The sequence below is a fragment of the Amblyraja radiata genome, chromosome 1 (assembly GCF_010909765.2).
Source record: "Amblyraja radiata isolate CabotCenter1 chromosome 1, sAmbRad1.1.pri, whole genome shotgun sequence".
Classification (NCBI taxonomy): domain Eukaryota; kingdom Metazoa; phylum Chordata; class Chondrichthyes; order Rajiformes; family Rajidae; genus Amblyraja; species Amblyraja radiata.
The window spans coordinates 30,945,007-31,056,651 of NC_045956.1; the positions used below are offsets into that span (position 1 = coordinate 30,945,007).

At 45.6% G+C, this 111,645-nt stretch overlaps 2 protein-coding genes across 20 annotated transcripts in view; both read right to left on the reverse strand.

Annotated features, from left to right (window-relative positions):
- Positions 1 to 10,621: 10,621 nt before the first annotated feature.
- Positions 10,622 to 97,537, reverse strand: cfi (complement factor I). 19 transcript variants are annotated; one of them, XM_033019506.1, is made up of 16 exons: positions 97,369 to 97,537; positions 93,410 to 93,458; positions 91,938 to 91,985; positions 90,463 to 90,498; positions 86,840 to 86,875; positions 60,961 to 61,234; positions 57,713 to 57,872; positions 55,185 to 55,372; positions 53,858 to 53,974; positions 47,906 to 48,013; positions 40,300 to 40,332; positions 36,276 to 36,400; positions 29,956 to 30,059; positions 16,198 to 16,481; positions 14,650 to 14,751; positions 10,622 to 11,070 (listed from the first exon to the last, which is right to left on the reverse strand). In XM_033019506.1, the coding sequence occupies exons 1-16, from the start codon at positions 97,428 to 97,430 to the stop codon at positions 10,853 to 10,855; spliced, it is 1,944 nt and encodes a 647-aa protein (XP_032875397.1). In that variant the 5' UTR covers positions 97,431 to 97,537; the 3' UTR covers positions 10,622 to 10,852. The 19 variants fall into 19 exon arrangements, with proteins under 19 accessions (XP_032875397.1, XP_032875371.1, XP_032875406.1 ...); XM_033019480.1 differs by having other exon boundaries at positions 90,463 to 90,510; positions 97,369 to 97,529; XM_033019515.1 differs by having other exon boundaries at positions 93,410 to 93,445; positions 97,368 to 97,528.
- A 13,306-nt stretch (positions 97,538 to 110,843) lies between these two features.
- Positions 110,844 to 111,645, reverse strand: part of lrat (lecithin retinol acyltransferase) — a 23,940-nt gene continuing 23,138 nt past the window's right edge. The window contains exon 2 of the mRNA XM_033019657.1: positions 110,844 to 111,645. This exon is cut by the window's right edge and continues 484 nt beyond it. The gene's annotated coding sequence lies outside the window, so the exon portion shown is untranslated.

The window sequence follows — 111,645 nt, forward strand, 5'->3', positions numbered from 1 at the left end:
ACACCCAGGTCTCGTTGCATCTCCCCTTTTCCTAATCGGCCACCATTCAGATAATAGCCTGCTTTCCTGTTTTTGTTCCTGTTTTATCGAGCAGGAAGTGTTGCTGCCAATTTGTACAGGTGGTGGTCTATTGATGAGGAAGTGATGGTGTTATATGCCGAGATGTAGTCTATAAACAACAACCTGACGTATGTGTTTTTATTGTCCAAGTGGTCCAGTGCAGAGTGGAGAGCCAGTGCGATTGCATCCTCCATTGACCTTGTGTGGCTGTTGTCAAATTGTGGTGGGTTGAAGTTCTTGTTGAGGTAGGAGTTGATATGCGTCATTACCAACTTCTCAAAGCTCTTCATCACCATGGACGTTAGTGCCACCGGTCTGTAGTCATTGATCCACATCACCTTACTCTTCTTGGGCACCGGTATTATTGATGCCTTTTTTAAAGTAGGTGGGAACCTCAGACATCAGTAATGAGAGGTTGAAGATGTCCGCAGAAACTCCAGCTTGTCTGCACAGGATTTAAGAACGCTACTCGGTCTAGCATCAGCTCCAGATGCTTTCTGAGGGTTCAGCACCCTGAAGGATCTTCTGACGGCCTCCATGATTGAGATTGTAATACCATCAGGGACTGGGAAGTCACATCAGTGCTTCGAACGCATTGAGCTCGTCTGGGAGTGATGCTTCGCTGTCACTTAAGCTGCACCCAGATTTTGCTTTGTAGGACTGCACCCTATCCAGCTTATGGCATCCTTTGTATAATTAGCCCACCGGAACTGCACAAATACTCCAAGCAAAGCATAACAAAATGTCCTGTTTCTGCTGTTAGTCTCATTGGAGTGATGAACAGTTGGAATGGAGTTATAGTTACTGGATAGACTTGGATTGTTTTCTCTGGAGCGTCAGAGATTGAGGGGAGACTCAATAGAAGTATATAAAATTATGAGAGGCATAGGCAGTCTGAACCATTTTCCTAGGCTAGGAAATGTCGAACACTAGAAGGCATAGCTTTAAGTTAAGAGGGGGAAAGTTTAATGGAAAGGTGCAGGGCAGGTTTTATACATGGAGAATGGTGGGGCCATGAATGCATTGCCAGGGGTGGTGGTGGAGGCAGATCCAAAAGTGGTGCTTAAGAGGCTTTTCAATATAGTGGGATAAAGATCATGTGTAAACAGATGACATCAGTTGCTATCATGTTCTGCACTGACATTATGGGCCGAAGGGCCTGTTCCAATGCTTTAAGGGCCTGTCCAACTAGGCGATTTATTAGGCGACTGCCATAGTTGTAGCAGGTCGTCGAAAAACCGGCGACTGGACTAATGGGCCTGTCCCACTTAGGCGATTTTTTAGGCGACTGCCAGCGACTACGACAATGGAATTCACCGAAGTCAGCACTGACGACAACCTACGCCATCCTGGCAACAACCTACGACAGCACCTACATCAGGAGAAGACAAGCTACGACAAGCCCACGGTCGCCGACTGTCGACGAAAAGTTTTGAACATTTCAAAATCCAGCGGCGACCAGAAAAACGCTACAACTCTTTGGGCGACTGAGGAGACTCCTCACGACCGTACAGGCGACACCCCAGCGACCACGTGGCGACAGTCGCCTCAAAAATAGCCAAAGTGGGACAGGCCCTTTACTGTTCTATGTTATATGTTAAAGGAAGATAGCACCATTTAAGGGGTACGCAGACAGGTGAATGAACAGGCAGGGAATTAGAGGGATATGGATCACCTGTAGGCAGACGGGATTAATTTAATTTGACATTATGGTCAACATTAAACTGTACAACTCCTCCCGCTTCTGTCATGGGGTAGACTGAATCCCCTTCCCCCTCTCCCTCCTCATGTATTTTGTGTTTAATTACTGTTGGCAGATCAATTTCCCGACGCGGATAACTAAAGTTCTACACATTGTATTGTAAAGACATCTTAGACCAAAAGGCTTTTCTAGTGGTCTGGGTGTGCTGTGTTTTAAGGTCATAATACAAGATGTGGGGCAACTTGGAAGAGTGTGATTTTTGATGGAACAAATTTGTCTATATCTCTCTAACTCACTCTGCATATCCAGTTCTTTGGGTGGAAAGTAATGGCTTGGGATTTCAAGGCAAATTACACTATTCTCTCTTTATCAATATGTGATGACATTGTTAATTCAGCCTGTAAGTGGAGTGGAAGATACCGTATAACCATATATATAACCATATAACAATTACAGCACGGAAACAGGCCATCTCGGCCCTTCTAGTCCGTGCTGAACACTTATTCTCCCCAAGTCCCATCTACCTGCACTCAGACCATAACCCTCCATTCCTTTCCCTTCCATATAACTATCCAATTTAATTTTAAATGATAAAATTGAACCTGCCTCCACCACCTCCACTGGAAGCTCATTCCACACAGCTACCACTCTCTGAGTAAAGAAGTTCCCCCTCATGTTACCCCTAAACTTCTGTCCCTTAATTCTCAAGTCATGTCCTCTTGTTTGAATCTTCCCTACTCTCAGTGGGAAAAGCTTATCCACGTCAACTCTGTCTATCCCTCTCATCATTTTAAAGACCTCTATCAAGTCCCCCCTTAACCTTCTGCGCTCCAAAGAATAAAGACCTAACTTGTTCAACCTTTCTCTGTAACTTAGTTGCTGAAACCCAGGCAACATTCTGGTAAATCTCCTCTGTACTCTCTCTATTTTGTTGACATCCTTCCTATAATTAGGCGACCAAAATTGTACACCATATTCCAGAATTGGCCTCACCAATGCCTTGTACAATTTTAACATTACGTCCCAACTTCTATACTCAATGCTCTGATTTATAAAGGCCAGCACACCAAAAGCTTTCTTTACCACTCTGTCTACATGAGATTCCACCTTCAGGGAACTGTGCACAGTTATTCCTAGATCCCTTGTATAACTACAACTGCAAAAGCTTTTACTAATCTTCTTTTATTTATGCTGAAAATCTGACTGTAAAGTTGCATATCCAACAATTTGTATTTGTCCTTACTTAGACAATATCAATAGGACATAGAATCCTCCAACCTGACGACAAGGAAAGGAACTGAATATCTGACGAGCTTTGGAGGAAAACATGAAGAGATTTGGAGGTAGACACAAAATGCTGCAGTAAAGGGCCTGTCTAACCATACGAGCTAATTCAAGAGTTCTCCCGAGTTTCCCCTGATTCGAACTCGGAGATTTACGGTAATAGCCGTCCGTTGGTACTCGGGGCTCTCGTGGACATTTTTCAACATGTTGAAAAATCTTCACGAGTCTTCACGAGCTTACCGCGTTTCCCGAGTACCTGCCGTTAGCGTTACGAGCCGCTAAGTGACGTCCCAAGCTCCGACGTACCCGCTACGTATATTCTACGTGCTTACCACAAGTTTGATTTTTTTTTAACTCGGGAGAGCTCTTGAATTACCCCGTACAGTGGGACAGGCTCTTAACTCAGCGGGTGAGGCAGCATCTCTAGAGAGAAGGAATGGGCAGTTTCAGGTTCGAGACCTTTCTTCAGACATTTCTTCATTTCTTCATTTCTTCAGACATAAAATTCAGAAATTTGGATATGATATTAACTTGCTTGAACATGAAGTCCAGATTAAAATCATCACCGACCCGTGCTTAAAATTGACGTGTACAGAAAATTAAAATGTACGAGTTATAGGGCTGTAAGGAAAAAATATTTTCAATTCATATTTAGGCAGGCAATTGATGTGGTCCATTTTCTCTATAGTCTGGCTGCATGCCAAGTTTCAGTATCGTAGTAGTATCTCCAAATGCTGCAACTCAGAACTCTTCCCATCAAAACACCAGAGCGGCATGGTGGCATTGCGGTAGAACTGCTGCCTTACAGTGCCAGAGGCCCAGGTTCAATCCCGCCTATGGGTGCTGCCTGTACGGAGTTTGTACGATCTCCCCCTGACCTGAATGGGGTTTCTCCGGTTTCCTCCCACACTCCAAAGACTTGTAGACTAATTGGCTTGGTATAAGTCCCTGCTCCCTGCTGATCACCAACCCCTCTCACTCACCCCCTACGACGTGTATGTGGCACTGAGTAGGACTAATGCACGTAAGGCTGCTGGCCCTGACGGCATCCCCGGGCGCGTCCTCAGGGCCTGTGCTGTGCAGCTGACAGACGTCTGGACTGACATCTTCAACCTGAAAATGTGCCCAACCTGTCACTTGCCCAAGCAGTTGTGCCCACGTGCCTTAAAACCACCTCCATCGTGCCGGTGCCAAAACATTCCACTGCGGCAAGCCTCAACGACTTCCGCCCAGTTGCACTTACTCCCATCATCACCAAGTGCTTCGTGAGGCTGGTCCTGGCACACCTCAAAGGCTGCCACCTCAAATGTTGCCCTGCTTTAAACTTGCCCCTCTCTCTTCAAAGCTATGCCTAGAATTTGATATATCCATCCTGCAAAAAGGTTCTGACTGTCTAATATTTGTAAAATTACAATGAATGTCAGTGTTTATATTATTTGAAGTGATGCGTGTAAACTATAAAAGACAGAAGATAAAGGAAGTGATCAAAGAACTAGACAGGTGTAGAGGTGATAATATTTGTTGCAGAACTAATAGATTGTGAAAGGTGTAGATAGATATACTTCTATAGTTTATAGTCTAAGACAGGAATAATCCTATCCATATTATATGTACTAGTAGTTGTTGTAGTAGTAGGCCCCTCTCGGTCATGCCCGACCATGGATGATGCATCCTGGTCGGATGCAAGCCTGGGCGATGTCATATGGAGGACAGGCTGTTGCCCACGCAGCACGCCCCCCCCCCCCCCCCACCCCCCTCTCCACGTCGCTGATCGATCCAAAGGAACAGCAGACCCGTTACAGTTTGGCACCAGCGCCTTCGCAGGAGCTGCCAGAGCGAGGTTGCAAACAACGACGAAATGCCTTAGGGGCTCCGGATTTTCTTGAGGTTTACTCCAGGAGCCTTTTCCATGACTGGATATGGCCACTGTGGAGGTTTTAAATCAGAGTTTTCCCTCTCCTAGATGGACTGCCTTCCCAGGCTGATGAGCCCCATCTGCCCAATAGTCGTGGGGGCGGGAGCATCTAATATGCAGTTTTATTATGTATTCTTATGTATTATATGTAGTTCAGTAAAATGGTTATCGATGTGAATGGGAATTATCCTATCCATGTTACAGGTAGCTTAGTAAAATGGTTATCCAGTGTGCAGATAAAATACATTCAATGGTCATAAGCGCGGGGTTTGCTTCTACAGAGGCCCGGGGAGCCGTTGGTGAGAGGAGGACTTACCTCGAGCTGTGAGTATAAAAACAGCGCGGGGTTTGCTTCTACAGAGGCCCGGGGAGCCGTTGGTGAGAGGAGGACACCTGGAGCTGTGAGTATAAGAACAGCGCGGGGTTTGCTTCTACAGAGGCCCGGGGAGCCGTTGGTGAGAGGAGGACTTACCTGGAGCTGTGAGTATAAATACAGCGCGGGGTTTGCTTCTACAGAGGCCCGGGGAGCCGTTGGTGAGAGGAGGACTTACCTGGAGCTGTGAGTATAAATACAGCGCGGGGTTTGCTTCTACAGAGGCCCGGGGAGCCGTTGGTGAGAGGAGGACTTACCTGGAGCTGTGAGTATAAATACAGCGCGGGGTTTGCTTCTACAGAGGCCCGGGGAGCCGTTGGTGAGAGGAGGACTTACCTGGAGCTGTGAGTTACCCAAATCTGCAACGTTCCATCTCACTTCCAGAGAAGGATTCTGATTCTGGTGGAAGCCTCTGATTGGTGGAAGAGGACCAGCGGAAGCAGCTGATTGGCTTGTATTGTATTTGTATTGTAATTGTAAGGCTTTATTGTATTCGGATAAAGGGGGAGAATGAGGGCCAGGGCAGTTTACTGTTCTGGATGTCAGATGTGGGAGGTCATGGAGTCGGAGTGCCCTCCAGACGTCCACATCTGCGCAAGGTGCGTCGAGATGGGGCTCCTAAGGGACCGTGTCAGGAACCTGGAACAGCAACTCGATGACCTCTGTCTGCTCAGGGAGAGCGAGGAGGTCATAGAAAGGAGTTACAGGGAGGTGGTCACTCCAAGACCACGGGAGACAGAAAACTGGGTCACAGTTAGGAAGGGCAACGGGCAGAGGCAGGGACTGGTGAGTACCCCGGTGGCTGTACACCTTGAAAATAAGTACTCATGCTTGAGTAAGGGTGGGGGAGACAGCCTACCTGGGGGCAGCGACAGCGGCCGGGCCTCTGGCACAAAGACCGGACCGGTTGCTCAGAAGGGTAAGGAAAAGAGGGGGAGGGCAATTGTAATAGGGGACTCTATCGTCAGGGGGTCGGATAGGCGATTCTGTGGATGCAGACAGGAGTCCCGGATGGTAGTTTGCCTCCCTGGTGCCAGGGTCAGGGATGTGTCTGAACGTGTCCAAGAAATCCTGAAATGGGAGGGAGAGGAGCCTGAGGTTGTGGTGCATATAGGTACCAACGACATAGGTAAAAAAAGAGAAGAGGTCCTGAAAGAAGAATTTAGGGAGTTAGGTAGAGAGTTAAGGAGAAGGACTGGAAAGGTAACAATCTCAGGATTACTGCCTGTGCCACGCGACAGTGAGAGTAGGAATGGAGCGAGGTGGAGGATAAATGCGTGGATGAGGGACTGGTGCAGTGGGTATGGATTCAAGTTTCTGGATCATTGGGACCTCTTTTGGGGAAGGTGCGACCTGTACAGAAAGGACGGGTTGCACTTGAACTCAAGGGGGACCATTATCCTGGCGGGGAGATTTGCAAAGGCTACTGGGGAGACTTTAAACTAGTATGGTTGGGGGGAGGGACTCCAAATTGGGAAAGCTAGCAGTCAGTGTGTGAAGCAGGGGGCAGAGAATGGTAGCACTCTGACCCAAAATGTAGGGGAGAGAGAAGAAAAAGAAAATAATCAGAGAATAAGAGAGGGTGGGTTTCTTAAATGTGTATATTTTAATGCTAGGAGCATTGTAAGAAAAGTGGATGAACTTAGAGCCTGGATTGACACCTGGAAGTATGATGTTGTGGCGATCAGTGAAACATGGTTGCAGGAGGGCTGTGATTGGAAACTAAATATTCCAGGATTTCGTTGCTTCAGGTGTGATAGAATTGGAGGGGCAAGAGGTGGAGGTGTTGCATTGCTTATCAGGGAAGATATTACAGCAGTGCTTTGGCAGGATAGATTAGAGGGCTCGTCTAGGGAGGCTATTTGGGTGGAACTGAGAAATGGGAAAGGGGTAGCAACACTTATAGGGGTGTATTATAGACCGCCAAATGGGGAGCGAGAATTGGAAGAGCAAATATGTAAGGAGATTGCAGATATTAGTAGTAAGCACGTGGTAGTGATTGTGGGAGATTTCAATTTTCCACACATAGACTGGGAAACACATTCTGTAAATGGGCTGGATGGGTTGGAGTTTGTAAAATGTGTGCAGGATAGTTTTTTGCAACAATACATAGAAGTACCTACTAGAGAAGGGGCGGTACTGGACCTCCTGTTAGGAAATGAGATGGGTCAGGTGGCTGAGGTATGCGTTGGGGAACAGTTCGGGTCCAGTGATCACAATACCATTAGTTTCAATATAATTATGGAGAGGGACAAAACTGGACCTAGGGTTGAGATTTTTGATTGGAGAAAGGCTAACTTTGAGGAGATGCGAAAGGATTTAAAAGGAGTAAATTGGGACAGTTTGTTTTATGGGAAAGATGTGGAAGAGAAATGGAGTACATTTAAAGGTGACATTTTAAGAGTACAGAATCTTTATGTCCCTGTTCGGTTGAAAGGAAATCGTAAAAATTGTAAAAAGCCATGGTTTTCAAGGGAAATTGGACACTTGGTTCGGAAAAAGAGGGAGATCTACAATAGTTATAGGCAGCATGGAGTAAATGAGGTGCTTGAGGAGTATAAAGAATGTAAAAAGAATCTTAAGAAAGAAATTAGAAAAGCTAAAAGAAGATATGAGGTTGCTTTGGCAAGTAAGGTAAAAGTAAATCCGAAGGGTTTCTACCGCTATATTAATAGCAAAAGGATAACGAGGGATAAAATTGGTCCATTAGAGAGTCAGAGTGGCCAACTGTCTGCAGAGCCAAAAGAGATGGGGGCGATATTGAACAGTTTCTTTTCTTCGGTATTCACCAAGGAGAAGGATATTGAATTATGTGAGGTAAGGGAAACAAGTAGAGTAGCTATGGAAACTATGAGGATGAAAGAAGAGGAAGTACTGACACTTTTGAGAAATATAAAAGTGGATAAGTCTCCAGGTCCGGACAGGATATTCCCTAGGACATTGAGGGAAGTTAGTGTAGAAATAGCAGGGGCTATGGCAGAAATATTTCAAATGTCATTAGAAACGGGAATAGTGCCGGAGGATTGGCGTACTGCGCATGTTGTTCCATTGTTTAAAAAGGGGTCTAAGAGTAAACCTAGCAATTATAGACCTGTTAGTTTGACTTCAGTGGTGGGCAAATTAATGGAAAGAATACTTAGAGATAATATATATAAGCATCTGGATAAACAGGGTCTGATTAGGAACAGTCAACATGGATTTGTGCCTGGAAGGTCATGTTTAACTAATCTTCTTGAATTTTTTGAAGATGTTACTCGGGAAATTGATGAGGGTAAAGCAGTGGATGTTGTGTATATGGACTTCAGTAAGGCCTTTGACAAGGTTCCTCATGGAAGGTTCGTTAAGAAGGTTCAATGGTTGGGTATTAATGGTGGAGTAGCAAGATGGATTCAACAGTGGCTGAATGGGAGATGCCAGAGAGTAATGGTGGATGGTTGTTTGTCAGGTTGGAGGCCAGTGACGAGTGGGGTGCCACAGGGATCTGTGTTGGGTCCACTGTTGTTTGTCATGTACATCAATGATCTGGACGATGGTGTGGTAAATTGGATTAGTAAGTATGCAGATGATACTAAGATAGGTGGGGTTGCGGGTAATGAAGTAGAGTTTCAAAGTCTACAGAGAGATTTATGCCAGTTGGAAGAGTGGGCTGAAAGATGGCAGATGGAGTTTAATGCTGATAAGTGTGAGGTGCTACATCTTGGCAGGACAAATCAAAATAGGACGTACATGGTAAATGGTAGGGAATTGAAGAATGTAGGTGAACAGAGGGATCTGGGAATAACTGTGCACAGTTCTCTGAAAGTGGAATCTCATGTAGATAGGGTGGTAAAGAAAGCTTTTGGTGTGCTGGCCTTTATAAATCAGAGCATTGAGTATAGAAGATGGGATGTAATGTTAAAATTGTACAAGGCATTGGTGAGGCCAATTCTGGAGTATGGTGTACAATTTTGGTCGCCTAATTATAGGAAGGATGTCAACAAAATAGAGAGAGTACAGAGGGGATTTACTAGAATGTTGCCTGGGTTTCAGCAACTAAGTTACAGAGAAAGGTTGAACAAGTTAGGGCTTTATTCTTTGGAGCGCAGAAGGTTAAGGGGGGACTTGATAGAGGTTTTTAAAATGATGAGAGGGATAGACAGAGTTGACGTGGAAAAGCTTTTCCCACTGAGAGTAGGGAAGATTCAAACAAGGGGACATGACTTGAGAATTAAGGGACTGAAGTTTAGGGGTAACATGAGGGGGAACTTCTTTACTCAGAGAGTGGTAGCTGTGTGGAATGAGCTTCCAGTGAAGGTGGTGGAGGCAGGTTCGTTTTTATCATTTAAAAATAAATTGGATAGTTATATGGATGGGAAAGGAATGGAGGGTTATGGTCTGAGCGCAGGTATATGGGACTAGGGGAGATTATGTGTTCGGCACGGACTAGAAGGGTCGAGATGGCCTGTTTCCGTGCTGTAATTGTTATATGGTTATATGGTTATATGGTTATAAGGTCATAAATGATAGGAGCAGAATTAGGCCATTCAGCCCATCACATCTACACTGCCCTTCAATCACGGCTGATTTATCTCTTCCTCCTAACCCCATTCTCCTGCCTTCCCCTCATAACCCTTGACACCCGTACTAATCGAGAATCTATCTATCTCTGGCTTAAAAGTATCCATTGACTTGGCCTCCACGGCCTTCTGTGGCAAATAATTCCACACATTCACCACCCTCTGACTAAAAAAATTCCTCCTCATCTCCTTCCTAAAGGAACGTCCTTTAATTCCGAGGCTATAACCTCAGTCTCTCCCACTGAGGCTATGGTCTTAATTTCTCCCACAAGTAGAAACATCCTCTCCACATCCACTCTATCCAAGCCAATGTAATCAATTGAATGTGAAGCAACTTGTACATGTTTATTACCTACACAGATACAGTGCTAATGAAGAGTCCATGACTGGAAGCATTGATTCTCTTTCCCTCTTCACTGATGATGCTTGACCTGTTGAATGCTTGCAGTAATTTTTTGCTTATGTATTGAAGACATTATTTGGCATAAACTTTACATGGATGAATGTTAAGGCCTGTTAGTAATACAAAACTCTCTGATCCGTCATCATTCAGCAAAATACACTTGACACACAGTAAGACGAGGGAGGGAGATAACGCTTGCAAGTTTACTGTTTAATCTTGATCCAACTTTTGTTTCAAGTGGATTGGGATTTTGATTTGTACTAATCTGGTGAGATTTTATTTCCTAATATTGAAAATATTGATATTTTTTCAAGATGACACAAAGACGTTGTGAGGACACGTATTTATTAGCAGTACTGAATGTTAATATATAGCAGGTTCTATATCTCAATATCTTTTCTCCTTCCTAATATCACAGAACTGATAGTGACTGTGACGGTTTTTCGAATGGTGCTTAATTTTTGGTTTTAATAATCTTTCTGGTGAAAACATGAGTCGCAAAGTATGCATTAGATGCAGGAAACATGTGCCATTGTAACTGAAGTTGACACGAAAACATTCAGATGTTATATTTACTAATAATATGTCTACCAACATTTTTGGATATCCACTCAAAGTAATGGGACACTTTTGTGTAAACACCAGGAAATCCTTGTGCCCCACATTCTTTTCCCCAGCTAACTATTCCCCACACATAGGCATTATTTCTTTCATCGCTACAGACTAAAGGACCTCCAGAATCTCCTTTGCACGAGTCGACGTTTCCTTCCAATTTTCCTAGACAAGAAAATTAAAATTAAAACAATTGTAAAGATCTTAAACTTTATAAAAAATTGAATTCAAAAGTTTGCGTGCATTTGGGTGACCTAAAGTAAAAATTATATATTTCATTTTTTACTGGTGAACTTTGACACATCGGGATCAATTTGAGTAATTGGATATTTCAGACTGAATTGAAAGCATTAAATAATTTGCAGAATATTAACAACAACATATGAATCAGGGATGCAAACTAAGTATGAACAAGCAACTGCAGATGCTGATTAATAAACAGAAGGACACAAAGTGCTGGAGTAACTCAGAAGGTCAGGCAGCATCTCCGGAGAACATGGAGAGGTGACGTTTTGGGCGTCTTTCGGTCTGAAGAAGGTCACGTATCCATGTTCTCTGGAGATGCCCGTCTGACCTGCTGAGTAACTACATCACTTTGTGAACTGTGGTGCAGAAGCTAAGAATGTAGCGCTTTCAGGAAACCAGCAATTACATAATTTGATAAATTTGTTGCTTCATTCCATGATATGAAATTCCAAGGCTTTAGAAACTCTGTATGTTCCATATTGATCCCGTTCAATCTGATAGTGCAGTTTCATTGGAGTTCTAAGGATTTTTTCCCCATTGTCTTATCGGTGTTATGGCACGAAAAAGTATTGAATACTTGGGCCAATGTGGCTCAGCTGAAAAGCTCTGTAGTTGTGGGATGGTCCCTTCTAGAGCTTCTGCCTCACAGAGACATGAGTTCAATACTGTCTGTGTGCATGTTCTCCCTGGGATATGTGTGGATTTGTAGACTGTAAATTGCCCCTAGTGTGTAGGGAGTGGATGGGAAAGTGGAATAACATAGGGATCTAGGATTACTGGTGCATGGTTCCTTGAAGGTCGAGTCGCAGGTGGTCAAAATGGCATTTGGCACTTTGGCCTTCATCAGTCAGAGTATTCAGTATAGAAGTTGGTGAGACTGCATTTTGAGTATTGTGTTCAGTTCTGGGTACCATGTTATAGGAAAGATATTGTCAAGCTTGAAAGGGTTCAGAAAAGATTTACAAGGATGTTGCCAGGACTAGAGGCTGTGAGCTATCGGGAGAGGTTGAGTAGGCTGGGTCTCTATTCCATGGAGCGCAGGAGGATGAGGGGAGATCTTAGAGGTATACAAAATCATGAGAGGAATAGACCGGGTAGATGCACAGAATCTTTTGCCTAGAGTAGGAGAATCGAGGACTAGAGGACATAGGTTCGAGGTGAAGGGGAAAAGATTTAATAGGAATCCGAGGGGTAACGTTTTCACACAAAGGGTGGTGGGTGTGTGGAACAAGCTGCCATAGGAGATGGGCAAGGTCCTCAAGGAGTATTTCTCCTCTGTATTTACCGAGGAGAAAGACAGAAGGACGGCGAAAATTGGAGCAGTCACTGGAAGTGGCTTGAGAGCAGTCAAGGTTACTGTCGAAGAAGTACCGAAGTACTTGTCGTGTATGAAGGTAAACAAATCTCCAGGGCCTGATCTGATTTATCCGAGGACATTGCGGGAAACTAGAGAGGAAAGTGCGGGAGCCCTGGTTGACATTTACGAGTCGTCCTTAAATACAGGAGAGGTGCCGGAAGACTGGAGGCTGGCAAATGTTGTACCTCGTTTCAAGAAGGGCTGCAGGGAAAATGTTGGGAACTATAAGCCGGTGAGCTTAACATCTGTAGTTGGTAAGTTGCTGGAGAGTATTCTGAGGGATAGGATATACAAGCATTTGGATGGGCAAGGGCTGACTCAGGATAGTCAGCATGGTTTTGTACGTGGGAGGTCGTATCTCACAAATCTGATTGATTCTTTTGAAGATGTGACCAAAAAGGTTGATGAGGGCAGAGATATAGATGTGTACATGGACTTCAGTAAGGCGTTCGACAAGGTTCCGCAAGCTAGGCTGCTCTGGAAAGTTAGATCGCATGGGATCCAAGAAGAAATAGCTGGATGGATAGCAAATTAGCTCCATGGAAGGAAGCAGAGGGTGATAGTGGAAGGTTGCTTCTCAGGCTGGAGGCCTGTGACTAGTGGTGTGCCTCAGGGTTCAGTGCTGGGCCCGTTACTGTTTGTCATCTACATCAATGATTTGGATGAGAACATACAGGGCAAGATTAGCAAGTTTGCCGATGATACAAAAGTGAGTGGTTTTGCAGATAGTGAAGATGGTTGTGAACGATTGCAGCAGGATCTGGATCGATTGGCCAGGTGGGCTGAGGAATGGTTGATGGAATTTAATACAGAGAAGCGTGAGGTGTTGCATTTTGGGACATCGAACAAGGGCAGGACCTACACAGTGAATGGTAGGCCTCTGGGGAGTGTTGTAGAGCAGAGGGATCTAGAAGTACAGGTGCATGGTTCCTTGAAGGTCGAGTCGCAGGTAGATAAAGTGGTCAAAATGGCTTTTTGCACTTTGGCCTTCATCAGTCAGAGTATTGAATATAGAAGTTGAGAGGTCATGTTGCAGTTGTATAACACGTTGGTGAGACCGCATTTAGAATATTGTGTTCAGTTCTGGGCACCGTGTTATAGGAAAGATGTCAAGATTGAAATGGTACAGAAAAGATTTACAAGGATGTTGCCAGGACTAGAGGCTGTGAGCTATAGGGAGAGGTTGAGTAGGCTGGGTCTCTATTCCATGGAGCGCAGGAGGATGAGGGGAGATCTTAGAGGTATACAAAATCATGAGAGGAATAGATCGGGTAGATGCACAGAATCTTTTGCCTAGAGTAGGAGAATCGAGGACTAGAGGACATAGGTTCGAGGTGAAGGGGAAAATATTTAATAGGAATCCGAGGGGTATCTTTTTCGCACAAAGGGTGGTGGGTGTATGGAACAAGCTGCCAGAGGAGGTAGTTGAGGCTGGGGACTATCCCATCGTTTAAGAAACAGTTAGAAAAGTACATGGATAGGACAGGTTTGGAGGGATATGAACCAAGCGCTGGCAAGTGCATTATCTTTATTCTTTTACTGGCATTTGGCTGCAACAAATAGCTGGAATAAACTTCCTGAAGATTTAAGACTTGCCTCAACTTTGACCACTTTTAAAATAAGACTGAAAATTTTTATGTTTACTTTAGCTTTCAGCTAAATCTTAACTACATTGCACTTTTAACTTTTGCACTTTTTATAATGCATTTTTAATTTTGCTTTTCTTTTCTTTTAGTTCTTCTATTTTATTTCATTTTATTATTTCATTTATTGTATGACATGTCTTTATGTGAAGCACTTTGAGTCTGCCTCGTGTATGAAATGTGCTATATAAATAAAGTTGCCTTGCCTTGCCTTGCCTACTTTTTTAAATTTCTCATCAACTGAACCAGCATCAACTAGACGAGTATTTACTCCTCATCCCTAAATCCTTCAACTGATAAGCTTGCTGCCATTGCAGGGAGCAGTTTCGGGGTAACCATATTGCTGTGGTTCTGGATTTTCATAGGAATCAAAAGGCATACTGGCATCACATCCTACGCACCTTAAATCAATCACTTTCTGATTCATTTAGTGCCACAGATCTGACCATTTCTGACCCAAACTGATTTCCATGATTGAGATCAAAGTTTTAATCTTACCTGCACATAGCATTCCTTCAAAAAAATCAGATTGGTAAATTGCTGTACAGTTTCCAATAATTTCAATCTCAGCGTAACGAAGAACGTTCACCGTAACGCCATCTATAAATGGAAAACAGAGCAATATGACAACACTACAATTAAATATTACATGTTATTTAAAACAATTTGTGCATATTCATAGTTCCCCCCAATTTAATACCTGAACTATTGAAAATGGAATTAAGAGAATGTTGAATAATTGTCCCATAGATTATTTAATTTCATGTTTAATCCAGATACCCAACATGTCCCTTGATAGAGAATACAAATATTTACCACCGTCTAAAGATGAGTCGTCCAATTATGGCCAAGCTTTCTGAAACTTATAACACTTATAAAACTAAAGGTGACAGATTTCTAACTAGAGGAAGTGTAAATGTTTATGCATGTAACATCGTACGTCCACTTATCTTTGGCTGAAATATGTGTGCATTTATTTTGGAATGTGCTTATGCACTTGTTAATATTAGTGTGTACATTTGTTATGTGTTTACTGGGTGATTTTGTTTATGCTGGCCAGTGTACATTCAACTGTGTGTTTAAGAAAGAACTGCAGATGCTGGAATAATCGAAGGTAAACTAAAGTGCTGGAGAAACTCAGCGGGTGAGGCAGCATCTATGGAGCGAAGGAATGGGTGACGTTCAACTGTGTGAGTGCTTTTGAGTGTTAAAGTGTGTGGGAATGTGTGTGCACGCGTGTGCAGGAATGAGCATGTGCGTTGTACTTTTAATGCAAGAACAAAGGGCGGCATGGTGGGGTAGCGGTAGAGTTGCTGCCTTACAGCCAGAGACCCGGGTTGGATCTCGACTACGGGTGCTGTCCGTACGTTCTCCCGGTGACCTGCGTGGGTTTTCTCCGACATCTTCGGTTTTCTCCCACACTCCAGAGACATACAGGTTTGTAGTTTAATTGGCTTTCTATAAATGTAAATTGTCCCTAGTGTGTGTGGGAGAGTGTTAATATGTGGGGATTGCTGGTCAGCGCGGACTCGGTGGGCTGAAGGGCCTGTTTCCGCGCTGTATCTCTAAACTAAACTAAACACAGGCAATCAGAGGAGATGTGATAGAAGAACTTAGCGTAGAAGCTAATTGATTTTTACAAATCTCTATCATTTAGTGTCAGTGAATACCATTCGTGATTTTATTTACAAGTAAACTTTCAGATTATTATTGTGGACAATGTTTTCTTGCTTGTGGAAGTAAAGCCTGAAGAAGTTAAAATTCTCTTGCTTATTTAAGTTTAGAACAACATCAGAAGTTGTAAATGAAAGTTAACCATCAAGCCTTGGAGACCCACTACTAAGACTCTGAGGCCACAAAGCCCAATCTTTCTGATGTACACGTCTTAAAGCCAGTTGGTAGGAGGAAGAAAAATCAGAAATATTTAAGAAACAAAAGCACCATCAGAAGGTTTGGTAATTAGAGCTTTAAAATAATTGGTGATCATTTTCTTAGAAGGAAAACCTTCAGAATATTTTAGCATATAACGCTGTGATATAAATTTACCTTCAGCTATTCCCCAACCTGATACGGTGCATGTCTTGTTTGGCGTAAATAAGTAATTAGACCAGGGAACACACACTGGTTGGACATCTTCACTCAGTGGAATACATTCTTCGTCTTTATAGACGTGAACCACTTTTAATAACGCAATGTCATTCTCATATGTTCTGGGATTGTAGTTATAATGTATAATGATCTTTTCGACTGGTAAAATTTCTTCTCTCTTTGAAATATCTCTTTTATTGTACTTTGCAATTCTTACAACGTAGTTAGATAAGTGATAAGGTCTAGAACAAAGATGAAAAAAATGAATAAACGTAATATCAACCACAGCACAACATCATAAGTTTTAAGATTTTTTTGGGGCAGGGATAGGTCTGGATATTGTGGGGAAAATCAAAGCAGGTTACAATGTGATTAGTTCAGAAGCTAGGGAGGATAGATTGGGAGCCATTTTTTCACACAGAATGGTGGTGGGTGTATGAAACAAGCTGCCAGAAGAGGTAGCTGAGGCTGAGACTATCCCAACATTTAAGAAACAGTTCGACAGGTACATGGATGGGATAAAACAGGTTTGAAGCGATATGGACTAAACACAGGCAGGTGGGCCTAGTGTAGCTGGGACATGTTGGTCGGTTTGGGCATGTTGCGCTGACGGGCCTGTTTCCACACTGTATCACTCGGAGACAGGGAATGTAGGTGAGGTGTTAAATGAGTGCTTAGCATCTATATTTACCAAAGAGAAGGACTTGAAGGCCAGTGAGATCAGTGTGGAGAATACAAATATGCTAGGGCTATGATTGAGAAGGAGGTGGTTCTGAGGCTCTTGAAGAGCATTAAGGTGGATATGTCCCCAGGGCCTGATGGGATGTATCCCAGGTTATTGAGGAAGGCAAGCGAGGAGATTGCAGGGGCCTTGATGAGGATCTTTGTATCTGCTCCAGCCACAGGCGAGGTCCCAGAGGGCTGGAGAATGGCCAATTTTGACCCTTTGTTTACGAAGTGAAGTAGAGGGAATCCAGCGAAGTATTAGCCCGTGAGTCTCACGTCAGTGGTAGGAAAAATATTGGTGAGAATAATTTGCGAGAATAATTCTCTTAAAGATAGCGGAGTTAAGGGATATGGGGAGAAGGCAGGAAAGGGCTACTGATTGTGGATGATCAGCCATGATCACATTGAATAGCGGTGCTGGCCCGAAGAGCCAAATGGCCTACTCCTGAACCTATTGCCTAGTGAGGAAAAAAAAAAAAAAATGGTGCGGCCCTGTCCAGTCGCCGTTGTGGCAGCTCCGCGAAAATTGTGTGTGTTTTTAACTTTCATGTTCCTTTTTAACTAATTTCTAAGTTCTAACTCCCTAGTACTAACAAAGTATGGCAGGGAAACCCTCTTAAATCTAAACTCTAGGGCAAACGGAGCCTTTTAAACTCTGTACTTACTGATCCAGCGTGGCCAGCAGAGATAAACAGAAGGTACACAAAATTGCTGGGGAAACTCAGCGGGTGCAGCAGCATCTATGGAGCGAAGGAAATAGGCGACGTTTCGGGCCGAAACCCTTCTTCAGACTGAGATAAAGATAAACAGAAGCTGCTGCAGCAACAATGGGAGCTCGGCTACAAGGAAAACCCGGAGAAAACATCGAGGGAAGCGGGGGTGGGGGGATTCGGAATAGGCTGAGAGCCCAAGCCTTTCGTCCCCCTCTGCCCAGCATTCTTCTGGCGAATGTCCAGTCCCTGGAAAACAAGCTGGATGACCTCAGGGCGAGGATCAGATTCCAGCGAGACATAAGGGACTGCAACATCCTCTGCCTGACTGAAACATGGCTGACCTCACTGATTCCGGATCAGGTAATCTGCCCAACCGAGTCCTTCACTGTCCACCGTGCTGACGGAACAGAAGCATCTGGGAAATCCAAGGGTGGAGGAGTCTGCTTCATGACCAATAACAACTGGTGCAACCTTGGAAATATCAAGATGCTTTCCCGTTCCTGCTCGCCGGACCTGGAGCACCTGACGATCTCATGCCGCCCATTCTACCTTCCCTGGGAGTTCGGCGCAGTGATCGTCACAGCCGTCTACATTCCACCGCAGGCGGACACCGACGTGGCACTATCGGCCCTACACGATGTGCTATGTCGACACCTAACCAAGAACCCGGATGCGGCTATGGTGGTGGCTGGAGATTTTAATAAATCAAATCTCAAGAAGGTCATGCCGAACTTCTACCAACACATCACGTGTGCCACCAGGGGGGAGAGAACTTTGGACCACTGCTACACACCGTTCAGGAAAGGCTACAAGGCCGTTTCACTCCCTCCCCTAGGAAAATCTGACCACGCTGCCATTTTCCTGCTGCTGGAGTATAAACAGAGGATAGTTCGGGAAGCGTTAGAGACGAGGGACGTAAAGCGATGGTCTGACCAGTCAGAGGACATGCTGCAAGATGCACTGAGTGATGTCGACTGGAATATGTTCGAAGCAAGTTCCAGTGACGTCAGTGAGTTCGCGGAAGCAGTCACGGACTTCATCGCAACAGTAACCGACAACATCGTCCCCACGGTAAGGGTAAGCACCTTTCCGAACCAAAAACCCTGGGTAGGCAGGTCCGTTCGTGTGGCCCTGAATGCTCGCACCATTGCCTACAACTCGGGCCTGGCATCAGGAAACATGGACGTCTACAAGGCAGAGTCCTACCGACTGCGAAGGGCGGTAAAGGACACAAAACGGAGGTACAGGGACAAGATGGAGTCACAGATGGAGCAGCAGGACACCAGACGCCTGTGGCAGGGGCTACGGACTGTAACCAACTACCGGAGCACCCCACCCTCATCCGCAAGTGCCGGCACCTGCCTAGCTGATGACCTGAACTCCTTTTACGCTCGTTTCGAGAGGGGCAACACCACTCCAGGTCTGCCGACTATCGACAATACCGCCAGTGTGCTGGCTACCGAAGCTGAAGGGAGGAATGTGCACACATTCTCGCTGTCCGAGCATGACGTGAGGAGGGCTCTGACACGGGTGAACACGAGGAAAGCTGCAGGCCCCGATGGCATTTCGGGGCGAATACTCAAGTCCTGTGCTACTAGGTGCTCACTACAATATTCAACCTCTCCCTGGACATGTCCGTCGTCCCTGCCTACTTCAAAAAATCCATCATTGTACCGGTACCAAAAAATGCCTCCCCAGCCTGTCTGAATGACTACCGTCCGGTGGCCCTTAGCTCGGTAGTCATGAAATGCTTTGAGAGGCTGGTGAAGAAACACATCTGCGCCTTCCTCCCTCGCAACATGGACCCGTTGCAGTTCGCATACCGTCCGAACAGATCCACGGACGATGCGGTCTCCCAGGTTTTGCACACCGCTCTCTCCCACCTGGACAGCCAGAAGGGGGGCTACGTGAGGATGCTGTTCATAGACTTCAGTTCAGCCTTCAACACGATAGTCCCCACCAGACTGGCCGGGAAGCTACTGGAATTGGGGCTCAACACTTCCCTGTGTGCCTGGGTCCTGGACTTTCTCACCGCCAGGCCCCAGGTAGTCAAGATGGGAGGGAATACATCGAAGTCCCTCACCCTGAGCACAGGACCACCCCAGGGTTGCGTCCTCAGCCCCCTATTGTACTCCCTGTACACACATGACTGTGTGGCTAGGTAGGTTCAGCTCCAACTCAATAATTAAGTTTGCTGATGACACTGTGGTGGTGGGCCTGATCTCAGACAACGATGAGAAGGCCTACCGGGAGGAGGTGGCTGATCTAGCACTCTGGTGCCAGGATAACAGCTTCCTCTTGAACATCAAAAAAACGAAGGAGCTGATCGTGGACTTTAGGAGGGCACATCATCCGAGGACGTACACACCATTGAGGATAAATGGGGATCCTGTGGATAGGGTGAGCTGTTATAAATATCTGGGAGTCCACATCTCTGAGGATATGACATGGACATCACACGCCGCAGCACTCGTGAGTAAGGCAAGGCAGCGCCTTTACCACCTCAGGCAATTGAGGAAATTCAGAGTGTCTCTGAGGATCCTCCAGTGCTTTTACGCAGCGGCTGTGGAAAGCATCTTGTCCGGTAATATTACCATCTGGTTTGGGAATTGCTCTGCCCAGGACAAGAAGGCTCTGCAGAGAGTAGTGCGTTCGGCCGAACGCACTATGGGAACTTCACTCGCCCTCCTGCAGGAACTATACATCAGGAGGTGCAACTCCAGAGCCAATAAAATCATGGGAGACCCCTTCCACCCATGCAACGGACTGTTTCCAGCTGCTACGGTCAGGCAAACGCCTCCGTTGCCATGCTGTGAGAACGGAGAGGTTGAGAAGGAGTTTCTTCCCAGAGGTCAATCGGACTGTAAATCTCACCAGGGACTAACTTTACTGAACGTTTTTCCTTCCAATATTTAATATGTAAAAGAATATGTGTGTGTTTATGAGTGTGTTTATAGTTTGTTTGTTTGTCTTTTTGCACAAAGTCCGCGAGCATTGCCACTTTTCATTTCACTGCACATCTCGTATGTGTATGTGACGAATAAACTTGACTTGACTTGACTTGACTTGAGATAGGAGTTACACCGGGAATGGGCTAACTAGGGATAGCCAGCATGGCTTTGTACACGGCGGTTCGCGCCTAACTAACTTGATTGAGTTTTTTGAGGAAGTGTCAATTGAGATTGATGAGAGTATGGCGGTGAATATCGTATGAATGGAATTTTGAACGGCCTTTGACAAGGTCCTTCATGGTTAACTGATCCAGCAGATTAAGATGCACAGGTTTCACTATGACTTGGTTGTATGGATAGAAAATTGGCTTATTCATAGAATACAGAGGGTTGGGGTGGAAGGTAGATATTCAGTCTAGAGGTCTATGACCTGTTGTTCCACAGGGTTCTTTTGTTTAGTTTAGTTTAGAGATTCAGCGAGTCCACACCGGCCAGCGGTCCCCGCACATTAACACTGCCCACCACACACTAGGCACAATTATTACAATTATACCAAGCCGACTAACCTACAGACCTGTACAGTACGCCTTTGGAGAGTGGGAGGAAACAGAAACTCTCGGAGAAAACCCACACAGGTCACGGGGAGAACAATAGGTAATAGGTGCAGGAGTAGGCCCATTCAGCCCTTCGAGCCAGCACCGCCATTCACTCTGATCATGGCTGATCATCCCCAATTAGTACCCCATTCCTGCCTTTTCCCCATATCCCCTGGCTCCACTATCTTTAAGCGCTCTATGTAACTCCCTCTGAAAGCATCCAGAGAACCAGCCTGCATTGCCTCCTGAGGCAGAGAATTCCACAGACTCACAACTCTCTGGGTGAAAAGGTTTTTCCTCATCTCCGTTCTAAATGGCTTACCCCTTATTCTTAAACTGTGGCCCCTGGTTCTGGACTCCCCCACATTGGGAACATGTTTTCTGACTCTAGCGTGTCCAATCCTTTAATAATTTTATATGTTTCAATAAGATCCCCTCTCATCCTTAAAAATTCCAGTGTATACAAGCCCAGCCTCTCCATTCTCTCAGGATATGACAGCCCCGCTATCCCGCAAATTATCCTCATGAGCCTACGTTGCACTCCCTCAATAGTAAGAATGTCCTTCCTCAAATTTGGAGACCAAAACTGCACACAATATTCCAGGTGTGGTCTCACTAGGACCCTGTCCAACTGCAGAATGACCTTTTTGCTGCTATACTCAACTCCTCTTGTTATGAAGTCCAACATGCCATTCGCTTTCTTCACTGCTTGCTGTACCTGCATGCTTACTTTCATTGACTGATGAACAAGGACTCTCAGATCCCATTGTACTTCCCCTTTTCCCAACTTGACACCATTTAGATAATAATCTGCCTTCCTGTTTTAGCTACCAAAGTGGTTAACCTCACATTTATCCATATTAAACTGCATCTGCCATGCAACTGCCCACTCACCCAATCTGCACAAGTCACCCTGCATCCACATAGCATCCTCCTTACAGTTCACACTGCCACCCAGCTTTGTGTCATCTGCAAATTCGCTAATGTCACTTTTAATCCCTTCATCTAAATCATTAATATATATTGTAAGTAGCAGCGGTCCCAGCACCAAAACTTGTGGTACCCCACTAGTCACTGCCTGCCCTTCTGAAAGGGACCCGTTAATCCCTACTCTTTGTTTCCTGTCTGCCAACCAATTTTCTATCCATGTCAGCACTCTACCCCCAATACCATGTGCCCTAATTTTGCCCACTAATCTCCTATTTGGGACCATATCAAAGGCTTTCTAAAAGTCCAGATACACTACATCCACTGACTCTCCCTTGCCCATTTTCCTAGTTACATCCTCAAAAAATTCCAGAAGATTAGTCAAGCATGATTTCCCCTTTGTAAATCCATGCTGACTTGGACCGATCCTGTTACTGCTATCCAAATGTGCGGCTATTTCATCTTTTATAATTGACTCCAGCACCGGTCAGGCTAACTGGTCTATAATTCCCTGTTTTATCTCCCCGCCTTCCTTAAAAAGTGGGATAACATTAGCTACCCTTCAATCCACAGGAACTGATCCTGAAACTATAGAACATTGGAAAATGATCACCAATGCGTCCACGATTTCTAGAGCCACTTCCTTTAGTACCCTGGGATGCAGACCATCAGATCCCGGGGATTTATCAGCCTTCAGTCTACCCAGCACAATTTCCTGCCTAATGTGGATTTCCTTCAGTTCCTCCGTCACCCTAGGTACTATGGCCAAACGTGCAAATTCTGTACAGACAGCACCCGTAATCGGGATCGAACGCGAGTCTACGACTCTGTAAGGCAGCAACTCTACCGCTGCGCCACCGTGCCTAACAACTTGGACGTAAATGTAGATGGGTTGATGAGTTGGTTTGTTTGTGACACCAAAATTGAAGGAGGTGTAGACAGTGAGGAATGCTATCAGAAGATCCAGATCAGATGGAGAAGTGGCTGGAGAAATGGCAGGTATGAGGTGTGTTGCACTGTGTGAGGTTGAATGTATGGGTAAAGTATTAAGTTAATGGCAAGACCCTGAACAGCATTAATATGCAGAGGGATCTTGGATTCCAAGTTCCTGCAGTAGCTTACTAAAGTTGGCAGTACAGTGACAAGTAAATATGGTGGTTGAGAAGGCATTTGTTATGCTTGCCATCATTGTTAGGGGCATTGAATGTAAGTGTCAGGAAGTCATGATACAGCTCTATAGGACCTTGGTTAGGTTGCATTTAGAGTATTGTGGGCCTGTCTCACTTACGCGACTTTTCAGGCGACTGCCGGCACCCGTCATCGGTCATTGCAGGTCGCCGAAAATTTTCAACATGTTGAAAATCTAGCAGCGACCAGAAAGACGCTATGACTCTTCGGGTGACTTGAGGAGATGACTCACGACCATACAGGCGACACCTCGGCGACATGTTCTGGTCGCCGCTGGATTTTCAACATGTTGAAGATTTTCGGCAACCTGCAACGATCTATGACGGGTGCCAGCAGTTGCCGAAAAAGTCGCGTAAGTTGGGCAGGCCCTTTTCATACAGCTACAGGAAGGATGTGGAGGCTTTGGAAAGCGTGCAGAGGGGGCTTACCAGAATGCTGCCTGGATTAGAGGGTCTCAGCCGCAGGGAGAGGTTGGATAAACCTGCATTGTTTTTTTCTGGAGAGTCAGAGGGGAGTTTTGATAGATTTGGATAAAATTATGAAAAGACATAGATTGGGGAGACAGATCCTTTTTCCCAGGGTGTAAATGTCCAGCACAAGAGGGCATGGCTATAAGGTGATAGGGGGAAAGTTTCATGGAGATGTGCGGGGCAAGTTTTTTACCAAGGGAGGCCTGGAATGCATTGCCAGGTGGTGGAGGCAGATACAAAGGTGGCATTTACGAGCCTTTCAGATACACACGAGGAACTGCAAGGAATGGAGGTCTATAGATCATGTACAGGCAGATGAGATAAATTTAACCAGGCATCATGTTCACTGCAAATATTCTGGGCTGAAGTGCCCGTTCCTGTGCTGCTTGTACTGTTCTCATTCTATAATCATAAGATCATCATGTGATAGGAGTAGAATTAGGCCATTCGGCCCATTCAGTCTACTCCGCCATTCAATCATGGCTGACCTATCTCTCCCTCCTAACCCCATTCTCCTGCCTTGACCTCATAACCTCTGTCACCTATACTAATCAAGAATCTATCTATAGCTATATCCACTGACGGCCTCCACAGCCTTCTGCGACAAAAAATTCCACAAATGCACCACCCTCTGACTAAAGAAATTCCTGCTATTGAGGGAGTGCAGCGTAGGTTCATAAGGTTAATTCCCGGGATGGCGGGACTGTCATCTGCTGAGAGAATGGGGCGGCTGGGCTTGTATACTCTGTAATTTATGGCAAGTATGATATTGTGGGAATTACAGAGACATGGCTGCATGAGGGCCAGGGCTGGGAACTGAATATTCAAGGGTATACCTCCTATCAAAAAGACAGACAGGTGGGCAGAGGGGGTGGGGTAGCTCTGTTGGTGAGGAATGAAATTCAGTCCCTTGCAACTGAACTGATAGAACTAAGGAATTGTAAGGGTAAAAATACCCTAATGGGACTTATCTACAGGCCCCCAAACAGTAGCCTGGAAATAGGGTGTAAGTTGAATCAAGAGTTAAAATTGTCATGTTATAAAGGTAATGCCACAGTTGTTATGGGAGATTTCAACATGCAGGTTGACTGGGAACATCATGTTGGTACTGGACCCCAACAAAGGGGGTTTGTGGAGTGCCTGCATGATGGATTCTTAGAGCAGCTTGTATTGGAGCCGACCAGGGAGAAGGCAATTCAATAGACAATCGAAAATAGACAATAGGTGCAGAAGTAGGCCATTCGCCCCTTCGAGCCAGCACCGCCATTCAATGTGATCATGGCTGATCATCCCCAACCAGTACCCCATTCCTGCCTTCTCCCCATATCCCCTGACTTCGCTATATAGCTCTCCCTTTAAAGTATCCAGAGAATCGGCCCCCACTGCCCTCTGAGGCAGAGAATTCCACACTCACAACTCTCTGTGTAAAAAAGTGTTTCCTCATCTCCATTTCACTATTTCATACAGAGAGTTGTGAGTCTGTGGAATTCTCTGCCTGAGAGGGCGGTGAAGGCCGGTTCTCCGCTACTTTCAAGAGAGAGCTAGATAGGGCTCTTAAAAGGGGATATGGGGAGAAGGCAGGAACAGAGTACTGATTGGGGATGGTCAGCCATGATCACATTGAATAGCTGTGCTGGCTTTAAGGGCCGAATGGCCTACTCCTGCACGTATTGTCTATTGTCTCCTCATCTTGTTCCTAAAATAACATCCTTTATTTCTGAGGCTATGACTTCTGGCGCTAGACTCTCCCACTAGTGGAATCATCCTCTCCACATCCCCTCTATCCAAGCATGTTACCATTCTGTATGTTTTGATGAGCCTCCCCCCCCCCCCCCCCCCCCCCCCCCCTCTTTCTTCTAAACTCCAGCAAATCCAGGTCGAGTGCCATCAAACGTTCATAATATGTCACTAATCTTGTCAGATGCATAAGATAGACACAAAATGCTGGAGTAACTCAGCGGGACTGGCAGCATCTCTGGAGAGAAGGAATGGGTGACGTTTCGGGTCGAGACCCTTCTTCAGATACAGATGTATACTAACAGTTATGGGAATGATTTTTGTGGTAATGCCTGGATGAAGGCAAGTCTTAATGAAATAATCCCATTTGCAAAAAATCGATTCTTTCATACTTCTTCAGCAGCTATGTATCCAGATAGCTGGTATAAATTGTCATTACTCCATTAACGGAATGAAAAATTGTTGGTGAAAATGTCAGTGGCAAAGAATTATGGAAAATTAAATATTTGAGCAGAATGTATTTTTAGTGGAGGATGTCATCATATAAGACAGAATGCCAGGAAATTACCACAACCTGGCAAGGTTGCGCAGCGGTAGAGTTGCTGCCTACAGCGCTTGCAGCGTCGGAGACCTGTGTTTGGGCCCGACTACGGGTGCTGTCTGTACGGAGTTTGTACCTTCTCCCCGTGACTGCGCGGGTTTTCTCCGAGATCTTCGGTTTCCTCCCACACGCCTAAGACGTACAGGTTTGTAGGTTAATTGGCTTGGTATAAGTGTAAATTGCCCCTTGTGTGTGAGGGATAGTGTTAATGTGCGGGGATCGCTGGTCAGCGCGGACTTGGTGGGCCGATGGGCCTGTTTCCGTGCTGTATTTCTAAAATAATCTAAACAACCTAGCAACCACCTTCAGATATTCAGCAGCTCAATCCCCATTGTGATTGGATTGTTGGTATATAGAGAGTAGAGGGCTGAGTGTTTAGAATTCTGAGCAAACATCAACGTGTTGGGTATCAGATAAATCAGGCACTAAATAAGTATTTTGGTCTAATAATTGAACATTCACTAATTTACTGAATGGAAAGTACAAACAACACGAGGCAATTTTGAATTGATGTTTCTTATGTTTCAAATACATTTAATTCTCTTTTGCGTCAGATTGTTTGATTTTGCATTCATCTGCACCAAAGTGCCTCAAGTGGGATACCATCTATTTTAGGAACTTCCCTGAAATCAAGCTTGGCAGGAGATAAGCTTGGGAAAATTCAGGATCTCGATCAGTAGGCCAGGTGGGCTGGGGAATGGTTGATGGAATTTAATACAGAGAAATATAAGGTGTTGCATTTTGGAAAATCTAACATGGGCAGGACCTACACAGTGAATGGTAGTTGTAGAGCAGAGGGATCTATGAGTGCAGGTGCATGGTTCCTTGAAGGTGGCATCACATGTAGATAGGTTGATCAAAAAGGCATTTGGCACATTGGCCTTCATCAGTCAGAGTATTGAGTATAGAAGCTGGGAGGTCATGTATAAACCTACTGATTCCCACAGCTACCTTGACCACACTTCTTCCCACCTTGCTTTCTGCAAAGACTCCTACTCTGTCGACATCACATCTGAGCCCAAGATGAGGTGTTCCATACCAGGACATCTGAGATATCCTCATTCTTTAGGGAACGGGGGTTCCCCTCTCCCATCATAGATGAGGCCCTCACAAGGGTCTCCTCGATATCCCGCAGCTCCGCTCTTACTACCCCTCCCCCTGGTCGCAACAGAGACCGATTCCCCCTTGTCCTCACCTTCCACCCCATCAACTGTTGCATACAGCACATAATCCTCCAACACTTTCGCCACCTCCAACAGATCCCACCACTAGCCACATCTTCCCATCACTTCCGCTTTCCGCAGAAACTGTTCCCTTCGCAACTCCCTGGTTAACTCGTCCCTTCCCAACCAAACCACCCCCTTACCGGGTACCTTCGCCTGTAACCACGGAAGATGCCACACCAATCGCTATACCTCCTCCCTCGACTCGACGGGCAGGCGAGGCGCTGCTGCTGCTGAACTCCATGGGCTGCACTACGTCGGGACGGGGGAGGCAGGAACCGGAGGTGGCGCTCCGACAGGGACCCTGACAATCTTTTAAGGTGAGGCAGAGGTTCATATGCAGCTCCTCCAACCTCATCTATGGTGTCTGCTGTTCCAGGTGTGGACTCCTATATATTGGCGAGACCAATCCCAGACTGACCTTTCTGTCCTGGGCCTCCTCCACTGTCAGAGTGAAGCCCAGTGCAAATTGGAGGAACAGTACCTCATATTTCGCTTGGGCAGCTTACAACCCAGCAGTAGGACTATTGATTTCTCTAACTTCAAGTAACCCCTGCATCCCCTCGCTCTCCATCCCTCCCCAACCATAATTGTCGTACTAGTTTCACTGTTGCCTTGCTAAGTTTCACTGTCTGTATGACTTGTTATCACCTTTCCCACGGGCGACAATGGACCATTGTGGGTTCCACCTTTCCTTGATCATCGGTGCTGACATTGATCTGTCTTTTCCCTTTCCCCTGACTTTAAGTCCGAAGAAGCATCTCTAGCCGAAACGTATGGTTGCCAACTGTCCCGTATTAGCCAGGACATCCCGTATATTGGGCTAAATTGGTTTGTCCCGTACAGGACCGCCCTTGTCCCGTATTTGACTGCTACTACTTGGGTCGAGGGGACTGTCGGGTCGGAGCGCCGCCTCCGGTTCCTGCCTCACCTGTCCCAACATAATGCAGCCCATGGAGTGCAGCAGCAGCAGCGCCTCACCCGCGGCCGCCCCGTCGGTCGGCAGCCCGGCCAGGTCGGCAGCCCGGACCTTCGCTTACCGCCGACACCATCACCCCTCCTTCTCATGGCCGATTATCGGCTCATGAGTTGGATGGGGTGCCGAACTTTGCATGCGACGTTGCGCGGCCAGGGCCAAAACTCCTCAGCTGGCCTGCCGGCTAGGCTTTGTGTGCAGTCCAGCACCCGGGCCAACTCATCATTCACCCGGCCACGGCCGAGTCAGTCAACTAATTGCCGTCAGGAAATTGTCCCATATTTTGACCTTTTGTCCCTTACTTGCGAGTGAGAAAGTTGGCAACCCTACCGAAACGTCACCTATTCTTTTACTCCAGGGATGCTCCGTAACCCGCTGAGTTATTCCAGCTTTTTGTGTCTGTGTGCAGTTATATTAGATGCTGGTGAGGCCGCATTTAGAGTATATCGTTCAATCTGGGCATCATGTTATAAGATAGACGTTGTTAAGTTGGGAAGGGTGCAGAGAAGATTTACAAGGATGTTGCCAGGACTCGACGGTCAGAGCTATAGGGAGAGGTTGAGCAGCCTGGGACTATGCCCAGGAGTGCAGAAGGGGTAATCTTGATGTATACAATCATGAGAGGAATAGATCGGATTAGAAATTAGTCCACAATTGGATTGCAAAAGAAAATAAGGAACATTAAGTAGATGTTTTGATAAAGTAATAGAATTTGATCAGTTTTGAGAATCAGTACAACATTTTACCAACATAAAATGGATCGATTTTTAAAACTTTCGAAATGTTATTTTACATAGATGAATGCTTTAACAAACACACAGAAATACTTTCGGAGAAAACTGATGCATTAAGGATGGCCGTATTCCAAAAGACATCCTCTATGGAGAGCTAACATCTGGGAGGAGAACCGTCGGCCACCCCCAGCTACGTTACAAGGATGTCTGCAGGAGAGATATGAAGGCGCTGGACATCGATGTGGAGTCCTGGGAGAGCCTTGCAGCTGACCGCACGAGGTGGAGAGGTACCCTGAATCAACATCTCAAAACGGGGGAAGAGGAACTGTTGAACGCAGCGGCAGGCAAGCGGGCACACAGAAAGGAGCGCGGCAACTCCAACAAAACAGAGACCACACGCACAAATGTGACCTTTGCCACAGAGAGTGTCACTTTCACACTGGTCTCTTCAGCCACAAGCCACGCTGCTCCAGCCGAGGTTTGGAGCAAGCAGCCAACAACTAGGAAGCATCACCCATCAAGTCAAGTCAAGTCAAGTCAATTCTATTCGTCACATACACATCCGAGATGTGCAGTGAAATGAAAAGTGGCAATGCTCGTGGACTTTGTGCACAAAGACAAACAAACAAACAACCAAACAAACTACAAACAGAATGTAACAGAATCACATATTCTTTTACATATTAAATATTGTGGGCGGAAGGAAAAAGGGAAAAAAACAGCAATTTTTAAAAAATAGCAGTAGAGTGGTACAGTAAAGTTAGTCCATGGTGAGATGGTCAGTCATGACCGAGGGGAGCCTATGATGTTGCATGTGACAATAAAGTGTTCCATTCCATAACATTAGTGGTCAAGTGAAGGTGGGATTTCGTACCTTAAACAATGGGCAGCGGTGAGAATCCAACAGCCACCAATGAAGATACCCCCACAATTCAAAATGTTATTGTTATAAACAGCGATTTGCCATGGAAATTGTTTCTGTGGAAACAAAATAACATAATTTTCTTCTTTTAAAACTGTTAATCTGAAAAAAGAAAGTCGCAATATCATTATTTAAATTGCGTTGTTTCAAACAGAACTGAATACTTTCGCATCAGGGGTGGCACGGCGGCGCAGTGGTAGAGTTGCTGCCTCACAGCGCCAGAGATCCGGGTTCGATCCTAACTACGGGTGCTGTCTGAACAGAGTTTGTACGTTCTCCCTGTGACCGCGTGTTTTTTTTTCCGGGTGCTCCAATTTCCTCCCACACTCCAAAGACGTGCAGGTTAATTGGCTTCTGCAAATTGTCCCTAGTCTTGTGGGATGGATCTAGTGTATGGGGATCACTGGTTGGCTTGGGCTCAGTGGGCTGAAGAACCTGTTTCCATGCAGTATTTCTAAGCTAAACATTAGAGAATCAGAACAAAATGTCCTATAGCCTCTGGCTCCATATGAGTATCAACCATTCAATTACATAATTCTACAGAAATTGAAGTTTTTCTTCTTCCTTTTTCAACTCCACACAATTGTTCTGCCACCTTTCTATGTTTATTGGAAATTTATTGGAGCCAACCAGCTCATCTTCGGCAAGTGGGAGGAAACCGGAGCGCCTGGGGTCAGTGAGTCTGCACCACCTCCCCAAGACTCATGCATGATAGATCATTTCAGACCTAAACTTCCATGGGAATCTTCCAATTGTCCACTTATGTTAACGTCTTTGGAACTACTGGTAATTTCACGGTCAGGTGACCACCACATTATCCAGTCCATATGCAGTGTGGTATATAAATACAAACCAACTTGCGATCCATCCTATACTATGTTTAAGAAGTAACTGCAGATGCTGGAAAAATCGAAGGTAGACAAAAATGCTGGAGAAACTCAGCGGGTGAGGAAGCATCTATGGAGCGAAGGAATAAGCTCCTATTTCTTGGCTCCATCGATGCTGCCTCACCCGCTGAGTTTCTCATGCATTTTTGTTTACCATTCATACTATGCTATGCTTCCCACACATATATGTTGCCATATTCTACACACAGTTTGAGAACTAATACTGTCACGGGTGGAGGACTGGTTATGTTCTGCAAAAGCATCGTGGGAATAGATAAGTATAGGAATTAATAACGGCTGGCAAGAGATTGCCAGATGATTCATCTCTACACTTTGCGGCTGAAGTTCCTGTCTATGTCCCACCAGAGTGGTTGCTCTAGGGAGGAAAGCCAAAGGACTGGCATGTGCTTGGTGCTCTGGATGAGTTGAGTGCACGTTGGATCCAACAAGGTGGCGCATTGGGAGAGCGACTGCCTTACACTCCATGTGACCTGGGTTCGATCCCGACTACGGGTGCTGTCCGTACGGAGTTTTTTACTTTCTTCTCGTGACCTGCGTGGGTTTTCTCCAGGATCTCCGGTTTCCTCCCACACTCTAAAGACGTACAGGTGTGTAGGTTAATCAGCTTGGTATAATTGTAAATTGTCTCTGGCGTGTGTTGGACGGTGGTCATGTGCGAGGATCGCTGGTCGGTGCGGACTCAGTGGGCAGAAGGCCCTGTTCTCTTGCTGTATCTCGAAACTAAACTAAGAGATTATTATCGGGACGTGGCAAGATGAATGAAGGATTTTAATAACTGAATTGCATTATTTTATCTATTTGAATCTCTAAACTAATGCTATTCTGTAAGATACTATAATAGACAGACTGAAGATGAATATAAAACTCTGCAATCTGTGATTGCTGGTATTTATTACATTATTTGTCTTCTCCCAGTTGCCACCAGAGCTATGCTTCCAGTCTATTTCCTGGCTGCTTTATTGATTCCAATGAAACTACCAGATGCCCCATTGAGACTTGTAAAGAAGGCAAAGTTTCTTGGATTTCCCGACAAACAGCCTCCGACCCCCATCTGCCTAGGGTTCGCGTAGCAAGTGGCTTAGCCACAGGGTGCCACCATAATGTCATAATTTTGTGGTCTATGTTTAAAACCTGAATTTGTGAGAGGGTAAGAATTCCATGCCAAGGTCAAAGGGCAACCTTCTCCTCATCCTCAACCATAGATAGACACAAAAAGCTGGAGTAACTCAGCGGGACCAGGCAACATCTCTGGAGGGAAGGAACGGATGACGTTTCTGGTCGAGGCCCTTCTTCAGACTATGTCGGCTATGTAATAATTACTTTATAAACTAAATAAATCTTTCAGTACTGGAATTGAGTAACAGCAATGTCTCACAAATTTGATTGATTTTTTTGAAGACGTGACCAAAAGATCGATGAGGGCAGAGCTGTAGATGCTGTGTACATGGATTTCAGTAAGGCATTCGACAAGGTTCCACATGGTAGGCTGCTCTGGAACGTTAGGTCGCATAGGATCCAAGGAAAGATAGCTGAATGGATAGCAAATGGGCTCCATGGAAGGAAGCAGAGGGTGATGGTGGAAGTTTGCTTTTTGGAATGGTGTGCCTCAGGGTTCGGTGCTGGGCCCGTAACTGTTTGTCATCTACATCATTGATTTACTTGAGAACATACAGGGCAAGATTAGCAAGTTTGCTGATGATATAAATGTGAGTGGTTTTGCAGATAGTGAAGGAGGTTGTAAACGATTGCAGCAGGATCTGGATCGATTGGCCAGGTGGGCTGAGGAATGGTTGATAGAATTTAATACAGAGAAGTGTGCGGTGTTGAATTTTGGGCCATCTATCATGGGCAGGACCTACACAGTAAATGGTAGACCTCAAGGGAGTGTTGTAGAGTAGAGGGATCTAGGAGTACAGTAGCAGGTGGATAAGTTGGTCAAAAAGGCTTTTGGCACTTTGGCCTTCATCAGTCAGAGTATTGAGTATAGAAGTTGGGAGGTCATGTTGCAGTTGTGTAAGATATTGGTGAGACCACATTTAGAATATTGTGTTCAGTTCTGGGCACCATGTTATGGGAAAGATATTGTCAAGCTTGAAAGGGTTCAGAAAATATTTATGAGGTTGTTGACAGGACTAGAGGGTGTGAGCTATAGGGAGAGGTTGAGTAGACTGGGTCTCTACTCCATGGAGCGCAGCAGAATGAGGGATAATCTTTTAGAGGAATAGTTCGAGTAGATGCAAAGAGCCTCTTGCCCACAGTAGGTGAATCGAGGACCAGAGGACATAGGTTCAAGGTGAAGGGGAAAAGATTTAATAGGAATCCGAGGGGTCATTTTTTCACACAAAGGGTGGTGGGTGTGTGGAACAAGCTGCCAGAGGAGGTAGTTGGGGCTGGACTATCCCATTGTTTAACAAACAGTTGGACAGGTACATGGATAGGACAGGTTTTGAGGGATATGGACCAAGCGCAGGCAGGTGGGACTAGTATAGCTGGGACATGTTGGCCGGTGTGGGCAAGTTGGGCCGAAGGGCCTGTTTCCACACTGTATCACTCTATGACTATCTATGACCAATGTTTGCCAACGTATGCTCCTACCTTCATTTCCAAGTCATTAATGCATATGACAAACGCTAACTTTCCCAGCACCAATCCCTGTGATCACAGGCTTTCAATCGCAGAAGCTACCTCTGGTTTCTATTCCAAAACCAGTTTTGGATACAACCACCACCAACTTGGGCTCTAGACCTTTGGACCAATCACTCATATGGGACCTTGTCAATGGTCTGACCGAATCCATCAACCACATTCCCTCATCTATACACTTTGTTACTTCAAAATATTCAATCAAATTGGTCAGTCAGGATCTTCCTGTAACAATCCCTGCCTTGCTAATTTATTAATGCTCAGCCTCAGAATGTGTTTTCAATGCCATTGATGTTACCACATCTGTAATTGCTTGGCTTAACCCGGGTGCTTTTCTTGAATAAAGATACCCTTAAAGTTAAAGTGTTTAAGAAGGAACTGCAGATGCTGGAAAATCGAAGGTAGACAAAAGTGCTGGAGAAACTCAGCGGGTGCAGCAGCATCTATGGAGCGATGGAAATAGGCAATGTTTCGGGCTGAAACCCGAAGGGTTTCGGCCCGAAACATTGCCTATTTCCTTCGCTCCATAGATGCTGCTGCACCCGCTGAGTTTCTCCAGCACTTTTGTCTACCCTTAAAGTTAAAGTTTAGTTTAGTTTAGAGATGCAGCACGGAAACAGGCCTTTCGGCCCACCGAGTACGTGCTGACCAGCGATCCCTGCACCTTAACAGTATCCTACACACACTAGGGACAATTTGCGCTTATACCAAGCCAATTAACCCGTAAACCTGTACGTCTTTGGAGTGTGGGAGGAAACCGAAGATCTCGGAGAAAACCCACGCAGTTACGGCGAGGACGTACAAGCTCAGTACAGACAGCACCCGTGGTTAGGATCGAACCTGGGTCTTTGGCGCTGTAAGGCAGCAACTCTACCGCTGCGCCACCGTACCACATTAGTTATTTTAGGGTGATGACTTGAGTAGGCTCTGTGTTAAAGGTAATGTTAACATATTCTTCATCTCTTGGAACAAATTTTGTGTAAATATCTTCAGCAAGAAAAATTGAAGTAAGATTGTGATGTCGTTGTTAGGACAACCGATAATATATTGTAATACTATTATTGATCTGTGCTGCAAGAGGGTAAGGACTGATATAGGTCTGGAGAAAGAGGTGGAATATTTCCTATGAATGTGGAGAATGTGGAGAAATTATGGGGGGGGGGGAGGCGGGGGGGGGGGGGGGGGGGTGCAGTGGAGAGGGGGGGAATTAAAGTGAGTCCAGTAGTAGTGGTAGTTAATTAAGAATAAGAGGATAAACCGGAAGTGGCGGCGCTGCCTTGCAGCTGCGCTCGCCTGCAGTCCGTTTGTCTTTTCTGTTTTTTGTTTTCTCTTGTCCCGTTTTTACAGTTTATTTCGGTCTATTTAGTTGTGTATGTGTGTATGTGTATGTGGGTGTAACATGTTTTTTGACTCTTCCTTCGGGGGGGGATGCAACCTTTCCTGCCGTATCCCCCGTCTCCGTATCCGTCTGCGCTGAGGCCTATCGCGGAGCTGACAGCCTCCAACTGCGACCGACCTCGAGGCTGCGGAGGCAGAGCCAGGACTTACCAACGCGAGGCTGGCCGACTTCGGGGCTGTGGTTGCGGTGCGACCCAACTTCCGACCCGACTTTGGAGCCTCGGAGGCTCGGCCGCGGGCCAGTGGACGATATCATCGGGAGCTCGAGTCCTGTTTTCCGGAGCTCCCGCAACTACAACTGCGTCCGCTGGACTGGAGAGCGGCAGCTTCGGCAGCTTCGAACGCCCCGGGCCGCGGAGTTTGAACCGGCCCGTTTGCGGAGCACGGATTCAGCCGCGGGACTTACCTACCATCACCCGGCGGGGTCACAACATCGGAGGCTTGGATTGCCTCAGCGCAGAGGGAGAGCAAGGAGGGAAGAGACAATGACTTTGGGACTTAAACTGTGTTGAGTGTTTGTTATTTATTCTATGTTATGACTGCAGGCTAAACCATTTTGTTGCACTGAAAAGTGTAATGACAATAAATTGAATCAAAATCAAAAATCAAATCAAATAAAGTTGGCAACACTGGTGAGTTGATTGAAATTTTAGTGTTTACATCCAGTTTCTGGGAGGTAGGTTCCCTCGTGGGCCTGTCCCACTTAGGCAACTTTTTAGGCGGCTACAGGAGACTATGCTTAAGAAAGAACTGCAGATGCTGGAAAAATCGAAGCTAAACAAGCAAAGACCTGAAGAAGGGTCTCGACCCGAAACCTCACCTATTCCTTCGCTCAATAGATGCTGCCTCACCTCCATAGATGCTGCTGAGTTTCTCCAGCATTTTTGTCCAGACAGGAGACTATGTGGTCACCACATGGTCGCCGGTGGTGGCCGGGTTATCTCCTGTAGGGTCGTGAGTAGTTTCCTCAGTTGCCCAAAGAGTCGTAGCATCATTCTGGCCGCCGAAACATTTTCAACATGTTGACATTTTTCGGCCACAATGGTGACCTTGGGTATGACGCCAAATGAGCGTAGCTTGACGTAGGTGCTGTCGTAAGTTGTCGTAGGCCCTTTAGTCGCACTACTTGTTTCCTTCTACCACTAGGTGGCAGGGGAATTTTCTTGACAGCAGTGGAGGCAACAATGATGCAACTGTCCCTCAAGGGTGACAACTCATTTTGTCTTGTTTTACACCAATGCATTATAGTCAAGACCTACCTTGAGATCTTAAGAACAGAAACTAAGATGAAAAAAAAAGTAAAATAAAGATTTCTAATTTTACCTGTGCAGCCTCCAGGCCTCCCAGAAGCCTCTTGAACCTCCCTGAGGTACGACTTGGCGTGTTACTTGTATAATTTGAAATCCCACAGGATATTTCAGGGAATGAAGACTTGAGTAGGCTCCTTTCTAAAGGTAACAGTAACATGTTGTTTACCAGCCATATAATACATGAAGTGCAAGTCCATTCATAAAAACAATTTAGCAGGGACAGGGTCCAAGGTAATTTTTACGTGTGGCAATTTTTACAACTCTTCCAATTTTCATTTAATTTCCATTGTCATAGAGTCATAGTCATAGAGTGATACAGCGTGGATACAGGCCCTTCGACTCAACTTGCCCACACCGGCCAACTTGTCCCAGCTACACTAGTCCCGCGTTTGGTCCATATCCCTCCAAGCCTGTCCTATCCATGTACCTGTTGAACTGTTTCTTAAATGTTGGGATAGTTCCAGCCTCAACTACCTCATCTGGAAGCTTGTTCCATACACCCACCACCCTTTGTGTGAAAAGGTTACCTCTCAGATTCCTATTAAATCTTTTTCCCATCACCTTAAACCTATGTCCTCTGGTTCTCGATTCCCCTACTTTGGGGAAGAGGCTCTGTGTATCTACCCGATCTATTCCTCTCATGATTTTATACACCTCTATAAGCTCACCCCTCATCCTCCTGCACTCCAAGGAATAGACTCCCAGCCTCCTCAACCTCTCCCTATAGCTCACACCCTCTAGTCCTGGCAACATCCTCGTAAATCTTCTCTGTACCCTTTCCAGCTTGACAACATCTTTCCTATAACATGGTGCCGAGAACTGAACACAATAACTGAACACACTATATTTATTTACATTGTGATTAATCCACGTGAGGATATTTAGTTAGTTAATATTCAGTTAGAAAAAAAAATAATTGGAGTAATTTCTGTTGCGTCAAGTCAAATTAATTTCTCTCCATTTCAGGTTACATGTGAAACCAGTAGGTCAAACTGGTTTTGACCAAAGGTCCCAGTGGGAATATGATGAAAATACTATGCACTGATGACACATGTAAGTTGACTGATAACTTGTGATGATGCGTGCCTTTCCTGCTTCAGGCCGTAGGGAGGAATACCATTGTTGCGTAAATAACAATAGTATTGTACAACATGGAAAAGTCAAATGTCCAATATTAAGGGCCTGTCCCTCTTCGTCTATTTTTTAGGCGACTAGGCTGTCGCCACAAGGTCGCCGGGGTGTCGCCTGTATGGTCGTGAGGAGTCTCCTCAGTCGGTCAAAGAGTCGTAGCGTTTTTCTGGTCGCCACTGGATTTTGAAATGTTCAAAACTTTTTGGCGACAGTCGGCGACCGTGGGCTTGTTGTAGCTTGTCTTCTCCTGATGTAGGTGCTGTCGTAGGTTGTCGCCAGGATGACGTAGGTTGTCGCTGGTGCTGACATCAGTGAATTCCATTGTCATAGTCGCCAGCAGTCACCTACAAAATCGCCTTAGTGGGACAGGCCCATTAGTCTAGTCGCCGTTTTTTCGGCGACCTGCTACGACTATGACAGTCGCTGACAGTCACCTAAAAAAATCACCAAGTGGGACAGGCCATTTAGGGTGCAGATTTTTGTTACTAGGTTACAGATTTTGGAAGATGTTTCGAGGGTTGTGTTTGATTCCCTAGTCTCTTCCATTCACGAAACAAAACAAGACACAGAGGTGCAATCATTTTTGTTTCTGCCTCTCCTTCCTTCTGAATCATCTTTGAATGAACAAGGACGTTTTCAACCTGAGCATCATTTTGAGCTGAAACACGCAGATGCTATTTGCATTTGGATTTTAAAGGCCAGACGCCAAGCAATTGACTTGCTTTCACTGAAGTATTCTAGAGAATCCAGGCATCATGGCAACTTGAACGCCGAGGAACAAAGAAGGCTGCAAAAAGTGGTGGTCTACTGCCCAGGCCATCACGGGTTTTGACCTCACTACCATCGATGGGATTTACAGGAGTCACTGCCTTAAAAAGGGAGCCAGCATCATCAGAGACCCACACCACCCTGGCCACACACTCATTTCACCCCTGCTGCCATCAGGAACAAAGTACAGGAGGCTGAAAACTGGGATGCTCAGGTTCAGGAACAGCTTCTTCCCTGCAGCCATCAGGCTATTAACCACTACCACCTCAAATAAGCTTTGAACTGCATAGACTTGTTGCTTGGGAATGCTGATTTTGTCTTTATGCACTATTATTGTTTGTCTGTTTTTGTGTATGTGCATGTGTGTATGTATACTGTATATATATATATCATATGTGTGTGTGTGTGTGTGTATATCCTGTATATATATATATATATATATATCATATATGTGTGTGTGTGTATATATATATTCACGCATTGAACTTTTTTTTCTTGTTTATTATATTGTTTACAGTGTACTATGTTTACATATTGTGTTGTACTGCTGCAAGTAAGAATGTCATTGTTCTATCTGGGACACATGACAATAAAACACTTTTGACTCTTGACTAGTTCTTACACTCAGCATCATGAAAACCCCGATTTATATCCAAATTGCTCTCCAAATACAAAGATTTACGACGAGATCCTGGAAAACACAGACTGCCTCCCATATATCTTGGCTGTGGAAGCCATTGATGATGAAATGCACAACTGCTTTCAATGGACTAGCACAGCCTTTGATTCACTGAAGATTTAGACCGCAGTCCTTGCACAGAATCCATGGTGTACGGACAGCAGTGAAGCCTGCCCGCCTGTGACCTGGACTGTCTTGAGCAGGATACCCCATTGCACTGGAAAAATGCACATTATCTCCATGTAATTTTCGAACATCTGTGTCCTCACCCGGGCCAGTTAACTGGACTTTGGGGACCTGGTTACACTCAGTTCGATGCGGTGTTTGCTTGCCTGTCGCCAGAAACAGACCCTCCATTCTGAGCCCCATCACGAGATGAGAGAGCAAGTGATCAACACCTTCTTGAAGAAGTGCACCATCACCACCAACTCCTGGGCATTTTGGTCCAAGACTACTCAAGGTAGAGAAGACAAATTTGGGATGGTACTGACACCCTGTCACAGAAGAACACAAAGGTTCTTTCTAAGCAGAGGGAGGAACCCACTCTCACTGGCATCGTTCCTCTGCTCACGGCCAGATGCCGTGTGGTGCTGTCAGTGGGAAAGTTTAGTTTAGCTTAGTTTATGGTCAAGTGTACCGAGGTACAGTGAAAAGCTTTAGTTGCGTGCTAACCAGTCAGCGGAAAGGCAATATGTGATTACAATCCAGCTAATAACAGTCTATAGACACATGATAAGGGAATAATGCCTAGTGCAAAGTCCAATCAAGGATAGTATGAGGGTCACCAAAGAGGTAGGTAGTAGTTCAGCACTGCTCTCTGGTTGTGATAGGATGATTCAGTTGCTTGATAACAGCTGGGAAGAAACTGTCCCTTAATCCGTTTTCACACTTCTATACCTTTTGCCTGATGGGAGAGGGGAGAAGAGGGAGTGGCCAGGGAGAGACTGGTCCTTGATGATGCTGCTGGCCTTGTCGAGGCAGCGTGAGGTATAAATGGAGTCAATGGAAGGGAGGTTGGTTTGTGTGATGGTCTGGGCTGGGTCCACAATTCGCTGCAATTTCTTGCGGGCTTGGTTGGAGTTGTTTCTAAACCAGGCTGTGATGCATCCTGATAAAATGCTTCCTGTGGTGCATCTGTAGGAGTTGGTGAGAGTTGTTGGAGATATTACCTGGAAGCTGTACTTCTTCATTGGTGATGATTTCTCTCTTGCTAACTATGCTCAAACTAATTGCAGAAAAGCTTTTTAATGTCCCTTGAAATAAAACTAATGCAATAGATCATGGCACAAGGAGACCTGTCTGATTTATGGCATCTAATAAAGTAATTCATTGAGAGAAACATTATCTGAGACTTTAGGTACTGGTGCAGTATAAATTAAAAACTCAGTTAAAAATTGGTCTAGAAGAAAACTGGAATTGTTCACACCATTTCTGGAAAACAAATGGTATTTTTGCTTACCTGTTGTGTCGTCTTTTGTCGACTTTGTTTCTCCTTAAAACAAAGAACATAAATATATTAATGGTGAACACAGTGCAGCAGCTGCCATTTCATACTTCTAATATTGCTCTGGTGATTTATAACATCTGCCACAACATAAATGTACAAGGACAATAAACGTAATGCCAAATCATAAACAGTTCGTTATGTTGGACTGAAGATGTCATATACTCAGTTTAATTGATGTCGTCACAAGAAACTGCGGCTGGAATCTTGAACAAAAAAAAAACTACTGGAGCAACTCAGATGGTAAAGGGCCTGTCCCACTTACGCGACTTTTTCGGCGACTGCCGGCACCTGTCATAGGTCATTGCAGGTCGCCGAAAATTTTCACCATGTTGAAAATTCAGCGGCAACCAGAGAGACGCTACGATTCTTTGGGCAGCTACTCACGACCATACAGGCGACACCCTGGTGACCGTGTGGCGGGGTGAAGCCTGTATGGTCGTGAGTAGTCGCCCAAAGCGTCGTACCTTGTTCTGGTCACCGCTGGATTTTCAACATGTTGAAAATTATTGGCGACCTGCTGCCACTGTGATGGGTGCCGGCAGTCGCCGAAAAAGTTGCGTAAGTGGGACAGGCATGTAAGAGAGGTTGGCTTTGATGATCTCAGGTATTTATACCAAGTGATTGTTTCGGGGAGCAGATTAAATGCAGGTGTAACTCCTAATAGCTCAGGGGAGGAGTGTAGAAAGAGTCTCAGGTGCGTGGAGGCATGGCAAGCGTTAACACTTCTTCTCGACCCGAAACGTCACCAATTTCTTTTCTCCTGAGATGCTGTCTGACCTGCTGAGTAATTCTGGCTTTTTATGTCTATCGTTGGTTTAAACCAGGGCTACAGTTCCTTCCTACATGTAAGCGAATCAAGGATTTGCTCAAAGCCTCCTTGCTAAGTTCAAAGCCTCCCCACTAACTCCTGGGAATTTATGTCCAAGACTGGGGCGGCACGGTGGCGCAGCGGTAGAGTTGCTGCCTTACAGCGTTTGCAGTGCCAGAGACCCGGGTTAGATTCTGACCACGGGTCCTGTCCGTATGGAGTTTGTACGTTCTCCCTGTGACCTGCGTGCGTTTTCTCCGAGATCTTCGGTTTCCTCCCACACTCCAAAGGCATACAGGTTTGTAGGTTAATTGGATTGGATTTGTATATTAGTGTGTTTAGGCTTGAGTTAATGTGCGGGGATCGCTGGACAGAGCAGACACGGTGGGCCGAAGGACCTGTTTCTGCGCTGTATCTCTAAACTAAACTAAACTAAACTAAAATACTCAAGGGAGAGAAGGCATATTTGGGATGGTACTTAGGCCATGTTACAGAAGAACACAAAGGCTCTTTCTAAGCAGAGGAAGGAACCCACCCTCAGTGGCCAGAGGCTGTGTGGTGCTGCATTGGGACAGATACCTGGAAGCCGTAATTCTTCATTGCTGATGATTTCTCTCTTGCTAACTATGCTCAAACTAATTGCAGAAAATCTTTTTAATGCCACCTGAAATAAAATCAATGCCTTAAATTATGGCACAGGGTGATGTGTCTGATTTATGGCATCTAATAATGTAATTGATTAAGGGGCTGTCCCACTTGGGCGACCTAATTGGTGAGTTTAGAAGAGTTTGAAAAAATGACATGTTGAAGACCTTCGACTATGTAGAAGACCTCCTTCGACCTCCTTCGACTATGTTGAAGACCAGCTTCAACGAGCTACGACAAACCTCGGGAAAATTGGACACCGAACAGTGGAGAGTGAAGACGATCTCCTTCGATCTCCTTCGACCTCCCTTCGACCTCCATTCGACTATGATGAACTATCTATGACTACCTTCGACTACGCTCGATTACCTACGACTGACATGCCGACCTACTACGACCTACAACGACTAAACCTACGAGTAAAATAAGTATCGATTTTTTTCCATGGCGACTTTTCTTTACCCGCGGGCATTTTTTTAACATATTGAGGCCTCGTTACGCGGAGACCACTCTCGAGCATGAGGAGAGTTTCGAAGACCTCCTATGACCTCGTGTCGACCATGCTGCGAGTATGAGTCGAAGGCAAACTCGCCAGAACTCGCAGTCGCCCAAGTGGGACATCCCCTTTAGGGGGAAACATTATCTGAGACTAATTTCCTTGTCCTTGATTCAAGTTAGTTTATTACATTTGCTGCTCATAAAAATGGTCTAAATGCTGGGATATCAAATGCAGCTTGAGGGACCGCTTTATGGAGTACCTCAGCTTAGAATGTGAGCAAGCCACAAGCACCAGTCTCCTGTCAATTTACTTTTCCAGCTAACTCCCACTCTGAGGTTAGTTCCCGGGAAGGCAGGATTCACATATGATGAAAGATTGGGTCGACTGGGCTTGTATTTACTGGAATTTAGAAGGATGAGAGTGGATCTTATGGAAACATTTACAATAATTAAGGGATTGGACAGCTAGATACAGGACATTTTTACTCAATGTTGAGATTTAGGCGGGGGAGGGCTGGAGAGAGACGGAATTGCAGGGGTTACTTGAAGTTAGGGAAGTTAGAGAAACACTTTTTCTAACTTCAAGTAACCCCTGCATTCCCGGTAAAGTTGCAACCTTACAGAGAATGCAGCGCCGGAGACCCGGGTTCGATCCCGACTACGGTTGCTGTCTGAACGAAGTTTGTACGTTCTCCCCGTGACCTGCGTGGGTTTTCTCCGAGATCTTCCATTTCCTCCCACACTCCAAAGACGTACAGGTTTGTAGTTTAATTGGCTTGGTAAATGTAAACATTGTCCATAGTGTGTGTAGGATAGTGTTAATGTGCAAGGATCGCTGGTTGGCGCGGACCCGGTGGGCCGAAAGGCCTGTTCCCTAAACTAAACCTATTTCCTTTATTACTTTATTACAGGTCAAAACCCTTCATCGACCCGAAACGTTGCCTATTTCCTTCGCTCCATAGATGCTGCCTCACCAGCTGAGTTTCTCCAGCATTTTTGTCTTCCTTCGATTTTCCAGCATCTGCAGTTCCTTCTTAATCCTTTATCACTGTTACTTTTTTGCATATGTTTCATTCATTTGTTCTATATTTCTCTGCATCACCATCTATATCTCTCGTTTCCCTTTCCCGTGGCTCTCAGTCTGAAGAAGGGTCTCAACCCGAAACGTCACCCATCCTTTCTCTTCAGAGATGCTGCCTGTCCCGCTGAGTTACTCCAACTTTTTGCGTCTATCTTCGGTTTTAACCAGCATCTGCAGTTCCTTCCTGCACTATTAAAACAACCATTGTTTTTGAAATTCCTTTTGTTATTGCGAGTCTGAAACTTTCTAACCCCTAACCCCCTTTTCCTCATTGACCCAACTTCTTTCACAACACATTTTTCTACAACAGAGGCTTCTTAGGAATTAAACTATTGTATTACGTATAACAGAACTACCTGTATTCAGTAAATCATTGCAAAAATTGTTTAGTTTAATTTATTGTCACGTGTATTGTCACAGTGTATTGTCACAGTGAAAAGCTTTTCAGTACGAGGTGCGGTGAAAATTAATCTGGTTGATTCCTCGTCAGTTACTTGCTTATTAGCCATGGAAAGTTTTCACTGAACATTTTAATGCAAATCGGAGAACTAACATCACAATTTAGTAATGTAATGTGGCCCAAAACTTAAAACACTTTCGCATGTAGAAGGGAAATGTGCATAATTGTAGAGGACAATCATTGTATGAAGGCTGGAGATATTGCATTTTATTCCTTAACCTTTGCAAGCAGGCCTTCAAGATGCAAGGTTAAAGCCACGGAGTGGTCGAAGGAGCTATGAAAACAACGGGCTGATCCCACTTCAGGATTTACTTCAACATTATCTGTTTTTATTATAGATTGTCAGGACCTGCAGGTTTTTCATTTTTATTTTTAGAGGTTAGAGTGACTGGGCCTAGATTCATAAGAGCATAAGTGACAGGAGTAGAATTCGGCCCAGCAAGTCTACTCCACCATTCAATCATGGCTGATCTATCTCTTCTTCCTAACCCCATTTTCCTGCCTTCTCCCCGTAACCCCTGACACCCGTACTAATCAAGAATCTATCCATTTCTGCCTTAAATATATCCACTGACTTGGCCTCCACACCTTTCTGTGGCAGCAAATTCCACAGATTCACCACCCTCTGACTAAATAAATTCCTCCTCATCTCCTTCCTAAAAGAACATCCTTTAATTCTGAGTCTAAGACCTCTAGTCCTAGACTCTCTCACTAGTTCTCCCACTAGATTTTCAGTAGTACAAAAAAATAGGGAGAATATTATTATATAAACCAATAAAATTCTCACAGCATGAGATGGAGTATGGATAGTTTTGATATAATACGTGTTTCCATAACATTAATTGCAAGTGTTAGATTAGGGAAAACTACTTGTATTATGCAGGCCGAACTGGCTATCAGACGATTTAGATCAGGTACTTGAGAATCACAAAATTTATAGTGAATATAGTTTGCAAATGCCAGTAAGTAAGTAAGTAAGTAAGTTTTAGTTATATAGCACATTTTAAGTCAACTCGCATTGACACCAATGTGCTTTACATAAATTAAATAATAAGTAAGGTTTGGAGGTCTTGATTTCTAGGATGCTGGTGGTCTATGCAATTCAGCCATGATTTCTGCAGTGTGTCTGCTGAAGTTAGAATTAGTGACAGGGGCAATGGACATTGAATAAATGCAATGTATGGGAAGGAACTGCAGATGCTGGTTTAAACCGAAGATAGGCACAAAACGCAGGAGTAAATCAGTGAGACAGATAGCATCTCTAGAGAGAAGGGATGGGTGACGTTTCACGTCAAGAAGAAGGTGTGAAGAAGGGTCTCGACCTGAAACGGCACCCTAAATGTCCTTCTTTCCAGAGATGCTGCCAGTCCCCCTGAGTTACTCCAGCGTTTTGTGTCTATCCTTTGGTAAGTGCAAAACAGGTCATCCCCATTGCCTAGTTCTCTTCTGTGGCTGATGCCAATGCAGATGTCCATGCTTTTGACAGACACCCAGCAATTGAAGCAACGGCTAGTCTTCAGATGGTGTTGACAGTTTGCTCTTCTGTAAGGTGGGTGGTCAGTGATGACCATATCCAATGTCTGTGGAGCTCTGGTCACAGCCTAACAACTCAGAGTCAGAATTAAAGCTGTAAAACGGGAGGTATCCTCAGATCTGGCAGCAAAGTGGAGAGAGAAAGAGTTAATGTTTCTGGGCAGTGAACTTTCATCAGAGCAGGGTGGAGACACAAGAGACTGCAGACGCTGGAACCTGGAAGGAAAAAAACGAAATGCTGGAGAAACACAGCGGATCAGACACTGATCTGCTGAGTTAAGGGGCCTGTCCCACTTGAACGACCTAATCCACGAGTTTAGAAGACCCTAGACAAGTTGAAAAAAATGTCAAGGTCGTGGTGACTTGCCGAAGTAAAAGACCTCCTACGACCTCCTACGACTATGTCTACGACCTCCTACGACTATGTCTATGACCTCCTACGATCCCCCCCCCCTGACCTCAGTCTTCCACACCTAAGACCAACTACGACTAGCTACGAGTGGAAAATGGAGAGTTTCACTCAAAGGATCACTGAGACAATGTTTTAACTCTATTTCACATTTCAACTATCGAAAGCATTTTGATTTTGTGTGTAGGGACCACTATAAAATTGCAAGAACCAGAGATTAAAAGTGAGGTATTTGTAAATACAAGGCTAATTCAATGATGTGCTGAATGTGTCTATGTGAGTAAACAGCCTGGGGAATAAATAGATAGATTGCTAACTACCAATATAGTGGATGCATTAGTGATAATTTTTCAAAACTCTTTAGATTCTGGAGTAGTTCCTGAGGATTGGAGGGTAGCTAATGTAACCCCACTTTTTAAAAAGGGAGGGAGAGAGAAAACGGGGAATTACAGACCAGTTAGTCTAACGTCGGTAGTGGGGAAACTGCTAGAATCAGTTATTAAAGATGGGATAGCAGCACTTTTGGAAAGTGGTGAAATCATTGGACAAAGTCAGCATGGATTTATGAAAGGTAAATCATGTCTGACGAATCTTATAGAATTTTTCGAGGATGTAACTAGTAGAGTGGATAAGGGAGAACCAGTGGATGTGTTATATCTGGACTTTCAGAAGGCTTTCGACAAGGTCCCACATAAGAGATTAGTATACAAACTTAAAGCACACGGTATTGGGGGTTCAGTATTGATGTGGATAGAGAAACATAGAAACATAGAAATTAGGTGCAGGAATAGGCCATTCGGTCCTTCGAGCCTGCACCGCCATTCAATATGATCATGGCTGATCATCCAACTCAGTATCCCGTACCTGCCTTCTCTCCATACCCTCTGATCCCCTTAGCCACAAGGGCCACATCTAACTCCCTCTTAAATATAGCCAATGAACTGGCCTCAACTACCCTCTGTGGCAGAGAGTTCCAGAGAACTGGCTGGCAGGCAGGAAGCAAAGAGTAGGAGTAAACGGGTCCTTTTCACAATGGCAAGCAGTGACTAGTGGGGTACCGCAAGGCTCAGTGCTGGGACCCCAGCTATTTACGATATATATTAATGATTTGGACGAGGGAATTGAATGCAACATCTCCAAGTTTGCGGATGACACGAAGCTGGGGGGCAGTGTTAGCTGTGTGGAGGATGCTAGTAGGCTGCAAGGTGACTTGGATAGGCTGGGTGAGTGGGCAAATGCATGGCAGATGCAGTATAATGTGGATAAATATGAAGTTATCCACTTTGGTGGCAAAAACAGGAAAGTAGACTATTATCTGAATGGTGGCCGATTAGGAAAGGGGGAGATGCAACGAGACCTGGGTGTCATGGTACACCAGTCATTAAAAGTAGGCATGCAGGTGCAGCAGGCAGTGAAGAACGCGAATGGAATGTCAGCATTCATAGCAAAAGGATTTGAATATAGGAGCAGGGAGGTTCTACTGCAGTTGTACATGGTCTTGGTGAGACCACACCTGGAGTATTGCGTACAGTTTTGGTCTCCTAATCTGAGGAAAGACATTCTTGCCATAGAAGGAGTACAGAGAAGGTTCACCAGACTGATTCCTGGGATGGCAGGACTTTCATATGAAGAAAGACTGGATAGACTCGGTTTGTACTCGCTAGAATTTAGAAGATTGAGGAGGGATCTTATAGAAACTTACAAAATTCTTAAGGGGTTGGACAGGCTAGATGCAGGAAGATTGTTCCTGATGTTGGGGAAGTCCAGAACAAGGGGTCACAGTTTAAGGATAAGGGGGAAATCTTTTAGGACCGAGATGAGGAAAACATTTTTCACACAGAGAGTGGTGAATCTCTGGAATTCTCTGCCATAGAAGGTAGTTGAGGCCAGTTCATTGGCTATATTTAAGAGGGAGTTAGATGTGGCCCTTGTGGCTAAAGGGATCAGGGGGTATGGAGAGAAGGCAGTTACAGGATACTGAATTGGATGATCAGCCATGATCATATTGAATGGCAGTGCAGGCTCGAAGGGCCGAATGGCCTACTCCTGCACCTATGTTCTATGCTTCTACCACACTATTATTAATTACTGAAAAATGCAATTATCTTGAAGATTATTTCTTACCGTTACAGTTCTTTTCATCACTTCCATCCAAGCAATCATCTTCGCCATCACATACGGAAAATTTTGGAATACATATGTCTGTCTTGCAGTGGTAAGATTCTTTGCATTCTATTGCAACAATAGAGAAAAAGGTATCAAGCTTAAAAGGGCCTGTCCCACGAGCATGTGACTGCATGCAGCAAGCGCAACCTAACGTTGTCGCTTGAGCCGTACGGCCTCGCTGGGCCAGTCCCACTTCGAATGCCAGAGCCGTATGGAGTTGTTCGGAGCTGGTCCTGACATCGCGCGGGGCTCCGAAAAAATGACACTGTCCAAATATTCCGCGCGGCAACGGCCTGCCAGCCCGCAAACCGCATTGAGGCCGTACGCACCGCTTCGACGGGCATGCGAAGCGTCTCGACACCGTACGCAGCGTCTTGACACCGTACGCAGCGTCTTGACACCGTACGCAGCGTCTTGAAGGCGTACGCCTTCGCTCGAACTTCATGTCAACTCGTACGGGATCACTCGACCTCTGTGATCCCGCCCCCACTTCCGGTTTAGTCGTGCTCGCCGCATGCAGTCGCATGCTTGTGGGACAGGCCCTGTACGGGAATTACTCAACCTCCGTCCGGCCCCCACACGGCCCCTGCATGGTCCCCGCACGGCCCCCGCTTCCGGTTTGGTCACGCTTGCTGCATGCAGTTGCATGCTGGTGGGACAGGCCCTGTACGGGGATCACTCGACCTCCACGCGGCCCCCGTTTCCGGTTTGGTCGCATGCTCGTGGGACAGGCCCTTTAAGCAATGGCGGCGCAGCGGTAGAGTTGCTGCCTTAAGGGCCTGTCCCACTTAGCGATTTTTTTCGGCGACTGCCAGCGTCATATCAGAGTCGCCAAAAGATTTTGAACATTTCAAAACCCAGCGGTGACAAAAAAATGTTGCGACACTTGAAAAAACACCGCCCGTCAATACGTCATCACACCGCATCACAGCACGTCACCGCCGCAACACCGTGACCGGATACGTCAGTCAGTGATGCCGGCAGTCGCCGAAAAAATTGCCAAGTGGGACAGGCCCTTGACAGCGCTTGCAGCGCCAGAGACCCATGCGCGATCCCGACTACAGGTGTTGTCTGTACGGAGTTCGTACGTTCTCCCCGTGACTGCGTGGGTTTTCTCCAAGTTCTTCGGTTTCCTCCCACACTCCAAAGACATGCAGGTTTGTTGGTTAATTGGCGAGGTATAAGTGTAAATGATCCCTAATGTTAATGTGCGGCGATCGCTGGTCGGACTTGATGGGCGGAAGAGCCTGTTTCTGTGCTGCATCTCTAAACTAAACTAAACAATTGTATTCAGTCGCTATCTGGTTACATTTCAATTGCACTGGAAATATTCCTTGGCACTGCGGATCAGATAGCAAAGCTGTGCCCTGGGTTTGATGCTGATCTTACTGTTGATAGTGTAGAATCAGCATCCTGTGACTGTGCGGGTTTGCTCTGTGTTCTCTGATTTCCTCCCACATGTCAGAAGTCCCCAAATTGTTAGGTTAAATTGGCAACTATCAATTACCCTTGTAGTCTAGGTGCGAAACAGCATTTGGGGGCTGATGATGGGAAAGGGAAAAGTGTAGGAAGTATTTGTGACCACGCTGGGAATTGTGCACAGTTTTGGTCTCGTAATTTGAGGAAAGACATTCTTGCCATCGAGGGAGTGCAGCGTAGGTTCACCAAGATAATTCCCGGGATGGTGGGACTGACATATGATGAAAGAATGGATCGAATGGGCTTATATTCACTGAAATTTAGCAGGATGAGAGGCTATCTTATAGAAACATATACAATTCTTAAGGGATTGGACAGGCTAGATGCAGGAAAAATGGTCCCGATGTTGGGCGAGTCCAGAACCAGGGGTAAGAATAAAGGGAAGGCAATTTAGGAATGAGATGAGGGAAAATCATTTTCAGCCAGAGAGTTGTGAATCTGTGGAAATCCCTGCCACAGTGGCCAATTCACTGGATGTTTTCAAGAGAGAGTTTGATTTAGCTCTTAGGCCTAACGGAATCAAGGGATATGGGGAGAAAGCAGTGGGCGGCGCGACTCACCCGTTGCAGCGGCCCCTACAGCCTGTCTGTCTTTTTTTTATTTTTTGTCTAGTTAAATGTAGTGTTTGGTGTTTTTTAATACTGGTTTTAAATGTGTATATGTGGGGGGCGGGGGGCGGAGGGGGAACCCGTTTAAATCTCTTCCCTGTCCGGGAGACCCGACCTTTTCCATGTCGGGTCTCCGTTGTCGTTGGGGCCTAGCACCGTGGAGCGGCCTCCAACCTGAACGACCCGGGGGCTCGGGAGACTGCGGAGCTGTGGACTACTCACCATCGTGGGGCTGGCCGGCCTCGGAGCGTGGGGTGCGGTGGTGACTCGCTGCTGCGACTCGACTCCTGGGGTTCGGAGGCTCCAGCAACGCAGCCGCAGGTCCGGTGGACTGGGACATCGGGAGCTCGCGGGTCCGGGGGGAGAGAGAGACTGCTTCCCGGAGCTCCCGCAACGCGACTTCTCCAGCCCGTGTCGCGGGGTTGGAACGACCCGGACCGGGACCGTACATCACCTGGCGCGGCTTCATGGCCGTGGGACTCACCATCGCCCGTGGGGGCTCCAACCTTGTACTTCAGACCGGGAGCGGGGCCGTAAATCGCCCCGCGCGGCCTAAAATGGCAGTGGGACTTATCATCACCCGCCTGGGGCTTGGACATCGGGAGAGACATGGCGAGCAGGGGAGAGAAAAGACTTTGCCTTCCATCACAGTGGGTTCACTGTGATGGATGTTTGTGTGAATTTAATTGTGTGTATGTCTGTAGGACATTGTCTTTGTTTGTATGGCTGTGTAAACGAAATTTCGTTTGAGTCTCACTGAGGCTCAAATGACAATAAATTTGTATTGTATTGTATTGTATTGTAACAGGGTACTGATTTTGGATGTACACTAAAAAGTCTGAAGAAGGGTTTCGGCCCGAAACGTTGCCTTTTTCCTTCGCTCCATAGATGCTGCTGCACCCGCTGAGTTTCTCCAGCTTTTTTGTGTACCTTCGATTTTCCAGCATCTGCAGTTCCTTTTTAAATACTGATTTTGGATGATCAGCTCGAAGGGCCGAATGCGTACACCTGCACCTATTTTCTATGTTTCTATGTTTCTAATGGGATGAATAGCCTTCCTCATGAGGGACAATATAAAGATACAAATATAATGAACTCTCCTTTATCTGATATTCATGTTTGAAATTCACATGCAACCGCCATTATTGTTTATGGATGTGTAGGAAGAAACTGCAGATGCTGGTTTACACCAAAGACAAACACAAAATGCTGGAGTAACTCAGCTGATCAGGCAGCATTTCTGGAGAGAAAGAAACGGTGACGTTTCTCTTTTCGAGACCCTTCTTCAGACTTATATCAGGGGACAATAGACGATAGACAATAGACAATAGGGGCAGTAGGCCATTCAGCCCTTCGAGCCAGCACCGCCATTCAATGTGATCATGGCTGATCATCCCCAATCAGTACCCCCGTTCCTGCCTTCTCCCCATATCCCCCTGACTCTGCTATCTTTAAGAGCCCTATCTAGCTCTCTCTTGAAAGTATCCAAAGAACCGGCCAAGAGGAAGGGGACCGGTGGAGATGGGAGAAGGGGTCATCACTGGGTGGTGAGGATTCCTTCCCATAGAAACGGGCACGGAGGCGACAGAAGAAAAGCTCTACGTTGTGGCGGACCCGGAACTCGTTGAGATGGGGTAGGAGGGAGGCAGAGGGGAACGAAGGTGAGGCCTCTGTAGAGGACAGGGAGGTCAGGGGGGATGATGAAGACACGACAAGGGTGGGGGTTGGTATCAGAGGAGGGCCGAGGAGTGGACGGAGGTCGAGACGAAGGCTGGGAGGGGAGTGGGGGGGGGGGCGGGGGGGGATGGTGGGTGTTCAGAGAGCAGGGGGGCGAGGGCTATTGTATGGGTGGCGGGTAGTCTGGGTAACCTGGTTAAAAGGGGGAGAAGGGGAAGACCCATCACTGCTGAGGTTCCCTGTGGGAGGGGGGAGCAGTTGGACCCAGCAGAGTCAGGCCACAGGGTGTAGGAACATCAGGGAATTTAGAAGATTGATGGGGGATCTTATAGAAACGTACAAAATTCTTAACGGGTTGGACAGGTTAGATGCAGGAAGATTGTTCCCGATGTTGGGGAAGTCCAGAACAAGGGGTCACAGTTTAAGGATAAGGGGGAAATCTTTTAGGACCGAGATGAGAAAAACATTTTTCACACAGAGAGTGGTGAATCTCTGGAATTCTCTGCCACAGAAGGTAGTTGAGGCCAGTTCATTGGCTACATTTAAGAGGGAGTTAGATGCGGCCCTTGTGGCTAAAGGTATCAGGGGGTATGGAGAGAAGGCAGGTACAGGATACTGAGTAGGATGATCAGCCATGATCATATTGAATGGCGGTGCAGGCTCGAAGGGCCGAATGGCCTACTCCTGCACCTATTTTCTATGTTTCTATATTAATGATTTGGACGAGGGGATTGAAGGCTTTGTGGTCAAGTTTGCAGACAATTAGAAGATAGGTAGAGGGGCAGGTAGTGTAGAGAAAGCAGGGACTCTGAAGAAGGACTTGGACAGGTTGGGAGAGTGGGCAGAGAAGTGGCAGATGGAATACAGTGTAGCAAAGTGTGGAGTCATTCATTTTGGTCATCGCAATAAAGGGGTAGACTATTTTCTAAATGGGGAGAGAATCCAGAAATCAGAGGTGCAAAGGGACTTGGGAGAGCTGGTGCAAGATTCCCAAAATGTTAATTTGCAAGTCAAATCGATAGTAAAGAAGGCAAATGTAATGCTAGCATTTATTTTGAGAGGACTAGAATATAAAAACAGGGATGTAATGCTGAGGCTTTATAAGGCACTGGTCAAACCACATTTGGAGTATTGTGAGCAGTATTTTTGCCCCAAGGATGTACCGAGGAGAGGGTCCAGGGGAGGCTTACGAGAATTATCCTAGGAATTATTGGATTAACATATGATGAGAGTTTGTAGGCACTGGGCCTGTACTCGCTGGAAATTAGAAGGATGAGGGGTGACCTCATTGAAACTTACCAAATAGTGAAAGTCCTTGATAGAGTGAATGTGGAGAGGATGTGTTCACTAGTGAGAGAATCTAGGACCAGAGGTCATAGCTTCAGAATAAAAGGACACCTTTAGAAAGGAGATGAGGATTAATTTCTTTAGTCAGAGAGTAGTGAATCTGTGGAATTCATTGCCACAGGAGGCTATGGAGGCCACCAATGGATATTTTTAAGGCGGAGATTGACAAATTCTTGACTAGTACTAATGTCAGGGGTTATGGGGAGAAGACAGGAGAATGGGGTTAGGAGGGAAAGATAGATCAGCTATGATTGGATGGCGGAGTAGACTTGTTTGTCTGAATGGCCTATTTCTGCTGCAATAACATGATAGATACAAAATGCTGGAGTAACTCAGCAGGTCAGGCAGCATCAGGCTATCTTTTGGTGAAGGTGATGCTTTCTCTTTTCCAGAGATGCTGCCTGACTCGCTGAGTTACTCCAGCATTTTGTGTCTCTCTTTGGTGTAAACCAGCGTCTGCAGTACCTTCCTACGCCTGCAACTTATGAACCTTTCCAAATGCGAGTAAATCCTGCCCCTAAGAATCCCTGACAAAGTAAACCATCGTTATTTAAAAGGCTAAGGACATGACATATACTTCATCAATTTACTTCAAGGTTTGTGCGGAGAATATGTGATGTACAGTAATTTTTTTGAGTGCTTGTTATTCATGCAGTATGTTCATACAACCAGCACCCCTGATTGCCCATAAATATCATATGGTTGAGAGTATACTCCATATGAAAAACTGTTGCAGAATATTAATAACAATACTCCAATGACTATGTTAGTATAAATCAAGGACAAGTACTTAGTTTACCTGTGCAGCACAACTCATCACTCAGGTCCGCACAGTCATCAATGCCATTGCAAACATTCTCAAGAGGAATACACTTGCCATTTACACATTTAAATTCATCGTCGGTGCAGACCTTATCTGGTAATGAAACAACAGAAAGCATTTTAGCAAAAGGCAAAATATTCAGCCAAACTGGGCGGTACGGTGGCGCAGCGGTAGAGTTGCTGCCTCACAGCACTTACAGCGTAAGAGACCGGGGTTCGATCCCAACCACGGGTGCTGTCTCTGTACTTAGTTTGTACATTTGACCTGCGTGGGATTTCTCCGAGATCGTCGCTTTCCTCCCACACTCCAAAGACATGTAGGTTTGTAGGTTAATTGGCTTGGTATAAGTATAAATCGTCCCTGGTGTGTGGAGGATCGTGTAAAGGGCCCGTCCCACTTTCCCGACCTAATTCACGACCTCTGTCGAGTTTACCCTTGACTCATACTCGCAGCATGGTCGTCACGAGGTCGTAGGAGGTCGTAGGAAGTTGTAGGTATGTCGTAGCAGGTCGTGATGCTAGTCGTAGGTACTCGTGGCATCAAGTAGGTCGGGGCGTTTTTTCTAACATGATGAAAAATGTCCACTAATAAAAAAGGTTGTGAATTAGGTTGTGAAAGTGGGACAGGCCCTTTAATGTGCGGGTATTGCTGGTCAGGGGTGGGCCGAAGGGCCTGTGTCCACGCTGTATCTCTAAACAAAGACTGCATAATCCAACATCCCGATTGTCGGACTGGGAACAGAGATAGACTGTCACTTTGCACCCTTCTAACTTAATGGGGTCATTGTAACCTGGTGCAAATCCCTGTTGTCTATTAATGACATGCATCTACTGTGTTCCATTGAGCTCTTCTGCACATCACAAGCCCAACACAGAAATATTCAGTTTTGCCTCTTTTCCTCGCATCCCCAGAAGGAGAATAAAGGAGAAACCATCCCCACTCAAGTGTTCTCCTAATGTTTTCCGTAACAATTCAAGCACAGGTGGTGTTTCGTTTAGTTATGTTTAGATGTACAGCACGGAAACAGGCCCTTCGCCGAGCAGCGATCCCCGCACATTAACACTGGGGACAATTTTCCATTTTACAGCAAGGCAATTAACCTTCAAACCTGTACGCCTTTGGAGTGTGGGAAGAAACAGAAGATCTCAGAGAAAACCCACGCAGGTCAAGGGGAGAACGTACAGACTCCGTACAGACAGCACCCGTCGAACCTGGGTCCCCAGCGCTGCATGGCAGCAGCTCCACCACTGCGCCGTGGAGCATAGGTCTTTTACAATGACATTTAATGATAAAAATCAGACACCTGGAGGATAATTATAGCATTTCACAGCAGCAAAGGAGACTTTCTTGTAACCTGGCGCTCCAATGTTCTTGAATTGGAAACATTCAGATAAGCTGGTCTCAAACCCCCTGCAGCGTGAATCATTAGCCCAGTTGACCATCTTACTTATTCCTTCCAGGATTTCATTTTTTAAGAGGTTCTCTGCTCCCCTGCAAAAAGAGAGAAGAGTTAGGGAGCATGCAAACAGGCATTCAGCCCACCAGGTTGGCAGGAACCATCACACATCTATTTACATTATGTGTAGGAAGGATCTGCAGATGCTGGTTGAAACCGAAGATAGACACAACAAGCTGGAGTAACTCAACGAGACAGGTAGCCTCTCTGGAGGGTTTTGGGTCAAGATCCGCCAAAGCTTATTAATTCCCATCCCTTATTCAACTGCTTATAATTATTTTATACGAAATTAGCAGCTATAAACACCCATTCCAATATGTACACCAAATTATTTACATTTGTACACTAATCAAATATTTACAAAGCCATACAAAAAAGAGTGAAACAAATAAAAAATAAAAAACCCTCCTGTACTATACAGTATCTCTTAGTCATATATACAACCCATCACTCTATAATCACCCTTCCCAATACAATCAGTATAACAAATACCCCACTCACAATCACCTAACCTCATCCCAATATCCTTTTAACAAAGTGCTTTTGTATATCTTTTCAAACTGAATTATGTTTGTGCTAAGTTTTATCCCCTGTTCCAAACCATTCCACAAATTCACCCCACAGATTGCTATGCACATACTTTTAAGAGTTGTTCTAACATTGAGTTTTTTTTTAATTAAGTTTCCCTCTCAAATTATACCCACCCTGTCTTTCCATAAACAGTTTTTGTATATTTCCTGGAAGTAAATTATTTCTTGCTTTGTACATGATTTGTGCAGTCCTAAATTTAACCAGATCGGTGAACTTCAGTGTATGTGACTTTAAGAATAATAAATTGGTATGTTCAAGATATCCAACGTTATTGATAATTATTATTGCTCTTTTTTGTAATGTGCATAACGGCTGTAGGTTGGTTGTGTAGGCGTTACCCCATATCTCCACACAGTCTCAGATATGGCAATATGAGTGTATTATACAGAGTATGTAATGATTTGTGGTCCAGAACGTGACTTGACTTTCCGAATATTGCTATAGACTTTGCTTTGACGTGGTTTATATGTGGTTTCCAGCAGATTTTGTGGTCTAAGATCACGCCAAGAAATTTATTTTCATATACTCTTTCTATACTTATGTTATCTATTTTCAATTGTACTTGAGGGTTTGTTTTATGTTTTCCAAATAGCATAATCTTTGTTTTGCTTCAATTTAGAGACAATTTGTTGACATCAAACCACTGTTTTAAAGTATTCATTTCTGATGTGATGACCTCCAAAAGCTGCTTCAAATTGTCACCGGAACAAAAAATATTTGTATCACCGGCAAATATAATCAATTTCAGTATATTTGATACTTTGCATATGTCATTAATGTATATTATGAAAAGCTTTGGACTTAACACAGACCCTTGAGGTACTCCACAAGTTATGTTCATGTAAGTTGATTTGTGTTCACCTATTTCTACAAATTGTTGCCTGCTTCTTAAATAGTTTCTCACCCAATCCAATGTAACCCCTCTGATGCCAAACATATACAGTTTCATGAGTAAAATGTCGTGATTTACGGTATCAAATGCTTTTTTTAAGTCTATGAATATTCCCACTGCAAGTTTTTTATTATCTATGCAATTTGTGATTTCCTCAATTAGTTCCATTCGTGCCATGGATGTTAATCTGTCTGTCCAGAATCCATATTGACTGTCGACCAAAAGCTTATGTTTTTCAATGAAATTGTCAAGACTTTCTGTAAAAAGTTTTCAAGGATCTTGGAGAATTGGGAGAATAAAGAAACAGGCCTGTAATTTGTGAAATGGTGTCTATCCCCAGTTTTATGTAATGATATTACTTATGCTCTTTTCATTTTGTTTGGAAATTTACCGGATTGAAAAGACAAGTTACAGATATGAGTTAATGGTTCTGCAATTTCTTCAATAGCGTTTTTTATTATAATCATATCAATATCATTCCAATCAGTAGAGGATTTGCTTTTACATTTTCTTACAGTGTCTATGATTTATTTTCCTTCAACTGCTCTAAGAAAGATAGATCTAGTATTTCTATCGCAAAGATCAGTATCTACCCCTTCTTTTGTTTCTGGGTCATTAATTTTTTCTGCCAAATCTGGTCCCACATTTACAAAGAATTTGTTAAAACCATTAACCGGATCATCCATATTATTTATTGCCTTGTCTTTCTCAATAAAATACTCAGGGTAACCTGTATTTTTTGATCAATTTCTAATAATCCTATTTAGCACGTTCCATAAACCTTTCATATTGTTTTTATTATTCTCTAATATTTTATTATAACATTAAAATGACACTCAGAAGCACAGATCTCAATTATTTCAAACCCAGAAAACTATGTGTAATTTCTTACAGTTTAAAGTTGAGTTGCCTGCAGACTACATTTGCCTCATGCATTGTCCACTTCTTCTTCTTCTTCTGGTAAACAGGCAGGTTTTCCACGGTTTGATTAAAACTGAAATAAACAACTCCTTGTGTCGAATTACCAGACCCCAAATGAACATAAGTTTGTCCTAGAATTGAAATAAAATAGATATGTTTACATGTTTACTATAGATGGTAGAACAGATTAGAAAGCAGCCTTTCAACTCTGGGTCCTTGTTTACATTCTAATTTATACTGAATAAAAATTGGCCGATGTACTTCTGGATTTAGCTCTTAAAAACAAGGGAACTGAAGGCATCGGCCGATACTTCTGCAGTGGGTACACCTGTGGAGAGGCTGAATGGGAAGAGCCTGTACTTGGGGGTATTAGCTACAGGGAGAGGTTGGACAGACTTGGATTGTTTGGTCCAGATCCAGAGCCAGCAACATTATGGGGGACCCCTACCACCCCAGCAGCGGACTGTTCCAGCTGCTACGGTCAGGCAAACGCCTCCACTGTCATGCTGTGAAAACAGAGAGGATGAGACGGAGTTTCTTCCCACAGGCCATCAGGACTGTAAACTCTTATCTCACCAGTGACTAATTTACTGTACTAATTTACTGTTGTGTTGTGTCTTTTTAAAATTGTTGTTTTTTTCCTAACATGTAAATACTGATTCTATTCTACTCTGTTCTGTAGTTTTTGCACAATCCGCAGGCATTGGCACTTTCATTTCACTGCACATCTTGTTTGTGTATGTGACAAATAAAGTTGACTTGACTTGACTTGACTGGTCTGGATTTGTGGATAGACCTGATGGAAGTATATACAATTCTGAGAGGCATACTGTAGCTGGGGTGGACAGGCAGAACTTTTCACCTAGGATGGAAACTCTAAATACTAAAGGGCATAGATTTAAAATGGGCGGGCCAAAGTTTAATGGAGATGTACAGGAGATGACTCTTTGGAGATCTCTCACGACCATAGGAGACCTCTCACGACCATACAGGTGACCCCTGGCGACATGTCGTGGGTGACCTCTCACGACCATAGGAGACCTTTCACGACCATGGTCTCCTATGGTTGTGAGAGGTCTCCAAAGAGTCGTAGCATCTTTCTGGTTGCCACTGAATTTTCAACATGTTGAAAATTTCGGCGACCTATGACGGGTGCCGGCTGTCGCCTGTAAAGGTCGCGTAAGTGGGACAGGCCCTTTAGTGCTCGTGCAAGGATATACCTAGAACCAAATAGTGTGTGAAGGTCCAGTATGTGTTTAGTGAGAGCAAGTAATAACAATGATTAGTTTAGCTTTAGGTCTCGGTCTATTATTGTCATGTGTGCTAACATACAGTGAAAAGCTTTGATTTGCATGGTATCCACACAGATCAAATGTACCATATATAAATAAAATCGATCAAACTCAAGTACAATAAAGGGGGAAATACCGTGGGTGGAATATAGTTCTCAGCTTTGCAGCACATTGTAACGCACCAGTTCCATAGACAGGGTCTGATGTCTTAGTTGGGTGGAGGTGAGTTGGACAGTACTCTAGCTCATTGAAGGACCATCCAGAAGCCTGGTGACAGAGGTAGGGTTGCCAACTGTCCCGTATTAGCCGGGACATCCCGTATATTGGGCTAAATTGGTTTGTCCCGTACGGGACCGCCCTTGTCCCGTATTTGACTGCTACTACTCGGGTCGAGGGGACTGTCGGGTCGGAACACCGCGTCCGGCCACACCTCACCCGTCCCGACGTAGTGCAGCCCGTGGAGTGCAGCAGCAGTACTTCGTCCGTGGCCACGTCGGTCGGCAGCCCAGACAGCTGTCTGACCTTTGGACCTTCGCTTACCGCCGACACCACCACCCCTCCTTCTCATGACCAATCATCGGTTCATGATCTGGATGGGGTGCTGGACTGTGAGCGTGCAATGTCGCACGGCCCGGGCCAAAACTCCTCAGCTGGCCCGCCGGCTGGGCTTTGTGTGCAGTCCAGCACTCGGGCCAACTCATCATTTACCCAGCCACGGCCGAGTCAGTCAACGAATTGCCGTTGGGAATTTGTCCCTTATTTTGACCTTTTGTCCTTTATTTAGGTTTGAGAAAGTTGGGAAGTTGAGGCAGTGGTGTGCCTTCTTGGCTGTCCCATCAATGTGGTTGATCCACCACAGATCATTGGTAATATTAGCGCCAACATGAAGCACTCGACCATTTCCACTTCGGCATTACTGATGCTTGTACTCCACCTTGCTTCCTGAAGTCAATAATTAACTCCTTCATCCCCTTCGACTGTCAGTGTGCGCTTTCAAGCTTCTGTTGCCTCTGCCGTACGGGAACATGAAGAAGTTGGAATGGCCATTTGATTCATCATTTGATTGTGCCTGCTCTGTGTGATAGCCTGGACTACATCTACAACTCTCTGGAAATTATGGTGGTCTTGGACAGGACTGATCCTAAACCAAGCTGTGATGCAACTCTATTCATTGGAGTGCAGGAGGATGAGGGGTGATCTTGCAGACGTGTATAAAATCATGAGAGGAATAGATCAGGCGCACAGTCTCTTGCCCAAAATAGGGGAATCGAGGACCAGAGGACATAAGTTTGAAGGTGAAGGGGAAAGGAATCTGAGGGGTAACATTTTCACACAAGGGTTGGTGGATGTATAGAACAAGCTGCCAGTGGAGGTAGTTGAGGCTGGGACTCTCCCAACATTTATGAAAGGTACATGGATAGGACAGGTTTGGAGGGATATGGACTAAACGCAGGCAGGTGGGACTAGTTTAGCTGGGACATGTTGGCTGGTGTGGGCAAATTGGGCTGAAGGCCTGTTTCCACACTGTATAGTGATATGATTTCTATAGAGTCATAGCGTCACACTCTATGACTATAATTTCTATATCACTGAAGTGCACCGCACGACTGCACTGTACATAGATGATTTAGAAACATAGAAACATAGAAAATAGGTACAGGAGTAGGCCATTTGGCCCTTCGAGCCAGCACCGCCATGATCATGGCTGATCATCCAAAATCAGTACCCTGTTCCTGCTTTATCCCCATACCCCTTGATTCCGTTGGCCCCGAGGGCTATATCTAACTCTCTCTTGAAAACATCCAGTGAAATGAAAACGTTTCTAATCATCTTTATCATTGCCATCAAGTTTGGCAGCATTTTTCTACTCAATTGGTGACGAGCTGCATGCAAATTTTTCATCACAATTCTATACTTTTATTCTCACCTGATGAGCATTCTCCAAAGTGGGAGAACTTGTCCTGATTCCTCTGACATTCAAAACTTTTCAGTTGGCAGTAAGACCTAAATTTTCGATAATTGGTTGAGCAGACTGGGGATTCAATCTTCGGACATTGATAAGGCACCTTGCACACACATTTCCCATGAAGGCATTTTTCCCAAGGTTGGCAGAAGACTTTCTGACATGATTTGTAGGTATAATTTTCATGTAAACAATCCTCAGACAGTCTTTGTAGGCGAGGGACTGAAGTCTTTGAAGTCTGTGTAATATCAAGATAGAAAATTAGTATAACTATTTTATCAATGTTCAGTTTTTCCAACCATTCCTATTAAATCTTTGCCCTCTCACCTGAAATCTGTGTGTTTTGGTTCTTGCTTCCCCTACACTTACCCGATCTATTCCTCTCATGATCTTATACACCTCTATAAGATCACCCCTTAAGGGGCTGTCCCACTGCAGCGACCTAATTGGCGAGTTTAGAAGAGTTTAGGAGAGTTTGAAAAAGTGTCATATTGGAGACCTCCTTGACTATGTTGAAAACTAGCTTTGACAAGCTACGACTAGCTACGGGAAAATTGGAAAATAGTGAAGAGTGAAGACGATCTCCTTCGGCCTCCCTTCGACCTCCCTTCAACTATGATGAAGACTATCTACGACTACCTTCGATTACCTTCGACTACCCTCGATTACCTATGAATAACATGCCGACCTACTACGACCTACTTCAACTAAACCTACGAGTAAAAAAAATATTGATTTTTTCCATGGCAATCGTTTTTTACTCGCGAGCGAGTTTGAGTCAGTTTGGAAGGGACAATGGCGTGGAACACCAAGCTGAGGTTGATGAACAACAGCCCGACGTAAAAGATTCACATGGTCCAGTGCAGGCTGGAGAGCTAGTGTGATCGCATCCACTGTCAAACTGTCGGAGTGGTAGATTAATTGAAAGTCATTACTGAGGTAGGACATGATATGCATCATAACCAACCTCTTAAAGCACTTCATTGCAATGGACATGAGTATCACTGGTCCGTAGTTATTGAAGCATATCACCTTCATCTTCTTGCATGTCCTTTGTCTGGTGAGGACCTTGGACCAACTGTGAGAGGTTGAAAATTACAGCCCACTGGTTCACTCAGCCTTTGAGAACACGGCCAGGATGCTTTCCAAGGGTCCACTCGCGAGACGGATCTCTCAACCTTGGCCTTGGAGATCTAGATAGCGTAATGGAGTCATTTGGCCCAACTTGACCAACGTGCCCCAAAAGTCAACAAATTTAAGTTTCGAGGCGTACATATCTCTGAAAATCTGTCTTGGGCTCAGCACATTGATGTAATCACAAATAAAGCTCTTTGCGCATTCTATTTCCTCAGACGTTTGAGATTATTTGGCATGTTGAATTTTCACAAGTGTATGGTAGAGATTGTAGACTGGTTGAACCGGTGTTGGTTTGGAAATTCGAATGCTCAAGAAGCAAGAGGCTGCAGGAAGTTTGGTTTGGTTTGGTTTGGTTTGGTGATACAGCATAGAAACAGGCCATTTGGCCCAATAAGTCCATGTGACAATCGATTCACACAAATTCTATCCCACTTTCTCATTTCCCATTGCATGCACATTATGGGGAATTTACAGAAGCCAACTCACCTACAAACCCCACGTCTGAGGAATGTGGGAGGCTATTGGAGGACCTGGAGGAAACCCACGCGGTCACAGGGGGAATGTGCAAACTCCACACAGTCAGCACCTGAGGTCAGGCTTGAACCCTGTAGTCTGGCGCTGTGAGGCAGCAGCAGCTCGACCAGCTGCGCCACTGTGCCACCAAACTGGCGGGCAAATACTTATCCTTCGTGATATTGATCTTCACAACATCGAAAGGATCTACAGGAAGTTCAGCCTCAAGAAGGCAGCTAATTTCATCATAGGCCCACACCACCTTGGCCACACTCTTTTCTTGCTGCTACCATTGGGGAAAAGGAACAGAAGCCATAGACCCTAGTGTGGATGAGAAAGTGGGATTGTATAGTGTGAATGGGTGACCAATGGAGGCCTGTTTCCATTCTGTATCTCTCAGTTAAACTCTACACTAAACTAAGACTAAGCAAGATGGAAACATAAAACAGGAGCGTGAGGATATCATTTGGGCCTTGTGAAGGGACAAGGAGGATGAGCATGATAGACACAGAGTGCTGGAGTAACTCAGCAGGTCAGGCGGCATCACCGGAGACAAAGGATGGGCGACGGTTCGGGTCGGGAACCTTCTTCAGACTGGAGGATGAGGAGGCATTTCTTTAGCCAGAGGGCGGTGAATCTGTGGAATTCATAACCACCGATGGCAGTGGAGGCCAAGTCATTGGTATTTTTAAAGTAGGGATTGATCGGTTCCTGATTAGTAAGGTTGCTAATGGAGGAGGCAGGAGAATGGGGTTGAGCTCAGCCATGAGCAGAGCAGACTCGATGGGCTGAATGGCCTACATCTGCTCCTCTGTCGTATGAGCTTATGGTCTCTATAATTTTCTGCTGAATTGTAGAGCAGGTGACTTGATTGAAACATCGAAGATTCTGTGACGTCTTGATCGGATGGAAGGGGAGAGGATGTTTTCTCTTGTGGCAGGATCTAGAAAAATGAGGAAATGATCCCATCTCCCTCTTTTGTTGTCCCCAGCCAATCTATCATCTACCTGCCTCTCTCTCCCAACTCCACCCCTCCCCCTTCCGACTCCATCTTTCCATCATCCTCCATCCATCGCTCGCTAGCTCTTGTCCCACCACTCACCCACTCCTCTTCATCTTGGCTACCTCCTCTTGCCACCCAGTCCTAATGCAGGCTTTTGGCCCAACAATTCGGGCGGCAAGGCGGCGCAGCGGTAGAGTTGCTGCCTTACAGCGCTTGCAGCGCCAGAGGCCCGGGTTCGATCCTGACTACGGGTGCTGCCTGTACGGAGTTTGTACGTTCTCCCCGTGACCTGCGTCCATTTTCTCAGAGATCTTCGGTTTCCTCCCACACTCCAAAGACGTACAGTTTTGTAGATTAATTGGCTTGGTGTAAGTGTAAATTGTCCCTTGTGTGTGCAGGGTAGTGTTAATGTGCGGGGATCGCTGGTCGGTGCGGACTTGGTGGGCTGAAGTGACTGTTTCTGTGCTGTGTCTCTAAACTAAAACAAAACTAAATGATTTCCCCCCCAGAGATGCTTCTCGACTACTGAGTTCCTCCAGTACATTGCTTGTTTCTCCATATTCCAGCATCTGCAGCTTCTTGTAGACAAGGAGTCCTATTTGTGATCAGTAGGAATTGTCCATTTAAAACAAAAATGAGGGGAATTTTGCCTTGAAATATCCTTCTTCGGTGGGTGGTGAAATAAGAGTATTTGCATAATATTAAGGCAGGAGTAGATCGATACCCAAAAAACAAGTGGGTGAAGAGGCATGGTGAGAATCCAAAGTAAAATATTCACAGTCACAGATTGATACAGGCCCTTCAGCCCAACTTGCCCACACCGGCCAACATGTCCCAGTTTCACTAGTCCCACCTGCCCGCCTTTGGCCCATATCCCTCCAAACCTTGTCCTATCCATGCATCAGTCTAACTGTTTCTCAAACGTTGAGATAGTCCCAGCCTCAACTACCTCCTCTGGCAGCTTGTTCCATACGCCCACCTCCCTCTGTGTGAAAAGGTTATCCCTCGGATTCCTATTCAATCTTTCCCCCTTCACCTTAAACCTATGTCCTCTGGTCCTCGATTCCCCTACTCTGGGCAAGAGACTCGGTGCATCTACCAGATCTGTTCCTCTCATGATTCTATACACCTCTATACACCCCTTCATCCTCCTGCACTCCAAGGAATAGAGACCCAGCCTGCTCAATCTCTGCCTATAACACACATCCTCCAGTGCAGCTGAAGGTCCTGAAATATCATTAAAATTATACTCAAAAGCACAGATCTCAATTATTTCAAACCCAGAAAACTATGTGTAATTTCTTACAGTTCAAAGTTGAGTTGCCTGCAGACTACATTTGCCTCATGCACTGTCCACTTCTTCGTCTGGCAAACAGGCACTTTTTCTGCAGTTTGATTCAAACTGAGAAAAACAACCCCTTGTGTCGAATTGATTCACCTACTCTAGGCAGTTACAGCAGATTGCTGCGAAAGTTACAACAGATGAGCCATGATCTTACTGGATGGCAGGGCAGGCTGAAGTGACCTCCTCTTGCTCCCAATTCATGTGTTTGTACGTCCACAAATTCCTGAATATAATGTGGTGATTTGGTAAGATTGATGAGAGAAGGCATAGAGTACTTGGCTTTGGTAATTCGCTTGGAACTAGCCTGCACTTGTTTAGCTGCATCAAAAACTTTGGGTGCTCACGTGGATGTTTGGGCAGCTAGGACACCTTGGACACCAATGTTGCTGAGGACTCCCTGGGTATCAGAGCACTCCAAGAATGGATTGTCTAACATATTACTGAAGGATAGGATCAAGCATCTGCCACCATCTTTTAACAACATAATGTTAATTGCAAACCCACCCTGCCAAGCCAATGTAATATTTTTGTCACCAATATAAAGTCAAAGATTCCCAATTCAAATTTGTATGGCTACCTTGAAAAAATGGTTATAAAAGCTGCCCAATATCCCATTAAAATACCTCATTAAAATTAAACCATTTAGTTCATAATGTCTCTCCATTCAATACATCAGTTCAGTCAAAGAGTCATAAAGTGATACAGTGTGGAAACAGGCCCTTCGGCCCAACTTGCCCACACTAGCCAACATGTCCCAGCTACACCAGTCCCACCTGCCCGTGTTTGGTCCGTATCTGTCCAAAGGGATTTGGTCCAAATCCCTCCAAAGATTTCACTGACTTAAATCTCATTTGATAATTTCATGATATAACCACTGATGCTGGCTTCCCCTGTCTGACTGATTGATTGATTGGAATTGAGTTAAAGATACAGCATGGAAACGGGCCCTTCCATCCACTGAGTCCATGCGAACCATCAACCACCCATGCACACTATGTTCACACGTTCACATCCACTCCCTGTACATTAAGGGCAATTTACTGAGGCTGATTAAGTTACACACCCAAGTGTCTTTGGGATGTGGGATGAAACTGGAGCACCCAAGGGATATTGTGCAAACTTCACACAGACAGCACCCGAGATCAGAGTCAAACCGGGTCTTTGGCATTGTGAGCCAATAGCTCTACCAGCTTCGCCACTGTGCTCCAGACTAGTACTTTTTCCTATTACTATCCTCCTCATTATTTCTATGTTTACAAGTTTTGTGTTCAATGCATGACTTAAATGTGGGCGGCACGGTGGCGTTGCAGTAGAGCTACTGCCTTACAGCGCCAGAAACCCGGATCCGATCCTGTCTACGTGCGCTGTCTGTATGGAGTTTGTACGTTCTCCCTGTGACTTGTGTGGATTTTCTCCGAGATCTTCGGTTTTCCTCCCACACTCCAAAGGCGTCCAGGTTTGTAGGTTAATTGGCTTGGTAATAAATGTAAAATTGGCCCTAGTGTGTGTAAGATAGAGTTTGTGTGTGGGGATCGCTGGTCGGTGCGGACTCGGTGGGCTGAAGGGCCTGTTTCCGCGCTGTATCTCTAAACTAAACTAAATACTAAATATGGCTCATGTGCTGAAGAATGACAGCGGTTTTATTGACAACCCCGGGTAAACACCACTTCGCACCCAAACCACCCCTTCTCCGGGCACTTTCCCTTGCAACCGCAGTAAATGCTACACTTGTCGCTTTACCTCCCCCCTTGTCTCCATTCAAGGACCCAAACAATCTTTCCTGGTGCGGCAGAGGTTCACCTGCACCTCCTCCAACCTCATCTATTGCATTCGTTGCTCTACTTGTCAGCTGCTCTACATCGGTGAGACCAAGCGTAGGCTTGGCGATGGCTTCGCCCAATACCTCCGCTCGGTTCGCAATAACCAACCTGATCTCCTGGTGGCTCAGCACTTCAACTCCCTCTCTCATTCCGAATCTGACCTTTCTGTCCTGGGCCTCCTCCATGGCCAGAGTGAGGCCCTCCGGAAATTCGAGGAGCAGCACCTCATATTTCGCTTGGGCAGCTTACACCCCAGTGGTATGAACATTGACTTCTCTAATTTCAGGTAGTCCCTACTTTCTCTTCCCCTTCTCAGCTCTCAATCATATAACCATATAACCATATAACAATTACAGCACGTAAACAGGCCATCTCGGCCTTACAAGTCCGTGCCGAACACTTATTTTCCCCTAGTCCCATCTACCTGCACTCAGACCATAACCCTCCATTCCTTTCCCATCCATATACCTATCCAATTTATTTTTAAATGATAAAATCGAACCTGCCTCCACCACTTCCACTGGAAGCTCATTCCACACAGCTACCACTCTCTGAGTAAAGAAGTTCCCCCTCATGTTACCCCTAAACTTCTGTCCTTTAATTCTGAAGTCATGTCCTCTTGTTTGAATCTTCCCTACTCTCAATGGGAAAAGCTTATCCACGTCATCCCACTGTCTCCACCTCTTCCTTTCTTCCTCCCGCCCCCCACCCTCACATCAGTCTGAAGAAGGGTTTCGGCCCGAAACGTTGCCTATTTCCTTTGCTCCATAGATGCTGCCTCACCCGCTGCGTTTCTCCAACATTTTTGTCTACCTTCCCTCATTTTGAAAATCACCAATTGAGAATTTGTTTCCTGCTTCAAAATCATCACAAGTAAATGAATACTATCCTTTAAATTGCATCAACTCTAATTTGATCATTGGTTTATTATGAGTAAATTTTCACATGACTATTGAAAATGCATGTCAAGGCACTTGGTCAATTCATCAAATAACAGTTTAATCGGTGGGCGGCGCGACTCTCGTCAGCAGCGGCCTCTGCAGTCCGTCTGCGTTTTTATTATTTTATGTCTATGTTTTTATGTAGTTTTTGTTATTTTTTGTTGGGGTATGTGTGTGGGGGGGGGGGTGGTGGTGGGGTGGGAGGGAGGGGGTAACTTTTAAATCTCTCCCTGCACGGGAGACCCGACCTTTTCTTTGTCGGGTCTCCGTTGTCGTTGGGGCTGCAACGAGGAGCGGCCTCCAACAGTAAGACCGGGGGCTCTGGTGCCGACTACTCACCTCACCGTCGCGGAGCTGGCCGAGTCCAGAGCGGGTGGAGCGGTGGTGGAGCGCTGCTGTGGCCCGACCTCCGGAGGTTCGGAGGCTGCAACTGCGGGTCTGGCGGATGGCGGCACCGGGAGCCCGCGGGTCCCTGGAGGGAGACCGCTTTTCAGGGCTCCCGCAACGGCGACTTCTCCCGCCCGAGTTGCGGGGTTGAAGAGCTCCTGGAGCGGGGCCTTACATCATCGCCCCGCGCGGCTTGGAATGGCCGCGGGACTTTGCGAGCGCACGCCGGGGGCTCTAACATCAAGAACCCGGTGTGCGACCTTGCATCACCCGGCGTGGCTTTAATGGCCGCGGAACAATCGCCATCGCCAGCCGGGGGCTTTGACTTTGACTCTGACATCGGGGGGGAGAGTGCAGTGGAGAGATAAGTTTTTTTGGCCTTCCATCACAGCAATGTGATGGATGTTTATGTAAATTATGTTGTGTCTTGGGTCTATTTGTTTGTAATGTATGCCTGCAGAAACGTCATTTCGTTTGGACCTCAAGGGGTCCAAATGACAAATAAATTGTATCGTATCGTATCGTAATCAAATCGTGGCTGCACATGTGCAAATATCCCTGAAGATGGCAGCACCAGACAAAACAGGGCTTTGTTACAGTGCATTCTGAAAATATTCAGACCCCTTCACTCTTTCCACATTTTGTTACGTTGCAGCCTTATTCTAAAATGGATTCAATTCTTTTTTTTTTATCATCAATCTACACACAATACCCCATAATATAAAAGCAAAAACAGGTGTTTAGAAATGTTTGCAAAATAATTAAAAATAAATAACTGAAATATCACATTTACATAAGCATTCAGACCTTTTGCTATGACACTCAAAATTGAGCATAGGTTCATCCCGTTTCCATTGATTATCTTTGAGATGTTTCCGGAACTTGATTGGAGTCCACCATTGGTAAATTAAATTGATTGTACATGATTTGGAAAGGCACACACACCTGTCTATATAAGGTCCCACAGTTGACAATGCATGTCAGAGCAACAACCTAGCCATGAAGACAAAAGAATTGTCCATAGACCTCCAAGACAGGATTGTGTCGAGACACAGATCTGCAGCATTGCGGGTCCCGAATAGCACAGTGGCCTCCGTCATTCTTAAATGGAAGAACTTTGGAACCACCAGGACTCTTCATAGAGCTGGCTGCCCGGCCAGACTGAGCCATCAGGGGAGAAAGGCCTTGGTCAGGGAGGTGACCAGGAACCCGATGGTCACTCTGACAAAGCTCCAGAGTTCCCCTGTGGAGAAGGGAGAACCTTCCAGAAGGACAACTATATCTGCAGCACTCCACCAATCAGGCCTTTATGGTAGAGTGGCCAGATGGAAACCACTCCTCAGTAAAAGGCACATGACAGCCCGCTTGGAGTTTGCCAAAAGGCATGAGAAACTTTGGTCAGATTCTCTGGTCTGATGAAACCAAGATTGAACTCTTTGGCCTGAATGCCAAGCGTCACGTCTGGAGGAAACCAGGCACCGCTCATCACCTAACCAATACCATACCTATAGTGAAACATGGTGGTGGCAGCATCATGCTGTGGGGATGTTTTTCAGCGGCAGGAACTGGGAGACTAGTCAGGATTGAGGGAAAGATGAACGGAGCAAAGTACAGAGAGATCCTTGATGAAAACCTGCTCCAGAGCATTCAGGACAGACTGTTGTGGAGGTTCACCTTCCAACAGGACAACGACCCTAAGCACACAGCCAAGACAACGCAGGAGTGGCTTTGTGACAAGTCTGTGAATGTCCTTGAGTGGCCCAGCTAGAGCCCGGACTTGAACCCGATAGAACAAGGGCTGTGAGTATTTAAATCGAGCGCGGGGCTTTCTTTCACAGAGGCCCGGGAACCGTTGGAGCGAGTGGAGGGGGGTCAGTTACCGAAATCTGTAACGTTCCACACTCCATAGGGAGGGTTCTGGTGGAAGCCGCTGATTGGTGGAAGCAGACTAGAGGAAGCAGCTGATTGGGTGCAACCTCAGGTTAGCATTTCTGTTTTAGTAAAGGTACAGTGCTTTAGTAAAGGTACAGTGGGCTAAAGGTACAGTGAGCTAAAGGTACAGTGGGCTAAAGGTACAGTGAGCTAAAGGTACAGTGGGCTAAAGGTACAGTGGGCTAAAGGTACAGTGAGCTAAAGGTACAGTGGGCTAAAGGTACAGTGGGCTAAAGGTACAGTGGGCTAAAGGTACAGTGGGCTAAAGGTACAGTGGGCTAAAGGTACAGTGGGCTAAAGGTACAGTGGGCTAAAGGTACAGTGGGCTAAAGGTACAGTGAACTAAAGGTACAGTGGGCTAAAGGTACAGTGAGCTAGTGGGCTAAAGGTACAGTGGGCTAAAGGTACAGTGGGCTAAAGGTACAGTGAGCCAAGGGTACAGTGGGCTAAAGGTACAGTGGGCTAAAGGTACAGTGGGCTAAAGGTACAGTGAGCCAAGGGTACAGTGGGCTAAAGGTACAGTGGGCTAAAGGTACAGTGAGCCAAGGGTACAGTGAGCTAAGGGTACAGTGCTTTAGTAAAGGTACAGTGAGCCAAGGGTACAGTGGGCTAAAGGTACAGTGCTTTAGTAAAGGTACAGTGAGCTAAAGGTACAGTGAGTTAAAGGTACAGTGAGCTAAGGGTACAGTGCTTTAGTAAAGGTACAGTGCTTTTTGTTTATATAATAAAGGTACAGTTTAAAGGTCAAGAGGGAGCAGCTGTTTGTGTCAGATACCTGCTGATTTCTCCCAGCAGTTTCTATTGTATTATACTTGTATTGTATCCAGGGTAAGGCGGGAGAATGACAGCCAGAGCAGTGTACTGTTCGGGATGTCAGATGTGGGAGGTCATGGTGTCGGATGGCCCTCCAGACGTCCACATCTGCACCAGGTGCATCGAGATGGGGCTCCTAAGGGACCGTATTAGGATCCTGGAGCAGCAGCTCGATGACCTCTGTCTGGTCAGGGAGAATGAGGAGGTCATAGAGGGGAGTTATAGGGAGGTGGTCACTCCAAAACCACGGGAGAGAGACATGTGGGTCACGCTAAGGAAGGGCAAGGGGCAGAGGCAGGGACGAGTGAGTACTCCAATGTCGGTACACCTTGGAAATAAGTACTCCTGTTTGAGTACGGATGGGGGTGACAGCCTGCCCGGGGGTAGCGACAGCGGACGGGCCTCCAGCACAGAGACCGGCCCTGTTGCTCCGAAAGGTAGGGACAAAAAGAAGAGGGCAATAGTAATTGGGGACTCTATTGTTAGGGGGTCGGATAGGCGATTCTGTGGACGCAGTCGGGAGACCAGGATGGTGGTCTGCCTCCCTGGTGCCAAGGTCTCGGACGTGTCTCAACGCGTCCAAGATATCCTTAAATCAGAGGGAGAGGAGCCTGAGGTCGTGGTACATATAGGTACCAATGACATAGGTAAAAAAGGGAAGAGGTCCTGAAGGGAGGATTTAGGGAGTTGGGAGGAGAGTTAAGGAAAAGGACCAAAAAGGTAACAATCTCAGGATTACTGCCTGTGCCACGCGACAGTGAGAGTAGGAATGGAGCGAGGTGGAGGATAAATGCGTGGCTGAAAGACTGGTGCAGAGGGCAGGGATTCAAGTTTCTGGATCATTGGGACTTCTTTTGGGGAAGGTGGGACCTGTACAGAAAGGATGGGTTGCACTTGAACCCGAGGGGGACCAATATCCTGGCGGGGAAATTTGCAAAGGCTACTGGGGAGACTTTAAACTAGAATGGTTGGGGCGAGGGACTCAAATAGAGAAAGCTAGTAGACAGAATGGGAGGCAGGAAGCAGAAAAGGGAAGCATTCGGACACAAGAGGAGAAAGAAGAAAAAGGAAATAAACAGAGAATAAGAGGCGGGGGGTTTCTTAAATGTGCATATTTTAATGCTAGGAGCATTGTAAGAAAGGTGGATGAGCTTATAGTCTGGATAGACACCTGGAAGTATGATGTTGTGGCGATCAGTGAAACATGGTTGCAGGAGGGCTGTGATTGGAAACTAAATATTCCAGGATTTCGTTGCTTCAGGTGTGATAGAATTGGAGGGGCAAGAGGTGGAGGTGTTGCATTGCTAGTCAGGGAATATATTACAGCAGTGCTTTGGCAGGATAGATTGGAGGGCTCATCTAGGGAGGCTATTTGGGTGGAACTGAGAAGTGGGAAAGGTTTAGCAACACTTATAGGGGTGTATTATAGACCGCCAAATGGGGAGCGAGAATTGGAAGAGCAAATATGTAAGGAGATAGCAGATATTAGTAGTAAGCACAAGGTAGTGATTGTGGGAGATTTCAACTTTCCACACATAGACTGGGAAACACATTCTGTAAATGGGCTGGATGGGTTGGAGTTTGTAAAATGTGTGCAGGATAGTTTTTTGCAGCAATACATAGAGGTACCTACTAGAGGAGGGGCAGTGCTGGACCTCCTGTTAGGAAATGAGACGGGACAGGTGGCGGAGGTATGCGTTGGGGAGCACTTCGGGTCCAGTGATCACAATACCATTAGTTTCAATATAATTATGGAGAGGGTCAGAACTGGACCTAGGGTTGAGATTTTTGATTGGAGAAAGGCTAACTTTGATGAGATGCGAAATGATTTAAAAGGAGTGAACTGGGACATTTTGTTTTATGGGAAGGATGTAGAAGAGAAATGGAGGACATTTAAAGGGGAAATTATAAGAGTACAGAATCTTTATGTTCCTGTTCGGTTGAAAGGAAACAGTAAAAATTGGAAAGAGCCCTGGTTTTCAAGGGAAATTGGACATCTTGTTCGGAAAAAGAGGGAGATCTACAATAATTATAGGCAGCATGAAGTAAATGAGGTGCTTGAGGAGTATAAGGAATGTAAAAAGAATCTTAAGAAAGAAATTAGAAAAGCTTAAAGAAGATATGAGGTTGCTTTGGGTAAGGTGAAAGTAAATCCAAAGGGTTTCTACAGCTATATTAATAGCAAAAGGATAACAAGGGATAAAATTGGTCCATTGGAGAGACAGAGTGGACAGCTATCTGCAGAGCCAAAAGAGATGGGGGAGGTATTGAACAATTTATTTTCTTCGGTATTCACCAAGGAGAAGGATATTGAATTATGTGAGGTAAGGGAAACTAGTAGAGTAGCTATGGATACAATGAGTTTCAAAGTAAAAGAAGTACTGACACTTTTGAAAAATATAAAAGTGGATAAGTCTCCAGGTCCTGACAGGATATTCCCTAGGACATTGAGGGAAGTTAGTGTAGAAATACCTGGGGCTATGACAGAAATATTTCAAATGTCATTAGAAATGGGAATAGTCCCCGAGGATTGGCATACTGCGCATGTTGTTCCATTGTTTAAAAAGAGTAAACCTAGCAATTATAGACCTGTTAGTTTGACTTCAGTGGTGGGCAAATTAATGGAAAAGATACTTAGAGATAATATATATAAGCATCTGGATAAACAGGGTCTGATTAGGAACAGTCAACATGGATTTGTGCCTGGAAGGTCATGTTTGACTAATCTTCTTGAATTTTTTGAAGAGGTTACTAGGGAAATTGACGAGGGTAAAGCAGTGGATGTTGTCTATATGGACTTTAGTAAGGCCTTTGACAAGGTTCCTCATGGAAGGTTGGTTAAGAAGGTTCAACTGTTGGGTATAAATGCAGGAGTAGCAAGATGGATTCAACAGTGGCTGAATGGGAGACGCCAGAGGGTAATGGTGGATGGCTGTTTGTCGTGTTGGAGGCAGGTGACTAGTGGGGTGCCTCAGGCATCTGTGTTGGGTCCTTTGTTGTTTGTCATGTACATCAATGATCTGGATGAAGGGGTGGTAAATTGGATTAGTAAGTATGCAGATGATACCAAGATAGGGGGTGTTGTGGATAATGAAGAGGATTTCCAAAGTCTACAGAGTGATTTATGCCATTTGGAAGAATGGGCTGAAAGATGGCAGATGGAGTTTAATGCTGATAAATGTGAGGTGCTACACCTTGGCAGTCCAAAATAGGACGTACATGGTAAATGGTAGGGAATTGAAGAATGCAGTTGAACAGAGGGATCTGGGAATAACTGTGCATAGTTCCTTGAAGTTGGAATCTCATATAGATAGGGTGGTAAAGAAAGCTTTTGGAATGCTAGCCTTTATAAATCAGAGCATTGAGTATAGAAGCTGGGATGTAATGTTAAAATTGTACAAGGCATTGGTGAGACCAAATCTGGAGTATGGTGTACAATTTTGGTCACCCAATTATAGGAAGGATGTCAACAAAATAGAGAGAGTACAGAGGAGATTTTCTAGAATGTTGCCTGGGTTTCAACAACTAAGTTACAGAGAAAGGTTGAATAAGTTAGGTCTTTATTCTCTGGAGCGCAGAAGGTTAAGGTGGGACTTGATAGAGGTCTTTATAATGATGAGAGGGATAGACAGAGTTGATGTGGACAAGCTTTTCCCTTTGAGAATAGGGAAGATTCAAACAAGAGGACATGACTTCAGAATTAAGGGACAGAAGTTTAGGGATAACATGAGGGGGAACTTCTTTACTCAGAGAGTGGTAGCGGTGTGGAATGAGCTTCCAGTGGAAGTGGTGGAGGCAGGTTCGTTGGTATCATTTAAAAATAAATTGGATAGGCATATGGATGAGAAGGGAATGGAGGGTTATGGTATGAGTGCAGGCAGGTCGGACTAAGGGAAAATAATTGTTCGGCACGGACTTGTAGGGCCGAGATGGCCTGTTTCCGTGCTGTAATTGTTATATGGTTATATGGTTAACAACTCAAGAGGGACCTGAAAATAGCTGTGCATCGACGCTCCCCATCCAACCTGGCAGAGCTTGAGAGGATTTGCAGAGAAGAATGGGAGAAATTACCCAAATACAGGTGTGCCAAGCTTGTAGAGTCATACCCAAGAAGACTTGAGGCTGTAATCGCTGCCAAAGGTGCCTCAACAAAGAACTGAGTAAAGGGTCTGAATACTTATGTAAATGTGATATTTCAGTTTGTTTTTTTTAATTACTTTGCAAAAATTTCTAAACACCATTTCTAAACAATTTCACATAATTATTATGGGGTATTGTGTGTAGATTGATGATAGATTTTAGAATAAGGCTGTAACGTAAAGAAATCTGGAAAAAGTGAACGGGTCTGAATACTTTCTGAATGCACTGTATATACTCAATACCTAACCGCTGAAGGCCTTCTATACTCAATACCTGACTCATGAAGGTCTTCCATATTCATACCTGGCTGATCAAATCAAATCAAATTTATTTATAAAGCACATTTAAAAACAACCCACGTTGACCAAAGTGCTTTACAAACCAGAGCAGGTAGCTAAAATCACAAAAAGAAACAGACATACACAGGAATGCACACAGCTACAAATAATCAGCTCAAAGACACAAAACAAAGATCAGCCACATCAGGGGGATTCAAACGCTAGTGAATAAAAATAGGTTTTGAGCCTGGACTTAAAAGAGTCGATGTAGGGGGCAGATCTGATAGGGAGGGGGGTGCTGCTCCACAGTCTAGGGGCCGCAACAAACTCTAGGCCACCCCTGAGCTTAAGTTTAGACCGCGGGACAGCCAGGAGCCCCAAGTCAGCCGACCTGAGGGACCTGGAGGTAGAGCAAGGGGTAAGGAGGTCTGTGACGTAGGGGGGAGCAACCCCGTTTAGGGCTTCATAGACAAACAGGAGAACCTTAAAATCAACTGTTGAATGCTGATGAAGGCCTTTGATACTCAATACCTGGCTGATAAAGGCAAGCATACCACACACTTGCTCAGATTAAACTCAATCTGCCACTTCTCCGCCCCGATATATAACGGATCTATAACCCTCTGCATCATTTGATAGTGTTCCTCACTATTTGCATCTTCACTAATCTTGGTATTATCTGAAAACTTACCATCTGCATTTACGTTCATCGACACAAAATGCTGGAGTAACTGAGCGGGATAGGCAGTATCTCTAGAAAGAAGGAATGGGTGATGTTTCATGTCGATACCCTTCGGGTCGATAATCAAAGATGCTGCCAGTCCTGCTGTTACTCCAGCATTAGTAAGAAAGGAAGAGGCGGAGACAGTGGTCTGTGGGAGAGCTGGGAAGGGGAGGGGAAAGAGGGAGAAAGCAAGGACTACCTGAAATTGGAGAAGTAAATGTTCATACCGCTGGGGTGTAAACTACCCAAGCGAAATATGAGGTGCTGCTCCTCCAATTTATGGTGGGCCTCACTCTGGCCATGGACGAGGCCCAGGACAGAAAGGTTGGTTTCAGAATGGGAGGGGGAGTTAAAGTGCTGAGCCACCGGGAGATCAGGTTGGTTATTGCGAACTGAGCGGAGGTGTTGGTCAAAGCGATCGCCAAGCTTAAGCTTGGTCGTACACATAACTGGTCTAATGCCTTTTAAATGTTATTAAACCTGTCTCAACTACTTCTCGTACTCTCATTCTGAAAAAAGGATCCTGACCTGAAACATCACCTATCCATGTCTTCCAGAGACATATTCTCGGGCAGCACACTGGCACAGCGGTAGAGTTGCTGCTTCACAGCGTCAGAGATCCGGGTTCAATCCTAACTACGGGTGCTGTTAGTGTGGAGTTTGTACGTGTTCCCTGTGACTGCGTGGGTTTTCACTGGGTGCTCCGGTTTTCGCCCACACTCTAAAGACGTGCATGTTTGTAGGTTAATTGGCTACTGTAGATTGTAAATTGTCCCTGTTATGTAGGATAGTGCTAGTGTATGGGGTGATCACTGGTCGGCGTGGACTCGTTGGGCCAAAGGGCCAGTTTACGTGCTGTATCTCTAAAGTCTAAAGTAAAGTCTAAATTGAGGTTCTCCAGCATTTTATGTCTAATTAAATCTATCCCATCTCACCTTAAACCCATATCCTCTAGTTCTTGCTTCCACTGCACTGGAAAAAAGAGTCTATGTATTCACCCTATCTAGTCCCCTCGTGGTTTGATACACCTCTATAAGATAACTCCTCAGCCTCCTGCAGTCCTAAGAGAGACAAAAAATGGAGTAAAGGGCCTGTCCCACTTTCACAACCTAATTCACGACCTTTTTTACTCGTGGACATTTTTCATCATGCTAGAAAAATGCCCCGACCTACTTGGTGCCACGAGTACCTACGACTAACATCATGGCCTGCTCCGACCTACCTACGAACTCCTACGACCTCGTGACGACCATGCTGTGAGTATGAGTCAAGGGCAAACCCGGCAGAGGTCGTGAATTAGGTCATGAAAGTGGGACAGGCCCTTTACTCAGCAGCATCTCTGGAGAAAAACAATAGGTGACGTTTCGGGTCAAGACCCTTCTTCAGACTGCTCAAGTCCTAGCCTGTCCAATTTCTCCCTATAGTTCATGACCTTAAGACCTGGCAACATCCTCATAAATCTTCTCTGCATTCTGTCCAACGTAATACATATCCCTTCATACACTTAAAATCTTTTTGGAATCTCTTTAATCATACCTGCCAGAGCCATTTCATGCCTCCCTTTCTGTCTTGGTTCTATTATCCTCCAGGGAAACCTTGATCCGAGCTGTCTTGACCTAATGCCTCATTCTTTCTCCTGACCAGAGCCACAATTTCTATGGTCACCCATGGTTCCACCTTGCCATGCCCTTTACTCTAACGGGAATATGCTTACCTTAAACTCTCACAATCAACCTTTAAGAAGCAAAACAATTTCAAGACATCTCTTTGCTCACTTACAACCTACTCCAATCATCTTTTGCTAGTTTCTATGTAATAACATCAAAATTGGCCTTGTATCATTTCTGAACTTTAACTTGTGGACTAGCTCTGTCCTTATCCACAACTATTTTAAAGCTAGGTGGTGCAGCGGTAGAGATGCTGCGCTTACAGCGCCAGAGACCCGGGTTCGATCCCGATTATGAGTGCTGTCAGTATGGAGTTTGTACGTTCTCCCTGTGACCAAGTGGGTTTTCTCTGAGATCTTCGGTTTCCTCCCACACTCCAAAGACATACAGGTTTGTTGGTTAATTGGCTTAGTATAAATGTAAATGGTCCCTAGTGGGTGTAGCATGGTGTTAGTGTGCGGGGATCACTGGTCGGTGCGGACTCGGTGGGCCCCAGGTACTTCCTGTGCAACTACAGGAGATGCAACACCTGTCCCTATACCTCCTCCCTCGACTCCGTCCAAGGACCCCATAAGTGAGGCAGAGGTTCACTTGCACCTCCTCCAACCTCACCTTCTGTATCCGCTGTTCCAGGTGTGATCTATATATCGGCGAACACCTCCGCTCAGTTCGCCTAGGCCTACATGATCTCCCGGTTGCTAAACACTTTAACTCCCCCTCCCATTCCCACACTGACATTTCAGTCCTGGGCCTCCACTGTCAGAGTGAGGATCAATGCAAATTGGAGGAACAGCACCTTATATATCGCTTGGGCAGCTTACAACCCAGCAGTATGAATATTGACTTCTCTTACTTCAAGTATCCCTTGCTATTCCTCTCTCTCCATCTCTCCCTCACCGTGGATCCCTCCAACTAGTTTCCCTGTCCTCCTGATTAATTTTACTGATTGTATGCCTCATTGTCACCTTCCTCTCAGCTAACAATGATCCATTCTACATTTCCTTCAACAGCATCTGCTTTGATCTGTCGTATTCACACCTCACCCTTCCATATCTCTAATCTCGTTCTCCCCTGACTCTCTGTCTGAAGAAGAGTCTCGACCATAAAAACGTCACCCATTCCTTTTCTCCAGAGATGCTGCCTGTCCCGTTGAGTTACTCCAGCATTTTGTGTCTATCTTAACTGTCAGGCCTCCAGCATCGAAGTAAATGCAATTTAATCCAACAGTCTTTCCTCCCTTCCTGACCTAATCTTGCCTATCCTGTCTACTGAATTTTCTGCCATTGACTTCTGTACCAACCTTCAGCCTTCCACCGGTCTCACCATGACATTGGAGACCATCGCCCTGTCAATCTAATTTAAACCCTCTCGAGTAGCACCAGCAATCCTGCCCGCAAGGATATTGGTGCCCGCACAGTTCCCCTGCAACCAGTCCTTCTCTTACAGATCATCTCTGCCCCAGACGAGATCTCGGAGGCCCAAAAAATCTGAATCCCTGCTCGCTCCACCAATTCCTCAGCCCCACACTCACATAACTGTCCTCCTATTCCTACCCTCACTAAAACATCGAACAGCAACAGGCCCTTTGTCCCCATTTGTCCATGTGGAACATGATGCCAAGTTAAACTAATCTCCTTTGCCTGCGCATGAGCTACACCTCTCCATTCCCTGCAAATACGTGCCTATCTAAAAGCCTCTTAAATGCCCCTTCTGTATCTGCCTTTATCACCAACCTTGCCAGCGTGAATGTGACACTGAGAAGAGTCGATCCCTTTGCACTGAGTCTTAATCGTCTATCAGCTAGACCGAGTCTGGAGGCAAATATTTTTCCCTGACGAACTCAGAGTTTATTGTGCCAGTTTCAAAACAACACAGAAGATACTGTGAATAGACACAAAATGCTGGAGTAACTCGGCGGGACAGGCAGCATAGAGTCAGGGAATCATAGAGTGATACAGTGTGGAAACAGGCCCTTCGGCCCAACTCGCCCACACCAACTAACAATGTCCCAGCTGCACTAGTCCCACCTGTCTGCGCTTGGTCCATATCCCTCAAAACCTGTCCTATTCATGAACCTGTCTAACTATTTCTTCAACGATGGGATAATCCCAGCCTCAACTACCTCCTCTGGCAGCTTGTTCCCTACACCCACCACCCTTTGTATGAATAACTTACTCTGGAGAGAAGGGATGGGTGACGTTTCGAGTCAAGACCCTTCTTCGGACTAAGAGTCAGGGGAGGGGGAGACTAGAGATATGGAAGGTTGTGTGAAAATGACAGATCAATGCAGACGATGATAGGGAAATGTAGAATGGTCCATTGATGGCTGAGGGGAAGGCTACAACGAGGCATACAAACAGTAAAATTAATCAGGAGGACAGTGAAACTTGTCAGAGAACTAGGGTGGGGGAGGGATGGAGAGAGAGGGAAAGCAAGGGATACTTGAAGCTAGAGTAATCAATATTCATACTGTTGGGTTGTAAGCTGCCCAAGCGAAATATGAAGTGTAGTGGTTCTCTTCTATTGCTTCACTAACTCTGTCGCAATTCCTTAAGAGCCTGTCCCACTTGGCGATCTTTTTCGGCGACTGTCGGTATCATTGACTGACGTATCAGGTCACTGAAAAAGTCGAGGCGTGACGACGTGTTGACGCGCGGTGTCGCCTCAAGTGTCGTGACATTTTTTTTGTCGCCGCTGGATTTTGAAATGTTCAAAATCTTTCAGCGACCCTGATATGTCAGTCAATGACGCTGGCAGCCGCCGAAAAAATTTGCCGAGTGGGACAGGCCCTTAAGGCTTTTGAGAATTTTATTTTCAGTGGAATGGAGGTGAGGAAACACAACTTTCTCAGTAGTAACAATGGCACGTCATTGGGCAGCATAAATGTGCAAGATATTATCAGCAGTGATGTACAATTACTGGTAGATATTGGTCAATACCATTGGCCAATACCAATTCCACATCTGTAGAATAAAGAAATAAAAGGAAGCATATGGCAAGTGCAACAAACTGAATATAGAGCAGGAGTAATAGGAGTGCAGAACTTACGCTGCATAAAGAAGTACTTTAAAAAAATTAAGACGGTAAAGAGGGTACACAAAATATCACTGGCATGCAGTTTTAAGAAATGTCATAAAGAATTTTATATGTAGGGTAAGATTATTGAGTTATAGTTAGAGTTGTACAGCACAGAACAGGCCCTTCGGCCCACCTTGTCCATGTCAACCAAGTTAGGCTCATCCAATTTGCCAACATTTTCTCATATCCCTCTAAACCCTTCTGATCCATAATTGTCCAAATCTATATATAACTAAAAGTCTTATCTTGTTTGTATGTATGTATGTCCTTCTTGCCCTTCTGTCTCTGCCCCTCTCTCTCTGTCTCTCCCTATTCTCTCTCTGCCCTCACTCTCTATCCCCCCCCCCCCCCCCCTCTCTAGATGAGCCTGCGAGTTGGGGGCTATGCGTCAATGGATAGGCGGTTATGGGGTAAAAGGAGCAAATTAATAATATTAATATAATATCAATGGGGGTAGTTAGCGTGTGTGCGGGGCGGTAATTAGTGTGTGTGATGCCACATGCCATGCCGCGCCCCGCCCCCCCCCCCCCCCCTTTGAGCTTTCATTTTAACCATGCCCCTCATGATCTTGTACACATCAATAAGGTCAAGAAAGTAACCAGAGAAAGAGTAGGCCCAACAGTATCCTGAAAGTGATGACTGAATATGTGGTGAACGAGGAATATGGAATATGTGCTTTCCTCGGCTAGTATGTAGAATATAAGAGTATTAGTGTATTAGTATTAGACACCAAATGCTGGAGTAACTCAGCGGGACAAACAGCATCTCTGGAGAGTAGGAATGGGTAACGTTTCGGGTCGAGACCCTTCTTCAGTATAAGAGTATAAGAGTAAAAAGGTTATAGAACATTAGTTGGACCGTTCATTGTATACTGATGCAAAATGCTAGAGTAACTCAGCAGGTCAGGTCTGTAGAGGGAATATAGAGCTGATGTTTTGGGCCAAGCACTTTCTTCAGACATTGTCGTAAGGGGAAAAAGCTGGAGAGAAGAGGTGGGGCGGACAAAGCTGGGGAATTGAGGATCGACCAGAAACGTCACCCATTCCTTCTTTCCAGAGATGCTGCCTGTCCCGCTGAGTTACTCCAGCATTTTGTGTCTATCCTGGGAATTGAGGGGTGGTTACAGATGAGTGTTTGATTTGCAGATGAGTGGAGTAACTCAGTAGGCCAGGCAGCATCTCTAGAGAAAAGGAATGGGTGACGTTTCGCATCGAGACCCTTCTTCAGACTGAAAGTTAGGGGAGAGGGAATGGAGAAATATGAAAAGGTACATAGAACAACTTAATGAAAGATACGCAAAAAGACAGATCAAAGCCAGCAACGATGACCAAGGAAAAGCGGAGGCCACAATGGTCCATTGTTGGCTGTGGGGAAGGTGATAGCAAGTAATACAAACAGTGAAACTCAGCAGGATGACCTTGACTCCTATACAGTATATCGGTGAGACCAAGCGCAGACTCGGCGATCGTTTCGCTGAATACCTTCGCTCAGTCCGCCTCGGCTATCGCGATCTCCCGGTTGCTAAACACTTTAACTCCCCCTCCCATTCCCACACTGACCTTTCCGGCCTGGGCCTCCTCCACAGTCAGAGTGAGGCCCAACATGAATTGGAGGAACAGCACCTCATATTTAGCTTGAGCAGCCTACACCCCAGCGGTATGAATTACAGATTTAATGAAGATAAGGTAAATGAGAACAAAATAGTACAGAGCATTCGTGAAGGAATTAAAATAAAAATACATTGCATTTTAAAAGGCGGAGATTAAAAGGCTGGAGTGCTTGGTGTCCCTGTATACTCAAAATTAGCTTGCAGGTTTGGAAGCAATTGGAAAACAAATTCCTTTAGAACAAAATAATGTGAATACAACAGTGTATATCAATGATATGGAGTCTTTGTTAGAGTGCTTTGGGAATAATATCTACAGACGAGGTCTCCCTACCTAATTGTATAACATGAGTATTCAGACACTTAACATGGAGAGGCACGATGAACAAGGAACACTAAACATGGTCATATGAATTAAATATTCAGATTGGTCACTGTTAATTGTAGTGATTTAAGTGATTTTTCTCTTGATACAGGGTTTAAGATATGATGAGCATTTGGCGGCACTGGTTCCTCCACCTGCTGGAGTTTAGAAGGATGAGGGGGTAGCTCAATGAAACTTACCGAATTGGATAGATGTGGAGAGGATGTTTCCACTGGTGGGAGAGTCTAGGACTAGAGGTCTTAGCCTAAGAATTAGGAAGGAGATGATGAGGAATTTCTTTAGTCAGAGGGTGGTGAATCTGTGGAATTCTTTGCCAGGTCAATGGATATTTTTAAGGCAGAGATAGAAAGATTCTTGATTAGTACGGGTGTCAGAGGTTATGGGGAGAAGGCAGGAGAATGGGGTTAGAAGGGAGCGATAGTTCAGACGTGATTTAATGGTGGAGTAGGCTTGATGGGCCGAATGCCCTATTTCTGCTCCTGTCACATGACCTTATGATCTACAGTTGGATAACAGTAAAACACAATCAATAGACTGAAAAAGATTGTAGTACTTGTTGCTTTAATGCTGGTTGATGTTTCTTTGCTTTCTTTCGGTAACAGAACCTGAAGAACCAAATAAGAACATAGAGCAAGCTTTTTTGATGACGTGACCAAAAAGGTTGATGAGGGCAGTGCTGTAGAAGTATATATGGACTTTGGCAAGGCATTCAACAAGGTTCCGCATGATCGGCTGCTCCAGAAGGTTAGATCGAATGGGATCCAAGGAGAGATAGCTGAATGGATAGAAATGTGGCCATGGAAGGAAGCAGAGGGTGATGGTGGAAGGTTGCTTCTCAGACTGAAGGCCTGTGACCAGTGGTCTGCCTCAAGGTTTGGTGTTGGGCCCATTGCTGTTGCTATCTATAATCAATGATTTGGATGAGAAAGTACATGGCATGATCAGTAAGTTTGCAGATGACACAAAAGTGGATGGTTTTGCAGATAGTGAAGTTGTCAAAAATCGCAGCAGGATCTTGATCGGTTGGCCAGGTGGGTGGAGGAATGGTTGATGCAATGTATACAGAGAAATGTGAGGTGTTGCATTTTTGGAAGTCTAACATGGGCAGGATCTACACAGTGAATGGTAGGCCTCTGGGGAGTGTTGTAGAGCAGAAGGATCTAGCAATGCAGGTGTATAGTTCCTTGAAGGTGGAGTTGCAGGTAGTTTGGGTGATCAAAATGGCTTTCGGCTCTTTGGCCTTCATCAATCCGAGCATGGAGTATAAAGGTTGGTGGGACATGTTGCAGTTATTTATATAAGATGTTGATGAGGCTACATTTAGAATATTGTGCACCAGGATCTCTTCCATACCCCGAAACACTGCTCTCTCTCCCCATCCCCGCACTCGCAACAAGGGCAGAATCCCCCTAGTCCTCACCTTTCACCCCACCAGCCGTCACATACAACAAGTAATCCTCCGTCAGTTTCGCCACCTCCAACGTGACCCCACCACTCGCCACATCTTCCCATCTCCCCCCATGTCTGCCTTCCGCAAAGACCGCTCCTTCCGCAACTCCCTTGTCAATTCTTCCCTTCCCTCCCGTACCACCACCTCCCCGGGCACTTTCCGTTGCAACCGCAAGAAATGCAACCCCTGTCCCTTTACCTCCCCCCTCGACTCCATTCAAGGACCCAAGCAGTCGTTCCAGGTGCGACAAAGGTTCACCTGTATCTCCTCCAACCTCATCTACTGCATCCGCTGCTCTAGATGTCAGCTGATCTACATCGGTGAGACTAAGCGGAGGTTGGGCGATCGTTTCACCGAACACCTCCGCTCGGTCCGCGAGAACCTACCTGACCTCCCGGTGGCTCAGCACTTCAACTCCTCCTCCCATTCCCCGTCCGACCTCTCTGTCCTGGGTCTCCTCCATAGCCAGAGTGAGCAACACCGGAAATTGGAGGAACAGCACCTCATATTCCGCTTGGGGAGTCTGCATCCTGGGGGCATTAACATTGAATTCTCCCAATTTTGTTAGTCCTTGCTGTCTCCTCCCCTTCCTCAGCCCTCGGGTTGTCTCCTCCCATCCCTCAGCCCTCGGGCTCCTCCTCCTCCTTTTCCCTTCCTTCTCCCCGCCACCCCCTATCAGTCTGAAGAAGGGTTTCGGCTCGAAACGTTGCCTATTTCCTTCGCTCCATAGATGCTGCTGCACCCGCTGAGTTTCTCCAGCATTCTGTGTACCTTTAGAATATTGTGTTTAGTTCTGGGCACCATGTTATAGGAAATATGTTGTCAAGCTGGAAAGGGTACAGAAAAGATTTACGAGGATGTTGCCAGGACTCGAGGGTCAGAGGTTGAGCAGGTTAGGACTCTATTCCTTGGAGCGCAGGAGGATAAGAGATTATCTTATAGAAGGGTACAAAATTGTGAGAGGAATAGATTGGGTAAACGCACAGTCTCTTGGCCAGAATACGGCCGTTGAGAACCACAAGACGTAGGTTTAACGTGAGGGAAGAAAGATTTAAAAGGAACCTGAGGGGTAACTTTTTCACACGTAGGATGGTGGGTGTGTGGAGCAAGCTGCTGAAGGACATAGTTGAGGCAGAGACTATGATAACGTTTAAGAAACATTTAGACATGTAATGTCAAACGCAGGCAGGTGGGACTTGTGTAGATGGGACATGTTGGTCGGTGTGGGCAGGTTGGGGCGATGGGCCTGTTTGAACGCTGTATGACTCAATGACTCTAAAGGGCCACTTGGCCGTCATTTGCGCCTCATACACGCATCATATGTTAAATGGGTCGATGCGTCGTGGGTGTAACTCAGCGGGACAGGCAGCATCTCTGGAGAGAAGGAATGGGTGACGTTTCTGGTCGAGACCTTCAGACTCATCAGGGGAAAGGGAAACGAGAGATATAGGACAAATGAATGAATGAAAGATATGCAAAAAAGTAACAATGATGAAGGATGCAGGCCATTGGACGACATTTGGCGCAATGGGCTAAGTGTTCGGCTGGCAACCGGAAGGTAGCCGGTTCGAATCACGCTTGGAGTGCATACTGTCGTTGTGTCCTTGGGCAAGACACTTCACCCACCTTTGCCTGTGTGTGAATGTGTGTGAATGTGTGTGAGTGATTGGTGGTGGTCGGAAGGGCCGTAGGCGCAGATTGGCAGCCACGCTTCCGTCAGTCTGCCCCAGGGCAGCTGTGGCTACAGAAGTAGCTTACCACCACCGAGTGTGACTGAGGAGTGAATGAATAATGCGAAGTAAAGCGCCTTGAGTATTAGAAAGGCGCTATATAAATCCCATCCATTATTATTATTATTATTCTTGTTAGCTGTTTGCCCAGTGAGAACGGGAACCTGGTGCGACATGGATGGGGGAGGGATGGAGAGAGAGGGAGTGGAGGGGTTACCATCTCTGGAGAGAAGGAATGGGTAGTCAAAATTAGCTTGCAGGTTTGTGAGGCAATTGGGAAACAGAAACATAGAAACATAGACAATAGGTGCAGGAGTAGGCCACTTGCCTCTTTGAGCCAGCACTGCATCCAATATGATCATGGCTGGTCATCCAAAATCAGTACCCCATTCCTGCTTTCTCCCCATATCCCTTGATTCCGTTAGCCCTAATAGCTATATCTAACTCTTCTGTGGCAAAAATAATTTGATTACAACAGTGGAGATCAATTATATAGAGCCTTTTTCAGAGTGCATTGGGAATAATGTGTACAGATCCAGTCTCCCTACTGATTTATTAGAGTAAAACATGGGGTGGGAGATTGCAACCTTCATGTGGTCCGCCGTGTTTCGACGAATGCAATCAACCCGGCGTGCACAATCAAATAAGATCAAATAGAACAAGTTGTCATACAACTTTAGGCTGTGCACGCCATACACAAGAAGAAGAAGAGTAAAACATGAGTATCCAGGCTCTGAATATGATGAGGCAAGGTAAAGTAGGAACACTAAACATGGTCATATCAATAAAATGTCACTGTTAATTGTAGTGATTTATTTGTAATTCTCTTTTTCTCTTGATACAATTGGATAGCAGTCAATCACAATCAATAGGTTACAATAAATCAGTACTTACTGGCAGGGCGCTCGTTGATGTTTCATTGCTTTCTTTCTGTAACGGAACCGGCAGAAATTTGGCAACGTTGCTTGTAAATTAACATCAATAGTATTATCATAGCACATTTACATAGATCCTTGAACAATGAAGTACGCTAAGTCGATTCACAGATTACCATAAGTGCGGCACGGTGGCGCAGCGGTAGAGTTGCTGCCTCACAACCCCAATAGATCTGAGTTCGATCCTGACTACGGGTGCTGTCTGGACGGAGATTGTATGTTTTCCCCTGCGTGGGTTTTTTTCCCCCCAAGATATTCTGTTTCCTCCCACGCCACAAAGATGTACAGGTTTGTAGGTTAATTAGCTTGGTAGAAATGTAAATTGTCCCTTGTGTGTGTAGGATAGTGTTAATGTGCGGGGATCGCTGGTCGGTGCGGACTCGGTGGGCCGAAGGGCCTGTTTCTGCCCCGTATCTCTAAACTAAACGACACTAAAAAGATAGAGAATAAAGAAATAAAAATTTGGTTCATTAACATGATAAGAATAGCTTAGTATTTGTTAAAGACAGACACACAACTGTGGAGTAACTCAGCGGGACAGGTAGCATGTCTAGAGAGAAGGAATGGGTGATGTTTCGGGTCGAGCCTTCTAAAGACTGAAGATGGGTCTCAACCTGAAACGTTACCCATACCTACTCTCTAGAGTTGCTGCCTGTCCCGCTGAGTTACTCCAGCATTTTGTGTCTATCTTCAGTGTAAACCAGCATCTGCAGTTCTTTCCTACACACTTAGTATTCGCTGTTTGGGTTTGAAGATTGATGCACAAAGCTCTTGGTCCACCAGGCAGAAGTGACTCCAAGCACAGGAAAAAAAACTGCTGGAGGAACTCAGCAGCTCAGGCAACATCTGTGGAGGTGAAGGGATAGTTTTTGGATCAAGATACTGTGTCAGGACGAAGGGTGCAGAGAAGTGTGGCCAGTGTAAATATGAGAGAAGGAAGGTGAGGCAGTGGCTGGCAGGCACAAGCTAGAATTAAGTGGGCAGATGGAGCCAGGTGAGGGATGAGAAGGTGCAGTTGGTGGACAGTGGTGGGTGGGTGATAAGTGGACACACAAGAAGCTATAGATAGATGGTGGAATTTGATAAGTAAGGAAGGTGATGATTAGAAGCAAATAAGGGAAGAATGATGTGCATATGGTCATGGTCTATGAAAGCCAGCATACCCTATGCTTTCTTTACAACTCTATCTACTTGTGTAGTCACTTTCATGGAGTTATTAATTTCAAGTTCAAGTTCAAGTTCACATTTATTGTCACATGCACCAATTGTTACAGTGATATTTGATTTACCATACAGCCATATTAATAAAAAGAACACAATACACAATAGAGTTTAACATAAACATCCACCACAGTGGAATCAATGTTTCCCGCTGTGATGGAAGGCAATAAAGTTCAGTCATCTTCCTCCTTGTTCACCCGTGGTCGGGGCCTTTGAGCCCTCCACAGTCGCCGCTACGGACAGCCCGATGTACAGGCCCTCTCGCCGGGATGATCGGAACTCCGTTATTGGGCGGATCGGAACACACTCTGCGGCTTGGAGTACCCGAATCGGCTGCTTCTTACCGGAGACCGCGGCCACAGGCTGAGCTGGTCGGAGCTCCAACACTGGCGATCCTCGGCAAAAGATCCCAGGCTACGCGATGTTAAAGTCAGCGCCGCGCCCGCGGCTTAAAGGTCCGCAGACCACAGCTCCACGGTGTTAAAGTCAGCAGGCCCCGCGATCGGAAATCCAACACTGGCGATCCTCGACAAGGATCCCAGGCTCCGCGATGGTAAGTGCGGCTTCACCATTGATTAATATAACTGCAATATGGCATCCTAACCTCTATACTCAATACACTGACTGATGAAAGCCAATGTGCCAAAAACCTTTTTGACCACCCTATTTACCTGTGACGCCAACATCAAGGAACTATGTACCTGCACTCCTAGATCTCTCTGCTCTGCAACACTCCCAGAGCTCTACCATTCACTGTTGATGGCTAGTGGGATAATGCTTGTGCTGCAGACATTAACTAATTATATCAATTATATAGATGGTTATCAAGTGTAATATATCCGTATTTTCTGATAGATTAAAGCAGGCTTATATCCCTCATAAGCCCCAACTGCTTCCATCCTCTCAAACCTTTCCTTTTACTCTTACTTTGTGACCAAATTTACAACTTTGGTCATCCAAGGTTCCCTTACTTTGTCATCCTTATCACTCCCCCTTGCTGGAGCATGCCGCTCCTGAACTTTGATCAACTGGTCTTCAAACTGCTCCCACACATGTCAGACCCAATAACGATTGCTCCCGGTATACCCTCCCAAACGACATGCCGAATAAAGTTTGAGTTTGTCTTTGTGGAAAATTTGGGAAAATGGGCCAAAGTAGTTTGCAAAGGTTGATGGGATATTGGGCCAAGCCACATTGGCAATCGGTATGAACATTGACTTCTCCAATTTCAGGTAGTTCCTGCTTTCTCCTCCCCTTCCCAGCTCTCCCTCAGCCCACTGTCTCCGCCTCTTCCTGTCTTCTTCCCCCCCCCCCCTTCCCCAGCCACCCTCACGACCCGAAACTTTGCCTATTTCCTTCGCTCCATAGATGTTGCCTCACCCGCTGAGTTTCTCCAGCATTTTTGTCTACCTTCGATTTTCCAGCATCTGCAGTTCTTTCTCAAACATTTTGGCAATTTCAGATGTCAGCTGAATAGCAGACCATTTCTTGTGTAAGAGCATCTGTTACTTATGTTAGCAGAAAGAAAACCACATCTTGTATAACAAAGGGGCATAAAGGGAAGCTGTTGACACATGACAGGATGTCAGAAAGACTATTTCTTTATTTTGCTTTATTATGACAAAAGGGTTTATAATAATAATACTCTTACTGCCCTACTGACTCTACTGTTAGATAATGCAGTACCAGGAGAAGTAGCTACCATTAATTCTACTTCATCAGCTTTTATAACCACACATAAGAGGAACCATTTCACGTGAATACATGTGACACGGACTTAAGTGTATAAATATGCTGTGAATGTTATTAATCTGTGGAGTTGCTCGTCTAGCCTTTGACTAGGCATTCTTCCCTCGCGTGCAAGTAAAATAATGGTGCAATCTGACGGTCATGTTATTTTGTGTGTGCACGAGAGTCTTACATGGAGTGAAGATTTTGTGCTTTATTGTGCAGGAAGGAACTGCAGATGCTGGTTCAGACGGAAGATAGACACAAAAGGCTAGAGTAACAGCAGGACAGGCAGCATCTCTGGAGAGAGGGAATAGATGACGTTTTGCGTCAAGACCCTTCTTCAGACTTCAAACTGAGGAACAGAGTCTGAAGATGGGTCTCGAACCAAAATGTCACTTATTCCTTCTCTCCAGAGATGTTGCCTGTCCCGCTGAGCTACTCCAACATTTTGTGTCGATACAAGGTCTAGTATATTCCCTTCTCAGGTTGAAATATTCTGGGTGAGCATTCGTTCTGTAACGGAACCTGTCACTGTTAATTGTAGTGATTTATTTGTAATTCTCTTTTTCTCTTGATACAATTGGATAGCAGTCAATCACAATCAATAGGTTACAATAAATCAGTACTTACTGCCTGGGTGCTCGTTGATGTTACATTGCTTTCTTTCTGTAACGGAACCGGCAGAAATTTGGTAACATTGCTTGTGAATGAGCATCAATAGTATTATCATAGCACATTTACATAGATCCTTGAACAATGAAGTACGCTAAGTTGATTCACAGATAACCATAAGGGTGGCACGGTGGCGCAGCAGTAGAGTTGCTGCCTCACAACGAGAGTAGACCTGAGTTCGATCCCGACTACGGGCGCTGTCTGTACGGAGTTTGTATGTTTTCCTCGTGACCTGCGAGGTGTTTTTGTCCGAGACGTACAGGTTTGTTGATTAATTGGCTTGGTATAAATGTAAATTGTGTGTGTAGGATAGTGTTAATGTGCGGGGATCGCTGGTCGGTGCGGACTCGGTGGGCCGAAGGGCCTGTTTCTGCCCCGTATCTCTAAACTAAACTACACTAAAAAGATAGAGAATAAAGAAATAAAAATTTGGTTCATTAACATGATAAGAATAGCTTAGTATTTGTTAAAGACAGACACAAAACGGTGGAGTAACTCAGTGGGACAGGTAGCATGTCTAGAGAGAAGGAATGGGTGATGTTTCGGGTCGAGCCTTCTAAAGACTGAATGATGGGTCTCAACCTGAAACGTTACCCATTCCTTCTCTCCAGAGATGCTGCCTATCCCGCTGAGTTACTCCAGCATATTGTGTCTATCTTCAGTGTAAACCAGCATCTGCAGTTCCTTCCTACACACTTAGTAATCGCTATGTGGTTTTGAAGATTGATGCCTGAGCTTTTGCACAAAGCTCTGGGCCCACCAGGCAGAAGTGACTCTTAGTAGACTCCTCAGCTTTTGTAACCACACCTAAGAGGGACCATTACATGTGGACACATGCAACGTGGACTTGAGTGTATAAATATGCTGTAATTGTTATTAATCTGTGGAGTTGCTCGTCTAGCCTTTGACTAGGCATTCTCCCCTTGCGTGCAAGTAAAATAATGGTGCAATCTGACGGTCATGTTATTTTGTGTGTGCACGAGAGTCTTACATGGAGTGAAGATTTTGTACTTTATTGTGCAGGAAGGAACTGCAGATGCTGGTTCAGACCGAAGATAGACACAAAAGGGTGGAGTAACTCAGCAGGACAGGCAGCATCTCTGGAGAGAGGGAATAGATGACGTTTTGCGTCAAGACCCTTCTTCAGACTTCAAACTGAGGAACAGAGTCTGAAGATGGGTCTCGAACCAAAATGTCACCCATTCCTTCTCTCCAGAGATGTTGCCTGTCCCGCTGAGCTACTCCAACATTTTGTGTCGATACAAGGTCCAGTATATTCCCTTCTTAGGTTGAAATATTCTGGGTGAGCTTTCTTTCTGTGACGGAACCTGTCACTGTTAATTGTAGTGATTTATTTGTAATTCTCTTTTTCTCTTGATACAATTGGATAGCAGTCAATCACAATCAATAGGTTACAATATATCAGTACTTACTGCCTGGGCGCTCGTTGATGTTACATTGCTTTCTTTCTGTAACGGAACCGGCAGAAATTTGGTAACATTGCTTGTGAATGAGCATCAATAGTATTATCATAGCACATTTACATAGATCCTTGAACAATGAAGTACGCTAAGTTGATTCACAGATAACCATAAGGGTGGCACGGTGGAGCAGCAGTAGAGTTGCTGCCTCACAACGAGAGTAGACCTGAGTTCGATCCCGACTACGGGCGCTGTCTGTACGGAGTTTGTATGTTTTCCCCGTGACCTGCGAGGTGTTTTTGTCCGAGACGTACAGGTTTGTTGATTAATTGGCTTGGTATAAATGTAAATTGTGTGTGTAGGATAGTGTTAATGTGTGGGGATCGCTGGTCGGTGCGGACTCGGTGGGCCGAAGGGCCTGTTTCTGCCCCGTATCTCTAAACTAAACTACACTAAAAAGATAGAGAATAAAGAAATAAAAATTTGGTTCATTAACATGATAAGAATAGCTTAGTATTTGTTAAAGACAGACACAAAACGGTGGAGTAACTCAGCGGGACAGGTAGCATGTCTAGAGAGAAGGAATGGGTGATGTTTCGGGTCGAGCCTTCTAAAGACTGAATGATGGGTCTCAACCTGAAACGTTACCCATTCCTTCTCTCCAGAGATGCTGCCTATCCCGCTGAGTTACTCCAGCATATTGTGTCTATCTTCAGTGTAAACCAGCATCTGCAGTTCCTTCCTACACACTTAGTAATCGCTATGTGGTTTTGAAGATTGATGCCTGAGCTTTTGCACAAAGCTCTGGGCCCACCTGGCAGAAGTGACTCTTAGTAGACTCCTCAGCTTTTGTAACCACACCTAAGAGGGACCATTACATGTGGACACATGCAACGTGGACTTGAGTGTATAAATATGCTGTAATTGTTATTAATCTGTGGAGTTGCTCGTCTAGCCTTTGACTAGGCATTCTCCCCTTGCGTGCAAGTAAATTAATGGTGCAATCTGACGGTCATGTCTTTTGTGTGTGCACGAGAGTCTTACATGGAGTGAAGATTTTGTACTTTATTGTGTAGGAAGGAACTGTAGATGCTGGTTCAAACCGTAGATAGACACATAAAGCTGGAGTAACAGCAGGAGAGGGAGCATCTCTGGAGAGGAGGAATGGATAACGTTTCGGGTCAAGACCCTTCTTCAGACTTCAAACTGAGGAACAGAGTCTGAAGAAGGGTCTCGACCCGAAATGTCACCCATTCCTTCTCTCCAGAGATGTTGCCTGTCCCGCTGAGCTACTCCATCATTTTGTGTCGATACAAGGTCTAGTATATTCCCTCCTCAGGTTGAAATATTCTGGGTGAGCATTCTTTCTGTAACGGAACCTGTCACTGTTAATTGTAGTGATTTATTTGTAATTCTCTTTTTCTCTTGATACAATTGGATAGCAGTCAATCACAATCAATAGGTTACAATATATCAGTACTTACTGCCTGGGCGCTCGTTGATGTTACATTGCTTTCTTTCTGTAACGGAACCGGCAGAAATTTGGTAACATTGCTTGTGAAGTAACATTAATAGTGTCATCATAGCACATTTACATAGATCCTTGAACAATGAAGTACGCTACAATATGGGTGATGTTTCAGGTCAAGCCTTCTAAAGAGTGAAGAAGGGTTTCGACCTGAAACGTCATCCATACCTTCTCTCCAGAGAAGCTGCCTGTCCCGCTGAGTTACTCCAGCATTTTGTGTCTATCTTCAGTGTAAACCAGCATCTGCAGTTCCTTCCTACACATTTAGAATTCGCTATGTGGTTTTGAATGGTTAATGTTTCGGGTCGAGACCCTACTTCAGACTTCAAACTGAGGAACGGTGTCTGAAGACGGGTCTCATCCTGAAATGTCGCCCATTCCTTCTCTCCAGAGATGTTGCCTGTCCCACTGAGTTACTCCAGCTTTTTGTGTCTATTCGAGGTCCAGTATGTTCCCTTCTCAGGTTGAAATATTGGGTGACATTCAGGGGAGGCCAACCCCAGCATCATTGGTAACAGCTGGGTCCAATTAGTTGACGTGGGTTTGGCCATCAAAACCTTTTCAGCCTACTTCCTATAATTCCCAGTCTTTCCAAGCAGAGGAGAGAAGGGAGGGATGGAGGGAGGGATGGAAGGAGGGAAGGAGGGAAGGGAGGAAGGGAGGGAGGGAGGGAGGGAGGGAGGAAAGGAGGGAAGGGAGGAAGGGAGGGAGGGAGGGAGGAAAGGAGGGAAGGGAGGGAGGGAAGGAGGGATGGAGGAAGGGAGGAAGGAGGGAAGGGAGGAAGGGAGGAAGGGAGGGAGGGAGGAAAGGAGGGGAGGGAGGGAGGGAGGGAGGGAGTGAGGGGAAGGGAGGGAGGGAGGGAGGGAGGGAGGGAGGGAGGGAGGGAGGGAGGGAGGGAGAAACGGGAGCAAAGAAGGAAGGCGGGAGGGGAGCCTTGCGACATGTCGCCTGTAAGGTCGTGAGTAGTCGCCTAAAGAGTCGTATCTTTTTCTGGTCGCCGCAGAATGTTCAACATGTTGAAAATTTTAGGCAACCTGCTGCGACTATGATGGGTGCTGGCAAGTCGCCGAAAAAATCTTGTGAGTGGGACAGGCCCTTTATTAGACAAAATTTTGCAGCTAGCCATACAAAAAACTATTAAGGTGGCTGGTCGAAAGCTGGGCCAAATCTCAAGGAGCACCTTAAAAAGGGGGAGAATGGTGTTTGTAGCATTTTGCAGCAGGGATTCAAGTAATTGGTGATTTGACAGTGAAGATGTTGCAGGCCGACAGTGGAGTAATTGAGCGAAAGGCCAGACATTGGGAATGCAGATATCTACAAAAACTATGTTCATGCGGTTGGTTAGCCATCATTCCACGTACATCAGCAAACACGGATAGGTGACGGGACGGCAGATATTGCACAAGTTTGAATATGTGAAGCAAGAATTTGGAAGATCTCAAGTTAATGGATGACTAGACGTGGGAGTCAGGCCAGGATTGTAGTGGAATAACCAGGTTTAGAGGTAGCCACGCAGAGATGAAAGTTTGAGCAACAGATGAATAGGGACAGAATTTGGCAATATCATGCGTTAACTCGCCACCTTTCAGTGAAAACTGAAGATAGGTAACCAAGTATTTAATGTTGAAAAGATAGAGAAATGCTGGCTTAATGGAGTAAATAGCCTGCAGAATTAGCATAAAGTAACCTGATTTATAGCACAGAGATAAACCCTCGGGTCGGCTTTTATGCGCCATGCAACCACATCCTTCTACCTGCTTAAAGAGAAGGCTGACATCTGTGGCATGAACCGAAAATGTCAAAGGCAAAAGTTTACCTAGACAACAGAGAGAAAAAAGCCACAGCGGAGATCCATACACAGAAAAACAACAAAGAAATTAATATAAGCAAGAAGCCAAAAATGATTGCAACTGAAAATACAAGGAGGCGGGATTTCTCCTTGCATTCCTTCTGGCAACCTACGCTGCTTTATTCTTCAAGCCAGTGGCAGCACTACTGGGAAATCAGGCCCGCTCTTCATCCAACCAAGTGGATTACCACAGCAGAATGAATCTCATCTTGTTTGTTGTATCAACAATAATTTATTTAATTACGATTACGATACGAAGGACATCCTTGTGATTGAGGCAGTGCAGCACGAGATTAATCCCTGGGATGGTGGGACTGTCATATGAGGAGATATTGAAAAGACTAGGCTTGTATTCACTGGAGTTTAGAAGGATGAGGGGTTTCTTATAGAAACATATAAAATTATAAAAGGACTGGACAAGCTAGATGCAGGAAAAATGTTCCCAATGTTGGGCGAGTCCAGAACCAGGGGCCACAGTCTTAGAATAGAGGGGAGGCCATTTAAGACTGAGGTGAGAAGAAACCTTTTCATCCAGAGAGTTGTGAATTTGTGGAATTCCCTGCCACAGTGGAGGCCAAATCACTGGATGGATTTAAGAGAGAGTTATGCCCCTGTCCCACTTAGGAAACCTGAACGGAAACCTCTGGAGACTTTGTGCCCCACCCAAGGTTTCTGTGCGGTTCCCGGAGGTTCCCAGAGGTTTTTGTCAGTCTCCCAACCTGCTTCCACCACCTGCAACCTCCGGCAACCACCTGCAACCTCCGGGAACCGCACGGAAACCCGCAAAGTCTCCAGAGGTTTCCGTGCAGGTTTCCTAAGTGGGACAGGGTTAGATAGAGCTCTAGGGGCTAGTGAAATCAAGGGATATGGGGAGAAGGCAGGCACGGGTTATTGATTGGGAACGATCAGCCATGATCACAATGAATGGAGGTGCTGGCTCGAAGGGCCGAATGGCCTCCTCGTGCACCTATTTTCTATGTTTCTATGAAACAAAACAGTGGTGACACACCCACCACCATATTACAAAATCACCAAATTATCTAGACACTAAATTATCAAACAACTACAGCATATTACATTCCGTACAAATATACTAAATAACTACTATACAACTATGTCTCTCTCTGTCTAACACCACCTGGGTGCGGAGGTAACCCCGAAAAAAAAGGGCAAGCATCTGGCTCGGGCAAAGCCTTCTTCCGCCAAGTGCCAGCTTGGCCCGGCCATGAATCCCACCTTGGTCTGATGCCCACAAGTGAGCACCTTTCAGCTGGTGACACTTCTGTAAAGGGCCTGTCCCACTGTACGAGGTAATTTAAGAGTTCTCCCGAGTTTTCCCTGATTCGAACTCGGAGAATTACAGTAATAGCCGCACGTAGGTACTCGGGGCTCTCGTGGACATTTTTCAACATGTTGAAACATTTTCACGAGCTTACCGCGTTTCCCGAGTACCTGCCGTTAGTGTTACGAGCCGCTAAGAGACGTCCCGAGCTTCGACGTACCCGCCACATACATTCTACGTAGTCACCACTGGTTTGATTTTTTTTAACTCGGGAGAGCTCTTGAATTACCTCGTACAGTGGGACAGCCCCTTTACTTTGCAGAAGCCCCAACTGATCACATCCGCTCACAAGACATAGACCAAGTCATGGATCTTCCAGATCTGAATCACACAATAAGGTCATGAGGTCATAAGTGATAGGAGTAGAATATAAGGTCATAAGGGATAAGAATAGAATTAGGCATTTCAGCCCATCAAGTCTACTCCGCCATTTAATCGTGGCTGATCTGTCTCTCCCTCCCAACCCCATTCTCCTGCCTTCTCCCCGTAACCCTTGACACCCGCCCCCCCCCCCCCGTACTAATCAAGAATCTATCTATTTCTGCCTTAAAATTATAAGGCTTTTATAAAACAAGACATTCATGAAATATAAAAAAATATGCCTTAATACAGGGGCGGTCAGTGCACACTCATAGTGTTACTGAACATACTGCCACTGGCATCGATAATGAAATATCCAGCTGAGCTACGATCACTGTTGTTATTAAGAATGAAAGTTTTTACCTTTTGCTCAATTGCAGTAACAAAAAGGCACATCAAAGAGAGCAGAGGGACGGAGAGCATCATGTTGAAGCCTGCGCCTGTACGAACTCCTCACTCTACTGCAAAATCACGCACATCAATAGCACAAATCATCTGCACTGACAAATCAATGTTGACTGATTAATTCTAAACCAAGTATTGAGCAAGCACCATCAGATCTCAGATAAGTTCAACACCCAACCGTTGAAGCTGTTGAAAGCAGTTTGCACAGCACAAATATTTTTCGGACAAGTTTACTCTGTGAGCAGCAGGTGATTTCAGTGCCAATGGCCATTTGGAGTTTTTGATGGGTTTTTTCCCCCCATCCCTGACCTATTTTGTTATTTCTCCTGGTGATAGTTGAGCACAACGTGTGGACGGAGACTTGATGTCAAGTATTCTGACAAGGTTTGGAAGTGTGGAGAGCGACAGAGAGAAACGCTGGCACCAGGAGAACAAAGGAGCACTGTGAAAACGGCCTCGTGAAGAACATCTGGTGCGAGCGAGCTGAAGGTAACTTCATACGTAGCGCGGCCTTGAGAAGATAAGGTGTCCAGGAATGGCCTTTTTGCATAGGAACCGTATGATGAGAATGAAAATATCAACAGGCCACATAATTAAGGATCACCGTAAATTGTAGGAGTAGCACCTCATATTTTCGCTTGGGCAGTTTGTACCCCACATTGTACATTGACCTCTAATTTCAGGTAGTCCCAACTGTCTCCTCCCCTTCTCAGCTCTCCCTCAGCCCTCTGACTCCTCCTCTTCCTTTCTTCTTCCAGCCCCACCCTCACATCAGTCTAAAGAAGGGTTTCGGCCCGAAACGTTATCTATTTCCTTCGCTCCGTAGATGCTGCCGCACCCGCTGAGTTTCTCCAGCATTTTTGTCTACCTTTGATTTTCCAGCATCTGCAGTTCTTTCTTAAATAATTAAGAACTCTCCAGCCCGAGAAAGAACGAAGATGTGTTTTGTTTATTCAGCACTTGGATGAGTGGCAACTCGAAATGATTGACTTCAGAATTGTGAGAGCCTTGGGTTAGAACAAAGGTTTCCTTTGGGAGTTTGAAGGGAAAATGTAGTATAAAAGAAGGGCGGACCGAGACTTTGGGGGCAATGACCCCAGGAACAACCACGACAAGAAGAAGGGACATGAGTTTGGAACTCAGAGAAGACTACTCCAACCAACAGAGTGACTCTGCCCAATTCATCCATATGGGTAATACCCGAGTCCAAGTCATGGGTTTTGCGATTTAGTTTAAGAAGTGATAAGTTGAAATGGTAAAGTAAATGAGAAGTTATTGCAAATCAATGGTTTGCATGCATGATTAAGTTACTTGAGTGTTAATAAAGATTATGTTGCACTAAACCTTGGTTGAGTCTTTTGTTCGACACGTCAGTTGAAACCCTATAGAGGTAATTGAGTCAACAAAAGACACTGCAGTCCCCTGTTGATGTGTGTTGCCATGTCATAAATGGCAGTGCTTTCTGAGTCAAAGCATTAGCCTGTCAGGGCAGTCACGGTGGTGCAGTGGTAGAGTTGCTGCCTTACAGCGCATGCAGCGCCAGAGACCCAGGGTCGATCCTGACTACTGGTCCTGCCTGTACGGAGTTTGTACGTTCTCCCCGTGACCTGCGTGGGTTTTCTCTGAGATCTTCGCTTTCCTCACACACTTCAAAGACGTACAGGTTTGTTGGATGGTGTTAATGTGCGGGGATCGCTGGTCGGAGCGGACTCGGTGTTTCCTGCATGGTGTGGGAAGTCAGGGACACCGCTGGTGCTTTGGACAACTACACCTGCAGAAAGTGTGTCCAGGTGCAGCTCCTGAATGAATGGGTCAGGGAACTGGAGCAGCAGCTGGATGACCTCAGGGCCATCTGGGATACGAGAGTTTCGTGGACAGGACCTACGGTGAGGTCGTCATGCCAAGGATACAGGAGGAACAAAGGTGGGAGACTATGAGAAAGAGGAGTAACCGTGGGGTGCAGGAGACCCCAGTGGCCAAATGAAAACAGGGACGGCCTCTTGGGAACTGTCCGGGGAGACGATGTTTCCAGTCCGAGCGGCGGACAGGTCGATGGCTCCAATCCTAGTGATGAGACTCGACTGGCGAGACCAACGTCGGGCAGAGCCATAGTGGTGGGTGACTCCATTGTCCGAGGTGCGGACAGGAAATTCTGTGGCGGCAGGCGAGACGCGAGGATGGTCTGTTGCCTCCCTGGTGCCAGGGTTCAGGATGTCTCGGACCGACTTCAGAACATCCACGAGAGGGAAGGTGGACAGCCAGCAGTAGTTGTGCACGTAGGCACAAACAACGTCGGGAAAAAGAGGAAGGAGATTCTGCAACGTGAGTTCAGAGAGTTGGGAAGAAGACTGAAAGGCAGGGCTTCTAGGGTGGTTATATCTGGATTACTGCCAGTTCCTTGTGCTGGTGAGGGCAGGAACAGGGAGATAGGGGATCTGAATGTGTGGCTGGGGGGCTGGTGCAGAGTGCAAGGATTTAGATTTATAGACCACTGGGATCTCCTCTGGGGTAGGGGTGACCTGTACAAAAGGGACGGGTTACACCTTAACTGGAGGGGGACCAACGTTCTGGCAGGCAGGTTTGCTAGGGCAACACGTGTAGGTTCAAACTAAATAGTGGGGGAGAGGGATTGACAAATTGGGTGTATAAAGATGGAGTTAAAGTGGAAGTGAGTACAGGAAAAGCTACAAAAGGCTCCTGAATTCATGGAAAGGAAAGTTCGAGAAGGGATAAGAGGGTAAGGTCAGAGCCAATAGTGTGAGAGGGGAGGTGAATACCGAAGTTAAAGTGTTGTGTATGAATGCGCGAAGCATAAGAAATAAAGTGGACGAGCTTGAGGCTCAGTTAGAAATTGGCAAGTATGATGTGGGAATTACAGAGACATGGCTGCAAGAGGGCCAGGGCTGGGAACTGAATAGTCCTTTCGAAAAGACAGACAGGTGGACAGAGGGGGTGGGGTAGCTCTGTTAGTGAGGAATTAAATTCAATCCCTTGCGAGGGGTGACACTGAATCAGGAGATGTAGTGTCATTGTAGTGACAGTCTTTGAAGAATTCTGATGATTCGAACGACCTGGAAGTGCTTACACCAAATCATTTGTTGAAGACCAATCCAATACTATCACCTGGACTCCTTGTGAAAGAAGATTTGTATATGAGCCGCAGATGGAGACAAGTACAATATATGGCAGATCTTTTTTGGAAAAGATGGACACGTCCCCCACCACCCCCCCCCCCCCCCCCCCCCCCCCCCCCATGTTTTGTAATCCGGACTTTATCAGACGCTTTCTATGGGCTGATTCGGCCCGTTCACGGGGCCTTTCAGCGCCCGGCGCAGCTTAAAATCAAATTGCTGCATCGAGGCGATCTAAGCTCCCGATGTTGAAGCCCCTGCCGGCCGATGAAAGCCCCAACAAACAGGTCGATTCAAGCCCCACGATTCAGGGCTGACGAAACTGCTGTTGCTGTTGCCCAAGGCCGAAGCCTTGCATGTGTGCGTGGGTGTATGCGCATGCGCACACGCGCCTGCCAAGAAGTTGTGTCCCCTGCATGTTTTGACAGCGATTTCCGTACCTGCTCTAGGTGGAGGACAATTCTCTGGATGCTTTGAAGAAAGAGTTGGATAGAGCTCTTAAAGAGCGGAGTCAAGGGATATGGGGGTGGCAGGAATGGGGTACTGAGTGTGGATGACCAGCCATGATCACAGTGAATGACGGTGCTGGCTCAAAGGGCTACTCCTGCACCTATTGTCCATTGCACTAAAGATAGGGGCAGTGGCAGAGGAGGCAGAGAACTGCACAGGTGTGAAGATCCTTGTAGAGTTTCCAAAGAGACAAGATTCAGATTAATTTTTCAGATCTGGGCATTGCAGCCAAGGCCAATATTAATTGGCTTCCATAAATGCTCTTGTATGACTGGCCTATGAGCTACCTTTTGAAGTTCATGCTTTCTGGATCTGCATTCACCCAATCAATTGAATATTTAATAACAAGGTGTGAGGATCGCGGTTTGGCCTCTACAGAAATGGAGAGAGAAACGCCTCTACCCTATGGAGGGGCGAGGACAGTCATAGTCGTTTCGAGTGGCCGCTGATGATAATGTGGATCAGGCAGCATCTCTGGAGATAAAGGATGGTGACGCTTTGGGTCGGGAGCCTTCTTCACACTGAAAGTATGGTGTATGTGGGAGTGGGGGGGGGTGGAGGGTGAAGAGCTGGAGGCGAGAAAAGACTAGGACCATTCAGGGCCGGGCCACAAATGACCTCAGGCAGGGTGGTGCAACAAATGACCTCAGGCAGGGTGGTGCAACAAATGACCTCAGGCAGGGTGGTGCAACAAATGACCTCAGGCAGGGTGGTGCTACAAATGACGTCAGGCAGTCAGAGAGGGTGGTGCCCGGGCACTGCCCTGCCTGAGGTCATTTGTGGCCAGCTCAGATTGGCCCTGCACGCCTCATGCTCTTCACCCCCCCACCTCGCACTTTCAGTCTGAAGACAGGTTCCTACACAAAATGTCACCACCCTATTTCTCCAGATTTGCTGCCTGACCCGCTGAGTTACTCCAGCACTTTGTGCCTATCTTTGGTACAAACCAGATTCTGCAGTTCTTTGGTTCTTCGAGAGGTAGGTGGATACAGATTTTTTCGATTGCAGGGTGGGTGGACAATGACCAGAGATGAAGAGGGGACAAAAGGAGACAAAGAGGAGTGAAATGTAAAGCCAGAGGAAGGGATATAGGAATACAGGTGGGAGGGGATAGGGCAAGGAGATCATAAATAAGGTCATAAGGAATAGGAGCAGAATTAGGCCATTCAGCCCATCAAGTCTACTCCAACATTCAATCATGGCTGATCTATCTATCCGTTCTCCGGCCTTCTCCCCATAACCCCTGACATCCATACTAATCACAAATCTTTGCCTTAATCTCTGCCTTAAAAATATCCATTGACCTGTCCTCCACAGCCTTCTGTGGCAAAGAATTCCACAGATTCACCACCCTCTGATGAAATAAATTCCACCTCATCTCCTTCCTAAAGGAACATCCTTTAATTTTGAGGCTATGGCCTCTAGTCCTAGACTCTCCATTTAGTGGAAACACCCTTTCCACATCCACTCTATCCAAGCTTTACACTATTCGGTAAATTTCAATGAGGCCTCCCCTCATCCTTCTAAACTCCAGCGAGAACAAACACAGTGCCGTCAAACGCTCATCATATGTGAACCTACTCATTCATGGGATCATTCTTATAAACCTCCTCTCCTGAGCCAGCATATCCATCCTCGGATATGGTGCCCAAAATTGCTCACAATACTCCAAATGCGGCCTGACCAATGCCTTGAGAGGTGAGAATGGGTGTGCAGGGGAATTAGGAAAGGGTTAGTTAAGTTTAGTTTAGAGACAGCGCAGAAACAGGCCCTTCGGTTCACCGAGTCCTCACCGACCAGAACATTAGCACTATCTTACCTACACACCAGGGACAATTTACACTTATACTAAGCCAATTAACCTACAAACCTGCATGTCTTTGGAGTTTGGGATGAAACCAAAGATCTCGGTGAAAGCCCACGCAGGTCACGGGGAGAATGTACATACACCGTACCAACAGCACCCGTAGGCGGGATCGAACCCGGGTCTCCGGTGCTGCAAGCGCTGTAAGGCAGCGAATCTACCGCTGCGCCACCGTGGTTGTTGCATAAAATTGAAGAATTCAATGTTAGTGCCATTGGGTTGTTAGCTACCCAAGCAGAATATGAGGTGCTATTCCTCTAGTTTGCATGTGGCCTCACTCTGACAATGGAGGAGGCTTGGAGCAGCAAGGCTGTTCTGGGAATGGGAAGGGGAGTTACCTGTAAATTGGGAGCCACCGGGAGATTCAGCAGATCAAAGCAGACCCAGCATTTTTTTAAATATAAAACCAGTACAAGATTATGTTAATCATAATCAACACATTTTACTCTGCATTACCAGGCCTGGGATAATATGAAGAATTGCAAAGAAAATATAACCAATTATTAACTCATCCCTTTGTCACTATTTGCTTTGCTAGATTCGACAACATTCGTCAAGGGCATATGTACATGGAGTAAACAAGAAAATATTGGTGCAAGATTTGTAGCAATGTACTGTAACTTCATTTTCTACTTAAGGTCATACGGTTATAAGTGAGAGGGACAGAATTAGGCCATTTGGCCCATCAAGTCTACTCCACCATTCAATCATGGCTGATCTATCGCTCCCTCCTAACCCCATTCTCCTGCCTTCTCCCCATCACCACTGACACCCATACTAGTCAAGAATCTATCTATCTCTGCCTTAAAAATATCCATCGACTTGGCCTCCACAGCCTTCTGTGGCAAAGAATTCCACAGATTCACTGCCCTCTGGCTAAAGAAATTCCTCCTTCATCTCCTTCCTAAAGGAACATCCTTTGATTCTGAGGCTATGACCTCTAGTCCTAGATTCTCCCACTAGTGGAAACATCCTCTCCACATCCACTCTATCCAAGCCTTTCCATATTCAGTACGTTTCAATGAGGTCCCCCCTCATTTTTCTAAACTCCAGCGAGTACAGGCCCAGTGCCGCCAAATACTCATCATAATTTACCCCACTCATTCCTGGGATTATTCTTGTAAACCTCCTCTGGACCCTCTCCAGAGCTAACACATCCTTCCTCAGATATGGGGCCCAAAATTGCTCACAATACTCCAAATGCAGCCTGACCAGTGCCTTATAGAGCCTCAGCATTACATCCCTGTTTTTGTATTCTAATCATCTTGAAATAAATGCTAGCATTGCGTTTGCCTTCTTTACTATCAATTTGACTTATAGATTAACTTTTTGGGAATCCTGCACCAGCACTCTCAGGTCCCTTTGCACCTCCGATTTCTGGATTCTCTCCCCATTTTGAAAATAGTCTACGCCTTTATTCCTACGACCAAAATGGACGACTCCACACTTTGCTACACTATATTCCATCTGCCACTTCTATGCCCACTCTCCCAATCTGTCCAAGTCCTTCTGCAGAGTCCCTGTTTTCGCTACACTACCTGCCCCTCCACCTGTTTTCGTATCATCCGCAAACGTGGCCACAAAGCCTTCAATCCCCTCGTCCAAATCATTAATATACAACGTGAAGAGTAGCGGCCCCAGCACCGAGCCCTGCGGAACTCCGCTAGTCACTGGCAGCCAAGCAGAAAATGCCCCCTTTATTGCCACTCTTTGCCTTCTGCCATCCAGCCAACCTGCTATCCATGCTAGTATCTGCCCTTTGATACAGTGGGCTCTCATCTTCATTAGCAGCCTCTCGTGTGGCACCTTATCAAAGGCTTTCTGAAAATCATCCGTAAACAACATCCGCTGGCTTTCCTTTGTCTCTCCTGCTATTTATTTTCTCAACGAATTCCAGCAGATACGTTAGGCAAGATCTCCCTTTAATAAAGCCTTGCTGACTTGGACCTTTTTTTAAATCATAAACCTCTTTGCATATGTGGTAGTTTTGGGACAAATCTCATCGTCACACTGCATGGAAATTGGCTTTCCGGCCCAACTTTTCCATTCCAGCCAACATTCACCGTCTCATTTGCCAGCGTCTGACCCATATTCCTCTCAATCTTTCCTATCCATGCATCTGTCCAAATAATTTTTAAATGGTGTTGTTTTGCCTACCCAACTACTCCTTTGGAGACTCATTCCATGTACCCACCAAACTCAGGTGAAAAAGTTGCCCCTCAGCATCTTATTAAATCTTTCCTCTCTCACCTTAAACCTCCAGATCTTGATTTCCTTTCCCTGGGAACAATACCCTGCATTCATCCCATCTGCCCCTCCTCATGGTTTTATGCAATCTCTGTAAGGATGGGAAAGGTTGAGAGGGATATTGACCAAATGCGGGCAATGGTTTCTTTATTATCACGTGTATCAAAGTACAGTGAATACTTTTTATAATACACATCAGCAAGACTATCACCATACATACCAACATCCCCCAGTCAGTACGGGGTGTAGAGAACATCCCACCGAGTCCATATGGAAGAGGTGCCACTTTGGCGCCGTTTTACAGTCCCAGCTGCAGCTGGCCACACGCGGCCCTTACAACCGTCGCCTCCATTACGCTCGTCCCATGAACCCTTGTCCCTCTCTACACCAGGCCCTGTTCAGCCAGTGTTCTCCGGGGGCACCTCCCGCTGCTGACCTCGAGGGCATGGAAGGTAAGTCCCCGCCCTGTTCCGGGACTTTTGTCCGGCAGCTCCCTCCACCTCCTCTCCCATTCCCGGTCTTCAGGGGTGAGCAGGGGCCATGCTCGTTGGGCTTCCCTCTCCGGTTCCGTGGCAGCTGAACCATCCTTGCTGTTTGGGGCCACGGCACGCCAGGACCTACTCACTGCAGGTGGCAAATGGGACTGGCTTGGGCATCTTAGCCAACAAGGGCGAGTTGGGCCAAAGGGCCTGTTTCTGTGCTGTATCACTCTATGACTCTGGATGCCCACCTCCTCAGCCCCCTGCACTCCAAGGAATAGTCTTAACCTGCACAACCACTCCCCATACCTCAGGCTCTCGAGCCCTGGCAATATCCTTCTAAATCTTCTCTGCACACTTTCCAGCTGAAGGCATTTTCCCTATAGCAAGGTGACCAAAACTGAACGCAATGCTCTAAATGTGGCCTCACTAACATCTTGTACAGTTGCAACATAACGCATATTAGAAACATAGAAAATAGGTGCAATAGGAGGCCATTTGGCCCTTCAAGCCAGCACCACCATTCATTGTGATCATGGCTGATCATCCACAATCAGTAACCCGTGCCTGCCTTCACCCCATATCCCTTGATTCGGCTAGCCACTAGAGCTCTATCTAACTCGCTTTTAAATTCGTCCAGTGAATTGGCCTCCACTGTCTTCTGTGGCAGAGAATTCCACAAATTCACATCTATCTGATGAAAAAGTTTTTTCTCATCTCAGTTTTAAATGGCCTCCCCTTTATTCCTAGATTGTGGCCCCTGGATCTGGACTCCCCCAACATTGGGACCATTTTTCCTGCATGTAGCTTGTCCAGTCCATTTCTATAAGATCCCTCTCATCCTTCTAAATTCCAGTGAATACAAGCCCAGTCGTTCTAATCTTTCCTTGTATGGCAGATTGAGCTATTGGACAGACACACAGATAGAAAGAGTCCAGAGGGATTTGGGCCAATTGCAGGCAACTGGAACTAGCACAGATTGTCAACTTAATCAGCATGAATAAGCTGGAAGGGCCAAAAGCTGTGTATGATTAGGACTGGTGCGGAATCTGTGATTCTGTGATTCCATTTCTCTGACTGATGAAGGCTAGTGTGAAACATAACCTGGTTCTCCATTGAGTTTAGTTTAGTTTATTATTGCCACATCTACTGTGCTACAATAAAAAAGCTTTTTGTTGCATGATATATAGTCAACGAAAATACAATACATGATTACAACCAAGCCATCCACCGTGTACAGGATAAAAGGTATAACATTTAGTGCAGATGAGGTCCATCAAAGATAGTTCAAACATCTCCAATTATGTAGATGGGAGGTCAGGGCCGTACTCCAGCTGGTGAGAAGACGATTTGGTTGAATGATAAAAGCTGGGAAGAAACTGTCCCTGAATCTGGAGGTATGCGCGGAAGAGTGGAGAAGAAAGAGTGACCAGGGTGGGACTGGTCCTTCAAATATGCTGGTGGACCTGCCGAGGCAGCGTGAAGTGGACGTGAAGTCCATGGGAGGGAGGTTGGTTTGCGTGATGGTCTGGGCTGCGATCATGTCAACTTGTGCAATGAGTTGGATTGGTATTTGACGGCACGGTCATGAGTGTATACAGCTGGATTGGTCTGTGGCTGCATAGTCATGTGTCATGAGTCATGGTGACTGGAACTGCTGAGTGTCAAGTCAAGTCAAGTCAAGCCAAGTTTATTCGTCACATACACATACGAGGTGTGCAGTGAAATGAAAAGTGGCAATGCTCGCGGACTTTGTGCAAAAAGACAAACAAACAACCAAACAAACTATAAACACAATCATAAACACACGCATATTATTTTACATTAAATATTGTGGGCAGAAGGAAAAACGTTCAGTAAAGTTAGTCCCTGGTGAAGTAGGAGTTTACAGTCCGAATGGCCTCTGGGAAGAAACTCCTTCTCAACCTCTCCGTTCTCACTGCATGGCAACGGAGGCGTTTGCCTGACCGTAGCAGCTGGAACAGTCGGTTGCAGGGGTGGAAGGGGTCTCCCATGATTCCTGCAGGGGGGCGAGTGAAGTTCCCATAGTGCGTTCGGCCGAACGCACTACTCTCTGCAGTTTACTGCATACTCTGTCCTTATATTTGGATCAAAACGATCCACTCACTAACACATTAAAATGTCCAAACCTGTGAGCCAAAGCTGCATATGATGGGGGATCTTGATCAGCTGGGCAAGTGGGCCAGGATTAATAATGGAGTTTAATGCAGATTAGTGTGTGTGTTTTTGTTGAATTTTTGGAATGCAAATCATGGCTATACCTTCACAGTGAACAGCAGGACCTTGGGGAGTGTCATAGAGCAGAGGGATCTACATAGTTCCCTGAAAAGTCTGTCACGGGTAGAAGGCTTTTGGTACATTGGCCATCACCAGTCAGGGAATTGACTATAGAAGCTTGGAGGTTATGCTACGATTGTATAAGACATTGGTGAAGCAGCATTTGGAGTATTTAGTTTAGTTTTTGGTTCAGAGATACAGCGCGGAAATAGGCCCTTCGGCCCGCCATGCCCGCACCGACCAGCGATCCCCGCACATTAACACTACCCTACACACACTCAGGACAATTTACATCTATACCAAGCCAATTGACCTACAACTGTACGTCTTGGGGTGTGGGAGGAAACCGAAGATCTAGGAGTAAACCCACCCGATCACGGGGAGAATGTACAAACTCCGTACAGACAGCACCCGTAGTCGGGATCTAACCCGCTTCTCAGGCACTGAAAACTCTGTAAGGAATCAACTCTACCGCTGCACCACTGTACTGCCCAACTTATTGTGTTAAGTTTTGGTCACTCTGCTATATAAAAAATGCCATTAAGCTGGAAAGGGTTCAGGGAAGATTTACAAGCATGTTGCCTGGGCACGAGGGCTTGGACTATAGGGAGATGTTGGTCTTTATTCCTTGAAGTGTGTGGAGCTGATGTGCAATCTTGTAACATCATTAGGGTAACAGATAGAGTGAATGCAAGGTCGGTGAACTAGAGGGCATGGGTTTAGTGTGAGAGGGGAAAGGTTTAGTGGGAACTGGAGTGGCAGCATTTTTACACAGATGATGATCGGTATATGGGTATATGGAACGAGCTGCTGGCGCAAGGAGTTGAAGCAAGTACAATAACACCATTTAAAAGACATTTAAACAAGTATATATAGAAATTACGCAAACGTAAACATAAACGGGCTGATTTGTAATTTTGTGGATTACACAAAGATTACTGGGCTTGTGGACTGTGAGAAAGACTGCCAAAGTACATGGCAAGTTATAGAACCGCTAAAGAAACGGGAGGAGAAATGGAGATGGAGCTTAACCCGAGCAAATGTGTGCGGTCTTGCACTTTGAGAGGCCAAATGTAAGGTGAAATTATACAATTAATGGCATGACCCTTAACAGCATTGTGATCCAAGTCCATAACTCCGTAAATGTGGTACCACAGGTAGGTAGAATAGTATATAAGATGTATGGAATGCCTGCTTTCATAAAGTAGGGCAGGAAGTCATGGTGCAGCTTTATAGGACTTTGATTGACTTAGGGCGTTCACGGTGGCGCAGACGTAGAGTTGCTGCCTTACAGCGAATGCAGCGCCGGAGACTCGAGTTCGATCCCCACTACGGGCGCTGTCTGTAGGGAGTTTGTATGCTCTCCCCGTGACATGTGTGGGTTTTCTCCGAGATCTTCGGTTTCCTCCCACACTCCAAAGACGTACAGGTGTGTAGGTTAATTGGCTTGGTAAATGTAAAAATTGTTCCTAGTGGGTGTAGGATGGTGTTAATGTGCGGGGATCGCTGGTCGGCGCGGACCCGGTGGGCCGAAGGGCCTGTTTCCGCGCTGTATCTCTAAACTAAATTAGGCCACATTTGGAGTATTGTGTGCATTCCTGGTCACCCCTTTACAGGAAGATGTGGAGGTTTACCAGAATGATGCCTGGATGAGGGCGGAATAATTACAGGCAGAGGTTGTACAGACTTGGATTCATTTCCGTGGAATGCCGGAGGTTGGGAGGAGACCTGATGGCAGTATATAAGATGGACAAGGTAGATGGTCAGAACCTTTTTTCCAAGGTGGAAATATTAAACACTAGAGGGCGTAGCTTTAAGGTGAGAGCGGCAATGTTTAAAGGAGATGTGCGGGGCAGGTTTTTTTGTACAATGGGTGGTGAGTGCCTGGAACGTGCTGCCGGGGATGGTGATAGATAGATAGATAGATAGATAGATAGATAGATAGATAGATAGATAGATAGATAGATAGATAGATAGATAGATAGATAGATAGATAGATAGATAGATAGATAGATAGATAGATAGATAGATAGATAGATAGATAGATAGATAGATAGATGTTTTTTGTTTTAATAAACTATTTCAAACTGGTTAATAAATTAAATGGGAAACCACAGCAACTTGTTCACCACTTGTTTATTACTGCGATTTAAAATCCCAACTGAAGAGAACTTTACTGTTGATCTTAATTAAAACAATATATATTTTTAAATGTAAATAAATTTACTTTCATTTCATCAAAGTCTACACTTACTATTTTGATGTTTTAATGATACTTCAGACACTTTAAAAAATGGTCGTCTCTGATAGATAAACCCACTATAGTGCGCACAAAGTCACAGGTAATTTCATCTGAAATTTTATTTTAGGTCCACTGTGTTTAAAATTTGTAGAAAGGAACTGCAGAGGCTGGTTTAAACTGAAGATAGACACAAAATGCTGGAGTAACTCAGCGGGACAGGCAGCAGCTCTGGAGAGAAAGAATGGGTGATGTTTTGGGTCGAGTCAATAGAAGGGTCTCGACCTGAAAGGTCACCCATTCCTTCTCTCCAGAGATGCTGCCTGTCCCACTGAGTTACTCCAGTGTTATTTTGTCTATACAATGGTCAGTATGATCCTTTCTCTTGTTGAAATTCTCCTGTTCTGCAGTTCAAAACATTATTTGTCCCAGGTTTCGGCAGTGCATCTTACCAAGGATTCTGGCAGCGTCATATTAGTATTGCTCATTGAGGTTGGGAATAAGAAAGCAAGAACTAGGAGCAGGAGTAGGCTCTAAGAGTCTGCTCCAACACTGAAAGATACTCCAACCACTCAAGTTAAACTTTAGATAAGATACATAATTTGAAGGGTGTTATGCGTTTGTGTGTGAATGTGTGCGGACAAAAGAAAACTAAATATACAATCATTTAGAAAAGGAATATGTTTTATTTCTTAATCTGCAGACTCATGTTAAAACTCACCACAGTATTTAGTGCTAACTTTTTTTAAAATCCAAAATATTAATATTCTTGTGATCATATGTACAATCCTATTGTGAGTGGTTAACATACGAAAGTAAAACGAATACAGTGAAGCACCAAAGCATATATTTACTTTTATTAATTCAACATTTCAAACATAACAAGAGGATTTCAGTATAGGAGTAAAGAGGTTCTTCTGCAGTTGTATAGGGCTCTGGTGAGACCACATCTGGAGTATTGTGTACAGTTTTGGTCTCCTAATTTGAGGAAGGACATCCTTGTGATTGAGGCAGTGCAGCGTAGGTTCCGAGATTGATCCCTGGGATGGCGGGACTGTCATATGAGGAAAGATTGAAAAGACTAGGCTTGTATTCACTGGAGTTTAGAAGGATGAGGGGATACTTATAGAAACATATAAAATTATTAAAGGACTGGACAAGCTAGATGCAAGAAAAATGTTCCCAATGTTGGGCGAGTCCAGAACCAGGGGCCACAATCTTAGAATTAAGGGGAGGTCATTTAAGACTGAGGTGAGAAAAAACGTTTTCATCCAGAGAGTTGTGAATTTATGGAATTCCCTGCCACAGAGGGCAGTGGAGGCCAAATCACTGGATGGATTTAAGAGAGAGTTAGATAGAGCTCTAGGGGCTAGTGGAGTCAAGGGATATGGGGAGAAGGCAGGCACGGGTTATTGATAGGGGACGATCAGCCATGATCACGATGAATGGCGGTGCTGGCTCGAAGGGC

Bases quoted from the DNA above. Each gene is read 5' to 3' on its own strand.
- cfi (XM_033019480.1), bottom strand. From the start codon at position 97,430: ATGATGCTCTCCGTCCCTCTGCTCTCTTTGATGTGCCTTTTTGTTACT. The intron at 55,373-57,712 runs GTAAGAAATTAC...CTCTTTTTGCAG, and splicing joins AGGCAACTCAACTTTAAACT to GGGAGCAGAGAACCTCTTAA. The intron at 30,060-36,275 runs GTAAAATTAGAA...TTGTTTCCACAG, and splicing joins GAGGCCTGGAGGCTGCACAG to AAACAATTTCCATGGCAAAT.